This window comes from Gossypium raimondii, chromosome 5 (genome assembly GCF_025698545.1).
Source record: "Gossypium raimondii isolate GPD5lz chromosome 5, ASM2569854v1, whole genome shotgun sequence".
Taxonomy (NCBI): domain Eukaryota; kingdom Viridiplantae; phylum Streptophyta; class Magnoliopsida; order Malvales; family Malvaceae; genus Gossypium; species Gossypium raimondii.
In genome coordinates this window covers 8,623,317-8,737,364 of record NC_068569.1, presented here as the reverse complement: position 1 = coordinate 8,737,364, position 114,048 = coordinate 8,623,317, and the positions used below count along the sequence as shown (strand labels likewise).

General features: G+C 33.1%; 13 protein-coding genes across 18 annotated transcripts; 5 read left to right on the top strand and 8 right to left on the bottom strand.

The window, feature by feature from the left end:
- Nucleotides 1-17,781: 17,781 nt before the first annotated feature.
- Nucleotides 17,782-18,528, bottom strand: LOC128041353 (secreted RxLR effector protein 161-like). The gene has a single exon (XM_052631616.1). The coding sequence runs from the start codon at nucleotides 18,526-18,528 to the stop codon at nucleotides 17,782-17,784; it is 747 nt and encodes a 248-aa protein (XP_052487576.1).
- An 8,529-nt stretch (nucleotides 18,529-27,057) lies between these two features.
- On the top strand, nucleotides 27,058-28,941 carry LOC105770756 (patatin-like protein 7). Its single transcript, XM_012592092.2, has 2 exons — nucleotides 27,058-28,114; nucleotides 28,225-28,941. Exons 1-2 carry the CDS (start codon nucleotides 27,197-27,199, stop codon nucleotides 28,597-28,599), a joined length of 1,293 nt encoding a protein of 430 aa, XP_012447546.1. The 5' UTR covers nucleotides 27,058-27,196; the 3' UTR covers nucleotides 28,600-28,941.
- A 1,118-nt stretch (nucleotides 28,942-30,059) lies between these two features.
- Nucleotides 30,060-38,888, bottom strand: LOC105766779 (uncharacterized). Its single transcript, XM_012586352.2, has 13 exons — nucleotides 38,595-38,888; nucleotides 37,229-37,844; nucleotides 36,570-36,754; nucleotides 36,094-36,174; nucleotides 35,982-36,023; nucleotides 35,846-35,890; nucleotides 34,358-34,444; nucleotides 32,752-32,878; nucleotides 32,521-32,601; nucleotides 31,027-31,152; nucleotides 30,886-30,950; nucleotides 30,503-30,608; nucleotides 30,060-30,365 (listed from the first exon to the last, which is right to left on the bottom strand). Exons 1-13 carry the CDS (start codon nucleotides 38,619-38,621, stop codon nucleotides 30,256-30,258), a joined length of 1,698 nt encoding a protein of 565 aa, XP_012441806.1. The 5' UTR covers nucleotides 38,622-38,888; the 3' UTR covers nucleotides 30,060-30,255.
- Nucleotides 38,889-40,205: 1,317 nt separating this feature from the next.
- LOC105768196 (uncharacterized) lies at nucleotides 40,206-48,150 on the top strand. Its single transcript, XM_052631175.1, has 9 exons — nucleotides 40,206-40,296; nucleotides 40,457-40,545; nucleotides 40,653-40,767; nucleotides 41,035-42,956; nucleotides 43,693-45,221; nucleotides 45,357-45,481; nucleotides 45,593-46,413; nucleotides 46,705-46,817; nucleotides 47,677-48,150. Exons 2-9 carry the CDS (start codon nucleotides 40,459-40,461, stop codon nucleotides 47,975-47,977), a joined length of 5,013 nt encoding a protein of 1,670 aa, XP_052487135.1. The 5' UTR covers nucleotides 40,206-40,296; nucleotides 40,457-40,458; the 3' UTR covers nucleotides 47,978-48,150.
- A 743-nt stretch (nucleotides 48,151-48,893) lies between these two features.
- LOC105768197 (probable pre-mRNA-splicing factor ATP-dependent RNA helicase DEAH5) lies at nucleotides 48,894-53,547 on the top strand. The gene is made up of 2 exons (XM_012587978.2): nucleotides 48,894-52,389; nucleotides 52,997-53,547. Exons 1-2 carry the CDS (start codon nucleotides 49,214-49,216, stop codon nucleotides 53,388-53,390), a joined length of 3,570 nt encoding a protein of 1,189 aa, XP_012443432.1. The 5' UTR covers nucleotides 48,894-49,213; the 3' UTR covers nucleotides 53,391-53,547.
- Nucleotides 53,548-53,781: 234 nt separating this feature from the next.
- On the bottom strand, nucleotides 53,782-55,332 carry LOC105766778 (berberine bridge enzyme-like 4; the record flags this gene model as incomplete). The annotated part of the gene is given in 6 exon segments (XM_012586351.2): nucleotides 53,782-54,013; nucleotides 54,015-54,203; nucleotides 54,205-54,463; nucleotides 54,466-54,713; nucleotides 54,715-55,043; nucleotides 55,045-55,332. Coding segments are annotated over 6 exon segments (1,545 nt in total), but the record flags the coding sequence as incomplete, so codon positions are not given.
- Nucleotides 55,333-57,649: 2,317 nt separating this feature from the next.
- On the bottom strand, nucleotides 57,650-59,403 carry LOC105766011 (berberine bridge enzyme-like 17). The gene has a single exon (XM_012585309.2). The coding sequence runs from the start codon at nucleotides 59,307-59,309 to the stop codon at nucleotides 57,717-57,719; it is 1,593 nt and encodes a 530-aa protein (XP_012440763.1). The 5' UTR covers nucleotides 59,310-59,403; the 3' UTR covers nucleotides 57,650-57,716.
- Nucleotides 59,404-61,157: 1,754 nt separating this feature from the next.
- LOC105768799 (twinkle homolog protein, chloroplastic/mitochondrial) lies at nucleotides 61,158-86,540 on the bottom strand. 3 transcript variants are annotated; one of them, XM_012588976.2, is made up of 21 exons: nucleotides 73,475-73,869; nucleotides 73,142-73,275; nucleotides 72,039-72,094; nucleotides 71,891-71,948; nucleotides 71,691-71,801; nucleotides 70,625-70,708; nucleotides 68,636-68,716; nucleotides 68,364-68,429; nucleotides 68,165-68,281; nucleotides 66,188-66,235; nucleotides 66,020-66,105; nucleotides 65,808-65,868; nucleotides 64,750-64,932; nucleotides 64,473-64,604; nucleotides 64,264-64,325; nucleotides 63,395-63,478; nucleotides 63,006-63,137; nucleotides 62,538-62,634; nucleotides 62,335-62,469; nucleotides 62,197-62,264; nucleotides 61,158-61,645 (listed from the first exon to the last, which is right to left on the bottom strand). In XM_012588976.2, the coding sequence occupies exons 1-21, from the start codon at nucleotides 73,746-73,748 to the stop codon at nucleotides 61,600-61,602; spliced, it is 2,115 nt and encodes a 704-aa protein (XP_012444430.1). In that variant the 5' UTR covers nucleotides 73,749-73,869; the 3' UTR covers nucleotides 61,158-61,599. The 3 variants fall into 3 exon arrangements, with proteins under 3 accessions (XP_012444430.1, XP_012444434.1, XP_052487706.1); XM_012588980.2 differs by lacking the exons at nucleotides 73,142-73,275; nucleotides 73,475-73,869 and adding an exon at nucleotides 86,480-86,540; XM_052631746.1 differs by lacking the exons at nucleotides 71,691-71,801; nucleotides 71,891-71,948; nucleotides 72,039-72,094.
- On the bottom strand, nucleotides 77,984-87,192 carry LOC105768800 (primase homolog protein). Of its 2 annotated transcripts, XM_052631747.1 has the most exons (14): nucleotides 86,812-87,192; nucleotides 86,480-86,601; nucleotides 85,368-85,423; nucleotides 85,220-85,269; nucleotides 85,020-85,129; nucleotides 83,914-83,997; nucleotides 83,755-83,817; nucleotides 81,922-82,002; nucleotides 81,650-81,715; nucleotides 81,451-81,567; nucleotides 79,465-79,512; nucleotides 79,297-79,382; nucleotides 79,084-79,144; nucleotides 77,984-78,362 (listed from the first exon to the last, which is right to left on the bottom strand). In XM_052631747.1, the coding sequence occupies exons 1-14, from the start codon at nucleotides 87,083-87,085 to the stop codon at nucleotides 78,180-78,182; spliced, it is 1,401 nt and encodes a 466-aa protein (XP_052487707.1). In that variant the 5' UTR covers nucleotides 87,086-87,192; the 3' UTR covers nucleotides 77,984-78,179. The 2 variants fall into 2 exon arrangements, with proteins under 2 accessions (XP_052487707.1, XP_052487708.1); XM_052631748.1 differs by lacking the exon at nucleotides 83,755-83,817.
- Nucleotides 87,193-90,474: 3,282 nt separating this feature from the next.
- Nucleotides 90,475-91,198, bottom strand: LOC105769692 (non-specific lipid-transfer protein C, cotyledon-specific isoform). Its single transcript, XM_012590488.2, has 2 exons — nucleotides 90,798-91,198; nucleotides 90,475-90,689 (listed from the first exon to the last, which is right to left on the bottom strand). The coding sequence occupies exons 1-2, from the start codon at nucleotides 91,136-91,138 to the stop codon at nucleotides 90,680-90,682; spliced, it is 351 nt and encodes a 116-aa protein (XP_012445942.1). The 5' UTR covers nucleotides 91,139-91,198; the 3' UTR covers nucleotides 90,475-90,679.
- Nucleotides 91,199-92,351: 1,153 nt separating this feature from the next.
- On the top strand, nucleotides 92,352-92,684 carry LOC105769694 (non-specific lipid-transfer protein C, cotyledon-specific isoform). The gene has a single exon (XM_012590489.2). It carries the CDS (start codon nucleotides 92,352-92,354, stop codon nucleotides 92,682-92,684), a length of 333 nt encoding a protein of 110 aa, XP_012445943.2.
- A 9,303-nt stretch (nucleotides 92,685-101,987) lies between these two features.
- Nucleotides 101,988-105,751, top strand: LOC105769690 (probable WRKY transcription factor 14). 3 transcript variants are annotated; one of them, XR_008196152.1, is made up of 4 exons: nucleotides 101,988-102,908; nucleotides 103,623-103,763; nucleotides 104,303-104,981; nucleotides 105,068-105,751. XR_008196152.1 is itself a non-coding variant. In XM_012590485.2 (3 exons), exons 1-3 carry the CDS (start codon nucleotides 102,268-102,270, stop codon nucleotides 104,904-104,906), a joined length of 1,386 nt encoding a protein of 461 aa, XP_012445939.1. In that variant the 5' UTR covers nucleotides 101,988-102,267; the 3' UTR covers nucleotides 104,907-105,751. The 3 variants fall into 3 exon arrangements, 2 of the variants coding, with proteins under 2 accessions (XP_012445939.1, XP_012445940.1); XM_012590485.2 differs by having other exon boundaries at nucleotides 104,303-105,751; XM_012590486.2 differs by having other exon boundaries at nucleotides 101,990-102,902; nucleotides 104,303-105,751.
- Nucleotides 105,752-111,105: 5,354 nt separating this feature from the next.
- LOC105769691 (protein LIGHT-DEPENDENT SHORT HYPOCOTYLS 4) lies at nucleotides 111,106-112,226 on the bottom strand. Its single transcript, XM_012590487.2, has one exon. It carries the CDS (start codon nucleotides 111,883-111,885, stop codon nucleotides 111,349-111,351), a length of 537 nt encoding a protein of 178 aa, XP_012445941.1. The 5' UTR covers nucleotides 111,886-112,226; the 3' UTR covers nucleotides 111,106-111,348.
- Nucleotides 112,227-114,048: the final 1,822 nt, after the last annotated feature.

Sequence of the window (114,048 nt, the reverse complement as noted above, 5' to 3'; positions counted from 1 at the left end):
TTTATTGCATTGGAACTAACCAATTTTGAAATATAAAATAACCATGCTAAAACAAATCTATCTCCATGGTTATAAACTCCTTGATTATCCTATTTAATGTAAATACCAAATTTAAAATTTGTATAAAACACTTTTAATAAAAACAAAATAAATGAAGATTTAGTGTATTGATAAATGGGACGAGTTAGTACTTGAGAGGAAAAATAATATATTAATTATGATAATACTATTAATTTTAAGATTTAGGTTTCGCAATAAAAAGGGAATACGGGTTTTAAAGTTTAATGAATGAGTTCTCGTATCAATATCTTCTTAATGTCGATTTAACTAAACTTGTTAAAAAAACAGTTTTATGACAAATGGATAATTTAAAACATATTTCTAAGTTATCTTACATTTTGTCAATCAAACAATATAAATTTATATTTTAACTAAATGAACCAAATATAATAATCTAATATGATCAATAATATGTTAAACAATATTACCTTTTGATAATCCTATTATCAAAGTAATCTCACGTTTTTTGAACCAAATGTGTCCTTAATAATACTCAATAACATAAAACCGATGATTAAAAATATATGCGATTGCCATTGATCATTGAGTTGGCAAGGTTGATGTCCTAGGACCTTATACCTAAATTCGAGTTACACCATGAGCAAATTCTATGCGTTGGTTATTTCCTATGTTATTATGGGTTTAAGGGATATCATTTGTGGACCTCATCCAATTTTCTTCTAGTCTAGGTTAGATTATATTTTGATTTTCAGTCCACTATGATTTATATTAAGTTTATTCTATTTTTAATTGATTGGACATGTAATATTTCTGATTTGTATTGTATTTATAATTGTAAACTCCTTCAAATAGATACGAGTAATTTAAAATATGACTTGTATATATACAATTTGATGAATTGATATCAATAAACTCATTATATTAAACTATTCTAACAAGAGTCTTTGCGAATGGAATTGAAAAGTAAAATAAATAGATTTTAAAAAACTAAAAAGCTTCTTTAATTTCTTTCAATTTTGGTATTGAGTGGAATATTAGTCTTCTAAAAGAGTGGAATAAATTAGTCTATATGGAATTCAAAAATAATAACTACATCAATATTTTTCATCAATTTATCTTGTGTGGTAAAGAAAAAAAAACAAAAGATAAATATATTATTAATAATGAATTTACGTGTTGAATTCCTACTGATTCATGTAATTTAAAATTTAATCTCTACTTTACACTTAAGAAAAAAAAACCAACAACTATAAATTCAAAGTCTGATCCTTCTTCTTCCCTTCATTCTTTGCTTTCCAACTATAGTTCAACTGTTCAAGCGAGAGATTCATGGTGGATTTTTTGGTAAAGTAACACAAGTTCATTTTATTACCGGATGTTGGAACTATAAGATATACTGCAAGATAAATCTACTAGCTCTTATTGGAAAAAATAAATAATGAAATATAAAATCAGAAATTACTACGCCGTGATAAATTTATTGTTTTAGAGATGAATTTGTCCTGATCGGTATAACCGTGCAGTGGACGTCATCCCCCAAGGTTAACATAGTCTTTCAATATTCATACACTCAACTATGAAAAATGAAACTCGATTGGTGTTACTCTTCTCGGGAAATCACAGTATGAACAAACTCCAGAAAAGTTTGAAGGAATCATAGTCGGTCCCGCTTAAAACTCAAACTTCTAGACATAATTTTTTCTAAAGTGATTAGGGAACAAAAAAGACTAAATTTATAAAGAAATCGTGTACAAGAAATAGAGGAGAGGAATGCTTTTCAGAGAAGATTGTGTTTCTATTCAATGTGAAAAATAGGGAGATCAATCTTTTATTTATACTAATAAGAGAAAGACAAAACGATAAAAAGATATGGACAATTTTATAAAAGAACTCGTAACAATATCTCCACTACATACTCAACAGTGCCACTAAATCCTCAACAATTAAACATATATTATTTTCCTTACGTTACCAACATCAACAATATCAAAACGAGAAAAAAATGTAACAATTTAATCATTTCAATGCGAAAGAAAGAAAAAAACCCATTTTAGGCTAATACTATCAAAAGCTCAATGAAGAAGCAAGGGATATCAAGGTCAAACGAATCGTGTTGGTGAGAAAGAAAAACCCGTTCAATTCATAACTCATTTTAATCTATCTATTGCTTATTCCATTTGTATTTGTGACACAAATGCAATTTCTTATTGGTAATGGTGAGATAAAAATGAAATATTAATTTCAGTCAAAAAGTATAACAGAATTCTTGAATTAGAGTTAACTGTATTTTACCTCATTGACTTACAAAATAGGTAAATTAGTTTTTATATATTAAGTCAATGAGTGAATTGGTCATTTTGTTAAAATTTTTATCTATTTTTAACAAAATGATCAATTTACTCTTTAATCTAATGTAAAAAAGTTAAATTGCTTAAATTTTAGTAGAAAGAATGAAATGAAATTTAATTCATAATGTAGAAACATCTATAACACTTTTACCCATTAATTTCAACTTCTTAAATATTGTCTAATTTTATCAAAAGCACACACCCATTTGCTTAAAATATCAAAATTTCAATCCGATATCTTTGCTACAATATTTTTGATTGATGAGTACCACAAATATGGCTTAATGGAATAAGCTCACAGATGAACTTGGGGATTCTGGTTTCTCCATTTTGAGGTACAAAGAAAAAGAAAGGAAATTATTTTTAGATTAATTATAGAAACTTTCTAAACTTTAGTCAAAAGTAAAAAGAATAGCATGTGTCATTTCAACATTTCGTTAGTGAATTAATGAAAATTTTAATGACAATAATTAATTTAAATAATTATCTTAAATAAAATAACTGAATTAAAAAAGAAATAAAATGATTGAAATAGGATAAACTCTATTTTAAAGTCACGTTGAGTGTTAATTTATTTAAAAAACATATATTGATATTCATATATTATATAATTAAATACAAATAAATGAATGGGCGCGGGCAAACGTTGTTTTTTCCATTATCATCCGATGGAGAAGAGGATATAACCATGCGCAAGGATTAGTATAAAATGGAATCACATTGTGAATGAATTTACATAAACGTCACCCAGAGACTAGGATGTCGTAGGGCGACTACCAGCTTTCTTCCAAAGTTTCAATGAGGTGGAGTCAGGTAATTGAATGCTCAGCAGTCCAAGGTTGTTGTTGACTAGCAAGTAGAATTATGCAAGGTTGTGGTTAAATCGATTTTATAATTGGATGGACTGGTTTAAACGATTTGTAATAAATATTTAATTATTTAAATATTTCAATATTTATAATAAATATATATTTTTTAAATCTCATAATTTTATATAATAAAAAATTATTCATTAACATGAGTTTAAATTTTTACACGTATGATGCGGTTGTTGAAAATATCAAAAATATATTATCCCTAATAAATTATGAAAAAGAATAGTAAAAGGGAATTGTATGGTCGAATCCTCAGAGACTGGATTTGTACAATATCTTGTTCCGTAAAATCTCGGCAGAATCTTGTCCAAAAAAACCTTCGTTACTGAAAAAATAAAAAAATAACAGAATTAAAGGTTTCGATCTGGAAACAAAAAAATAAAATAAAAATAGAATTAAAAATATTGAATCGAAAATTCAATAAATTAAAAATAGAGTTGAGAGAAAGAAAATTCTTATGGGAGATTCCAGCCTCCAATTGTCTCATTCCGCATTGAGTTCAATCCTCGGCTTTTAGATGATCCTTCCCAAACTGAATAAGCCAGTTATAGTGGAAGAGGACGCCTACGACCACCAGCTCCAAGAATTTAGACTTACGATTTAGTGGAACCTGACTCTAGCCAACAATCGTTTCTGTGGGATCGTCTTATGCTAGATCAACGCTTCTCAATGGCGAATCCCACGCCATTTTGTCTCTTGGGCTCGCCAACCTCTGACGCAGTAAGCTAACGAACCGACTGTGCAACATTTTCAAAATATACAAATCAATCGCCTTTGCATACGTTGAAAAGCTTACTTCTTAAGGGACATGGACGGAAGCATCAGCCCCGTAGTGCGGAAAAACGATGAATACTCGTTGAGAAAGCTAAGTACGGATTCTAAGCCTCATGAACCCTTTTGGGAATTTTCAACAACCTTTGGCTAGATGGGTTTAGTGGCTCATGATTGTGGTAGAAAATAAAATAAATAAAATAAAAATGGAGATTCTATTGAAAGGAAACCTAAGAAGAACAAAAGCCTAAACTTTTGGGAAGAGATTGTTTACAGAAAAAAGATAAATAAAATTCCTAAAAGATAAATACATTTAATTGAAGATAAATAAAATAAAATCCTAAAAATAATCCTTAATAATTATCTCAATATTAATTATCCTAATATAATTAAAATAGAGTTTAATAGAATAAAATCTCTTTTTTTTGCATTTCAACCCTTGTGTCCTCCATGCTTGCACTTTTGGCACCAACTTTTTCTTGTGTCGCACATAGCCCATTTTATCTCTAAATTCACGCTTTTGGCCCTTAATTTTACTTTTGCCTCAAATTTAGTCCCTATGAGATAAAAAATCATAAATAGCTCAAATTAGCAGGATCATACTCATAATTTTATCTAATACAAAATCATTTATTAACATAAGTTTAAATTTTTACACGTAGATGATATTGTATTTTCAAATTTTTGAACTAAAATAGTTAAAACTTCTATTGTATCATTTGTTTTTAATATTAGAAAAACTTTCTCCTCTAACCATGATTTTTCCCCAAAAGGGTTTTCACATAAAATCTATGTATTTTATTTTTCTTTCTTATTGTTTTATGATCATTCTATATTGCCATTATCATTGAGTTGACATCAACTTGCAAAACACCTACTAATAAATATATAATATAATCACATTAGTAGAATGCAAATGAGTTTCTAATTCGAGTTTGATTTATATTTGAAGTACGTTATCAATAAATTAAATGATAACATATCATTAAAAAATTTAAAATTAAATACACTTAATTTTAATCTAATGATGTGTCATTATCTGATTAAGTGATGATACTTTGAATTATATACAGTTCTACTTCTATTTGGCTTGGACACGTGGCACCGTGAGAGGTTACTTGAGAAGAACTTACAGATGAAGTTCTACTTCATATTGTCCGCCTAGTCACTAGAGGACCAACCATTCAACTATATCACATTTTATCAGGCTATTCGCTTTTAGCTGGAACACTTTTATTTCCAAGTGGGATCACTAATGAACCACTAAAGCGTAACAATCTCGTACTACCTTAGTAAAGAGAATGTCTAAATAATATCACGCTTGACGACAACCCATGCATAATGTTTTGAAATTGTCAATGATACGGCATTATAGAGCATGAGATCTTTTCCCTATAGATACCCAAATGAACGATAAAGAATGGATATTTTATCCCACATCAGCAACTACATTATTTGTTTTTACAATTTCCTCTATTTCAGTCTCTTACATTTTTAACTATTGTTATAAATATTAAGTCAATTGTAATATTAGTTTGTTAGTTTTGCATAGTTAGTTAGTTGTCAAGAAACAATTATGAGTTACAAGTATTAAATACGTCAATGTACATCTCGCTTATTCAATGAAGCAATAAGTCTTTTCTACTAAGTAAGTTCTAAAACTTCAACATCATATCAAGAGCAAAGGATTTTCTGGTGTAATTTTTTTTCTTTTTCTGATTTTCTCTCTTATTGGTTCATAGCTACTGATCCTATGCCTGGGGATGATACACATCGCCACTTTTCTAATTATAGGGCAGCAGTTCCATCACTAGGTTCTGGCAGCACTGTGTTGCACATTATTCACTCTTTCTCCAAGCATGACACTGTCAAACTAACTGAGAGCAATTTTTTCCTCTAGAAGCATTAACTTTTGCTCATTCTTGAAGGTTACGATCTTGAAGGTTTTGTACAATGTATATTTAGGTTCTCTTTCCTCTTATTGCTGAATTCGATGGTCAATTAGTAGATAACTCAGTGTTTCTTGCTCATAAGAAGCAAGACAAATTTCTAGCTTATTGGCTCATGTCCACAGTTTCAGATGAGGTTCTGGTTCATCTTACTTCAGCCAAAACTAGTTTTGATATTTGGTCGACTATTGAAAAACGTTTTGGAGTAAAGTCTAGTATCAAGATTTCAAGAATGCGACATGATTTGTATTCTCTCAAGAAAGTAAATCTCACAGTTAAAGAGTATTTGTCAAAAGTAAAATGATTGAGTGACAGTCTCCTTGCTGCTAGGAGTATAGTTACTAAGCAATAGCAAGTCAACATTATATTGGCTGGACTCTCGCTAGAGTTTGAGTCTATTCGTGTGATTGCTTCAGCCACTCCTATGTCTCTCAATTTATTGACTGAAATGCTTATTGACTGTGAGGCTCGACAGCTAGATCTGTTGCCTGAGGTCCCTATGCAAGCTAATGTGACTTCCTACTCCAAGAATCCTCATCTCTCGAAACACACTGATGATTCTAATAGTTATTCTCAAGGTTTCAGATAGGGTCACAGAGGGCATGGTCGAGGCTGGTTTTGTGGTAGAAATCAGGGCAATGGTAGGGGGTGATCATGTTCCAGACCACAGTGTCAACTGTGTAGACATGTACTTTAATCTTGTTATCATTGATTTTATGAAAAATTTTATGGTGTAGATGCTAATGACTCGAAGGCTGTCAACTATCATCATTATGAACAAAATTCATCGTCTCACTGTTGCAACTCACATTCACAACCCCCTACTTCCTCTGTTTCATAAGCTTCTCGATCTCCTTCTTCAGGTTCCTCAGTTCAGAGTTGGTATATTGACTCTAGAGCCACGAATCATATCACTCTTGACATGACCAATCTCTCAACTCTCTCTCCTTACACATGTACGAATCGAGTATATATGGAAAATTGTAAGTATGTTTCTATAGCTCATATAGGCTCATCGTCTATGATGTCTGGATCAAGGCTACTCTGCTTAAAAATGTTCTTCATGCGCCTACTATTTGCAAGAACTTACTGTTGTTGGTCAATTTGCCAGGAACAATTCAGTTTATTTCGAGTTTCACCACTATATGTGTTTTGTGAAGGATATTCAGATAGGGACGGTTCTTTTGGTGGGCCAAATGCATAAAGGCCTCTACCGATTTGATGTGTCTAAAGCTGGTTCTTCCAAGCCCACTGCTGTGCCAAGAATCAACTCTGTGTTTGTGTGCAATGCTCAGCTTTCTTCAGCACCCCTGCTATGGTATCACAGGCTAGGTCATCTGTGCATCAACACTTTTGCACGAGTCTTGCGAAATTGTATTATTTCCTTCAAGCATAGTTGTCTGCTAAGTGTCTGTTCTGCTTGTTAATTAGGTAAATCTCATAAACTTCCATTTAGTGCTTCAAAAATAGTGTATTCTTTACCATTTGAGCTTATTGTATCTGACGTTTGGGAACCAGCTCATGTTAAATCAAATGGATTTTCTTACTGTGTGTCATTTGTAGATATGCACAGCAGGTATATGTGGTTGTACTTTCTCAAGGCTAAATCTGAAGTGTTGACTTACTTTCTTCATTTTCAACAAATAGTTCGAGTGTAATTTAGATTCTCTATAAAAATGCTTCAGACCGACTGGGGGTGAATATCGTTCACTGTCCACTGAGTTGTTCAAACTTGGCATTCAGCATAGGCTTACATGTCCTCATACCTCGGAACAAAACGGTGTGGCTAAAAGGAGACATCGAGAGGTCGTTGACATGGGGTTAACCCTCCTAGCTCAAGCGTCTCTACCTCTAGAATTCTGGTCTGCTGTATTATCTCATGTTGTCCATGTAATCAACAGGCTACCTACATATATTCTTCAATGCGTCAGTCCCTATGAGGTACTGTATAAAGTCAAGCCTAACTACTCTCATTTGCGTGTTTTGGTTGCGCATGCTTTCCTTACTTGCGACCATATAATCAATACAAGCTTCATTTTAAGTCTGAGCGTTGTACTTTTCTTGGTTTTGAGCCGAATCATAAAGGCTATAAATGTCTCGATGACAATGGTCGTGTTTTTGTGTCTTGACATGTTGTCTTTGATGAGACTCAGTTCCCATTTCAGCAACACTGTCATTCCAAAGCTCTAGTTGACTTCGGGCAGTAAGCTTATCAGCAGTCTCACATTCCACTAGTTGCAGCCCCAGTTTTGTTAAACTTTTCTTTGACTACCCCTGACAGCTTATCTTCTATGACTGTCCCTAGATCGGGTCACTCTACCAGAAATTCTCTTTTTGGTCATTCGACTTCCTCACCTCAATCGTTTGGTTCCTCTAATGGACAGTGTGTGTATTTTTTCTCTCGTTCAGTCTGATGCTCATGTGAACACTCATCCTATGCAGACCATATCTAAATGTGGCATCTATAAGCCTAAATTATACTATTCTGTCGTGACTGAGAAAGAATTAGTTTCCATACAAGAAGCATTTCAGAGTCCTTAATGGACAGTTGCTGCACAAACTGAATACCAGGCTTTGCTTTCGAATCACACTTGGGACCTTATGTTGTTACCTGCAGACAGGAGGGCCGTAGGGTGTAAATGGATATTCAAGATCAAAATGAATGCTGATGGCTCGGTAGCACGATACAAAGGCTGATTAGTGGTGAAGGGTTATATTCAAGAAGTTGGCATCGATTTTCATGAGACCTTTAGCCTTGTGGTGAAGCCTACGACAATTAGGGTGGTCTTGGCAATAGCAGTGTCCTTGGAGTGGTCTCTCAGGCAGGTAGACGTCAATAACGTGTTATTAAATGGTGATTTAAGTGAGGAAATATACATGGTACAACCACCAGGTTTTGAACAACAATGGGTCAATGGCCAGCAGCTGATATGCAGGTTGATGAAAGCCTTGTATAGTCTAAAACAAGCCTCTCGAACTAGGTTCCACAAATTAAGGAAGTTTCTTCTCGCTAATTAGTTTGAAATTTCGTAGGCGGACAATTCTCTTTCTATCCACAAGTCTGGGAATCGTTTGTTGTACGTCCTAGTTTATGTAGATAACATCATAGTCACTGGTTCTGATTCGAGTGCTATAAACCAGTTTGTTAATGACCTTAATTATCATTTTCTCTAAAGGATTTGGGGAAGTTAAACTATTTTCTAGGCATTGAAGTTAACTACACCTTAAATGAACTTTTTCTCAATCAAAAGAAATATATACTGGATTTACTTAAGAAAGCTTCTATGGAAAAGTTGAGTTGTTCTCCCACACCAATGGTGTCTACCTGTCGCTTTTCAGCTCATGAAGGGAGTTCGGTTGAAAATGAGAGTTTTTTTAGGAATATAGTGGGTGCTCTCCAGTATGTAGTAATCACCAAACCAGATATTGCGTTCGCAGTTAACAAAGTCTGTCAGTTCATGCACAGAGTTTTAGATACGCACTTTAAAGCTGTTAAGAGAATTTTGCGATATCTGTAAGGCACATTAGATCATGGCCTTCATTTTTGTCGAGCATCTAATTTTGTGCTTGAAGGTTACTCAGATTCCAGCTGGGGATCTGACGTTGATGACCGAAGGTCCATGTCGGGCTATTGTATTTTTCTTGGAGGAAATCCAGTCTCCTAGAGCTCTCGGAAGTAGCGAGTTGTATCCCGTTCTACAGCAAAAGCTGAATATAGAAGTCTGGCGAATGTTACTGCAGAGATAGTCTGGCTCTAGTCTTTATTAATTGAGTTACGTGTCCTGATTCAGAAAAAAAACCGTTGGTTTGGTGTGATAGCTCAGCTGCAGTTGCTGTGGCAGTAAATCTAGTCATGCATTCAAAGTTTAAGCTTGTGGAATTAGACATGTTCTTTGTAAGAAAGAAAGTAGCAGCAGGTGTACTTCAAGTTGGTTATGTGTCAAGTCTAGATCAATTTGTTGATGTGTTGACAAAACTGTTGTCTGCAATGCTGTTCAACATGTTTAAGAGGCAGCTAAGGGTTGCTCCATATGAAGGTTAAGTTCACGGAGAAGGAAAAGTTAGAAGAGCACGGGGAATGTTATGAGTATTAAGTCAGTTGTAATATTAGTTTGTTAGTTTTGCATAGTCGGTTAGTTGTTAAGAAACAGTTATGAGTTGCATGTATTAAATACATCAATGTACATCTCTTTTATTCAATGAAGTAAGAAGTCTTTTCTACTAAGTTAGTTCTAAAACTTTAACAACTCTACACTTGATGAACCAACAACCTTAACCTCCCCACTTTTTATTCCTTATTTCTTCCATTAATATCCACGTATACAATTAAATATATGGAATATTAATGATTTTAAGGAAGGAAAAAATGGGTTGGAATGTTGTCTCTTACGGAATTAAGGACAAAAGAGTTCAGAAAAGTAGCCAATAAATGAGAAAGACATTGTGATCGACAAAAGGAGTGGGCCAAAACTTTTATCATTTATGTGTCTTGTATGCTAAACTTTTTTTTTTTTGAAAGGTCCTTGTATGTTGAACTTCATCCAAGGAATATCAAACAATTGCATCTTAAGTGATACAAACCTTGCGTATGGAGTTAATTAATATATTCGAATAAATGAGGCAGATTTTTTTTTCTTTTTAAAGTTAATAAATCACGCACCGAGTTGTTCCAAGTTCCAACCATATATGGATGGGCTTTGAGATGGGTTGGGTCAGGTGGGTTTAAGTAAAATTCATCTCACCCTTTCTATATACTTATTCACATATCATTTTTAGTTATATAATTAATTATAGATTATATAGGATTTTATAGCATACATTTATTTTATTTTAAAAATTAGTATGGTATAAAACATCATGTAAAATTAGATAGTATAAAACATCATATATTTAGTTTGGTTTAAAATTTATTATTTAACAAATTACAATATATATAAATCAGCTAAATATTTGAAAAATAAATAAAATAAAATAATCCACAAAATTAAAATATTATATCTTTATAAATAAAATTTTTATTATTTTTAAAATGAAAAAGTTTCAATACTTTAGATAAAAGAAAATTATGAAAAGTACCAAAGAAGAATTGGGAGTTGCGAAAAGCTTAAGCCTTGTGATGAAGGTTTGGGCTTCGCACCATCAAAAGAAACATTATGGCCCATGAATCTAAACCTAAACTTCAACCTTATAAAAGACATAAATAGAAAAATATGGGTGTAAGAAAAAAAAATCAGAAACTCACTAGAAAGTATTTTTGAGAAAAAGAGATACATTCAAGGATTTTATATCTAATAGATAGTCTGTGAAGAAAAAATCTAATCAAAGAAATTTCATAAGCGGGTGTGGGATGTAGTCATTTACTTTTAGAGTATAATAAATCAAAATTTAATAATTAATAAAGACACTTAACATCATTTTAAAATTGTGAAGTTTTTTACTCCACAAATAAAATAATTATTTTTTAATACTCTGTATTTTTTATTAATAAAATTGCCATTAAAAAAAAAAGGTCACATTCACTTGTAAATATAAAGTTATTTATCAATTCAAAAATACTTATGTGATGATATTTTTGTTGGTGCAGACTGCAGACATATTACAAACAATCATGAAAAAGAAAGAGGTGAGATTCTAAGAGCTTTAAAATTTGACACAAAACTGTTTTGGGATTTGATGAAAGATGTATTGACCTCGTTAAGTGAGGAGGGGTTTGTGACAAGGAGATATTGTATCTTCATACATGTTCATCTTATGCCACAATGTGTTGTCCTTGAAGTATTTGGGAGTGGAAGAAGGAAAGAGGATTCACACTATTAAAATAATTAGGGAAACATTCCTACCTTTACATTTTCTTTCGGGATGACAATCAAGAGGAATGAGGGGTGGTGAAAGAAGTGGTGGACAAGAATTGCCTTCATGCAAGGCAACAATTAAATATGGGCAAAATCTAAATTTATGTTTAGTATCCAGTGATTATTATGGTTAAAACGTTTAAAAATAAAATTTAAGTTGTGACCTATTGACTGTATATTCACTTACCTTAAGAATAGTTTAGATGAATCATTATTGTATCAAAAAAAAATTTGAAATAAATTAAAGAAGTTTACAAATTTCATATGTTTTAAATTAGAGAATTATCTAGAATCGAACTGACAATACTTGTTAACCTAAAACACATTTTATAAGTCTATATTCTCTAAAATAGATTGCAAATTATGTAAATGGGAATCGAACCCTTTATCTATCGATGGGAGACTTAAATTAATCAAATTTAGTCTCTTTGACCTCCCAATTTATAAGATGCTTTGTCTTAAATTTTGGTCTAAAATTTGTGACAAGAAATGTGAGTAGGCTTTTTAGTGAGATCATTCTAAAAAGATTAGAAAGATTCAATTGGACACTCAAATTTTTTTTGTTTCAACGCTAAAGAAAAAAAGGGGCTTGAATATAAAGAAGGCTAGACATTTCAATTAGGTGTTACTAGCAAAGCAAGCATGATGCATTATTAAAAAGAAAAAATGGATCCTTGAACACACTTTGAAAAGAAGCATTGTTTCATGGATACGAAACCAAAGACAAATGATATTTTACTTTGGAACAATACCTTATACGTTCAATAAACATTTTAATTACCACTCTACCATCAATTGATATTAGTCACCTCATGTGTTAAAATATTCGACACTCTTGAACATTTATATTTCAAGTAGGATGGTTTTGAGTTAACATGGGCTTGAGAGTGACAAATTTAATTGAGCATGGATGTGGGGAACCAATTACACTACATTACTCACATTGTCTAGAGATGTTGCGAACAAGGGTGATAAAATGTGTGTAGATGGTGGTAAAGTTAACCTGATAGGAGTTATAAACAGACGAGATAACTCATACTAGCATAGAGTGCGAGCTTTAATAACATAGACAAAACAGTTACGGGAAAACCCCTCTTAAACCAAGAGGTTAGGAGTAGTTTTAAAGAGCAGGGAAACATTCTACAAAGAAAAAATTTATTTGGAGGAAAGAATACTTTAATAGGGTTAAAGCTGTACGTGCTGAGAAAACTTTTAATCAAAGTTGAAAAGATGAACAAAGTTATTGTGATCAGAGGGAGACAAGATGTAATTGAACAAAGAGACATTTCTCTTTATTTCAGTACCACTTGGCAGTTTAGGCCTTTAGTTTATGATATTTTTAAACTTGAAAATAGAATTGTCACCAGGATTCTGGCTAAAACCTACTGCTCAACTTTGAAACTACCACCTTCCTTTGGTATCAAAAAAAGCTTGTAGGTCAAAGCCCACCCTACGGCCCATTTGGCAACTGTGAATTAATCTCTTAATTACTCTCGTTATTATTTGATAAATTTCTCTAAATGGTTGGGTCTAGATATTGCCTTGGTAATATAAGTCGGATTTGATAACAAAATGTGACATGCATTTTAAGCCAATTGGATTGAGACGAACACAAAAATCTTAAATACTTTAACATAAAATTAGTTTAACCCTAAACTTTCAACAACTCTATTTATCACCTCAAATAATTCCTCTTGCCTCTTTCACTTTTCATGTTAGCATATGGCTCTTAACTCTTACTCCTTTAAATTTATCCAAAAAAAAAAGGAGCATATAACGCATATTAGGTCAATTACGTGATGTTAGTCGCACATATCTTTTCTCATTGCAATTGTTGCTTGTAGGCTTCTATGTAGCCTTCACCATTCACCATCATTTGTTTAGCTTTGCTAGTGATCGTTGCTTGCATGCATCGTTGAATTGAATGTTTCTTTCATAAATGAAACATCTTACTTTTCTCACTCATATATTTGGATTTGAAGTATTTCAATGGCTAGCTATCCCATTCTCTAAGACTAAGTATGCATCTAATTTATTTTCTATTAACATACCGTTAGTGTTAAGATCGTCCCGATTAAGCAACAAGTAACAAAAATAGCGGAATAAATTGAGAAATTGAACACACAAATTTAAAGTGGAAAAACTGCTCCAAAGAGGATAAAAAACCACGGGCAAATATAATTTTACTATAATGGCAAAAGAATGAAAAGTACAAAAGATGGAGATAAAAACTAAATCCCGAAAATCTGAAAACAAAGAACCCTTAAAACGTAAACACAAAATTCTCTAAATCTGTTACGAGTTCTAATATCTAATGGGTATATGTTTTTCTAAGGTTGTAAAAGAGCCTATTTATAGGCTAAATTCATATGTCAAATAATAAAAATAATCTAAACTAATCAGTGTTTGATTGAAACAAATAAAGAGTTTAACTAGAAGATTATTTTTAAATTTAACTGAAAATAGAAGTCATACTTAACAGATAGTATATCTGTTTTTACTCTTTGAAACTTAATTAATGTTAAATTTTCCCCAACTTGTATACAGTTTGGTCTGTCCTACAGTTACTATAGCTCTAATATAGTGATTATGTTTTTGTTCTCTATCATCTCTTTTTCCCATGAATATATTATATATGAAAATCCGAAAGGAGATATTTTGTAATATTATTAGTAAATTTATAAATTTGATTATTAAAATTTTATGTCAAAACTCAAATCAATCCAACCTATTGAATCATTTACTATATAAAATAATAATCATTTATAATTAAATTTAAACAATTTTGATTTATGTAGCTAAACATGTTCAATGTATCACAAGATTTAGAAAATAAAATTTGTAGCATAATGCATTCCATTTGGGGATTGATATTTTAGTTTGTGGCGGAGAAATAACTTTAATTAGTTTTATTTCCAGAATCAAATCTGTGCACTGATAAATACCTGTCGACCTTTAAATTAGATATGTAGTACACTACTTGTATTTTTATTTTGAATGAACTTTCAAAAAGTAAGTTTGTTTGATGTCTTGTCGTTTTATGTATCACTGATTAATTACCATTTGTCTTTTTCCATTATTTTAATTACTCTCTATTAAAAAATCCATATTCTCTTAAACATCAACCTTCATGCAATCAACTCTCACTTGTTAAGCCAAATCGTAACATATATATTAATTAATCAATTTAATTAAATAATATTAAAAAGTAAGACTTATCAACATGTATGTATACAGTGCTACTCACAATCTCTAAATTGGACAACTCATCTCATCTTATCCCAATCAAAGGAATAATATATATTAAAATTATTAATACAAATATTTAGGTGTTAAGATTACTGTCACTTTTATGTCCAAACTCCCATAAAAAATATTACTGTCACTTTAACAACTGACTAATAAATTAAGCAACATTTTATATATATTATTGTATTTAAAACAATAAACCCCATGTTTAGTACAATCACTAATATTATTTATTATTATTCAACAATAAATCGCCTAAATGACCATATACCTAAAGACATGAAATAAGAAAAAGCACCATCTTTTTCAGATGTATAAACATAATAAAAATACCAACGCTAATCAGTAGTGATGTTAGAATTGAATATAAATTAAATAATCATAAAATCGTGGAAAATTGGACTTTAGAATAAAAAATTAACGATTGAATTAATTTATAAATTATTTAATTATAATTATATTTGTTATTAGAATAAAAAAATGTTTTTAGAATTTGATGGATTCAAAATGATTAAGATGCAATATAATTAACAGATATGACAATAACAATGATTTATTATTATTTTGTTAAACTAAATGTTTGTGTTATGTGTTGAGAAAATGGAAATGTGGTCCGATCCCGACAACGGTTGGTGGGCAACAAATAACTCTGTATTGTATTCTTTCTTTCTATCTCACTCACCAACCGCCTCGTTTGGCGGTGTCCCCACTCGCCCCTACACAAATATCCCCCTCTTGATTCCCCCCTACTTTTCCTTCAATTACGCCTCCAACTTTCATTTAATCATCATATCTCCCTTCTATTCTTTAAAATGTTCGTAATATAACCCTCGAACTTTTAATTCATGTCCAATAAATCCTTTCATCAACTTAACCAATAACATTGATTTTCAGTTGCCAGCTTAAATTTGAGACCTCTAATACGAGCAAATTAAACTGATAAATATGAGTTCAATTTGTTTAATATTAATAATAATAATAACCAAGTTGGAATTTTGATAAGGATTATCTTTATTGTTCTTTTATCCATGTAAATCATTTAAAGAGAATAGAAATGGGATAATAGAAGGAAGAATGTGGATAATGGTTGAAATTCTCCTTCAGAGTAAAGATAAGGGATGAAGAAAAAAAAATTGCAACCGAGTTTTTGCATATAGAAAATGTGACTGTTTGTTTGTTTTGTTGTTGGGAGAGGGAGAGATGCATGAAGCTAAGCGTCGGTGGATCTGCAAAGAAACAGCCAAGAAAGTGTGTTATAAAGTTTAGATCGCCGAGTTTGAGCTTGAGTTTTTTTGGTGGGAAGTGCGTGTGAAAATAATATAATAATATAATAACAGCAAGAAATGCTGTGAGGTAAGGGGAAGAGTAGGACCACTGTCCCTTTTCCCTTTTTATTTATTTATTATGCACAAGCACTAACCATTCATTTATTACAATTTATAATATATAAATTCATTTATTTTTGCATTGCTTCGACTCAAGTCAAACCCCTCCAAGAGTCTAATCATTACTTATTAATATGTTATTTTGATATTTAAACACAATAAATATGTGACCAATATGCACGTCTTTTTAATATAATCAAAAGTTTATCCAAATTTCTTCAATCACCTTAATTTTCTTTTTAAGTTAAGGAATTTAACAGTTTTATTTTTAGAAATAATTTGATGTGTCGTTGATACATACATTTTATGTAACATGACACATCATCAATAAATTTAAAAATATATGAAAGACGAATAAATAAATATTAGGTTTAATTATTTATTAAAAAAGACTTGAAAACTTTTTTTTTTTGGTTATTGCATGTAATATGATAACTGTTATCTATCCATTCCATAAAATATATTTGTAAATGGAATTTAAAACTTATAATTATGATCAGGTTAACATTGCATTCAAGTGGTATTCCAAGATCATAGTAGGTTGTAATTAATCTCATGCGATTACTTACTTGTATGGTAAACACTTTAACTTATAATTACTTGCACTAAGAACTAATAGGAGAATACTTTTTAAAAGAAATTTCATTACATGCATCAGTATACATCACTTAACTTCAAAGGAAGGATGTTTAATGGGATAAAATGATTTATCTAGACATCAAGATTTGGAAAGAGTTCAATTTTTAAATTTTTGTTCAATATAACTAATATGATGATTGTATTGTTAAAGGGTTTAACGGAGCAAAATTGAATAATAAAATTTTAGGGATCAATATGTAATTTCACCATTATACTTATCAATAATTTTATAAATTTTAAAATGGGGACAAATTTTTTATATTGGGGGTTAAGGCCCTCCCTGCCTACTTACTTAAATATATTAAAATTAATAAATTATTTTACAATTAATTTAAAATTTGGACGGAACTAAACCAACTCGAAATAGAAAAATGTTTACTGATCAAAGTATGGGCAGGCTGATTGGTTGGAACAAATATATGTAGAATTAATAGCTGACAAACGACAAAAAGAAAGAACATATAACTCACGGGAAGAATAAGACTGCAAAGGGATAATGATATTATTCAATGAAATGAGTGCATATTTATAGGCTTAGCAAAGACCTATTTATAGGCAAAAAAGATCCACTAAAAATTTGGTAACAACCAAACAACTAAGTAACCAAAAATAGCTAACAAATAAACAAAGAAAATATGGAGATAAACTTGGTCAACAAATGACCACGTGTTGGTGTTCTGGTGTTGATATCTTTAATACTCCCCCTCAACATCAGCTTCTTCTTTGTTTGCCTCGCCCAGCTGATGATAGAAGCTTTCGAACTTGTTGCCACTCAAGCCTTTTGTAAACAAATCTGCAGCTTTATTTTTCGTTCTAACATGCTTCAACTCAATCTCCTCTTGCAAGACTTTCTCTCGGATAAAGTGGTAATGCACCTCTACATGCTTAGTTCTTGCATAAAAAATTAGATTCTCTACCAAACGTATTGCTGACAAATTATCGCAATACAGAGGAATCGGATAACTTATTGGTTGATGCAAGTCCTCTATTAGTTGCATAAGCCAACTGCTCTCTTGAGCTGCCATCGCTGCTGCTTGGTACTCCGCTTCGGTGGTTGAAAAAGACACTGTTGGTTGTATTTTACTACACCAAGAAATTACTCCCGACCCAAGCATAAAAACATACCCGGTAGTTGAGCGTCGAGTATCATGGTCACCTGCATAGTCAGCATCACAATAGCCAACTAGTTTACAACCTCCACCTCTTTTGTGCATAATACCATAGCCTGCCGTATTCTTCACATATCTCAGAATTCGACGAACTACTTCCAAATGAGGCTTCTTTGGATGTTGCATGTACCGACTCATCACACCAACTGCAAAAGAAATATTTGGTCTTGTTAAAGTTAAGTAGATAATACTTCTTACCAACTGCCGGTACATTGTAGCATCTTCTAAATCTTTCCCTTCATGAGCACATATTTTGGCGTTTGGCTTCATTGACGTTGAGATTGGCTTACACTGAAGCATTCCAAACTTATTCAGCAAATATTTGGAATACTTTTGCTGATGAAGAAATATTCATTTTTGAGAATAATCGACCTCTATACCAAGAAAATGCTTGAGCTGTCCAAGTTCTTTCATCTAAAAGCGAATTGACAAGTTCTCATTGGTTCGAAAAATTTCTTCACAATCTACTGTGGTGATTAAATCATCCACATATACTAGCACAATAGCTAGTTTCTCTCATTTAGCTTTGACGAACAGGCTAGCATCCGCACCTGTCACCAAATAACCACTATGAGTAAGAAATTCAGCAATCTTACCATACCAAGCCCTTGGTGCTTGTTTTAGTCCATAAAGCGCCTTCCGTAGCTTACACACACACTCAGGATGATCTTGATTCTGAAAGCCCATCGGCTGGTCCATGTAGACCTCTCGATCCAGCTCCCAATGCAAAAATACATTCTTCACGTCCATTTGCCACAAATTCTAATTTTTGAAAGCTGCAAGTGCTAATAGGACTTGTACAGTTGTAAACTTTGCAATTGGACTAAACGTTTCATCATAGTCTAGTTCATATTATTAAGAGAACCCTCGAGCTACCAGGCGAGCCTTGTGTCTCTCTATTGATCCATCTGTGCGGCATTTTATCTTGTATACCCATTTGTAAGAAATAGGCTTAACATCTTTTGGCTTTGGCACGAGCTCCCAAGTCTGATTTCTGTCTAGTGCGGCAATTTCTTCTTCCATAGCTTTAATCTATCCTGGATTCTGGAACGCTTCCTCGAATGTCTCCGGCTCTTTTGCATCTGCTTCTTCCACTATGACAGCATTGGCATATTTTGGATTTGACTTTCTGATTCTTGTTGACCTTCTTAGTGAAGTTTGTGTTTCCATTGCATTAGGCTCATCTTGTTTGCTAGGTTGTTGATACACACTAGTTTGCCAAGGACTTTGAGCTACACCTTATTCGACATTGCCTTCGTCATCTACATCTTTAGCTTTATCTAAACCTAATTGGATTTAAGAAGATTGCACCACGTATTTAAAACCATCTGAGTCTGGTAATACTTCATTGTCTGAGGACCACCATGAAGAAGTTTCATTAAACACCACATTCCGGGAAGTGTAGCACTTTCTAGTAGTCGGGTTACAACATCTCCACCCTTTTCTTTGATTGTCATATCCTACAAAAATACATCTAACAACCTTATTGTCTATTTTGCTACGTAAATGATCAGGCACAAATACATAGCAAACATATCCGAAAACTCTAAAATAACTAACTGAAGGTTTTATGTTGCATAATTTTTCAAAAGGTGAAATAAAACATAACCTTTGTTGAGGAAGCCTATTGATTACAAATGCAGCCGTCCTCATTGCTTCTGCCCAAAAATGTCCTGGTACACTATGAAGGTTTCACGTTGCATAATTTTTGTCTATTTTGCTACGTAAATAATCAGGTACAAATACATAGCAAACATATCCGAAAACTCTGAAATAACTAATTGAAGGTTTCATGTTGCAAAATTTTTCAAAAGGTGAAATAAAACATAACCTTTGTTGAGAAAGCCTATTGATTACAAATGCAGCCGTCCTCATTGCTTCTGCCCAAAAACGTCCTGGTACATTCTTCGCGTGAACATGCTTGGACAAATTTTTACCAGATGCCTATTCTTCCTTTCTACTACGCCATTTTGTTGTGGAGTGCTAGCACATGTGAATTGATGGTGTGTTTGGCATTCTTGAAGGAAATCACAAAACTCGTCTGAGGTATACTCTCCTCCATTGTCACTACGTAGACAACGAATTCTTTTGCCAACTTCCGCTTTTGATACTTCTTTGAACTTTGAAAGAGTTTCAGATTTCTCCTTCATGAGGTAAATCAACACATACCTTGAGAAATCGTCAATGAAAGTCACCATGTATTTTATCCTACCAATAGAAGCTTGTTTAACTGGTCAAAACACATCAGAGTGGACCAACTCTGATAGTTTATTCACTTTAAATTTGGACTCTTCGTACGGTAACTGGTGTGCTTTTCCATACTGACAACATGTACACACCGTGTCTTTTCTCACTTCAAGTTGTGGAAGTCCCTTCAACATTGACCTCTTCATCATCACATCTAATTTGGAATAGCTAACATGACCTAGCTGCATGTGCCACACGTCTGCCTTTTTATTCCTTCTTGTCTTGTCTACGTATGCGGTTTCTACAGACATTACATAGACTGATTCCAACCTCTGTCCCTTCATCACCGGTTCTTCTATAACCTCCAGGTTTCGATTCACCTTCACATCCTGTGGACCAAATAGAACAAAATGGCCAGAAGATGTTTAACTGTGCCACCGAAAGAAGATTTTTCTTCAAACCTAGGACATGGTAGATATTTTAGAGTGGCACCTCAGTATCTCTATGTTGAGGAAAGACTACCGTATTACCGACGTGAGCTATCGATAACTTTGAGTTGTTCGCTGCTACAACCACCCAGCTTCCCTTATACTCTGACAGGTTCTGCAGCTTCTCTTTATCACCCGTCATATGATTTGAGCATCTCGAGTCGACGATCCAATCTTTCTTGTAATCAATATTTTTAGATGTTGTTGCTATAAATAGTGCCTCAGCATCCCATTCATCTTCGCTTTTGGAAGCAGTTACATTACTCTCTACAGATTTTTTCTTCGACCAACAAGCTTTCGCCATGTAACCCTTCTTCCCGCAATTATAGCAGTTCCCGTCAAACTTTTTACCGTTGTCTTGATTTTTCGAAGCTCCCCCTCTACGAATACTCTCTTCGCCTTGATGACTTCCTGCCTTGTCATTATTCTTTTTGGATCTACTGGTGGTATGTTGCTTGGAATTCTACCTGCCTCTATTGGCATAGAGTGCCTCTTCTTCCTTCTTTAACGAGAATCTTCCCATTTGCTTAGCTAATGCTTCTTGACCAGCTCGCAAATTTTTGAATTCTCCAAGCGACGGCTGAATTCACCATCATTGTATGGCAGCAACGAAACTCTTGAATTCTGGCTTCAAACCATGAATGATGATTCGTTTCATCTTAGTATCACCAATAGGAGCTTCCAAATCCAACTCAAAAATCTCTTGGCATAGCGTCTTTACTTTATGAAAATACTGTGAGACCGTCATGTCGCGTTTGACACCGACAGCAACTCACGTTCTAAGAGTTGGAGCTTCGTATCATTCTTCTTTGAGAATAGTTTGGCAAACGTATCCCAAGTTTCCTTCGGAGTTTTGGCATCATGTATATGCTCTAGCACATCTTCTTCGACTGTGGTCTTCAAGGCGAGCATCGCTTTACACGCTTTGATACTCCACTTCTGTAAGACACCATTCGTGTCTTCTGCTTCTGGCGACATAACCTCATTTCCATTTACTAATTCCCGCAAGTCTTGACCTTGCAAGTACGACATCATGTATGTAGACCAAGAATTGTAGTTTTGATTGTTGAGTTTCTTGATTCCACCAACCACTTGAAAATCGCCCATCCTGACAGCGCCCAGGAGAACCTAGCTCGGATACCAGATTGTAGATCTAATAGCTGACAAATGACGAAAAGAAAGAACATATAACTCACAGGAAGAGTAAGACTGCAAAGGAATGATGATATTATTCATTGAAATGACTGTATAATTATAGGCTTAGCAAAGACCTATTTATAGGGAAAACATATCCACTAAAAATTTAGTAACAACCAAACAACTAAGTAACCAAAAATAGCTAATAAATAAACAAAGAAAATATAGAGATAAACTTGATCAACAAATGACCACGTGTTGGTGTTGATATCTTTAATAATATACTTATGAAATTCAACTATGTGATCATTCTTAGGATTGACTATATGGGAAAATAAGGTAGCTTCATGCATATGCGAGATTGGCAACTGACAAACTCTAACGGTGTAAGGTAACGGGGAAAAGAATAAACTCCAATTCTGATATCTCGTACTTAATCCAAAATTTATTTATTTTAATCATTAAAAGTTCTGTTAACTTTCACATTCGGTGTAACATAATCTTAATTCTATTATAGGCACATGTTACGAGCAACTATTTCAAAATAGACTCGATTCATATCTATTAAAAGAATGAATGTTCAAATATAGAAGCTTAAAAGTTATAATAATTATATTATTATATATATCATAAAATTTATTATCGATATGTAAAGCTACAACACTTCATCAAATATGAAAATGTACAAAATTTATATATATTTTTAATTATAAGATATGGTGTAGTGATTACTTACTTCGTCTTTAAGCATACATTTAAGTATTTAATATTTATTCATAAAATAAAACACTCTTTCACATACATTCAAAAAGAGTGAATTAATTTTGACAAAAATAATATACATATTTTCAAAATATCTCATTACTAGTGTTAATTGGTTAAAATAAGAGGAGTAAAATAGAAAAGAAGAAAAGATTTGCAGTGGCAGGTGGTAAGATATGATGATGAATGTGGACACTAAAAATCTGACGGAAAAGACTAATGTGTCGAGTTGAAACTTCCAGGAGGGAGTCAAAACTACGGGCATAGAAATAGATAGAATGGATGAAAAAGTAGACATATATCCCTAGTCCTACGCTGTCGTACGGACCCATTGACTCATAAAATCCACAATATTTATTCATGAGTAGCATTACTAATATCTTTACAAGTCAAAAACCAAAATTATTAAGGATAAAAAAGAGGATAGAGAGTATAAATATATATTATTGATGGCAGTAGTCAGTAATAAAACTGTCGGTACAACAAACCAGACATGCATTCATCAAATAATTCTTATGTTGGGTCCACCATAAAATAGAGAGCGAGAGCAGTAGCACATGATCTTCCATGGGCCTACTGGGATTTTTTCTCTCACCACCACCACGGCCTTTACTTTGTAGGGTAGCATCCATTAAATAGCACGGCTATGTCTACGACTTGACACAATTTTAATGGTTAAAACGAAAGAAATATGAAGGAGATGCTACTGCTTGATTCATTAGATATTTGAAATGCTTGTGTACGGACTACGAGTGTGTGGAGTTTTATGTATAGAAATTTGTGACACCCTCTCTCCTCCTTCTCCAATTTGTACATAAATTATAGATTTCCTATCAAAGAAACATACATATATCGTTGGACTATAATTTGGTTCAATATTTGTTAATGTTTTGGTAATTATTACAGTTCATATCCCGCAAATAGTTTCATTTGATGTATGATAGTACCGTACAATTAACATTATCTATAACAATATAATTATCCATTATAACAACATTTCATTATAATAGTTAAGTATTTATATTTTACTTACAATAATATATTTAGTTATGAAGACGTTATTTATTAAACTAGTTCTCTATATCAATATATTGTCTAAATTTTTAAGTAAAATTATAACTATTTCATATAAGAAAGCCTATTAATTATCATTTATTAAATGAAAATGATCTTAATTAAAATATTTTTCAATAAAATGATTATATTTCACTTCAAGAAAGCTATTATTTATATTTAATTAAATGAAAATGATGAGTGGAATTAAAATATTAATTCGATAAACTATTAAGTTCCCGATTAAATATTCTACTATAAATTTGGAACATAATAAACTTATAAATTAATTATTAGAATTTAGTAACTCGTGGTAAATTAATTTATTTATTTTGATGACTATCGGTTAATTGGACTTATTAGATTTAAGTTGCATATTATACCTCTTTTAATTTTGTTGATTTGATTCCCACTTTCTTTCTTTTTGAAAGTAATTCCCTTTTTATGAAAATTTTCGATGTAAATTTATGATGAGCTTACAATGATTATCTCTTTATAACAATATGTTATAAGTGTATAGCATACACTTTTCTATAGCAGACAAAATCTGGACAAACAATTGGGGCTATTATAGAAAGAGTTTATTGTATATATATTGTATTTTTAAAGGGAGATATTGAATTCAAACATTAAAGAAGGCATTATTGGGAGGCGTAATTTTAAATTCATGAACCTTCAAATGAAAATAGATGTCACATTGATATATATTATATAAATTAATTAAAGATTGGATTAAGCTGAATTCTAATGACGTGATCAGGGACGAGTTTGGGAACTAACTAGTTGGTTTCTCTAAACATGTCTGAATTAGTTCAGTGTTAGAGGCGAAATTATGGAGCATTTTTCATGGCCTCTCTATTGCTTGGGAGGAGGGCTTCAAGAAGATAGTGGAGGAATGTGATAATTCCCAGGCTGTTCAACTGTTGAATGATGGCTAGTTTGCTTCAAATAATCTGGCCTTAGTTAGTCATATAAAAGATCTGTGAGGTCACGACTGGGATGTTCGAATAACACATATCAGGCAGAGTGCGAAGTAGGTGGCAAGCTACTTGGCAAAATAAGGGTTCACCATAGGGTTCAAATTGCAATTGCAGGTCCTTATAATTCATAATTATTTGTCTATGTTGCTTCTTAAATAAATAATAATTTTTGGTACATTTTATATTGTTTATAATATTTTTTATACAACATTAAGGGCAGAAGATGAGAGTAATACAATCTAAACTTGTACCAAATGGGTATTAGGAAGGAGTTTAATCACTATTTCATCCAAATAAAAAACAATTTATAATAAATTTTCTAACTTATCAAATGAATATAAATAAAAATCATATTTATCAACAACTAGTGTTGTTGGGAGGATCAACCACAAACTTTAAGCATAAATTATAAACGAACATAAAAAATTAAAAAACACTATTTTTGGGGAGGAAAATGGAGAGTACATAAAGGAACGTTTTTAATTTAAAATACGGAATTTTCTTTTTGCCTGCAATTTAAAAAATAAATGAGGGAAGGAGAAGAAAAGAAAGTAGAAGGAAAAAGAAAAGAAAAAAGAAAAAGGAAGAAAATAAAAGGAGAATTTAAAATTTCAAACTTAAGGAAGGCCAAGACCAGAGAGAAGAAAAAGTAAAAATAAAAATGAATGCGGCGATCACTTTATTTTTATTAGCTTGACCAGGTACAGTCCAAATGCAAAAGCATAAAATTTAAATTAAAGAAAAACAAAGGACATAATATTTTAGTACTAAAAGGACAATGCGGGTAATTTATATAGATAGTCATTCAACTATTGAAATTTTTTATTTTAGGTATTTAAAATAAAAATACTCACGTTACATAATTTGACAAATTTAGTTATTTCCGTTAAAATCACAAAAACATGACAATTAAAAAATCAGTACAATAATAAATTTAGTCTTCAACTTTTATATATTATATCTATTTAGTCATAATTTTAAAAATTAATCCTTAAAATTTATAAATATTCTCAATTTGATCCTAATTCTAAAAATTTAAAGAAATATATAAAATATATAAATATTTTCAAAAATATAATAATAAAATTAAAATTTACATTAATATTAAATAAATATAATTATATTTAACAGTCCAAATATAATCACATCCTAATATCTTTCACGCTCATTTGGCAAAGTAAATACTTTGGTACACAATAAAACTGAATAGTTTTTTTCGTGAGAGTTATATTAAACCTCGAGTTGAGCATAATGGACATACTGTAATGAACCCCAATTGCAAAGCCGTGTAGTTAGCCTGGTTTTAAGAGCTCCAGAACTGACGGGTGAGGCAAAGCTACAAAATGATAAATGGTATAAAGTGGTCCGGGAATTACAAGAAAAAATAGAGGAAAATAACATTCTTTGAAGCTACATTTAGTTAGAGCCTTAGAGGTAAGCTGAAGAGATCATATGTATTTAGTTACAACTGCTGCTGCAAATTAAGGATTAGCAGCAGAGAGAGAGAGACGGGGGTGGGGGGACGAGGAGAGGGAGAGAGACAGGGTAGGGGATTTTATTTTATTTAAGATTAATATGATTATATTTATTTAATATTAATATAAAATTTAAATTTCTTATTATATTTTTTTGAAAATATTTATGTATTTTTATATATTTATTTGAATTTTTTAGAAATATGATCAAATTAAGAACATTTGTAAATTCGAGGTTGATTTTTAAAATTATGACTAAATCGATATAATATGTAAAAGTCGAAAGCTAAATTTATTATTATACCACTTTTTAACTTTTACGTCAGCTTGTGATTTTAACTGAAATAACCAATATGACCAAACTAGTAACATGAATACTTAAATGAAAAATTTTAATAATGGAGTGGTTATTTTGTAGAATTTATCCTAAATAAAATACTATTCTAATTTAAATTCTAACTGCATAGCGAGTTTACAAACAAAAACTCGCCGATTAATCTTCAGTGTAAAGAATGTTCCTGGACCCTTCCTCTCTCTCTCTCTCTCTCAATTTCCTTTATAATAAAATATAATAAAAATAAACGCACGAATTCCTCAACAGTCGACAATTTTACTCTTTTTTGTTTTTTTCCTTTTAATTTTATCTATTATTCAGTCGTCTTCCAATTCCATCACCGTGTAGATAGTATATATATATATGTAAGGTCTCCAAAGTCCAATCAACTTGTCTACTTCTTTCAATTCCAATTCCAATTCCAATTCCAATTCCCATTCTCTCCCATCTTGAGTCCAAACAAATTAAAAGTAAAACACCTCTACCTTTCTTTCATTCTCATATCTTTAATTGTTTGACCAGATGGCTCTTCTAATTAACGAAGTCGACTCCCTTACTAACCAGATCTTCTCCATCCTTGAAAACAAATTTCTTTTCGGTGCTCACGAGAATAATGCTGCTGCAAAAACCCGTGAAGAAGATCACTTGAAATCTGGAAATCAGCTTTCCGGGAAAGTAAGAATCCTATCCATTGACAGTGGGAGCTTTTCCGATGGTATATTGGCCGCCCAGTCCCTCCTTACCCTCCAGACTTTTCTCCGTCAAAAGTCGGGGAATCCCAATGTCGTCATTGCCCAGTATTTCGACGTTGTTGCAGGCTCTGGTGCTGGTGCGATTCTCGCCGCATTGTTGTTTACTCGCGCTGAAAACGGCGCTCCCATTTTTACTGCCGACCAAGCTCTTCAGTTCCTTCTGAAAAACCGTCGGAAACTCTTTCCCTCCTCGCCTCAGGGAATATTCCGTCGACTTTTCCGTCCATCGAAGGTGAAGAAACTGTTGAGCAAAACTTTCGGGGAGCTGACTTTGAAAGATACCTTGAAGCCGATTTTGATACCCTGCTACGATCTCTGTTCCAACGCGCCATTCTTGTTTTCCCGCGCTGATGCATTGGAAATGGACGGTTATGATTTCAAGATGAAAGACGTGTGCTACGCAACGTCGGCTGATCCGACGGTTGTGGGAGCAGTGCGAATGAAGTCAGTGGATGAGAGGACGAAGATCCTGGCGGTAGAAGGTGGGGTGGCCATGAACAATCCAGCTGCGGCGGCGATAACACACGTGCTGAATAATAAGCAGGAGTTCCCGTTTTGTAATGGGGTGGAGGATCTTTTGGTCCTGTCTTTGGGGAATGGAGAGTCCGGTTTCGGTTCCGGCGACCCTACTCTGACTCCCCCCCCGACAAGGTTTCTTAGAATCGCCGGCGAGGGAGCTTCCGATATGGTAAGTACAAAAATGAATCTTAATTCATATATGAAAAATGAAACATATTATTAATCAAAGCTAGCTAAAATGTACGTCCCATGGCTGAAATTAACGAACCATATGTACAGGTTGATCAAGCAGTATCAATGGCATTCGGAGGAACTGGAAATGGAAGCAAGTACGTGAGAATTCAGGGGACCCCTAACGTTAAGCCAAATAGTGAAAGCGATGCAGTGATGAGCGTTACAAAGGAGATGCTGGGTCAAAGAAACGTGGAGTCGCATCTTTTCAAAGGGAAAAAGAGGAGTGAGGTGACGAATTTGGAGAAACTGGAGATGATGGGAGGTGAGTTAATCAAAGAGCAAGAAAGGAGGAAAACCGGCATCCTCCCCACGGTGGTGTTGAAGCAGAAGCAGTCAGCGGCAACGCCCAGAACCTCATCGGCCTCCGCCACCACAATTTCTTCAACTCCGTCTTCATGGTCGTTAGACCATCAAAATTAATTCACTTTCACATCCCAATTTTTACAACGCCATTATTAATTCGTTTCAGGCTAATGCTGCCGCTCGGGATATAATTAATTAATACTAGTAATATAATATTAAGCGGTGTCCGAGCCGAGCTGAGCTGTAAAGTGTAAACTGTACTTAACTATTTCTATTGTTTTGTTCTTATATGGGGGTGGGGGTGGTTGAGAGTTGAGACAATAGAGAAGCCTGAAGAGGCTTCTGTTCTATTATTATTATTATTGTATAGTCAGACATAATATATATGTTTTAGTTCATTGGTGATGGAATGGACTACATTTATTTTTCACTCTATGATATGGATGGCACGTTCAGATATCTCATTTTACATTATAGATATACAATATGCTTGATTTAATTGTAGGGTTCTACATATTATAATTGGGGACGACCATAATTTGCACTTAGAATCATAGATAGCTCATGTACCTGGACCACCTACATTGATACTGGGACATTGTTTTTATTTTTAAATTTCACTATTAATTAATTTAGATAATAATACAATTTGCTTCCTAAACAGGTTTCAAATATGTGTAGTAAAGCCTCAAATTTCAAAATCTTTTTCCATTAACTAAATTCAGTGCTGAAAGTCAACAAGGTAAAGATAAGCGGTAATTTCAAATCTTATCTTATTTATTTATTTTTAATTTTGTAAACTTAGGTGGTGTGGTTGTTAGAAGACTTAAATAGTGTTACATGTTGGTTATTTTATAAAAACAATAAAATAATATGAAGTAAAGATTAATTAAGAGAATAAGTTGAAATTTATAGTGAATATGGGTGTCATCTCACCGTTAGGCGGCATCACTTACACTTTGTCACAAATTATATCTAATAATGTCATGAGAAAAAATAACAATTTTTTAAGTGGTATCGCTTGACATATTAACAACACTTTATATAAAATTTTCAAAAATACCAGTTTTTTCTACTAAATACACTAAAAGATAGGATATGAGATAACAAAATATTTTTTTTGATGTTGCTCGACACATTGGCGACACCTGTGTTAAAATTTTTTTTAAATAAGTTGACAGAAAGAAAAAAAAAGCTGAAAAGGGAGGAAAAAAAAGCTAAACGAAAAGAGGTTGGGTGGATGCCACGGGATTTGGAACAGTAACATTGATTAGAATGTTTGAGCTTAGGGTCGATTTTATATCCACCTTGATTGAGAGGTGATGTCCGGAGACTCACGTTTTATTTGCTATGTAGGGAGCACAACATCACCTTAGAAGATGCTGCATTGCAACTCAAGCTCCCAGTTGATGTTGCTGCAATTACGAATTCAAGTAGAATGATCAAACTTGCGTCACTTTGCTACCAATTACTTAGACGGCTGTTGGGTGATGGCAGTGTTAAGCTTCCAGTTTGAAATATTCTTGATTAAAATAAAATTTCGAAACTTTATTGAGTAATGCCTTTTGAGTGGGAGAAAATGTGCACTGTTTAAATATATATTGAAACATATATATTTGAACATAGAATTACATATGAAACCAAAATCCAAATCTAAATGTAGGCGTGCACTCTTGAACATGATTATGATTATGTTTGCAGCTATCATACATCAAAATCTTCATTTACTTTCATGTTGATGATGTTGTTTAGGCACATAAATGATGATAATTACTAAGGTCGGTGTTGGTTGAAGGGGCCGCCAAACTGTTCCAAAAGCCGCTCGATTGTCTTTCTTGATGTAACCTTATCAATCTCGAACGCCTTCATCTCCTCCCCTATCCCTAAAATAAAGGAGAAACAAATCAAACTCGTTCAGTTGGTGCATGCAATTATACATAAGAAGAGACATATATCCAATATTTCAAAACATCTGCAAATTTTGTCTATTCATCAACAGATGGGTTGAGATAAAGCAGACCTGGTTGATGAACAGCTTTGAAAGGCAGTTGAGAAGCATTGGAATTGAAGAAGAAGAGTAGATTCTTCATCACCTCCACAGATTCAGTTGAGACTAGGATCTCTCTCTACATAACATTCATACATTCACAAGAAAGCAATACTGCTGTTACTTTTCTCTGTATGCAAACTTGACTAATTGTGTACCCTGTAATCTGAAACGAACAGAATCCCCAACTACCAGGATGTCTCTATCAAGTGCATGATCAACACTAAATTTATTAAAACTCCTCCAACAATTAACCGTAGGTTAAACTTTTCCAATTTCAAATCGTATAATGACAGCCAGTCTACACTCTAGAATAAAAAAAAGAATAAATAAACGGATTTTCCGAGAATCCAGACCTTGAAATTCTTCTGTTGATCATAATATCCTGAAACAATCATGAGCAGACGAAGTTTCTCCGTTTCTGATATTCAGGGCAAAAAGTCAGGGATAGGAAAAGAGACTCTCAAGTGATTTAATTCATATTTTTAATAACTCACGAAGAAAATGTTTTATTTCCCTAGTAGAGGCCTCGCCATGTGAAAGAAGCTGCTCCACTGGAATGCCAATAGAACTCATACCAACATGTGCAACCGTTAACCTTGAACAAGAGTTGTCTGCCTTGCCTGGTTTAATAATCCAAGTTAACGGAATGCAACTGAATGGCAATTACACAAACAAAAGTCTAAAAAACCCAAAACCCTACACATAAAACCTACAAACCATAGACCCTAAAAACACAAACAATAAACCCTAAAAACAATAAAACCTAACCATAAACCCTACACATTAAAAACCCTAAAATATAACCCATAAATCCTAAACCCTAAACCCTAAAATATAAACCCTAAAAAGACTAAAACCCTAAAAACTAAAAACCACAAATCATAAACCCTAAAACAAGAAGCAATAAAACCTTAAAACCCTAAAATATAAAATATAGCATATAAACCCTAAACCCTAAACATAAACTGTAAAAACTAAAAACCATTAACCATAAATGCTAAAAACACAAAAACATAAACCCTAGAACCTAAAATATAAATACTAAACCCTAAAACATAAACAATAAAAATAAAATCCTAAAACCACAAACCCTAAACATAAAAACATAAAACATTAAAACCTAACAACACAAGCAATAAACCCTAAAACTATAAAACTATAAAACCTAAACCCTAAACCTTAAAACCTAACAACACAAACAATGAACCCTAAAAACACTAAAACTATAAATCCTAAAACCATGAATCCTAAAACCATGAATCCTAAAACATAAACAATAAAACCTAAAATATAAACCCTAAAACCTAAAATATAAACACTAAAAATAAAATCATAAAACCACAAACCCTAAACCCTAAGTAATAAAACTCTAACCCCTAAACCCTAAACATAAAAACATAAACCCTAAGCAATAAAACCATAAACCATAAATCATAAAACTCTAAACCCTAAAAACCATGAACATTAAACCCTAAAAATACTAAACCCTAAACATAAACCAAAAACCCTCAACATAAAACCCTAAAATGAAAAAAAAACATAAACCCTAAACCCTAAAAACATAAAACCAAAAACTCTAAAACCATAAACCCTAAAAAACCTAAAACTTAAACCCTAAAAATAAACCCATAAACCATAAACCATAAACCCTAAACATAAAATCATAAACCCTAAACCCTGAACATAAAATCATAAACCCTAAACATAAACCCTAAAACTAAAGACCATAAACCCTAAAAACACAAAACCCTAAACCTTAAAAACACTAAAATCATCCCCTAAAACCCTAAACCTCTAAACTTTAAAACTCTATAGCCATAAACCATAAACCCCTAAATCCTAAAAACCTAATCCATACAACCCAAAATCATAAACCATAAGATTTCCTCACTATGTAATGTTAACACTTGAAAGTAATGTTGAATACCAGCTACTATCATTCAGTTAATGGAAATTCAATCAAATATAGTCAAAGTGCAAGTACAAACCTACTCTTGTCCACTTCTTGAAATCTTTTCCCAAAATATCAGCTACTCTCAGCTCAGACACATCATATAGTTTATATCGCACTGCAAATCATGAGTTTTAGATCCAAACATTAGCCTAAGTAAAGAACACGTGAATATGGAGTGAGATTGGATTATTTCCATTTTCTTGTCTGGGGGGAGAGAGAGAGTGAAGAGAGAATAAAGGGAGGAATTAGGCCAAAAAGAGCTTACATATCTGGTACAGGCCATTGCATCCAAAACGACCAGCTCCATTGAGCAACAACGTAGCCATGTATTTATCCTTGGTCGTAGAATCAGGACTTGACAGATTTCCAGTGTCTAACAGAATACCAGCTAACTGCACATAAGTAAAATTTCAGCTTGTCTCATTTGGTTGACTTTGATCACAATTTCATTTACAGCTCCTAATATTATTTTACTGAATCACCCAGACACCAAATTCAGGAAATCAGTTGGGTTCTATCAATTTTGCTACTGGCTTTTGGAAGCAAAAAGTAAAATCATGCTTCTACTTTGGACACAGAAGCAAACAACATTTTCAGAGTATCAAAAAGTAAAAATTCCATATTCATGGATAACACAGTTTTCCCCTCCCTCGGAAGGAATAACCATTCACTTGTTTGACAGCTAAGAGGAATAGCTTTCTTGAGAACTGCTTACATTTGTTGATAAGCAGTAGTCAATCCCGGAAAAGGGTAAGTGTTAGGCTTGATGCCATATCTACTTTTAGGGTTATTCAGCATAATATTACTTTGACTAGCTGTTCTCTCTTTCCTTAGTAGAAACTAGGAATAAGAGCAACAAACCTAACAGAATCAGACTTGCTTGGGCCAAACCCTTCTGCCTTTAAGGTCATATTTCCTCCCAGACACAGGCCTTAGAGCCAACTTTATCACAGTTCAGCATACCCCAGATCTAAATATCGTTGAGAGAGCTTGCTGATGTAAAAACTCAACTATACTAGCCTTAGTCAACAAGGTCGGATCATGAGTGAAATGGTTTTGCTTTTCTTAGTTGCATTTATTTTTTGGCAACTTTTGCGGAAGAAGAAAAAACAACAACAAAGTAGCATAAGAAATATTGAACAGGCGCCTTAATTTATCCAATAACATCTATGCTAGATCATTTCGTATACGAGTATCATCAGCAATCAAACCACCACTCCAAAAATTTTGGAATAAAATCATATCCCTATAATATTAACACAGATACTATTCTTCACTGTTATAACCATCACACCGCAGGAGCACACTGTTATAACCATCACACCGCAGGAGCACAATTATAAAGTAAGCACTTCGCCTCCAGCATTGCAATGCAATTATTGTGAATACAAACATTGCAAAGATTGTATTGTCGATCATTTTTCTTTAAGTTCTTATACAAGAGTTTCAACTTAATGTGATTTTCTTATACTGTCAAGCAGACCTAAGCTGTTCTAGCGATCAAATAATTTAATTCCGTTTCAGCTCAAAATGTTAGAATTCATTGAAAAAATTCAGTTCCAGAAATTTAGCTCTTAATTTTTGACTTACTATTTTGACCTTCAAGTTTTGGTTTTATCAAAAAGTAACTCCGAAATTAAATACTTACTGCTAAATATGATAACCACAAAGAACAGGCAACCTTTGATTCAATTGCTTGCAAAGTGCAAGTGAATGCTTTAATTGTTATGAGCTAGTTGCTTCCATAAGTATCGCTCTTGATTAATTTGAAAAATAAATAGGAAAATATTAGTTAATGCTAGAATATATAAAATCATAAAGATAGAAAGGAAGCAAACAGTTGAATATTCAAAAGAAACTGCAATTAGTACCAAAAGTCGGCTGAATCCTTGTCCTGCCAAAATCTGAGGCGACGTCATTGCAAAGTTTTCAGCAATAAGTGTACAAGATGAGCACTCCTGCATACATGAATGCTGTTAAACAAGACCCCCCAGACTATTTTATAACAGAGTAGATTTAAAAGCATATATCAAAAGGAGAGGGGGGGGGGGGGGAGCTTCACAAGAAACACACATGACAAATAACAAAAGCCAACTTATTTTTGTTGAGTGTAAATGTTCTTAGCTGCTGTTGCTAACCATTTCTGTAACTGCAACAATATGCATGTCATCGTTTGTTTTTGCTTTAAAAGGAAAAATAGCACTGAAAACAAGCCATGCTACTGTTTCGAAAATGAAATTCCCACTCTTAAACAAATTGAAAAAAAAAGAACGATTAAGTATGAACAGTGTTGTTCATGTCATTACTTTTCTTGTATAAAAATAAACTCTAAAGTAAAATAAAATATACAATCTTTTGCTTTTAACTTTATATAGAAAACAGTAAATAGAAAAAGCATCAACCAGAAGGAGCCTAACTTCGCTACTTTAAAAATTATGACACACTTTCATAACAATTTTGTTCTTTACCAACGATAAACAAAGCAAAAAGGAATAGTAAAATTTGAGCTTAGAAAACTGGTAACGCTATTAAAGATCCCTTCTTTGTCTTCATTCATGCCTAATACATTTTTAGTGTGATACTATGTCTGATGATGCATATTGAATAATGAAGATTGAAAATGGAAGGCGCACTTGATAATCATTTGGATGACAATATTTTAACCGGACTATAAACTGCACTAGTTATCGACAAAATACTTTATGAAGAGAGTTAACCAAGCAAATTACTGGAAATTTCTGTGAACTGATTGGATAAAAGAGCTCCAATTGCACTGGAATAGCATTCAAGTGTAGGAGAATCCATCCTAGAATTACTTTCCAGATAGAAAGGAAACAGATCCTTCTATCTCTTTAAACAGAACCCACTCAATTGAGTAACACTATGAACACCAGGTGCAGGTTTCATGAATATTGATAACATGATGAAACATAAAAAAAAAACAAGATCATGACAAATAACAAGGTAATATTAACAATATATTGAATGGGATATACTTGCAAAAGATAGCTTTATGCTTTAACATTGGCTTTAAGGCCTCTTGTGAATCAAATATGTTTGAATACATGCTATCTCAGTAAGACAAAAGTAACTATACTAGATATTCAATAACTTGAACATAACTAGGTATGCTAAACACATCAGCTTGCTAGTAATTCTCCTTATTGGGAGCCACATCCCAGAAACATAAGTTATTCCAAGAAGTTAGTTACGTTTAGGGAAAACCACATCATCAAAATATAATGATATCGGCATAACAAATCAAGAAAAAGCAAGACGATTAAATAATTAATATGACAATAAGAATGGATAATAGTTAAATAATATAGAATAACACAACTTAAGCTCTCATGTCAGACCTGTCCCACGGTGACTTTCTCAACCCAAGGGTATGCAACTTCGCCCTGTAGATAAAGGTGAATATCTGTTATTAATATTTTCAGATTCAAATAAAAAAGAAGGCATGAAATTAGCCATATTCAGTTGTATATATACCTCTTTGCCGTTAAAGATTTCAATGACTGATTCTTTTAGTGCCTGTACATAGGAAGCTATATAAATCATTTCTGATGGTCAAAAGGTACAGTCAGTTCTTGTAGAATATTACCTCTTGTTTACTCGGAAGCTTGGAACCATTTAATAGAACTAACTTAAGACTCCCGAACAAGTCATAATATGATAGATCAATCTGCCCATCATTCAACATCAAGAACAAATGGTCAATTAAAGTTGGGAATTAAACTTAAATCATATTTTGAAATTTATGAAACAAGGTATCTGTGAAATGATCTCCAGATAAAAGAATAGCACCATATACTCAAATATCTGAACCTAAGCATTTAATAGCTGTTAGCACTTGAGAAATATATACTCCCTTTTGGGCCACTTATAGGAGTTACATAAACAAAATGTTAGTTATGAATATTTTATCCAACTGAGCAGGTCAGTTGTTAAGAATTGAAAAAGTTTAATAAGGTCTTCTGAAAGCCATAAAATTGAATGCATAGAAAAGTGGCTCTTAAGAGATTCAAAGCAGGCAGAACAATGTTAATATAGGTATTACATCAGTTGAGCTGAACATACCTCATCAATAAAGATTAAGGATGACTGATCAATTTGACAAGAATCCAGCAACCATTTTAATTCAGCATGTGAGTTCAGCTCTGTCCTCTTTATGTTGATGACAGGAACAGTAAAGAACTGATCATTTTCAAGTGTTTCATTCAAGTAGAAGGCATACATGATTGCTGAAGCAACAGAGCCAACATCTGAAAATTGAAAATTCTGATATCAGAATAGAAAATTCATGGCAAGAAACGGAAGAATAAAATTGTGGCAGAGCATTCTTTTTCTTCATCCCAAAGATTTTGAATTTCTCAATACTGAAAACACAAAACCTCCTCACCAGTTTTCCAAATTTTTTGTTGCAAAATAAATAAAATTAATTCATTAATTGAAGAAACTTGAGACTTAAAAGTACAGGTAAAGAATGGAAACAACTTCAATGCACTCGCAAGAACAAAGATGCAAAAGCATGTTCGAGGACTAAGCTTAAGTTACATCTCATGCACATAAGGATTAGGTGTATGCTTCTCACAAATCAAACAAGAAATAAAGTTGCTTCATCTAGTTCTTGGTTAGAAGCAAATGAAGTGGAAAGAGTTATAGGCATAGCAAAAACAAAAGATAAGACTTCAGGACTTCTTTAATTATTATGGTAAGAGAAGACAACATATAATTACCAGGGACGTCTTGCCCAATAACAGCATGAAGGAACCTTCCTGGAACACCAGCATCAACCTCTTCCCTTCTCGATTTGAGAAAAAAGTTAAGTCTGTTAATGCTTTCACAGGATTCTACAATTTCCATTCGTGGTGAATATCCATTATAAAATGAAGCTGCAGACTGAGGAAGTGGAATTTTTGGCAAGCTGGTTCTTTTTTTCATAACCTTATATGATTTTTCAGTTCCCAACAGAGAAGATACATAATGATCAAGTGAGTCTTTCATTGAATCACTTGGATTATCCAAATGAAAGTTTGACTCTGACTGAATGTCTGATAGGACAGATGCAGGTGGCCTCACAGCATTTGACCAACTATCATTTGATGCTCGGATAAATGGTTGAAGAATAGCATCTGAGATTGAATCACCAAAAGCTGGTTCCATAGGCTTTTCAGATATATCCAAATCAAGGTTTTTGCGCCCTGAGTCACCAATATCTGATCTAGACCTGGAAACCTTCTGGAGATCATAAATGTCTCCAAAGTCAGAGTTAGAAGATTCTTCTGTTAAAGAACCATCTTTTACTAATAGACCATCAAAGTAAGGATTCTCTCGGGTACGAATATATGGTCCCTGTCATATAAGAACAAAAGAAAAAGGATTTGAAACATTGAGGAAATCTAACAGCAAAAAGAGGGAAAAAACACGGTTATGATAATTGAATATTTAAGGTCATAACCATTGAAGCCATGAGACTAGTGACATGAAAGCTAAAAACTAGTCTATGCTCTTACTCCGATATAATTTACATTAAATGTACAGTTTTAATGTGTTACTAGAGATTGTAAGCAAATATGAGAATCAATAGCAGCTTCTAGCTAAGGGCTATATCAGTATCTAAAAATAAATTGGAAAGTTTTGTGCAACATAATCACCTCACTGACTAACCATTTCCAAGTAGAAGAGAAGGAAGAAGTAGTAACTACTCAAGATTGTATAAAAAGCAAAAGACTATTTACACTTATCCTCGTTATTGGAGTTACATTTTTACAGGTAAATGCTCTATACACCAATGCCACAGCTAATAGTAATTTTACTAATTTGCGTGTGAAGGAAATTTTGAAAAAGGACTGTATAAAAGGTGAATGTAACGAAAAAGGTGGATAATCCTCTGTATGTCTTGACTGATTCACTCAAATTCAAAATCTATGGTTTAGCTTTTGTTCAACACAACATAGAGTGTTGTAACAGAAGCAAGAATATATACAGAAAAAAAAAACATAGTGTGTTTTATAAACTACCGTTGTTTATACTGTTGGTATTGAGATCATTGCTAACAAAAGTAAAAGAAAAAGGAAATGGGCAGAGGGAAAGTAGACAAACCTGAGAAAGTGGTTGGGAGGAGGTCATGGTGGAGAAGAAGAAGGGGCGTGGAAAAGTGAAAGGAGTGATGGGTTATGAGCAACGAGTGAAAGGGCGGCAGATTCGAGGAGACAAAGAGAGGAGGAGAAGACGACATTTTGAGATTCATTGTGGACTCCGCCATGCCGATTAAGACCAACACAAGCTCAAACCTTGTCTAAAAACCATCGATGGCGGTTCCTATTCACTCCTCTGCACTGCACGCGCCAAACAATTCAAAATCAGCGCTTCTACGTTTGGTTGTTTGCCGTTACGCTTCACCTGGGAGGGAAGGGAAGAGAAGGGCTGGGTTGGTCAGCTTCCGTTTAAATCCAATTCAAATTTGGGCCTTTTACCTTTTCTTAATCCAACCCAATTTAGATATGGGCTTTTCAATTTTTTCAAAATCCAATAACAAACAATGGTGCTTTTAATTTGACAGCATAACAATATATTTAGTAGTCAGTTTATATTATTTGTTAATTTAACTTTTATTTTTAAAATTAAATTTAACTGGCTCTCAACTTTTAAAAGAGTTAAATTTAACTATTAACTTTTCAAAAGTGTCAATTTTATTATTTTTCAACAGAAATATTGACAAATTTTCAATTTTTAAACGTGTACTTCATCCTACTTTTAATATATATTTAAAATATTTTAATAATTTTAAAATTATTTGTTGACGTGACATAAAAGATAAACAACGTCATATCAACATAAAGTACACGTGAACCGTCACTTAAGTGGCCACACTAAATCGTTAAAAATTAATGTTTTAATCAACATTTTCATTAAAAAATTATTTGATTGTTTTAAAATATTAATAACTAAATTTAACTCGAAAATAAAATAAAAATAATAAAATATATAAACATTGAAGGATAAATTTATTATAGCTAATTTAATTGATGTGATATTTTAATAAGCTTTTGTGTTGGTAAAAGTTGAGATTTTGAGAAGTATTGTTTTATAGACTGTTTTGATAAGTCTTGGTTAGATAATTGAATAATTTTTATATTATTTTACATAATATTTCCTAAAACAACAGAAAAGTAAAAATCACATAATATATTTTAAAAACAAAACAATCATAAAATAATATATATTTAAAAATCATAAAAGTTCAAAGTAAAATTTTAAAATTTTGAAAATGAAAATCACTTTTCAATTTTTCTAATAGTTTAAAATTATATTTTTATTAAAAAAGTTTATTTTATGATTTTTTGAAAGTTTCAATATTTTTTGAAAAAAATATTTTTAAAATATTTTACATTTTCATATTTTAGATATTTCTCTTTTCACGCAGTTAAAATAGGTGACATGGGATTTTGAATAAAAAATAATAATGACACATATTAGTATTTCATTGGGATTTTATAATTTTATCTCTTATTTTCTCGACAATTTCCATGTGTAAGTCTACTCACGCATCTATATCAGCCATCTCACCGGCATATTCCACCAATGTTAGTAAATTGGAGTAATTCGAAAAGTAGTGGGATTAGTTTGTATAGGGACTAAATTCACATAAAACGAATACTACAGGGATTATTATCAGAATTTAACAAAAAATTTAAATAATTACCAAAACCATTCAGAGTCGGTTCGACCCATGCGCGTATCCTCTTTGGTCGGGTCATTAAACTCTTTATTCTCGCCGGTGCAAGGAAATCTCGGATCAAAGGTTTAGGGTTTTTCTTTCGTTTCCTTACTATTGTTTTTTTTTTTTTGCGGCAGTTGATTTGAACATGTAAGGCGCCATCCCTGAGTATTAAATTTAACAAAAGTTTTTTTTTTTTTGTTGTTGATGATTTCCTAATCTCGAATCCTGGAAGCTTTTGCAGTAATGGCGGTGGACGTTCCTAACACGCCTGAGACGAGTATTACGGGCGCGCCAGGGGAGGACGTCCAAGTCTCTCCTTGCTGTCAAGTGGTAAGTTACGCTTTCATTTTAGAGAAGCACGTTTTACAGTATTTATTTCCATAATTCTTCTTTCCTTTTTCTCGGTTTTCTTTTTCCTTATTTATTTTCTTTTCTAGTGGAAAAATAAATATTTGAAGGTAGAAAAGGGGCGAATGTGTCTTAAGCAAGCAGTGCGCCTACTCGAAAAAGAATGTGATAATATTCAAGCCCAGAATTTGAAACTCAAGAAAGGTAAGTATAATGCCACTCTATGTAATGTAACATCCCTTGTTTCATTTTTTGTGTTTGTTTAGGGTTGGATTTTATATTTAATGCTTAATTATAGTAGAAGTTTGAGGATTTAGCTGAAACATATGTCGGTTTTGGAATTAAACAATTGCCTGCAGTAAAAGGGTGTGCTTCATATAGGAAAGGATTAGAGATTCAATTTCAATTGTCCTTCAATTTTTGTTCTCCTAATTGGTTTGTTCCCCTAATTGGTAACTTTGCCCTTTGTAGCATATGAAGATGAGCAGGCACGAGCTGAGGTGGAGAAAGAGGGCAAAAAAACGGAACTGGCTTTAAGAGGCTCATTAGAGAATGAGTTATCTGCTCTGAAGTCTGAGATATCCAACTTACAGCAAAAAGGTGATTCAGATGTTGAGCATAAATTTGAAGAAATAAAGCTTCTTGAAGCTAGTCTTTCGGACAGGGAGAAAGAAATAAGCTGGCTCAAGGAGCTTGTTGAGAAAGAGAAGAAGAGGGCAGATCTGGAAAAGAAGAAAGCTGCTGAAGCTGAAAAACATGCAGACATTGTGAAGAGTAAGGCTGGTGAAGAACGAAGGCTTGCTGATATGGAACGAAAGAAGGCTGAGGATTATAGAACACAATTGGAGGCATTAAGAGAAGAAGTTAGAGAAGCAAAGTCCAAATTGGTTTTTGAGAAGTCAAAGTTTGATGAAGCAACTAAGCAGCTACAGGAAGAAACAAGGAAGGTGGTTGAAGAAAGAAAAGGTGCTGATTCGGAGATGGCTAAAGCAAAGGAGCAGAGGAAGTTTGTCGAAAAATCTAAGAAAGCTGTTGAAGATAGAAAATGTGCTGATCTGGAGATGGCTAAAGCACAGGAGGAGAGGAAGGTTGCAGAAGAGATGAAGAAGAAGGCTGTTGAAGAAAGAAAATGTGCTGATTTGGAGATTGCTAAAGCACAGGAGCAAAGGAAGACTGCAGAAGAATTGAAGAAGAAGGCTGTTGAAGAAAGAAAATGTGCTGATTTGGAGATTGCTAAAGCACAGGAGAAGAGGAAGACTGCAGAAGAATTGAAGAAGAAGGCTGTTGAAGAAAGAAAATGTGCTGATTTGGAGATTGCTAAAGCACAGGAGAAGAGGAAGACTGCAGAAGAATTGAAGAAGAAGGTTGTTGAAGAAAGAAAACATGCTGCTTTGGAGATGGCTAAAGCACAGGAGCAGAGGAAGATTGCAGAAGAGTCGAAGAAGAAGGTTGTTGAAGAAAGAAAACATGTGGCTTTGGAGATGGCTAAAGCACAGGAGCAGAAGAAGATTGCAGAAGAGATTAAGAAGAAGGCAGTTGAAGAAAGAAAACATGCTGATTTACAGATGGCTGAAGCGGAGGCGCAAAGGAAGATTGCAGAAGAAACCAAGAAGAAGGCTGTTGAAGCAAGAAAATGTGCCGATTTTGAGATCGCTAAAGCGGAAGCAACTAAGAAGAAAGCTGTAGAAGAAAAGTTGCTTGCTGACAATATGACCAAACAGCTGGAAGAGGCTAGAAGAAGGAATGAAGACCTAGCGAAGAAGTTACGTGGCTCAAGAGATTTGGGGAAGGATCCTTTTGACCAAGCAGATAGAAATATTGGTGCTGCAGCTGCAAAAATACAGAAGACTGCGGAAATGGGGGTGTTGAATGTAGAAGACGATAAGTATAGGGCAGTTTTTGAATCTTTGCAATTTGAGAAGGCTGAGAAAGAGAAGGCTATTAGTGAGAAAAAGCCAGCAGATTCAAAGATGAGGAAAGCACAAAATAAAAGAAAGCTTGTAGAAGTGAACACTAAGAAGGCTAAGGAAGGAAAACATTGTGGCGATCATATGTTGAAGCAGTTAGAAGATGTTAGGCTTAAGATTAATGAACTGCAGAAGCAAATGCATGAACTCTCATCTGCTAGAAATATGGTTGACAAGTTGGTTGCTTCTTCTGCCAAATGTATTAGTGCTGAAGTAGAAGTAAAGCTTTTGAAAAAACAACTGAAATTTCAAAAGAAAAGAGTAAAGCATGCAATAGATGTGGCTAGGTTGGAAAAAGGCCATAGCAATCTCTTGCAGCAAGAACTAGGTTGCATGAAGCTTGAGTTAATTCAATTTTTGAACCGCTTGGATGCGCTAGATAAATGTTTCTCAACCCCTTCTGAAGGTATAGATGAGATGGGAAAGGTTAGTTTCTCATTCATATGCATATATCTGTCTTCTTTTTCTGTTGCAGTTTCTATATTTTCTTGCCTTGAAATGTCATTGTTTTCCTGATTGATTATCATAGTGATGTAATTCGCTTTTGAAAAGTAGCATACAGGTTTTGGCGTTTGATACTATACTTTGCTACTGGTTGATTTTTCTCAGACAGAAGGTTACCTGATGGCTCTTTAGTGTTATTGAACTGGTGGGTAGAGAACAAGTTCGCTTTCAGTGCTACTTTAATTTCTGGGCTGTTTGAATGCATTTGCACACCAGATTTGTGATTCTCTGTAACTCCCATAAGTGCTTGGTAATCTAATTTCCCCAGTCTGGGATAAACTGAAGAGAAGGCAAAATAGAACATTCTCAAAGGAAGGGTGGGAAAGAGAGCAGAAGAAGTAATGGGGAGAGAGAGAGAGAAGAGGGGCTTTTGTGGGAGGGAACAGAGAAAGAGCTTTAGTCCTTCTAAGTGTTCCTTGTATATTTTATCTCACTTGGTCACTTATATTTTATGAATCTAAATTCTACCTTTTAATACTTACCTACAAAGAACAAAATTTTCTCTTGGCTTTAGTTACGTTTTTTTTAGGGTTTCAGTCTGCAATGCATAAGGTTGTTCACTTAACATGTACAACTTTTGGTCTTCTTTTATTTGTTATTATTTCTGACAGAGATTCTGATCATGTTTGTACGTGGGATTGTTTGATATGCTTTGCAGGGTGGAGATTTTGGCAGTATGCAACGGTCAAAGTTGAAAAAGACTTTATGCAGCCTAAACTTACGTCAAAAATGTCTTCAAACTGAACACCAACTGCTGAAGTCTAGGTGCATGGATACACCTCCATTCAATCCTCTTCTGGAAACAGTTCAACATGATACACATTTGCATCATATGCAAGGAGGGGACGGTACTGAAACCTTAACAGGTATTACTTCTAAATTGGAGTCTCTGCTTGGAGGCTCTAATCGAAAAATGTTACAGAGTTCTGCAATAAGTTCCAGTACAGCATCTTTTTCTGATAGACAGTTGGTGGGCTCACAGGAAAGGGGTGCTTTTTCTGTTACCACATCAGCAAAACTGAGTGAAGAAAACTTAAATTTACAACCAACTATTTCAAGTATGTCTGGAGGAGTTGCAAAAACTAGGGGCAATGAAAATCTTGCTGTGGTTGATGAAAATAATATGAGAAGTTCTCTTCCTGTTGGTCTTCTTGGAGGAGTTCATCACGGTATTAAAAAAAGGAAAATGATACTTGATGCTGTTGAATCTATTGATCAATTTTGCTGTGAGAGTAAGCAGTTGCATCTACAGCTTGAGGAGAAGCTATCTGTTTTGCATCGTATGGTAGGACAAATGGACAAACCCAGAGAGGATGCAAAACATGTTAGACCTGACCTGCAAGATATTGCTTATCCTGTGCATGATAGGTTTCATAAGAAGAGAAAAACATATCATGAAGAGACAGTAGCTATGGAGCAATCTTGTGATGGTCTGCAGATGAAGCACATACAAAGTTGCCCTGAACAATTGTTCAACCCTGACGTAATTGACCCCAAAATTATGGTTGGTTTTGAGGAGGTAATGAACAAAAACTATATGAAATTGCTGGATTTGGACAATGCTGCTGAGGAGGAATATTATAGGATTGCAGTAGAAATGCCCATATCACCTACACTTCCTGAGATAGAATTTCCTGGCATTGAAACATTTGAGGCAAACCAGTTTAGACGTTTACAGGATGAGGTTTGTGAAAGATTCTCTCATGAAAATGAAAATTTTGCATCTTCTGACAGTGGTGGTGTTAAGAATGCCGAGAATGTTTCCAACAATTTGCAGTGTAATAGGGTGGGCACTTCACCTAAATTATTACATCATGAGAACGAGTGTTCTTATTGTTCTTTTGACATTCCAAGGAGTAATGAGAATGGTTTATGCAGTACAATGCCAGCTGAAAGAGCCTTTTTAAGCCACTCCCGAAACTCTGGAGTAGTAGTGGAGATGTCAGTTATTCCTAGTTCAAGTGATAGACTGGCAGGCATTCCATTTGAAAGTGAAACTAGATCAACAATTGAAAGTATCCCGAAATATTGTATTGTGTTCTCTAACATCAAGGATGATAGCAGTGTATCTAGGATTGTTTGTGCAACTAAAACTTGTATGGCTCATTGCTCTTTACCTGCTCAGACAGAGTTTGTTGTGCATAGAATTTTACAAGCTCTTAAACAGGAAGAACAGCTTTCATCCAAGTGAGTGTGTTAGTGTTATCAAGATATGCCAAATTGTCTGATTTGAGGACTGTCCATGAGTACTTTATTTCTCTTGTCATTTTATTCAGTCATGCTGAGAATTTCTTTCTAGAATTTAATGGTTTCTTATTTCAGGGAGAAGGCGTGTACATTTTTCTCACTGGTACTTCTCAACTTCTGTAAAGCTACTTCGGGGAAGTGCTCTCTTATTAGGGATTTCATTCCCTGCTTAAATCTGTTTGCCAAACATATAATTGAAGGTACCTCCAAAACTTTTATTCTAGGTTATCACTGGATTTGTTGTATCTGTACTAGCTCTTATAATTTTTCATTTCCATTTTCGCTTTATTTAACTGCTGTTTTTGGTGCAGTGGTATCTGATGCTGAGCCTAGAAGTGTATTGTCTGAATTATGTTTGGGAGATCTGCTTAGTGTAATTGAGGGTTTTCTTATAGAGGGGAGAGTTATTTCATGTACTAATCTGTCTTCTGAGACTTCTGTTGAATATGAGTCGGGAATACATGTTACCGTTGATGGTTTGGATGTAATATTTTCATATGAAGCTGCTTCAGCTGACCTGTTGGTGGGAGGTAGCATTATATTGGGTTCAATATGTACAGCTGCTGGCTCTGTTAGCTTTTTGTGTGAGGCTGTGTACAACATTTTCCGGATGCATAGGTATGATACCTCGGTGGTTCTGATTATTCTTCATGTCTTTGCTTATGTGGGTGGCGATAAACTTTTCACATTAAGAAACTACAGTTTGACAATGACTGTATTAAAATCTGTAGTCATGTTCCTTGAAAGGGAACGTGCATCAGTAGCTACGTCAACTCTTCCGTTGGTGGATGATGTTCAACCTCAGTTCCCTGCATGTGTTGGCTGCCCATTTTCTAAGGATGCCCTTTCTGTAGATACTGTTGTTTCATTACTCTTTGCAAAGCTTCAAAATTTTGCCCGGTCAGGCTTTTTGTGTCAAGATCTAACATCCAATTCATCAAATTCAAGTTCCAGATCCACTGAGGATGAAGCTGAACAGAATTTGACCTGTGTCCTTGATATTAATTGTGAGGTTCCCTGTTGTTTAAACATGTACAGTTCAACATGTAAAAACTCAGGATCAGTTGGCACTGGGACTTTGTGTGACATCAGTGATGTCTTATCGTTAATGGAGCTGCTTGCATGCAATATGGTATGTATTTCATATGTTTTTAGCAAGTGATACTCTTTTAGCTGCTTTTGATGCAACTGGTATTTTTTTTACCTTTTGCTTTGGAAAGACAAGGACTGCAAAAGTAGTGTTTGGCTATTACTTTCCAATGGCTGAAGCAAAACTTTTAGAGCTTTCAGCCTTTAATTCTTTGATAAATAAAAGCCTGAAGAGACGTCTAATATTTGGTTTTGGGTTATGCTTTATAATAGTGAAATTTCATTATCTTTTGTACTAAGTTACCTACTTCTCTTTTTGTTATCTTGAAAACAGAGCTGGGACTGGACATGCAGGAAAATCATTTCTCAGCTGTGGAGCATGTTGGAGTCATCTTTCATTGGGAACCTTAGTGTTGCTATTGTTATTCTTCTCGGTCAACTTGGGAGGTATGCTTGCGTTTAATTTTTCCTTTTCTCATATATCTTAAAACTTTTCCTTTCTTTGGTTTATAGTCATTATTATTTCTGCCTTGAGGAAACTTTAGTGTTCTAACTTTGGGCAGGAGCACCATTTATCCTATAATGATGTTGGTAGGAACCCAATGCAGAAAAAACAAATTACTTGGATTTAGCTTTTAGCTAGATAGAATTAGACTTTAGAAGTTGAGAGAAAAACGGTTGCAGATGAAGACCAACTGACATGGGAGAGTGCTTGAAACTTGAGCTAAAAGAAAAGACTTTCGTTTACTGCAATTAATTATAGAACCCGGATTAATTCAATGATAACTTTGATTTAATTTGGAATCTACATTCATCGGCATCAAAGCTGGATATAGCAGATTTAAGAAAGGGTTGAGTCTATTGCTAAATACTGGTGAAAACTTATTATGAGATGACTTAAAATTTAATCAAACTGGAAAATGCATTAATCAGAGAACAACCTGACTGAACTGGAACTTGATATTGGAAGTACTAAGTTCGTCTGCATTCTGAATCTGATGGTAGAAGCTTTTTCTAGTGATTTTAAGTTACTGCAGTTGTTTAAACTTCATAGATCATCTTGGAGATACGGGCTTCAAATCCTGGGACATGTGGGGTGGGCTTAATGGGATGGGAGACAGTGCTACCTCCCGTTGTAAAGCTTAAAAATCTCTTGTAAGAAAAAAGGCAAGAATATGTTAATATGGGGAGAAAATCTCTTGTTGTACCCAGGCTGATAACTTGATGTGCCATGATATCTCATTAAGCTGTAGATGCTGTGTAAAACTGAGGAAGTTCATCCCATCAATGATGTCTGTTTTTTCAGGCTTGGAGTTGATGCTGTTGGATATGAAGATAAAGAGGTTGAAAACTTGAGAGCCAAGTTATCTGCTTTCTTGTGGCAGGAGACTACTATTAGAGCAGGTCTTCCCATCCAGCTTGCATCCGTTTCTGCTTTGCTTGGACTTGTATCCCTTGATTTTAAGAAAGCTAGTCTGGAGAATGGTAATCTTCCAGGCATGTCAGGTCAATGTGTGCCTGCAGATCTTTTAAGAAACTGGTTTCTTCAGTTGACTGAAGAGCAGCGATCAATGTCAATTAGGCTTTTTTTCCAGGCTGTTGACTGAGATAGTTGTGGTTGCAGGGGAAAGTTTCAAATTAGGATACATGTAAGAAATTTTGGTAACACTATAGTATTTGAGAAATCAAAGTAGTTGTGGGACTTTGCTGCGCAAGTGCATCCTACAGATATGATTTTGATATGGTTGAAATAAAATATGGGAATTGGGGGTTTGTGGAACTTGACTCTGGGTTTTGCTGCTAAATTTTTATTTTTTGTCAATTCACCTAAAAATAAATGAAAAAATAGTCAAATTAATATTTGTTGATATGGTATACATGTGAATTATTTGACATGAATATTTTAATGATTTTTAATAGTGTTTAATTTTTTAAAATTTATAATATTTTGAATTTTTAAATTTTTAAGAATTAGTTAAATGTTGATATGTCAGTTAAATTTTCCATTTATTTTGAAGGTTTAAAAGAAGAAAATAAATAAATACTGAGTAGAAACGTTATCCATATATGTTGGGTTTGATATCGACAATTTAAAATTATATATACTTATCTTAATTTCATTAAATTAAAAATATGAATAAAATTTCTAACTAATTTTTCCTAGAGTTACATATGTTTATTTTTATATATGAATGATTTAAGTTGTTCCTTTTTAGAACTTATGTTCTTTGAAGTATATTATATTAATCTTACATAATTTTGTTTAAAATGTTAAACATTAACAATTTATATATTTTAGTATTTACATTAATTTTTATATGATATAAAGTAAATAATATGTTATAATTAAGGCTTAATTTTGAAAGTAAAACTCGATCATTATTGTAACCGTAGTGTATATCATGAGCATGTTTAACATATACAATTACAAATAACACTAAATAAAAATATGAAAAATAAAATAAATTCAGAAAAGAAAACGTTTAAATTAAAATACACGTTCAAAATGTAAGAATCGAAATAGTTCTTTCGTAGAAAGATTTGTAAGTCCATATTATTTCCTTATTTGTCTTTCTTCGACGCATTTCCCTCTGGAGCGACGCTCCCTCCTCCTGCATCTAACACGAGCCTATTTTCACTTCGGCCACCGCTTGTTCCACGAAGTGAATCCCAGCCACCGCCTTTAAATACTCCTGCCGCCGTCAAGCACCCTAGTATAACTCCAATTCATTCGGTAAATCCTCCCTCCAAAACCCCTAAAAACCCCTCTCTGCCCCTTTTTATATATCTTGCCCATCCTAATCCTTTAGAAACCGCTGTTATTTGTCTCTCTCCGAACACCAATGACTTCATCTCCTGCCCAAGACGATGCGCTGAAGAAACTTGAATACCTCTCCCTCGTCTCCAAGGTCAGCTCCGAACTCGAGAGCCATGTAGGGTTTTCCGACAAGGTTTTGGCCGAATTCATCACCGACATGGGCCGCCACTCCGAGACCGTTGACGAATTCGATGTCAAGCTGAAAGAAAACGGGGCCGAGTTACCTGATTACTTCGTCCGTACACTTCTTACTATCATCCACGCTATTCTGCCTCCAAAACCCAAGGCTGAGAAGGAATCCAAGAAGGCAATCGCCGGTGACGGTAAGAAATCTAAATTTAAAGCTTTAGCGATTGCAGATGATAAAGATAGAGCAAAAGAACTTGAGAAGGAAATTGAAATGGAGACACGAGACCTAAAAAAAGTAGAGGGTAGGGATAGGGACAGAGGCAGAGACAGATATAGGAGGGATAGCGATAGGGTCAGAGATATAGATAGAGATAAAGATAGGAGTAGGCATAGAGATAGATATACGGAGGATGCTGATGATGATAGGATGGATTATGGCAGTCGGGGAAGAAATAGGGATCGAACCCGACATAATAGAGATGGTGATGAGGATAATAGGGATTATAGGAATAGGGGCAGGATCAGGGACCGGGATAATGTGGAAGGTGATGAAGGTGGGGATAAGAGGAGTAATGGAAGGTACAAGGATAATGAGCCTGAGTTGTATAAGGTATACCAGGGGAGAGTTTCGAGAGTGATGGATTCAGGTTGTTTTGTGCAGTTGAATGATTTAAGGGGAAAGGAGGGTTTGGTTCATGTTTCCCAGATGGCTAGTAGGAGGATTGCCAATGCAAAAGATGTTGTGAAACGGGATCAGGACGTTTATGTGAAGGTAATTTCAGTTTCAGGTCAGAAGTTGAGTTTGTCTATGAGGGATGTTGATCAGAATACTGGTAAGGACTTGCTTCCGTTGAAGAAAACTTCGGATGATTATTCTCTTAGGATTAATCCTTCAGGGGGGAAAGAGGGGCCCGTGATGAGAACTGGCCTTTCAGGGATTAGGATTGTTGAGGATGAGGATACTGCCCCTTCACGTAGGCCATTGAAGAGAATGAGTTCGCCAGAGAGGTGGGAAGCCAAACAATTGATTGCTTCTGGTGTTCTGAGACTAGATGAGTATCCCATGTATGATGAAGACGGAGATGGAATGCTTTATGAAGAGGAAGGTGCTGAGGAAGAACTTGAGATTGAAATGAATGAGGATGAACCTGCCTTTTTGCAAGGGCAGACTAGGTACTCTGTGGATCTCTCACCAGTAAAAATATTTAAGAATCCAGAAGGGTCCTTGAGTCGCGCTGCTGCTCTCCAGTCTGCACTTATTAAGGAACGGAGAGAAGTTCGGGAGCAGCAGCAGAGGACAATGCTTGATTCAATTCCCAAGGATCTTAATCGTCCTTGGGAAGACCCAATGCCAGAGACAGGTGAGAGGCATCTTGCGCAGGAGCTTAGAGGTGTTGGATTGTCAGCATATGATATGCCTGAATGGAAGAAGGATGCTTATGGTAAAGCTTTGACTTTTGGGCAGAGGTCTAAACTTTCCATCCAAGAGCAGAGGCAGAGCTTGCCCATTTATAAACTGAAAAAAGAGCTTGTTCAGGCTGTGCATGATAATCAGGTACTCGTGGTCATTGGTGAGACTGGTTCGGGTAAGACTACCCAGGTAACCCAGTATCTTGCTGAGGCTGGGTACACAACAAAGGGTAAGATTGGATGCACTCAACCTCGAAGGGTGGCTGCAATGTCTGTCGCGAAGAGGGTAGCTGAGGAATTTGGTTGTCGGCTAGGGGAGGAAGTTGGCTATGCTATTCGTTTTGAAGATTGCACTGGACCGGATACTGTCATAAAATACATGACTGATGGTATGCTTCTTAGGGAGATTTTGATTGACGAGGATCTCTCTCAGTACTCTGTCATTATGCTTGATGAAGCTCATGAGCGAACGATTCACACTGATGTCCTTTTTGGATTACTGAAGCAACTTCTGAGACGGAGAGCCGATCTTCGTCTGATTGTTACGTCTGCTACACTGGATGCAGAGAAGTTTTCGGGGTATTTCTTTGACTGCAGTATTTTCAGCATTCCTGGTAGAACATTTCCTGTAGAGATACTCTATACAAAACAGCCTGAAAGCGACTACCTAGATGCCGCTCTTATAACAGTCCTACAGATACACTTGACTGAACCTGAAGGTGACATTCTTCTCTTCTTGACTGGTCAGGAGGAAATTGATTTTGCATGCCAGTCTCTTTATGAGAGGATGAAAGGTCTAGGTAAAAATGTTCCTGAATTGATTATTTTACCGGTTTATAGTGCCCTTCCTAGTGAGATGCAGTCTAGGATTTTTGATCCTGCCCCTCCTGGGAAAAGGAAGGTGGTAGTGGCAACCAATATTGCTGAGGCTTCTTTAACTATAGATGGAATATTCTATGTGGTTGATCCTGGTTTTGCAAAACAAAATGTCTACAATCCGAAGCAAGGGCTTGATTCCCTGGTCATAACACCAATTTCACAAGCATCGGCCAAACAACGTGCTGGGCGTGCTGGGCGTACTGGACCTGGAAAATGCTACCGCTTGTATACTGAGAGTGCATATCGAAATGAGATGTCCCCTACATCGATTCCAGAGATCCAAAGGATTAACCTTGGCATGACAACACTAACAATGAAAGCAATGGGCATAAATGATCTCCTTTCTTTTGATTTTATGGATCCACCTGCACCACAAGCTCTCCTTTCTGCCATGGAGCAATTATACAGTCTAGGAGCTCTAGATGAGGAGGGACTTTTGACTAAATTGGGTAGAAAAATGGCAGAATTTCCTCTTGATCCACCACTATCGAAGATGTTACTGGCTAGTGTGGACCTCGGGTGTAGTGATGAGATATTGACAATTATTGCAATGATCCAAACTGGTAACATCTTCTACAGGCCAAGGGAAAAGCAAGCTCAAGCTGATCAGAAGAGGGCCAAGTTTTTCCAGCCTGAGGGAGACCATTTGACTCTACTTGCTGTGTATGAGGCTTGGAAAGCTAAGAACTTTTCTGGGCCTTGGTGTTTTGAAAATTTTGTTCAGTCTCGATCTTTACGGAGGGCACAGGATGTTAGAAAACAGCTTCTAAGCATCATGGATAAGTAAGTTCTAGCTTTTAGTTTTATACTAATCTTTTGCAAATTTTATCTGATCTTTCGTATTTTTCATGTCTGAGCTTTTATGGTTTTAAGATTTTAATTGTGTCCTACACTGTTAATTTTAGTATGTATTTGAGCTTACGCTTTATGGTTATCTCTAGTAGAATATATCCTCACTAATTTTTTATATGATTATTACAACGGTGATGAGCACTAGCTCGGGTGCTTTACAAGTTGATAAATACTGAATGTTGGTTGAACTTAATCAGCTAGCAAATTTCTCAACAACCTGCTTTTCTAGTTTCTTACTTTTTGGCGCTGTAGTAAGGATTGTCAATGGGTCTTTAGGAGAATGCAAAGCTAATTGTGAATGTCTCTGTTCTTTGTATATGCCTTTTATTTCTTTTGCATCATTCTGGTAGTCTTTTTAGTAGTAAGGTTCACATGTTCTACATTTAGCATCAACCAGCCAGTCTTTCTCTCTCTCTCAGTTCATTAGTTTTAAACCTGTTGTGTTCACTACTAGTACGAGGCTTAATACCCCTCCTAACATGCTAAAAGTTTATACTTGGTCTTTTAGGTTCTGACCCGAAAGTGGATGCTTTTTCAGGTACAAACTGGACGTAGTGAGTGCAGGAAAGAACTTTATGAAGATCAGGAAAGCTATCACAGCAGGGTTCTTCTTCCATGCTGCAAGGAAGGACCCACAGGAAGGATATAGAACAGTGGTGGAGAACCAGCCTGTTTATATTCACCCAAGTAGTGCCCTTTTCCAGAGACAGCCGGACTGGGTGATCTACCATGAACTGGTAATGACTACAAAGGAGTACATGCGAGAGGTGACAGTGATAGATCCCAAATGGCTGGTTGAACTTGCGCCTAGATTCTTCAAACAGGCAGATCCCAGCAAGATGAGCAAGCGCAAGCGTCAAGAACGTATTGAGCCTCTTTATGATAGATATCATGAACCTAATTCTTGGCGTCTCAGTAAACGACGAGCCTGATCTGCTTCACTTTTCTACTTCCTCTGTAATTTTTTTCTTCGTATAAGATAAATTTTGTTGATTTATGCAATCTTTTGATTCTATTTTCTTACTTTCACTTAAAGTTGTACACTGACTAGTTTTTTATAAGGTTATAACACTGACCGATTTTAGATGAGCTCAAAGGCTAGGAACCTTGATGTTTGAAGTGAAAAGAAAGCGAGCAGCTTGATTTGAATTGAAATTTTTGATAAAAACGTCTGTTCATGACAAGTTTCTACATGGTTAATAACAACATTGACTGTCTTTCATTTCTTTAAAAGAATTATAATAATTTTTTAGTACTTCAGTTCCACTTCCATATATAAATTTATGGAAGCCATTTTAGTTTTCACTTCCATTTTCCTCTAGTTTACTGGTCTCTCAATACTAACCGATGTATCAGCATACATATCATAATAAGAAATGGGTTATATATTTTTGCATAACCTTTACTTGTCAACCGGTCCCCATCAACTATTTTATCATATTCTCCATGGCGTTTCTTATCCGTAGCAGAAAGATCATGAAGCAATACCGGAATACTCTGTTCATGTTTGAAGAAGTCACGAGGATCAACCATGGTTTTGACTTGCACTAGCCTCGTAATTTTTCCTCCCATAAACCAAACCCTTTGCTACAAAGTCTGTCTGTACTATACTTGGATTGCTACCAATGTCAAGATCCCTGTAGTTGACATATGCTTCCCTTGAAGACTTTGACACAAATGGTGTCATTCTTTTGTAAAAATTTCTCATCAAATGCTGGGTTCCATCATCATACCATATCTTAAAAATGTGGGAAGGGAGTTTCAGATTCCCAAATCCCATCCAGCTTTCCTCCATAAGGATTCCACAACATAAAAATCCTCTCTGATTCAACCATCATCTTCCATATGGATTCTAAGCCCTCTCTAGTAATGGGTTGTTTCACGTAATCAGATTCGCATTTGGAAAACGTTTACCCATTCTGTGGCCTGCGTAGCAAAACCTCTATGGAAGTTCCTCTAGGAAAGCCTGGATAGAAGACGGTGGATTCCATCCAACTCATCCTCTGCAATCTTTGGGCTGCAACCCCAATCTGGGGAAGTTGTCGCTCGCTATTTCAGTAAGTCTGCTTGTTGGTTCCACTAAGAAGCCTAAAAATGAAACTCGAATTGTCTTTTCCACTCCCTCATGACTTCCATTAACAACTTGTATCATCACCCTTATGAATAGATCTTCGCGCAACTTCTGGGCAACTTGTTGCCATTGATAAACAGTATCTGTTGAGGCCCGGTTTAAGGTTCTTGGTACATTGAAGACCCAGTTTGATCTTCCATGAAAGGATTACTCCAAAACTACCTCCACCTCCACCTCTAATGTCCCAAAACAAATCCTCCCCCATGGATTCTCTGTTCAGGATTGTACCATTCACGTCAACCAATCGCGCATCGAATATGTTATCCACAGCGAGACCGTATTTTCTCATCAAGTTCCCGTACCCACCTCCAGAAAAGTGTTCCCCAACTCCAAGAGTCGGATAGGCCCCGGCCGGAAAGCCATAGGAAACGGTTTTCTAGGCGATCCTATAGTAAAGTTCGCCAATGGTTGCTCCAGCTTCAACCCATGCAGTCTTGTTGGAAACATCAAACATCTATAGTAACTGAACGGAGATTGAACATGTCAAGCACAACGAAAGGGATCTCAGAAACGTAAGAGAGGCCCTCATAATCATGGCCACCGCTTCCGATTCTAATCTGCAGGCCCTGGCTTTTGGCACAAATAACAGTGGCTTGGACGTGCGATTCCTGCATGGTAGTTACAATAGCTAGAGGCTTTGGTGTTGAAAACCTAAGGTTTTTAGCATATGCTTGCAGAATAGTTGGAAATGATGCATTTGAGGGCTTATAAATGGCACCCCAAACTGGGTTTGAAGGCTGTGTTGAATTGAGTCACAAGAAACTAAAACTAAAACAAATGAAATACGCGAGCAATATTGTTAAGCGTTAGAAATGATAAAGTTATGTTCATAGTATACTATACTTGATATTTTTCTTCCACTGCCTCGTATAAACCTTAACACGATTTGGGCTATGATAACAAAAGCTCACCACTTATTTCCGGTTCTATTAATATTGGCTGTTTTAATTTCATTAGGTTTACAAGTCATAAATAATTAAATTGCAGTGAAAATGATCTAAATTGAGTTCGATATAGGCATGGTTGTACATTAAAGTATGTATCCTTAGATACATGCATTATGCCTATGTGTTTTTCCATAATACATTTTCAATTATACATTAGGTATACATTACCAAAAATAAAAAATTATGTTATGTATACATTATGTCACAAGGTGCTTATTAATGTCGTTTAGAGAGGCAAAAACGCTTCAATTGGTGGAGTGTTAGTATAAGACGTGAGAATAATTATAGAACTTACCTAAGAGCGGGAGAACTTGTACAATCAACTTGAGGCTTATAACACACTTATATTTGCAACCATATATATATATATATGACTCAATAGATAGCTTGCCATTCTAGTTGGCTAGGCACTTATTTACCCAAAGCGTACAAAAATTATTATACAATGTTTTTGTTAGTAACGTAGGATTATTAACATTGTTAACCACATGGATATTTTAATTTATTTTATTAAAATAAAAAATTAAAATATTCTCAAATATTTTATAATTTTTAATTGAATTAATATTCAATTAATTCATAACACCGATTTAATCAAGAATTTAAATAATAGTATAAATAAACTAAACTGATATGTCCATTTGCGAAAATGTATATATATATACTTTGTATACATGTACATTTATCATTGAAATATTTAATTGCTGTGCACGGATTTTAAAATGGCAAAAAAAACTTAAATTGTTATTAAAATAATTATATAACAAAGATTTATTTTTAACTTTTAAATCACAGATAGAATATATAAAATCAAAGTAAAAAGAATGTAAACTTTATATTCATATAAATTTCATAACGAGATATTTAAAAGGATCTGTTATTTTATCAAAAATTAGAAATAAAAATATTAGCATTTAAAAATTAAATCAAGAAAATAATTAAATGTAAATTAGATAAAGCAAAACTAAATACACATTGACAAATATATATTACTTAAGATATTTAAAATTGCATGCAATTTTTAAATTATATTTTTATTATTCAATTTTATTTCATTAATTGAGTCTTTTATCTACTACAATGAATAGTAAGTTGTATATATTTATTTATTAATTTAAAATAATTTTTAAGATTTGTAATGCTTAACAAATATAATGATTCATATATATATATATATATATATATATGAAAGCTTGATTTTAGTTTTATTTATGAAATTATAATTATTGTAAAAATCATATATGTTATTTTTATATACAATATTAATTTAACAAAACAAATACTTAAGTACGTATTTTTCTTTCTTATAGATTAATACTAATATATACCAAATATGTATTTATTCATGTTAAAAATTATCGTTATTATATAAATCTATACCTATTGTAAATTTTAAATAATTTAATTAATCAATATAGAAAAAGTAAAAGAATATACATATCATATATATTTTTTGATTTCTTAAAGTATCTACGGGAGCGAACCCAATAAGTAATCCTCCACATTCTGTAAGTTCATTAAGGGGTAGATGCTTAAGGCATACTTTGTCATTTTTAAAAATAATATTACCATATTTTACTCTTGATTAATTATATTCATCTGAAACCATTTAAACTAACCTAAAAAATCTACAAACTAAAACTTTTTTAAGTTTTTTAAAAAATAAAAAAGTTTATTTACATTGTTAATATATATTATTAGAGATAAATTCAATTAAATTTATTCAGACAATATTCTTTTTAAAAATTTAAATTCACTGTTAATAATTAAAATTTAATAAGGATGAATATCGTAAATTTGATTTCAAAAATAATTGAAAGAGGGATTAAATTATGAACATGGGCCAACTTCCTTTAGTTTAATGCCAAATATAAAAAATTGCTGAAGGAACTAATATGTGTATATTGAGAAAGAAATCTGGCATATTTTTTACTGTACCAAGCATTTTTTAACTCTTATTTTCTTTTCATTTTTCCACTACGCATATATCGTTATTTGAGGTTGAAAGCTGTATTTATACGTATGATCCGGAAAGACAAGATGAAATTCAATTTAGGAGGACTGATATAGCAATGAATTCACAAGCGAAGTGACGTACCATATAATCCGGGTGTTTTTTTTTTTTTTTTTTTAACTTGCAAATATAAGAAAAAAGCAGCTACATTATCACTTTGACTTAATTAAAAAGACGGAAATGGCGGAATACTTTGTTCATTTTTGAAGAAATTATGAGGGTCTATCTTGGCCTTAACCTCTGCCAATCTCTGGAAATTCCCCTTGAAATACTTAGCCCCATATACTTTTGCAGCCTCAAAATCTGTATTATTGCTGCCTATATCAAGGTCCCTGTAATTGAGGAATACCTCCCTTGGTTTAGTCGATACGTATGGAGCCATCTCAGCGTACAATTTTCTCATTAACTCCACGTATTTTTTGGTGGCTTCACTGCTCCCTTCCGACCAGTGCGCAGTGTACTGAACTAAATAAAGGGTTCCAGCTCTATGTGCGAATGCTGTTTCGGATTCTGAAATCTCAGCCATTCGCCCACCGTAAGGGCTCATTTGCATCCACATGTTCCCTATCTCCATCATCACCTTCCACAGGGTTTCCAAACCTGCCTTGGGCATCACGTTTTTCAGGTAATCAGATTTGGTTTTGAAGAACACTTTGTTTGGCACTCTGTTCAGTAAAACGTCGGTGGATGTTCCATTAGGGAAACCGGCCCAGTAAAGGGTGGATTCGATCCAACTCATTTCTGTACAGTCTTTTCTTTGTAAACCCAATTCGGGGAAGCTCGCATTCACCAATGGAAGAAGCCTGTTAGTTCGTCCGAGATAATGGCCAATGAAGGAAACTCGAACAGTGCTGTTGCCATTGCCAGTTCCAGCAACGGTTACTGGCATGATTCGAATAAAAATATCTTTATCGAGTTTATGGGAAACTTGAAGCCATTTATGAACAAGAACGGTTGCACCTTGCTCTAAAGTCTTTGCCACCTGGAAAACAGTAACTTTAGGAGGGACCCGAACCAGCTTGATCTTCCATGAGAGAATGATTCCGAAGCTAGTTCCACCGCCGCCTCTGATGGCCCAAAACACATCCTCTCCCATGGACTTTCTATTAAGGATTCTCCCCTTAGCATTGATCAATTGAGCGTCCACGACGTTATCTATTGAAAGGCCGAACTTTCTTAGCATGTTACCGTAGCCACCACCAGTGAAATGGCCACCAATTCCTAGAGTAGTGCATACACCAGCAGGGAAAGCATGGACCTTGCTTTTCTCTGCAATTCGATAGTAGAGTTCACCGGTAGTCGCCCCTGCCTGAACCCATGCAGTCTCGGTTTTCATATCGATCTTTATAGACCGAAGATTAGAAAGATCAATAATGACAAATGGGACGGAGGAGCTGAAAGAGAGACCTTCGTAATCATGTCCGCCGCTTCGGATTCTCACTTGCAAACCCGATTCCTTGGCACAAATAACAGCAGCTTGAACATGAGATTCATGCAGAGCAGCAACGATGGCCATGGGTTTGTGAGTAGCATTGGCCTGCGTTAGAACTCTAAGATTGTAAGTATGGAGCTCGTAAACAGATTGAAAGGAAGGATGGGTGGGAGTGTATATGGCTTTAGCGATTGGCTTAGAAGGGTTGCGATAGTGCTTGGGAAGGCATTGGAGAAAATTATCAACAACTGAATTAGGGTAAGATTTAGATGTTACCAATGAAATCGAAAACAAAATGATAGAAACAAGGATGGGTAAACCTCTCATTTTTTTTTTTTTGCTGCAAAATCAACTTTGATTCAGCTGACTCGATTCTGCACTGTCCTTCCTATATGTGCTGTATTTATAGAAAATTAATACATTGCCGTGGATTTATTATTAAATTTGTTCGCATTATTTTTTGCCACAAAATTTGTTCTAAATTTACTATATAATTAATACATTAATTCAGGGTCAGACTTTTCTTTTTTATATAGATTATTAGTAGTACGGTATTTTATATTTTTAAAACATTTTATTATGTTTGTTTAGAAATAGAATCCTAAACCCCATATTAACCTCTACAAATCAATGCAAATATTTTTTATAATAATTATCTAATGTTCTGAATTAGGTACAAAATGAATCATCAACCACATTACCATTACTAATGACATGAGGGGAAATAAGAAGATAAACACGTAGCATATTTTCAATGGTTGAACCAAAAATTATAATGGAAGAATTAGGGATGAAAATGGAATGAGGCGGGGTGAATAATGCAAAATCCACTACCGCTCTACTTCAATTTAATTTTTTCTCATTCTTTTTAAAATCAAGTAAATATTAAAACATGATTCTTCAAATAAAATATTTAATCATAAAACATATGATTTTTTCTATATTACATATTTACCCTTTTAATAGTTTATATATACAAGGATAAAACCATAATTTTATATAATGGAGTGAGTCAAGGCAAGGCATGCAATTATCAAAGCCGCTTCATATCTATTATCCAAAAGAAAAAAATCCACCCTATCCCATATCCACTTTTCAAACAAAAACTTCTACTCCGAAATGAATCGGTTTGAAATCTATGAGACAGTTAGGATTTTATCATCCCTAGAAAAAACAGTGTAGGTGTGAAGATGAAATAAAAAATAGGAAAATGAAATTGTAAGTTTTAATAAGGTACTAATTCTTTGAAGTTTATGATGCCCGAAACTCTTCTATTTTCCATTTAGTCTATTATACGTTGAAATTGCAACGTTACCCACAGTGAAATAAATGGAGTTTTCTAACTTGAAAATAAAGTTAAAAATTTGATGCATATCCTTATATTATATAAATAAAATAGGATAATAATAATAATAACATTTTTTTTATCAAATGATGAGTGCTAGATAATAATTTTAACCAATAAATCTCGACAATAAAAATATAATTAGTCAACAGGTATTATTAAATTCGGCTTCAATCCAGTTTACCCGGCAGCAGGACATTTTTTGTCCTTAAAAAAATTAAACCTGAGAAATTAATTTGTTGAAATTTTGAGTGCTCTAAAGCTGATAGTAGTAGGACAACAAACAAAAAAAAAATGTTTCTTGGATTAAGGAAATGTTGATGGTGGTAAGCAAATGGTCATTATAGAAAGTAAATAAAGCACCATTTCCTTATTCTATATAATTATTTTGATTTTCTTTAAATATTTCTGGATTATATTTATGGTACAAATTTATTGTGTTCATTCTCAGCAGTATAAAAGAATTCCATAAATAAACAGAATTATTCAATCGAAATGCTGAGATTTTCCATTTATTGGACCAAAGAATGCCTATTACATCAGCATACTGAATTAGTGATGTCAGTGTCATAAAACTGAAATCAGATCTGTATTTTAAGACCATCAAGTTTTGATTTATTGACATTTTTTTTTCTCAAATAATAGCCGTCATAGTTGTCCAACACTTCCACCAAACAAAAGAAATAGACATTTGGAAATTTTTGTAAGCAAATATATAACATGAATAAACATAAATCATTTTCATTTCTGATGTAAAACTATTTACGATTTGCATGTAAACTGCAAAAGAAGCCTTTTAAAGCTGAAGCAACATACACATTGATAAACAATTTCATAGTACCAAGTCCTAGATTGATCATATTTAAAGTCTCAGCATTGAAATTTTTCATAACTTCATCACATCATCTCATGCTTGACATGAATGATCTCTGCCAATTACAAGGGAGCATTCAAAAATAGTAGTAAAAGAAACAAGGACTGCCAAACAATTACTGTTGCAATGATATGAGCAAGAGAAATTCCTGAATTCTATTGATAAAGAAAATCAACGTACACCCCAGTAATATCAGTTAGAACCGACTCAACAACTCTTCCCGTCTGCTTACCGCTGCCTCCTGCCCACCATTGCAACATATTCTCAAGCCTTTCAGCTCCTTGGTGGCAACATTTTAGTTGTACACGTTTCACCAGGAAAGAAGACTTCAGATGCATAATCCATAGTCGTACTATACAAAATTCTTAAGCCCACAATTGAACAATCACCATGGCCTATCACTTCTTTTGTGATTCATCAATGTCCTTATATACACCCGTCACCCTGCCAAAGTTAATTTAAAGAAGGCCACTTTGAATAAATAATTACATAAAAAAAAAACAAAGAGATCCACAAGAATTCAAGCAGGCTAGTTTCTTTTCCTATAACAAGGCCAATTTAATGTTATCTTCAGCAATCAGGGAACAGGTACGTTTGATAAACAATGTTTTTGAGCCTGAAACAAAAAACACCTATCTACTGGAATTTAGACAGGGATGGAAGAAGTACATATATGATGATTCGGTGATGTAGTAAGAGAGGTCGAAGGTCTCACTCTTATTTTCATGATGCCATATCACTAAAAGTTTCTCAAATTAACAAATACATCAGAGATACATGCTTCATATCAACCTCGAATATGCTAGTGGTAGAGCATCACTTCCAAAAGGTTTAAGTTGTTAAGTACTGGAAATTCATTGGTCCAACAATGATCTGAATGCTCAATTAGCCCTTTTGTGTTTCTAATCAAGTTTGGTTTGTTTATCACAAACATAAAAGCCTTACCAAAGACGGAAAAACGAAATGGAGTATGAATATGGTGTCATGTCATGTACCTATCATAAGACAAGAACGCATCGCCTATATTTCCTACAACCTTATTTCGAACTTTCCGCACACAAACCTGCAAAAGCATATTTCAGTAACAGAAAGTACAAGATTTCTTATAAAGACAATCTTGTGACAATACTCACTTGTACTAGATCAACAGGCCCAGCCTCAGGATCCCGATTTCGATGAATAACAATTCCATTGTCACATTTGTTTATGAAGTGTGCACTTCCACTTATGTCATAGAGATTAGGAGGAGCCCCAATCCAGTGGTGCAACTGATAGACGAACACTAAATTAATACACAGAGATATCGATCAATAAAAGATAACTCAGGGGGGCCAACCTGTCTTGGATGTGCAACAAACCAGACATGACAAGAATGATGCTGAGCAAATCGCTTGATCTTCGTAAGCATCTGGCTTACATACTCCGTTTCAGTCCTGTTATGGAGAAATGATTAAATGGGATATTTAGACAGCCAGCAAATGAGCACTCAGAAAGGGAAAAAGTAAAGACGGTTTGAAAAATTATGAAGCTTTGTTAGTCTGCTTATGAATCCCACTAGGATAGAACCACAACACTTTGTGAGCAATTCTATAAAAGTATATGATTTTAAGCAAAAAAAAAAACACCAACATACTCAAAGCTCCAAATTTTGAGGAGGGGAAAGATGTCCCTGAACTAATCAACTGTCAAGATGGTTTAGCCATTGGCATATAAAGAAAACATATAAACAATATACATGTAATCATGGAAAATTCAAAGCACATCATCAAACTATAAGGCAAAACATGGTGTAGAAAGTACTCACTGACTAACTGGGCGCTGATGATCTAGTTCATTGTAAGGATCAATTACAAGACCCTGAACACCATGCCTTAGAACCGCTGCCCTTGCAAGTTCAAGAACCCACTGTATACTTGGAAGAGAATCATTCTCGCACCTATTCCAGAACCAATGAGATAAATCTAGAAAGCAGTATTAAGAGAGCAATCACAACCATCAGAGCATACAAGGCCTCATTTTTAAAGCCTCCAAACCTTACTGAACTGTAAATTCAGTACCTCCCCCCAAAAAGAACACACAAAAAATTAAAGATAATTTTACTAGAAATAAAGAAAGCGAAAAACTAAGTCTCAATCATTTGTCAAAATTTTACTAAGAGAACAACAACCGCATAATTTAAAGTGTTCAACTTACCTTATGAGTTGAAATGTGTCATTCAGCCATTTCTTCCCTTTCTCTAGTTCCTCTACACTCATTCTTTCCACATTGCTTCCATAGCTATTGTCAGCAAAAGTAGCAAATGAACCAATTGGTGATTATAATATTGAAACAAGGTACCTCAAAGAAACCACGGTTGCAAGCATATAAAAACCGGTTTCATTTCCAGGTATTCAATAATTTTCCAAATCATCTCTTGGAATCAAATTAAAGAAAATTTATAATATTTGGGGTGGATTTTGATTATTAAATTATTGAGATTTCTGAATATCTCAATTGTGGGTTACTTGTCCTACATGATTTATATTTGGTGTTTCATGTTTTATACAAGATTTTGGGTTTAGTTATAAATGCCTATGTTATTATAGTTTGAGCAGGCTTGATTTTAGGAATTATTCAGTTACCTGACTTTTCAAATAATTGAGATTTGAATGACTGGATTTTAGAGAATTTTAATTGAGAATTTACATTATTTCTTGAGGGAGTTGTTCTTACGATGCTTATTCTACATCATAACTTTGGGTAAATCTAATTAGGCAATCATCATTCTTATCTAAAATATGCAGCTTTAAAATACTCAAAAACCAGGATATCTTACAGTCGCTCACATCAGACCAAAAACATGAGTTATGTGATTAGTTCAGATCTATTCAATATTTTTCTTACATATCCTGTAGATAGCCAATTTTAAGGGCGAAGTGAAGTAAAATTATTAAGCATCCCCATACAACCTAAAAGCTCTTACAAATTAAGTTTGCAAATAATTTCAGGTATAAAGAAAAAAATTTACTAGATCTAACAATGATACACAATTAATAATAGAAACTCGAACCAACTAAACTTACCCTACACCAAAGAACGGTTTCTTTATGGATTTCTCTAAAAGTTTCCTTGCATGATCCCGAACCTTGATCGACAAAAAATGGGGAAATGTAAAGGTTAACACAAGTCAAAAGGGTGTGTAATTCCTTTACAACAGTTGCACTTATATGTTGGAAAATCAAGAACAGTGAAACTGAAACTGCAGATGTATACAAGAAATTTGACGACCGACCTTGTTCTCCATGGAACAAAGAGCAAATTTCCAACCAACACCTTCATTAAGATTACATAAGAGAGCATCAATCCATTCACTCTTCCCAGAGTTGGGAACACCAGTTACTATTGTCAGCTCTCCTGGCACAACCTGATAGAGGTGAGGAAGAAGAAAGATCTTGAGAAGGATAATATATCATCTGTACCACTAGTCAATAGGCAATATAGAAGGACAAACAGACAAAGAACACATTAAGCTAAAATATAAAGGTGGAGAAAAAACAGATCAAGCGTACATTATATAGGTTGTCCAGCGCCCTCCAACCAGTTGAGACACCAAATTCATATCCAAGAGTTCGATGATAATATTGGTCAATTTCATCAAAGAAACTACTAAAGTTGAATAACCCACTTATGGGATATAACTCGGCATTATCAATTATGTCCTTAAGAACGCTGGGTCCCAAATACATAAGAACCTGTAATCACAATTAAGAGCCTGTCAGTGAGAACATCTGATTTTGGAATAAAATTTTACCTGCAACTTGGTAGCCTCAATGGTGCTTCGGAGGCATGTCAGCACTCAAAGGTTGCTTCAAATGTTCAAAACTCAATTTGGAAGTCATAGGAAGTTTTGGGTACCTGACTAAAGCTTTTAGGTCTCAGATTAAGTGTATTTGAGTTAAAATTTTAGGTTGTTATTTTATTCTTCTGGTTCTTAGTTTTAAGTGTCAAGAGTGTATTTCTAATATTCCGGTTAGCAGGAAATTTCAGAATTTGCATCTAGAAAGTTTGGTTTTGATAGTTACGTTTGCTAGTTTTCTACTCAAGTCCAAGTATTTATCAAAATCCTAATCAGAATAGGAGTCTAACTGTTTAAGATTAAGAGTGAGTTTGGATAGGCGATGCGTTTACCTGCGGTTAGTGTAAAAACAGCAATGGCGATTAGATTATATACTGTAGCGATACTGTAGCGTGAGACAAAAAGTAAACTAAACGCACTGCACCGCACCCAATCGCCCATCCAAACTCACCCTAAGACTGCTAGAACTATATATTAAAGTCAATGTGCTGTTGCTATTGAGATGTAGTTCAATACAAGAAAATTCCCAGCATTGTTGCTTTTGATTGTATGATCCAATCAACCCTAGATGTGAACTCTAAGAATCGTTGCCCTTGTTAAGGAAGCATAACTTTTTGTACCACATCCTCAACTTTTAATATCAACTAATGTTCAGTTTACTAGAAATGACGAGTAATCTTCAAATCATTCTGACTGAAATTAAATTAAAGATAAAAAAACTTTTATTTTAAAATTAGTCTACAACTAGGTATAAAGATAAATGTGTATCACCTCATTTGCATCCTTAAAATGACCCACGTCATTTTTCTTCGGCCATTTAACTCTCCAGCATCTGTCACCCAAAGAAGGCAAACATTTATGCTGAAATGCAGTTAAAGCATAGTTTTTTTCTTTTAAATAAGCACAGATAACAACAATAATAAAGGAACAGAAAAAAAGATAAGTTTTGAATATATTCAGCACCACAACAAAATCATTTAAACCTCTCTCTTCCAAGGCGACGTGCAAGCTCTTCAGCTAGGGCCTGACCAGGTAGATCTCCATCAGTGGCAAGTATAATGCGAGCTGCCTACAATATATGCATATCAAAACCTAGAGTCATGTTCATGAAGACATTACAAGGAACACCCAAAAAATAAACCCCAGCAAACCTTTTTAAAGTACTCTTTGCAGTTCCACAGGTATTGATACTTTGTGTCCTAGATTTCAAAACACATGAATGAAACATTAGAATGACGTTTATACTTGCATATCGAAGAAAATAATAATGTTATACTATATCGTCCAAAATGGCAAAAATTTTCTCATGCCATTCGTTTTGACTTAAATGAACCTTCATTTAGGACAGAGGGAAAGTGATGGAAGAAAAACCAAGGCCAGATCATGCATCATTATCGACATTGTTATTGCAAATTTACAAAATATTGTAAACAAAAGAAATTTTATTCAAACAGTAATTTTCTAAATTAAGAACAGCGCATTCTAGTTTGCTGTGCCACTTCACACTACTAACCATCTCCTATTTTCTTTAGTGATCCTCAACAAAAGTAGGAGAAACAGAACCGTATGTCATAAATACTTTCATCATCATAAAGCCAAATATATTACATGTTTGACGAAGTTTAAAGAAAGCAACGTTCTAATGCAGGTGCAAAAGAGGAACCATGTAGAGACCGGACTAGTACAGCATTAATAATACAATTCAGCTGGTAGAATGCTGTTCAATCCCAAAACTTTATAAACATTAAATTGCCTTCACAAACAGCACCTACTTATGAATTTATCTCCAAATAGCTTACAATTGCTAACCAATTAGGCTTTATTTAGTAGGGAGAACAAAAATTGTTTTTAGTCTGATGGTTGATATTCATAACAACATTTGCTATTTTGTAACTCTATTTTTGTAGTAGACTTTTATCCTCGATTTTTTCCATCCTTTCTACCAAACAGAGTGTCAATGTTGTAAAGGCAGCTGGCAGTATCTAGTGAATGTAATACAAAGCCCAGAAGAGCAGGTTTTATCACCCAACTGTGAGCTAGAACTCATGCATAGATCCAAGGGTTCAGACACGATTTTCAGTATTTGAGCATGGTTAAGTCTATCTTAGGTTTATACTTATATAAGTTGTTATCTAGCTGGTAATTTCTTGTTAATACGAGTTAACCATATTTTTTCAATTCTCATGTTGGTCTAACATGATTATCCTATAGATGAACAAGGGGTGGGTACATAAACAGAGCTCAGTATTGAACAATTTTATAATTTGATAATGAGTGAGAAAAATGAGAAGATACATGTTCTGGATACAGGATCTAACTATTGTTTGTTTGTGTGTTTGTCTAGGATTAAATTTTTACTCTTTCTCAAAACCCAACTTTTAACCTCCAAAGCATTCTGCTGGACCTAGACACATGCATCATTAATTGCTTTGCTGTTGAAGAATACACAAGCAGCTATCAATTGAATTTCCAAGTAAAGGAATTTCTCAACTCTCGAGGCAGGAAGTTGTTGGTTTAACTAACCACGTTATTAGAGGCCAGACTGACTAAGTAAATAATATAGCCAAAAAAACTAAGCAAATACAGTTGCAACAATAATAATGGACTGCTAGCTCCATAAACTACACTATCCATAAACAAAACATAACAAGCAACCCATAAAACTTACTTTATCACAGACAAGCAATCCATAAAACGTATTCCATCACATACTATTAGCTTAAGAGATGTAAGCAGAACATAACAAGCAACCCATAAAACTTATTTTATCACAGACAAGCATTCCATAAAACATATTTCATCACATACTATTTAGCTTAAGAGATGTAAGCAGGCAATCCACCAAGTAAAATATGCACATTTACTCTCATGTGCCAAAATGTAAATGATTCTTATTAATACCTAACTGACTATGCCACTCCATATCTCAAATTGGAAAATTGCTTATATGGTATGCATGCATGAGGAGAGATAGAGACAAAAGGATCTTCATTGGAGAGGATTCTCCCTATATCATAGTTGAAACATTAATGTTGAAAATCTACTTAGTATATGATGGCTGACCACAAATTTGTAATACTGCTATTCAGAGAAGCTAAATAATATAGAGTATTAAATTCAAATGAAACCTGCTCTTCAGCTGGAACCTCCTTTTCAGAAACTGATGGTGGTGCACCATCAGGGACACTGACACAATTACGGAAGCCAGCTTCCTCCATTGCAAGCTTGTCCATTTCACCTTCAACCTATGATAACAAGCTGAAATAATAAGCATCAACTAAACATAGAACTGGAATAAATCTTCTGCAGAGAATTACGAAGAATTACAATGATGATATCGCTTGCATCTGCTATGTCATCCAGCCCATAAAGTATCTTTTCAGTATCCTTTTCCTGTAATTGATGAAGAGTAAAATAAGATTTTAATCAAAGATTATTTTTAAAATAAAGATCTAAAAAATGTGCCCTACAGACTACATGAAAGCTCCAAGAGTAAAGCATACGATGTTCAATACAAATGTCTATGGGATAATGAATTCAAATTCCAAGTGAACATACTATATTAACAATATAAACAGGGGAAAACATTTCACAAGAACCTGCCAAAACCGCTTAGCTATATCCCGATACTTGCAATTTACAAGTTCTCCTTTACGCCAATAAGTGAATGCAATAGCAATCTGTCAACAAATTTTAAGAGTAATTAGCTAAAAAAAATATAGCAATTGTTTTGCATTGATTACATTAAGAAACAAAAATTGAAACATTAACCTTGAAATCTTAAAACATTACCCTTGAAATCTTCAAACCTTAACCTTATTAATATGAAAAAACAGTTATTTAAAATAAAATAAATACACCCTCCCAACTAACAAGGTAAGGTAGACCAGCCAACATACCAAAGGCTTCAGTAGCTGCCACAGAAGGAGATTTGCTTTATAATGTCACTATTAAAAATTTAGATTTCACTTTGTAATTCCAATTATTTCCATATAGAGAGAAAGAATCATAATTTCCGCAAATCATGAACCAAGGAATGAAGTTTTCTTGTATATAGATTATGCTAGGAGCTTCTAGGAGTTAGGTTTTTACGAGTCCGAGTTGGTTATTTTCTTATGTACTAGTTAGTCTCCAAAAAAACAATAGTTTTGAGATGTATAAGAATGAATCTAGCAATTGTTATAAATAACCGTGTTCTCTTAATAATATCAAGCTCTGGTTTAATAAAGTATTAAATTATTTGGTTAACTAAAATGATGGTCAGCAGCATTCTCTACTACTCCCTCAGTTTGGCAGCATTATTCACAAGTAGCAGTTCGTAGCACTTGAAACTCTTCTTCGAGACTAGTTTGTCCCTTCTCTGCAATCTAAATCATATTTCTTTTTATAATTTCACCATAATGGTTACCCAATAATCCCATATTCACATATGAATACACACCAGTCAAACCCATCTAGTCAGAAACAAACCCATGATCTTCCTGTTGCCACCAGAGTTTCCAGCAACTTTGTGTCTTCAAATCCAAAAATTTTTCTGTTGAACCTCAATCAAATCAAATCTAATTCAACCATTATGGCATTATCCCTAAATAAACCCCAATAATGCCCAATTTCTACTTGTAACTGACCATAAAATCTAAGTAGTTTAACGTTTCCCCAAATCCCTCCTGCATCAGTTGGAATCATATCTTCTCACCGCTCTTTATAACAACGAACATTCATCAATATCTAAATGTTAATAAAAAACATGGGGCCTATTCTCGAGATCTTGAAGCAGGAAGGATGCCAAAAGGCTATAAGAAGAAGAAACCTAACCACTAGTACTCTTTTTAACGGTCAAATACGGCTATTAGACCCTGTACTTTGCGTAAGTTGTAGATTTAGTACCTATACTTTAATTTGGTCATTTTCAGTCCCTGTACTTTTAGAACTTGAAAATTTTAGTCGTAACCAAATGATAGCTATTAAATTCATTAAGCTAAGTTCTATTATTTTTAAATTTTGATGTGTCAAACATATTATCACATGTGTAATGCTATATTTTTTTTTGTTATTTTCAAATATTACTCACAAAAAATCAGTTAATAGATTTAACGACTATCATTTGTATTAAGAGTGAAATTTTGAAATTCAAAAAATATAGCCACTAAGAATGACCCAATTGGTGAACATGGACTAAATCTAAAAGTTCACGCATAATACGGGACTAATGACATAATTTAACCAAACAGATTTAATTGCTACCATTGGGGTAGGACTAAAATTTCAAAATTCGAGAAGTACAGGGACTAAAATTGATTAAATTAAAGGACATGTATTAAATACACAACTTACACAAAGTACAAGGTCTGATAGCAAAATTTGACCCATTTTAAACCAATCAATGTGTTCAAATCGTACTTTTTTTTTAGAAGTAAACCTGATATTACCAAAGAAGGTTGGACTTTGGGACAATCATAGGGTATGCAACAAAAGTACTTCCTGCGCAGAATCTATCTCAAAAGCACACTGAAAGCTACAAGTTAAGACTTACTCCATGCAGTCAGCACCATAAGCTTATACTTACAAGAAAAAAGATTGATAATTACCTCATCACCACTCCTTTTTTGCATTATAGCATTTCTCTTTAGTGTTTTTGAAGATATCATTCGCTCTGCGAAATAAGCAGTGAGCTGAAACAAGAGCAAAATATATATATATTAACTAAGGTTCATGCATTGTACCAATTAATTGTAAATGGATAACCCAGTCAAAGAATCACAATTCGCTAAATTGGAACTTAAACCAGAAGAAAGAATGCTGACAAGTAAACCAAGAAGTTTATCTTACATCAACATTTTCGGTTTCATTTATGAATTTAAATAATGTTGAGAAATATTCAGCTTTTCAGATAATTGATGGATAGAATGAAGATTCAGATGCCTAGCACGCTACCTTCCAACAGAGTGACGGCTTGACAAAAACAAACACAGAACTAGTAGGCATATTTGCACAAATTTATGTTTAACCAGTACTGTAAAATATCACACTTGTCAAGTGAACGATGACAGGGCAAAAGCAATGTTTCCTATTTCTTCCTCAAATTCTGTTTGAGATTATATAGGGTAGAGGGTTTATGGCTTAGGTGCATCATATCAACTCTTCTCTTCATCTTCCCAACCACAGTTTTTAGAAACAAAAAAAAAAAAGACAATAGCAGGAGTTGTTGATACACAGGTTTAACAGGTCTTTTACCAGCTTAATCATAACAGAAATATTGTCTTTAGATTGAGAACTGCAATTCACATGTGCAGTAAACATGTGACGTGGGGTTCATACTGTAAGCAAAGTAGTTTAAAGTAAAATTTGTAGTAATTTGTTTCTTCATGAAAAGCTCAAAAGGCATTTAAGAAAAACAAAATGAAAAATAAACTAGTTATTTTAGGTACATCTAACTATTGGAAATTTTGTATTGATAAAGGAATTGTAAGAATAAACTCAACAGCACCAAAAAAAAAAAAAAATCTATTACTCTGCACTAGGAATAAACAGGCTTAAATGCTGAAAGGAAATCCTACAAGCCTAACTGCATGTAAGATGGAGCAAACACGTTACTGACATCTAAATCAATATAACCTCAGTGAACAAAATATAGAAAAGGGAGAAATTAGCAACCTGATTACATAGTGGTTCTAATTCCAAACTCTCCACTGTGATTTGCCTTTTGACCTTAACTTTGTTAACTAAACCGAGATTTTCAATTGATGGCTTGCCATCTGCAGCGGCCTAAAACCAAAGGGCAATAAGAGAGACACTTATATTTCATATAGACACATAAAAACTGCTAAATCAATCTGAAAGTAGAAACAAATTACTTTTGTGTAGCCTTTCCACCCACATTTCGCTCGAAAACACAGCCATGAAGCTGAATACCTATAAATTAGATATATCAACACTATGGTTTGGTGACCCTCTAGAATTAAAAAGAAATAGTTCAAAGAGAAAGATTAATATGTAGCATACCCATCTAGGCTGATGAAAAGAGATAAGCTAAGTTCCCCTGATTCACCACCCTTGCACTATCATACAAGAATATCAACTTAGAGAAAGAGAACAAAAAAACAACACCTGAAACAAACTTAGCCATCTGAATGATTTTCATGCAGGAGCATATTTTGATTAGGCAAATTACTAAGTTGGAAAAGGCTGTAGGCTGTAAATTTTCTTGGAGAGACAGGATATAAAAAGTGGCATATCTCTTAATTACTTCTATTTTCTTCAGCCAGCATTAATAATATTGTTTCTAACATTAGTTGATCACCTTGTTTCAGTATATATATCATGGGTACATTGTCTATTTCTGATTTTTTTCTTTTTATTTTTCTTTTTCTTCTTTTATTATCACAGAATCTTTTTCTTTCCGTTTAAAAGGTTTATCCTTTTTAACTTGTAGCAAAGATTTTTCTATTGTAAAAGATGTTTAAAAGACCATCTACCATAATAATAAATACCAAAAAGCTTTGAAGTTATTTTATCTTCTAGTTTATCAGGGAACTCATTTATGTTCACAATAATATATTCCAGTAGGAAATTCCTTGAGCTGACTAATTCCATGTGTAACAAACCGGTCGGCAATTTGTTTTAGATGCTTTGTTTTCTTCCAGAATTTTCAGAAAGACTAATATATCATCTATTTAAATAAAAAGTTTCTTTAACTTTTCAAAAGAAAGAATCCATCCATCTATGAATATTCAAGGAGCATTACATGTCGAAAGGCATAACTGCCCATTACTTCTGTTGCTGAAGTGCACTAATGTCTGTCAATAGTTTTGACTCTTCAATTAGCTCTATTTACCAAAAACTTTTATTTACATTCAAATTTACCATAATATGTGCATGTTTTGCTTGGTTTCTAAGCACGTCTTTTCTAAAAACAATCAAATATCCATCAAAGGCAAGATTTTGATTAAGGCATTTATAGTCTGGTATCTCTGACCTATCATCTGGATTACAACTACCAAGAAGTGGCACTGTGTAATAGCAAACTAGCTCAATTAGATTGGCAAAACTTAATCAAACTAATGTGGAAATGCAGCAAAGCTGACAATATTGTTAAAAGAAAATACCGAGGGACACATTAAGCGGTTTTCACGCCCAGCAACACTCTTAGTAATATCGATGCCAAGCTGCTTTAGTTTATGATTCAAAATCTGCAAGCTACGCGTATCCGAGGGCTGGTCTTCCAAGTCTTGAGAATAAGCTTAGAGATAAACAAAAAGGAATTCTGGTAAGCCTTCCAATAAGTACAATTGAATGCACCTATATAAGTGTCAGCACGCATAAACACATAAATACATCTTCTCTTATTTGGCTTTTTCAAGAAAAAAAATAGAAAAAGAACTGAATAAACAACGAAGCAACAACCTTTTTTCCCTGTATTTACAGAAAATAAAAAATACCTGGAGAGGGAGAAGAATCACTGGGAGAAGGAAGAGAATAAAACCCATTAGTCCTGAGCCAGAAAGAATGGTTGTTGGGGATGGGTTTGGAAGAAAGAGAGGGAAGGAGGCGTTTAGAGGGGGTGGAGAAGTGTTTAGGAGAAAGGGTTTGAGGCAGCAGAGGGGAAGGGAGGAAGTGTTTGGAGGTCATGAAAATGGTAGTATTGGAGGCAAAGGAAGAGAGATTGCGAATGAGGAGATGGAAGCGTTGATTGTGGGAAGGAAGACGCAGCATCACTCCGTGTTTGTGATATATTTTCTATATGTTTACACAAACATTCGCATGCTTGCTTGGCTGCCTGCCTGTTTTTCCCTCTTCCAGTAAGTGTTTAGGGGTTCTTGTTCTTTTTTTTAGGACTAGGAGCATTCTTTTATCTGTTACAATTATTTGATTATCTGTACCCCAAAAACAATTTCTTCAGTCCCTCTCATTTCCAAATTTGAACAAATTAATCCCGCTCTCCAAATATTAGAATAATTTAGTCTTCTCATTTTCAAAACTAAGCAATAAAAGACATTAAATAAGACGTTTTCCATCTAAAAATCCTCATTTGTGGCAAAAAAAAAAACCTTATTTCCAACTGTCAAATTTCTATTCCTTCATGTAATTTAATTTTAAAATATCATTTCAACAAAATAGAAAAACGCAAATTACATTCTTACCCCGCTAACTTATTTACCCACCACCCATTGCCCTTTAATCAAACCTCAACAAAAGACTAAAGGTGAGTTCGGATGGGCGGTGTATTTACTTATGTTAGTGGAAAAACAGCGGTGGCGGTGAGATTAGATACTGTAGCGATACTGTAGCGTGAGACAAAAAGTAAGCATAACAATATTAAACCCAAAACTACTAAAATTCATTAAACTACTAAAATTTTTGAAAATTTTATTAGAACCCCAAAACTTAATCCCAGTATCCCTAGTGACAAATATTCTTATGTTCAAGGATCACATAACAATATGTAAAACTAAACATTTAGTTAGACAGGTTTACAAATGAAATTTTCCTACCATTTCAACTACCTACAAAATATTGCGCTAATGTTTTTTGTTTTTTGTATCCTCAGTCAGTATGAATGTCATACAGTTAGCTGGAATAGAATAAGCTATTAATTAGATGGCGGAATAAATTAGAGAAATAATAGAATTATGTAATTTGATTCATTGAATAGCTATTCGGTAGAAATAGAATAAAGGAGTAAAATAAACTAATAATATTATTGTATTATTTGATAGGATAGAATAATAATAAAGAATAGATAAGTAATAGATCACAAATGATAATTTTACCCTTAGAAATAACAAATATTTTATATATTATTAATACATTGTAAAAATATTTATATTATATTTTGCATTAAATTAAATAATTACTAAAATAAAATATAATTAACAATATAATTTATATATTATTAATTATTTATTTTCAATATTAATTATATAAATATTTTGATAAAAATTATATAAAAGCATATCATTTATCTTCGTGTTAATATACAATATTAATCTGAATTGAACATATATAAGGTAATAATTATTAGATGTTATCTTGTATCTATTTTGTTTAATTTTTAATTCATTTTGAACTATTGTTTCCTCTCATTATTATAATTTTCAGATTCTGACAACAAACTCTATTGCCGTTGTTGTTCTTGGTGATGACTTATCCTGAATTATATGGGTGCTCATCAAAACCAAAATCATCATTTAATTCTTTTTTTTCCATCTTAATTTTCTTAATATTCATAAGTGAGGATCCACAAATATATATATATATAGTGACTTCTACCATTGTTTTAATTGGATTTTTTTCTCTTATCTATTTTTCTCCCCAAACTATTTTATCTCTCTTTTAACGACTCATTTTCTCCATTTAATCCTTTCCATGATTCAAATCCAATTACAATAGTTAACCATCAGTGACACTTATCCATCATTTCAATTGCGACAAATGCCTCATATTAAAGCTATTTTCTCATTTTCTTGTGTTCCTCTTATTTTTAAGTTATCTATTAAAAATGAGTAAGAAAACTCCTCTCTAAATTCATTTTACATATCTACGGTTGGAAATGGATTTTTATTTTATTTTGAAAATTGATGGAGAGGAGAAAAGAATGATGTGTTAAATTAAAAATAAAAATAAGAGGCAACAGAATTCGATTCTAGTTTTATTTTCAAATTCAAAAAATTGATGCAAGGAAGGAAGAAGAAAATGATGAGTAAAATTAACAAGATATAGGGTGAAATTGTGTAAATCAAAATGTTGGTATTACTTCCATTGATGAATAAACTGTTCTTAGTACATTCCATTGAATGATGATTTGGTAAATTTGAAAATAGGAAAGAAATAGGATTTTGTTGAATAATTCATTGGCTGAATCAAATTCAAGTTTCATTGTTGATCCAAGAATAAGGGGAAATGGCTATTCTAATGAAACAGTGTGTAAGTGTCCACCATGTTTAGAGTAAGATTTTAAATTGAAATTATATGTTAAAATAAGTTTTCATTTTTATTTTTTTGTTGCCACGTAAAATTGTTATCGTGTTTCTTATAGTTATAACTTGCTCACCCTAAAAAATGGCACTGATTATATTGTTCTATTTTTTATTTGGGAGGTGTTAATTTACTCAATTTCAATTTGAGAGGTTGGATAAATTTTTTGCCTTGTCTATTTGACAATACTAATATTGAAAATTATTTATTGTAACTTTGATTGAGATATCAACAATTTTGGGTGTTATTGAAAATATAGCGAATTAGTCAATTCAATTAATTTATTAGATCAATTTGTTTTCCTTAAAAATTTTAGATCAAATTATTTTATTTAATTAAAATAAGTAAATTTATAAAGTTTAAAATGATAAAAAGTAGTCACTTTCCTAGAAATTTAATTGGTGGGAGAATGATTCCCGCAACAAGTATGCTAAAATATATTTTCTTAAGAATGAAACATTCCTTTAGGAGTTACTTTCTCTCGGCTATGGGAATGTGTTGAGGGGAGGTCGAACTCTCTCTTGGGAAACGTTTTTGAACTATCGTCCGCTTGGGAGCCAACAAACCACTCAAGAAAAAAATTTGTCTATGTGTTGGGGTTTTGTCCACAACCTCCGTAGAGAGTCATGAACGGTTAGGCCAAGTGATACCACAATTACAAAGTAAAGGCTATATATGCCTTGGTTGGTGATTTGAATTCTATCACAAAATTAATTGAATGATGTACAAGTATATGCAATCGTCATTAGTGAGTAACGAGTACAGTCTCCATAGACATTGTCTATGAAAGAAAAAAAATTAAATTATTAAATAACAAGTTGGGGATGGAAATAAATAAAATGAATTTAGTAAATAATTTACCTAATTTAAAACCCTAAATGCACAATGAGAAATGAAATACAAATCAACAAAGCACAAGATTAAATTAATATTACATGAATGAGCAAGATTAATTACTTTCCTTAATTTAAAAATATTAAAACCATTGTTAGTAATGTTACGTCAATCCATTGACAAATTGATTATTTATTAACCCAGAATCAAAAGTGATAAAATCAAAATTTTCAACATTCTCTTTAGCATATTTATATGATCAAGTTGTAACAATATTGTTAAATGCCATTACTAATTTAATTTCTGAGAAATCAAACATTCACTATTTAAATATTGTGTCCCTAATTATATTAAATAATTAGCTCAAATGTTTTTCGCACTGAGCATGGTTTTATTTGAATTGGTAAACAAAGCAATGCCCAGAACAACATTAACAAAATATAAACAAAATAAATCAAGAAATTACAATTAACTTAACTTCGACAAAATTAAGCCATAAACATTGAATTGAAAGCAAAAGAATAAATTGCAGTACTTCAACAAAAGTAAAAGAGTAGAAGAAACAAATTAGAAGCCGATATTGTTGACTTCTTTGACTAGTGTTGCTCCTCCTTTGCTCCGTTGCAAAAAATTTCTCTCAATGCGGATTCTGACAACTCTCAAAACCTTACTGCTTTGCTTCTCTAAAACTTATGTTTCTTCTCTCAGGTGTAGTGCTCAAGAAGTGGGAAGAAAATCCAGATATGGGATGAATGAGGGATGGATGCCCTATTTATAGTGGAGTAGCCCCAACATCCCATGCTAAAAATAACATGGGAATCCCTTGAAAATCTCACTTGTGTGGCCGACCCTTGAGTAGTGGAAGAAGAGTGGATGAATTTGTTTTTTTTGGAGGAGGAAGATGCCGTCCCCCTCCACTGGTAGTTGTCGTGACTGAAGAAAGGGTCTTGTGAACTATTTTACCTTTGGATCGACGGCTTGGGCCACCTTGTGGATGGTTTGAGCCTCCATCTCCTTAGTAGGCTGTCCAAGGTGTTATTTTCCTTTAGAGTTGAGCCCAAATGGATTCCAAAGCCCAATAAATATTTTTGGGGCTTCCAGAGATAACATATCAACCCAGCACTTGACTTCCTGCTGTCTTTTCGCAATGAGTCCATTTAAAATAACACATTTTCATAATATTAAATTTATATTACAGATAAAAACTACCAAAACGTGCCATCAACAACCCAGAATTTACGTAGTTTACATGGTAAAAAGTGCTAGAAATAACTCCATATTTTAGAGTTATAAAATAAGTGCACACATTTTCCATAGTTGTTATTGTACACGATACTAACGCTTCTCTCCCGAGCTCTGGTAGGTCGTATCTCCACCAAATTCATACACAACATTTTGATGATAATATTGGTCAATTTCATCAAAGAAACTACTAAAGTTGAATAACCCACGAATGGGATATAATTCGGCATTATCAATTATGTCCTTAAGAACGCTGGGTCCCAAATACATAAGAACCTGTAATCACAATTAAGAGCCTGTCAGTGAGAACATCTGATTTTGGAATAAAATTTTATCTGCAACTTGGTAGCCTCAAAGGTGCTTCGAAGGCATGTCAGCACTCAAAGGTTGCTTCAAATGTTCAAAACTCAATTTTGAAGTCATAAGAAGTTTTGGGTACCTGACTAAAGCTTTTGGGTCTCATATTAAGTGCATTTGAGTTAAAATTTTACGTTGTTATTTTATTCTTCTGGTTCTTAGTTTTAAGTGTCAAGAGTGTATTTCTAATATTCTGGTTAGCAGGAAATTTCAGAATTTGCATCTAGAAAGTTTGGTTTTGATAGTTATGTTTGCTAGTTTTCTACTCAAGTCCAAGCATTTATCAAAATCCTAATCAGAATAGGAGTCTAACTGTTTAAGATTAAGACTGCTAGAAGTATATACTCAAGTCAATGTGCTGTTGCTATTGAGATGTAGTTCAGTACAAGAAAATTCCCAGCATTGTTGCTTTTGATTATATGATCCAATCAACCCTAGATGTGAACTCTAAGAATCGTTGCCCTTGTTAAGGAAGCATAACTTTTTGTACCACATCCTCAACTTTTATTATCAACTAATGTTCAGTTTACTAGAAATGACAAGTAATCTTCAAATCATTCTGACTGACATTAAATTAAAGATAAAAAACTTTTATTTTAAAATTAGTCAACAACTAGGTATAAAGATAAATGTGTATCACCTCATTTGCATCCTTAAAATGACCCACGTCATTTTTCTTCGGCCATTTAACTCTCCAGCATCTGTCACCCACAGAAGGCAAATATTTATGCTGAAATGCAGTTAAAGCATAGTTTTTTTTCTTTTAAATAAGCACAGATAACAACAATAATAAAGGAACAGAAAAAAAGATAAGTTTTCAATATATTCAGCACTACAACAAAATCATTTAAACCTTTCTCTTCCAAGGCGACGTGCAAGCTCTTCAGCTAGGGCTTGACCAGGTAGATCTCCATCAGTGGCAAGTATAATGCGAGATGCCTACAATATATGCATATCAAAACCTAGAGCCATGTTCATGAAGACATTACAAGGAAGCCCCAAAAAATAAACCCCAGCAAACCTTTTTAAAGTACTCTTTGCAGTTCCACAGGTATTGATACTTTGTGTCCTAGATTTCAAAACACATGAATGAAACTTTAGAATGACGTTTATACTTGCATATCGATGAAAATAATAATGTTATACTATATCGTCCAAAATGGAAACAATTTTCTCATTCCATTCGTTTTGACTTAAATGAACCTTAATTTAGGACAGAGGGAAAGTGATGGAAGAAAAACCAAGGCCAGATCATGCATCATTATCGACATTGTTATTGCAAATTTACAAAATATTGTGAACAAAAGAAATTTTATTCAAACAGTAATTTTCTAAATTCAGAACAGTGCATTCTATTTTGCTGTGCCACTTCACACTCACTAACCATCTCCTATTTTCTTTAGTGATCCTCAACAAAAGTAGGAGAAACAGAACCGTATGTCATAAATACTTTCATCATCATACAGCCATATATTACATGTTTGACGAAGTTTAAAGAAAGCAAGGTTCTAATACAGGTACAAAAGAGGAACCATGTAGAGACCGGACTAGTACAGCATTAAAAATACACTTCAGCTGGTAGAATGCTGTTCAATCCCAAAACTTTATAAACATTAAATTGCCTTCACAAACAGCACCTACTTATGAATTTAACTCCAAATAGCTTACAATTGCTAACCAATAAGACTTTATTTAGTAGGGAGAACAAAAATTGTTTTTAGTCTGATGGTTGATATTCATAACAACATTTGCTATTTTGTAACTCTATTTTTGTAGTAGACTTTTTTCCTCGATTATTTCCATCCTTTCTACCAAACAGAGTGTCAATGTTGTAAAGGCAGCTGGCAGTATCTAGTGAATGTAATACAAAGCCCAGAAGAGCAGGTTTTATCACCCAACTGTGAGCTAGAACTCATGCATAGATCCAAGGGTTCAGACACGATTTTCAGTATTTGAGCATGGTTAAGTCTATCTTAGGTTTGTACCTATATAAGTTGTTATCTGGCTGGTAATTTCTTGTTAATATGAGTTAACCATATTTTTTCAATTCTCATTTTGGTCAAACATGGTTATCCTATAGATGAAACAGGGGTGGGTACATAAACAGAGCCCAGTTGCTTGCCAGGATTGAACAATTTTATAATTTGATAATGAGTGAGAAAAATGAGGAGATACATGTTCTGAATACAGGATCTAACTATTGTTTTGTTTGCGTGTTTGTCTAGGATTAAATTTTTACTCTTTCTCAAAACCCCTAACTTTTAACCTCCAAAGCATTCTGCTGGACCTAGACACATGCATCATTAATTGCTTTGCTGTTGAAGAATACACAAGCAGCTATCAATTGAATTTCCAAGTAAAGGAATTTCTCAACTCTCGAGGCAGGAAGTTGTTGGTTTAACTAACCACATTATTAGAGGCCAGACTGACTAAGTAAATAATATACAAAAAACTAAGCAAATACAGTTGCAACAATAATAATGGACTGCTAGCTCCATAAACTACACTATCCATAAACAAAACATAACAAGCAACCCATAAAACTTACTTTATCACAGACAAGCAATCGATAAAACGTATTCCATCACATACTATTAGCTTAAGAGATGTAAGCAGAACATAACAAGCAACCCATAAAACTTATTTTATCACAGACAAGCAATCCATAAAACGTATTTCATCACATACTATTTAGCTTAAGAGATGTAAGCAGGCAATCCACCAAGTAAAATATGCACATTTACTCTCATGTGCCAAAATGTAAATGATTCTTATTAATATCTAACTGACTATGCCACTCCATATCTCAAATTGGAAAATTGCTTATATGGTATGCATGCATGAGGAGAGATAGAGACAAAAGGATCTTCATTGGAGAGGATTCTCCCTATATCATAGTTGAAACATTAATGTTGAAAATCTACTTAGTATATGATGGCTGACCACAAATTTGTAATACTGCTATTCAGAGAAGCTAATAATATGGAGTATTAAATTCAAATGAAACCTGCTCTTCAGCTGGAACCTCCTTTTTAGAAACTGATGGTGGTGCACCAGCAGGGACACTGACACAATTACGGAAGCCAGCTTCCTCCATTGCAAGCTTGTCCATTTCACCTTCAACCTATGATAACAAGCTGAAATAATATGCATCAACTAAACATAGAACAGGAATAAATCTTCTGCAGAGAGTTACGAAGAATTACAATGATGATATCACTTGCATCTGCTATATCATCCAGCCCATAAAGTATCTTTTCAGTATTCTTTTCCTGTAATTGATGAAGAGTAAAATAAGATTTTAATCAAAGATTATTTTTAACATAAAGATCTAAAAAATGTGCCCTCCAAACTACATGAAAGCTCCAAGAGTAAAGCATACGATGTTCAATATAAATGTCTATGGGATAATGAATTCAAATTCCAAGTGAACATACTATATTAACAATATAAACAGGGGAAAACATTTCACAAGAACCTGCCAAAACCGCTTAGCTAGATCCCGATACTTGCAATTTACAAGTTCTCCTTTACGCCAATAAGTGAATGCAATAGCAATCTGTCAACAAATTTTAAGAGTAATTAGCTAAAAAAAATAAAGCAATTGTTTTGCATTGATTACATTAAGAAACAAAATTTGAAACATTAACCTTGAAATCTTAAAACATTAACCTTGAAATCTTAAAACCTTAACCTTATTAATATGAAAAAACAGTTGTTTATAATAAAATAAATACACCCTCCCAACTAACAAGGTAAGGTAGACCAGCCAACATGCCAAAGGCTTCAGTGGCTGCCACAGAAGGAGATTTGCTTTATAATGTCACTATTAAAAATTTAGATTTCACTTTGTAATTCCAATTATTTCCATATAGAGAGGAAGAACCATAATTTCCGCAAATCATGAACCATGGAATGAAGTTTTCTTGTATTTAGATTATGCTAGGAGCTTCTAGGAGTTAGGTTTTTAGGAGTCCAAGTTGGTTATTTTCTTATGTACTAGTTATTCTCCAAAAAAACAATAGTTTTGAGATGTATAAGAATGAATCTAGCAATTGTTATAAATATCTGTGTTCTCTTAAAAATATCAAGCTTTGGTTTAATAAAGTATTAAATTATTTGGTTTACTAAAATGGATGGTCTGCAGCATTGTCTACTACTCCCTCAGTTTGGCAGCATTATTCGCAAGTAGCAGTTCCTAGCACCTGAAACTCTTCTTCGAGACTAGTTTTTCCCTTCTCTGCAATCTAAATCATATTTATTTTTATAATTTCACCATAATGGTTACCCAATAATCCCATATTCACATATGAATACACACCAGTCAAACCCATCTAGTTAGAAACTAACCCATGATCTTCCTGTTGCCACCAGAGTTACCAGCAACTTTGTGTCTTCAAATGCAAAAAATTTTCTGTTAATCCTCAATCAAATCAAATCTAATTCAACCATTATGGCATTATCCCTAAATAAACCCTAATAATGCCCAATTTCTACTCATAACTGACCCTAAAATCTAAGTAGTTTAACGTTTCCCCAAATCCCTCCTGCATCAGTTGGAATCATATCTTCTCACCGCTCTTTATAACAACGAACATTCATCAATATCTTAATGTTAATAAAAAACATGGGGCCGATTCTCAAGATCTTGAAGCAAGAAGGATGCCAAAAGGCTATAAGAAGAAGAAACCTAATCACTAGTACTCTTTTTAATGGTCAAATACGGCTATTAGACCCTGTACTTTGAGTAAGTTGTAGATTTAGTACCTATACTTTAATTTGGTCATTTTCAGTCCCTGTAGTTTTAGAACTTGAAAATTTTAGTTGTAACCAAATGATAGCTATTAAATTCATTAAGCTAAGTTCTATTATTTTAAAATTTTGATGTGTCAAACATATTATCACATGTGTAATGCCATATTTTTCTTTTTGTTATTTTCATATATTACTCACAAAAAATCATTTAATAGATTTAACGACTATCATTTGTATTAAGAGTGAAACTTTGAAATTAAAAAAAAAATAGCCACTAAGAATGACCCAATTGGTGAACATGGACTAAATCTAAAAGTTCACGCATAATACGGGACTAATGACATAATTTAACCAAACAGACTTAATTGTTACCATTGGGTTAGGACTAAAATTTCAAAACTCGAGAAGTACAGGGTCTAAAATTGATTAAATTAAAGGACAGGTACTAAATACACAACTTACACAAAGTACAAGGTCTGATAGCAAAATTTGACCCGTTTTAAACCAATCAATGTGTTCAAATTGTACTTTGTTTTAGAAGTAAACCTGAAATTACCGAAGAAGGGTGGACTTTGGGACAACCATAGGGTATGCAACAAAAGTACTTCCTGCGCAGAATCTATCTCAAAAGCACACTGAAAGCTACAAGTTAAGACTTACTCCGTGTAGTCAGCACCCTAAGCTTATACTTACAAGAAAAAAGATTGATAATTACCTTATTACCACTCCTTTTTTGCATTATAGCATTTCTCTTTAGTGTTTCTGAAGATATCATTCGCTCTGCGAAATAAGCAGTGAGCTGAAACAAGAGCAAAAATTATATATATTAACTAAGGTTCATGCATTGCAGCAATTAATTGTACATGGATAACCCAGTCAAAGAATCACAATTCGCTAAATTGGAACTTAAACCAGAAGAAAGAATGCTGACAAGTAAACCAAGAAGTTTATCTTACAATGCAACTGAACATTAGCATTTTGAATTCAAGCAACACATCAACATTTTCTGTTTCATTTATCAATTTAAATAATGTTGAGAAACATTTAGCTTTTCTGATAATTGATGGATAGAATGAAGATTCAGATGCCTAGCACGCTACCTTCCAATAGAGTGACGGCTTGACAGAAACAAACACAGAACTAGTAGGCATATTTGCACAAATTTATGTTTAAGCAGTACTGTAAAATATCACACTTGTCAAGTGAACGATGACAGGGCAAAAGCAATGTTTCCTATTTCTTTTTCAAATTCTGTTTGAGATTATATAGGGCAGAGGGTTTATGGCTTAGGTGCATCATATCAACTCTTCTCTTCATCTTCCCAACCACAGTTTTTCAAAAAAAAAAAAAAAAAAGACAATAGCAGGAGTTGTTGATACACAGGTTTAACAGGCCTTTTAGCAGCTTAATCATAACAGAAATATTGTCTTTAGATTGAGAACTGCAATTCACATGTGCAGTAAACATATGACATGGGGTTCATACTGTAAGCAAAGTAGTTTGAAGTAAAATTTGTAGTAATTTGTTTCTTCATGAAAAGCTCAAAAGGCATTTAAGAAAAACAAAATGAAAAATAAACTAGTTATTTTAGGTACATCTAACTATTGGAAATTTTGTATTGATAAAGGAATTGTAAGAATAAACTCAACAGCACCAAAAAAAAAAAAAAATCTATTACTCTGCACTAGGAATAAACAAGCTTAAATGCTGAATGGAAAAGCTACAAGCCTAACTGCATGTAAGATGGAGCAAAGACGTTACTGACATCTAAATCAATATAACCTCAGTGAACAAACTATAGAAAAGGGAGAAATTAGCAACCTGATTACATAGTGGTTCTAATTGCAAACTCTCCACTGTGATTTGCCTTTTGAACTTAACTTTGTTAACTCGACCGAGATTTTCAATTGATGGCTTGCCATCTGCAGCGGCTTAAAACCAAAGGGCAATAAGAGAGACACTTATATTTCATATAGACACATAAAAACTGCTAAATCAATCTGAGAGTAGAAACAAATTACTTTTTTGTAGCCTTTCCACCCACATTTCGCTCGAAAACACAGCCATGAAGCTGAATACCTATAAATTAGATATATCAACACTATGGTTTGGTGACCCTCTAGAATTAAAAAGAAATAGTTCAAAGAGAAAGATTAAGATGTAGCATACCCATGTAGGTTGATGAAAAGAGATAAGCTAAGTTCCCCTGATTTACCACCATTGCACTATCATACAAGAATATCAACTTAGAGAAAGAGAACAAAAAACAATACCTGAAACAAACTTAGCCATCTGAATGATTTTCATGCAGGAGCATATTTTGATTAGGCAAATTACTAAGTTGGAATAGGCTGTAGGATGTAAATTTTGTTGGAGAGACAGGATATAAAAAGTGACATATCTCTTAATTACTTCTACTTTCTTCAGCCAGCATTTATAATATTGTTTCTAACATTAGTTGATCACCTTGTTTCAGTTTATATATCATGGGTACATTGTCTATTTCTGATTTTTTTTCTTGTTTTTTATTCGTTTTCTTTTTCTTCTTTTATTATCACAGATTCTTTTTCTTTCCGTTTAAAAGGTTTATCCTTTTAACTTGTAGCAAAGATTTTCTTTTGTAAAAAGATGTTTAAAAGACCATCTACCATAATAATAAATACCAAAAAGCTTTGAAGTTATTTTATCTTCTAGTTTATCAGGGAACTCATTTATGTTCACAATAATATATTCCTGTAGGAAATTCCTTGAGCTGACTAATTCCATGTGTAACAAACCAGTCGGCAATTTGTTTTAAATGCTTTGTTTTCTTCCAGCATTTTCAGAAAGACTAATATATCATGTACTTAAATAAAATAAAAAATCTTTAACTTTTCAAAAGAAAGAATCCATCCATCTATGAATATTCAAGGAGCACTACATGTCGAAAGGCATAACTGCCCATTACTTCTGTTGCTGAAGTGCACTAATGTCTGTCAATAGTTTTGACTCTTCAATTAGCTCTATTTACCAAAAACTTTTATTTACATTCAAATTTACCATAATATGTGCATGTTTTGCTTGGTTTCTAAGCACATCTTTTCTAAAAACAATCAAATATCCATCAAAGGCAAGATTTTGATTAAGCCAATTATAGTCTGGTATCTCTGACATATCATCTGGATTACAACTACCAAGAAGTGGGACTGTGTAATAGCAAACTAGCTCAATTAGATTGGCAAAACTTAATCAAACTAATGTGGAAATGCAGCAAAGCTGACAATATTGTTAAAAGAAAATACCGAGGGACACATTAAGCGGTTTTCACGCCCAGCAACACACTCAGTAATATCGATGCCAAGCTGCTTTAGTTTATGATTCAAAATCTGCAAGCTACGCGTATCCGAGGGCTGGTCTTCCACGTCTTGAGAATAAGTTTAGAGATAAACAAAAGGAATTCTGGTAAGCCTTCCAATAAGTACAATTGAATGCACCTATATAAGTGTCAGCACGCATAGACACATAAATACATCTTCTGTTATTTGGCTTTTTCAAGAAAAAAAAAGAAAAATAACTGAATAAACAACCAAGCAACAGCCTTTTTTTCCCTGTATTTACAGAAAATAAAAAGTACCTGGAGAGGGAGAAGAAACACTGGGAGAAGGAAGAGAATAAAACCCATTAGTCCTGAGCGAGAGAGAATGGTTTTTGGGGATGGGTTTGGAAGGAAAAGAGGGAAGGAGGCGTTTCGAGGGGGTGGAGAAGTGTTTAGGAGAAAGGGTTTGAGGCGGCAGAGGGGAAGGGAGGAAGTGTTTGGAGGTCATGAAAATGGTAGTTTTAGAGGCAAAGGAGGAGAGATTGCGAAGGAGGAGATGGAAGCGTTGATTGTGGAAAGGAAGACGCAGCATCACTCAGTATGTGTGATATATTTTCTATATGTTTACACAAACATTCGTATGCTTGCTTGGCTGCCTGCCTGTTTTTCCCTCTTCCAGTAAGTGTTTAGGGGTTCTTGTTCTTTTTTTAGGACTAGGAGCATTCTTTTATCGGTTACTATTACTCGTACGGATAATATTTGATTATCTGTGCCCCAAAAACAACTCCTTCAGTCCCTCTCATTTCCAAATTTGAACAAATTAATCCCTCTCTCCAAATATTAGAATAATTTAATCTTCTCATTTTCAAAACTAAGCAATAAAAGACATTAAATAAGACGTTTTCCATCTAAAATCCTCATTTGTGGCAAAAGAAAAAAAACCTTATTTCCAACTGTCAAATTTCTATTCCTTCATGTAATTTAATTTCAAAATATTATTTCAACAAAATAGAAAAACACAAATTACATTCTTACCCCGCTAACTTATTTACCCACCACCCATTGCCCTTTAATCAACCTCAACAAAAGACTAAATAACTAAACAATATTGAAAAGAAAAGAAAATACCAACTCTAAAAAATAAAAATAAATATTAATTAAATCCTATTAAATTTTTAAAAATTTTCATTATAATTTTTAATTTATTTTAAAAATTTTAATTAAGTTACTTTAAAATATTTAAAATTCTCATTAATCTTAAAAATAAAATTTTAATTAGACCCCATTTAAAAAATTCATTAAACTACTAAAATTTTTAAAATTATATTAGAACCCCAAAACTTAATCTCAGTATTCCCAGTGACAAATATTCTTATGTTCAAGGATCACATAATAATATGTAAAACTAAACCTTTAGTTAGACAGGTTTACAAATGAAATTTTCCTACCATTTCAACTACCTGCAAAATACTGTGCTAACGTTTTTTGTTTTTTTAATCCTCAGTCAGTATGAATGTCATGCAGTTGGCTGGAATAGAATAAGCTATTAATTAGATGGCTGGAATAACTTAGAGAATAATAGAATTATGTAATTTGATTCGTTGAATAGCTATTCGATAGAAATAGAATAAAGGAGTAAAATAAACTAATACTATTATTATAGTATTTGATAGGATAGAATAATAATAAAGAATAGATAAGTAATAGATCACAAATGATAATTTTATCTTTAGAAATAAAAAGATTTTATATATTATTAATACATTGTAAAAATATTTATATTATATTATATTTTGCATTAAATTAAATCATTACTAAAATAAAATATAATTAACAGAATAATTTATATATTATTATTTATTTATTTTCAATATTAATTATATAAATATTTTGATAAAATTATATAAAAGCATATTATTTATCTTTGTGTTAATATACAATATTAATACCTATTGAACATTATATAAGATAATAATTATTAAATGTTATATTGTATCTATTTTGTTTTTTTTAATTCATTTTGAACTCTTGTTTCCTCTCAGTATTGTAATTTTCAGATTCTGACAACAAACTCTATTGCCTCCGTTGTTGTTCTTGGTGATGACTTATCCTGAATTATGTGAGTGCTCATCAAAACCAAAATCATCATTTAATTCTTTTTTTTCCCATCTTAATTTTTCTTAAAATTCATAAGTGAGGATCCACAAATATATATATATATATATATATATATATATATATATATATATATATTGGCTTCTACCATTGTTTTAATTGCATTTTTTTCCTCTTATCTATTTTTCTCCCCAAACTATTTTATCTCTCTTTTAACGACTCATTTTCTCCATTTAATCCTTTCCATGATTCAAATCCAATTACAATAACTAGTCATCAATGACACCATCATCCATCATTTCAATTGCGACAAATGCTTCATATTAAAACTATTTTCTCATTTTCTTGTGGTCCCCTTATTTTTAAGTTATCTGTTAAAAAATGAGTACGAAAACTCCCTCTCTAGATTCATTTTACATATCTATTGTTGGAAATGGTTTTTTTTTTTTTGAAAATTGATGGAAAGGAGAAAAGAATGATGTGTTAAATTAAAGATAAAAAGAAGAGGCAACATAATTCGATTCTAGTTTTATTTTTCAAATTCAAAAAATTGATGCAAGGAAGGAAGAAGAAAATGATGAGTAAAATTAACAAGATATAGGGTGAAATTGTGTAAAGCAAAATGTTGCTATTACTTCCATTGATGAATAAACTGTTCTTAGTACATTCCATTGAATGATGATTTGGTAAATTTGAAAAATAGGAAAGAAATAGGATTTTGTTGAATAATTCATTGCTGAATCAAATTCAAGCTTCATTGTTGATCCAAGAATAAGGGAAAATGGCTATTCTAATGAAACAGTGTGTAAGGGTCCACCATGTTTAGAGTAAGATTTTAAATTGAAATTATATGGAGAAATATGAAGGGACCTGTTAAAATAAGTTTTGATTTTATTTTATTTTATTTTGCCACGTAAAATTGTTATCATGTTACTTATAGTTATTACCCTAAAAATTAGCACTGATTATATTGCTTTATTTTTTATTTGAGAGGTGTCAATTTACTTAATTTCAAAATTGAGAGAGATTGGATAGATTTTTTGCCTTGCATATTTGACAATACTAATATTGGAAATTATTTATTGTAAACAAAATAATTTGTAGAATTTGAACTTATCAAATCCTTATTTTTGGGAATTCACCCTGCTCCCATTTATGTGTGTGCTTGGTAGATCATTTAATGAAACAACAACACTTTTTATATGTAAAACATGTTATTTTGTTAATGTTTGTGGATAATTTTTACTAAATTAGTTAAAAATGAAGGGTACAACTAGTATAAAATTGACATTACGAGTAGGATGTAAAATAATTTCAAAACAAATAGAGATGTAGCAAAGAGGTAAACATAGGCATTTGTCACAAGTCATGCATATAAGCTGGTGAGCAATGTGTAAATAATAGCTCAAGGAGGTCAATTAATTAAAATTGGCTCACTTAATCAATTAAGATTAATTCAATTAGTGAAACATAACGAAAAATCCATCTAATTGAAACATGATGACTCAACGAAGCACTCTAATATTAAGACAAAATATGAAAATGCATGTCTGCCTGCTATAAAAATCAACGGAGAATTTTATGAATTTAATTTTGTATTTAAACTTTTTTTTTTTGGGTGCATTTATGCATTTACTTTGTTTCGTATGATGATCAAATACAACCAATAGAAATTGGTTATGTATAATGCATTAAAATATACATGCTTTATAATGTATTTAGATTTTAGTTTTAATTAGTAACCAAATTGAGCAGATTCTGACATAAATATTGTTGTAAGTTATGAACAGTTGCGGGGATATTAAATTAATTTCTCTTTGCTACTAATTAGCGAAGTTGGTAGGGCGAAAAAGCACGAACACTTGATTAGAACAACTCAACGCAATTCCATTAATTGATTAAACTACTTGTGAATACATGAATCCAACATTATCGATATTTGGTTAAGCCAAAGCTCCGGTCTACAAAAGGACCAACACTCTTAACCAGTTTTATTTCAGGCAACACTAAACTCTATATCTACCTACTGGGCATCTTCAACGATCATTGCATGTTCCATCTCCACCGTAATTTAGTGGATCCTGCATACATATTCAATAAAAATAGTGAAATTTTGAGTAACAATATTAAGTCTTACATGCTATGCGATATATGATTATTGAGAAACGTATATATATGGAAACACTCACGTCTCGCAATTGGTGTTGACGGAGACAGGGAAGTCAACTTTGATGTTGCAGGCTTGAGGGATCATGGACAAGAACCTATCCTGAATTCCAAGAGACTTAGCGCCGACCTTCAAGCATCGGCAAATGGCCTTTTTATCGTCCACGGACTTGACGGTCTGAGCAAGCTGCCGAAGTCCATTGCAGCATGCATCAGAGGGTTTGGCAGCCATGCCTGTCGCAAATCCCAGGCATGCAGCTGCATTGGCATCCACGGTGGTACATGGAACAGCTGCCTCACCATTGTTGGCAAGGAAGAAGAGGAATGAGAGAAGAAAAAGCATGGAAAAGAATAGGGACTTCATTGTAGCTGGTGGGTGAAACTCTGAGGAAGGTATAGGTTGATGAAATTGGAATGGTGATGATGGATTTAAATAGGGAATCAAGAGCATTCATAATCAAAGCAGGGGGAAGAGATAAGCTATATATGGCAATGCCATTATAGAGCTTCGGGGTCCGGGAGGTTTGTGTTTCCCGATGTGATTGATCCATCAGATTAATTTCTTTGAAACAGTCTTCCGTTGATGCAATGCAATGCATTTACTTTCACAAATAAATGAATATATATACCAACACAATGCCTCAATATATCATCCTAATGGCGTACATATATAACGGAGTATACTTTGAATTTTATAATTGATTTGTGTAATGAGTCTGTCGATTTCTAAATGCAGCTTCATCATCATACAGTAGAAGGAAACAAAGCAGCGTATAGGGTTCAGGTGTTGGGTTGATATGTTGTTGTCCAATTTTCTTATCTTCATTTGTTCTGTAATGATGTTTGATTAATGAATAAAACATAGTTTTATCGGTCAATATTTATCTAATTACTACTTTGAGAATTGTTAGGTTTCGCATTTAATGTATTATTTTTATTCAACTTTAAAATATAAGGTAGTTTTTTAATAGTATTATATATATATATATATATAATATTACCCTGTGCCTTTTTAAGTTTACTACTAAACTTCAGGAGCCCATTTAAACGAAGCAACCCAATACTCTAAAGAATGAAAGCCAACGACAGAAGTGTCATGCCTTTGATTTCTGTTTTTTCTTATCATCAAATAGTATAATGTCTAATGTTATTGGTACATATATAGGTTCCAAAGGGTTCCTGTGCTGTGCCCATTACCATTAAATTACACACACACAAGAAAAAGAGAAATCAGATACTTCATCAAGACTTGACTTGCATCAAAAATATTAATTAATTAATTAGTTAATGGTTAAATAAGTAACCAGCTACAAAACAATTTTTCATAAATTCAGTTAAGACAATATATATCAGATGTTGTTGGAAAAACAAAAACAAAAACAAAAAAACCTCCCGTTGGCCGTTCCCCAATGCATGAAAATGAGGTAGCTATTCCCTGTTTCCCATTTAAATGCCATGATCACCCCGAGGCCCAAGCCAATTCCATCGTTCTAGGCCAGCTATTTAGGTGCTTTTGAGTTGCATCAGCTGAGTTCAACATCAGACAACCCGGTAACAATGAAGTCCCTATTGTTTGAATGTTTTCCATGCTTTTTCTTCTCTCCTTCCTCTTCTTCCTTGCCAACAGTGGTGAGGCAGCTGTTCCATATACCACCGTGGATGCCAACGCAGCTGCATGCCTGGGATTTGCGACAGACATGGCTGCCAAGCCCTCTTCTGCATGCTGCGATGGGCTTCAGCAGCTTGCTCAGACCGTCAAATCCGTGGAGGATAAAAAGGCCATTTGCCGATGCTTGAAGGTCGGCGCTAAGTCACTTGGAATCCAAGACAGGTTCTTGTCCAGGATTCCTCGAGCCTGGAACATCAAAGTTGGCTTCCCTGTCTCCGTCAACACCAATTGCGAGACGTGAGTGTTTCCATACATGGGTAATTTTGATATGAACATATAATCTGAATCATTGTATACAGCAGAAACCTAACATCAAAATGACTTAATATTAACCGTCTTTTACATTCTTATATATTTTGATTATTGACCATATACGCAGGATTCACTAAATTACGACCTAGTGAAGGCAATGCTCCTTCACACAGCAGTAGTCCAAATAAAACAGTTTAAAATGTTATTATTGGTCTTTTATGGACCTACACTTTGATCTTACGCTGCAGTCACAAATAATTTTTAGTGGAATCATATCGGCTCACTTCTTGCATGTTTTGCAATCTTGATTCTTTGCACTTTGCAAAAACACTCATTGGTTATTTTTATTATTTTCTGTTTAGCCGAGTCATAAATTTTAGTAAGAGAGAATTCTCAAGTTGCACGGGAAACAGAGGAGCACAGAGATGATAATTCATCCAAAACGATGCACGTTCAACTCAACCATAAACGACAAGCCTAATAGTAAGCAAGTAATAAAAATGAAAAAGGAATAATATAATATTTAACCTTTACCGACTTACCTCTTTGAAAAAGTACCCTAACGATACAAGGTCCATATCTGAAAACCATGTATGAACACCACATTAAAACTGGATATTATTCATTACCCCTACCATTATTATGATAGAGGTTAATAAAACAACGCATCAAGGAAAATTGAAAAAAGGAATGGAAGCACAATGGGAAAGCATCTGATTATACATACATGCATGCATGCATATATACATATTGCTGATAGAGCTGGGAAAAGCTGAAACATATTAATGCCGGCGATCAATTTCAACTTTTAGTACAAAAAAGAAATTATTAAAACAAATCCAACCATTTTGTAACAAAGGGAAAGGAAGGGAACCATTGGTCGTTTTTGGATCATTCTTCTCGATTGATTTGTATAAAGGAAAAATTGGGCATGCAACATTTTTTTTATCTTTACTAAAATCCAACCTTTTTTGTTTACTTTTAAATTAAAGGTTACAAGAGAAAGAATAATGTATGAAGATTCATGTAGACAAACAAGGGCTCACAAAAATTCAAAGGTCAATTGTTGGAGTAAGTTTAGCCCCACCTTCCCTTTTTCAAGCACAGTTTGAAAGTGTTAGGCTTGAGCGCGGTCAAAATTTTTTTTTTCTTTTTTATAGTATAAAATGCTTTGTTTATTATTTGATTCTTCAACTACACCTATTTTCTCATTTGAGTACTTAAATTATTTTTTATCATATTTTAGTACTTGAACTTTTTTTTCTTTATCCATTTTAGTACTTAAAAGCTAATAATGTTAAAAAAGTTGGCCAATGAGAATGTGCGACATCATTGTTGATATGACATATTCTGTGATAACGTGATGGGTTGATTGAGCTTTAAGGTACCAAAATGGATAATGAAACAATTTAAGTTAGAAAATAAGTATATATAATTTAGAGGTCAAATATATAAAGGCAATATAAAATTAAATAATACATTATACTCAATATTTATTGATAAATATTATGTAAAAACATTAATTTTAAAAATCTAACGAAACTAATGAATCGTTTAGTCCATTTGATTTTGTATGATATTTAGCTTCTTTTTTTTTTTTTTTAAACTTCAATGATATATGTATAAAATTGGATTGAATTTTTAAAATAATAAAGAGAATTAAACCTATTATGACCCTCCCTAGGTGAGACACCACCAAAGTGAGGTCGCCAAGTAGGCGTGTCTATTAGCATTTGGAAACTATTACCAAATAGTGGGACTGCCGTGCTAGCTATATCCAAATATTACGAGTAGCGTTCCTTTGGCCCAGCATCTATAATTTTGTTTGTCTCCACTTTCCTATTTACCATTCACTTTTTCACTATAAATAACACCAAAATTATGTTAAAACTATTTGTTGTTTTAAAACTCTAATGCTATCCATTTACGTGTATTATATATTTAAAGGTAGGATTCAAAATCAAATCTTAAAAATAAAAGAGAAATAATTATTAATTTCAAAAATATTAAATTTTATAAATCATAAAATAAACACAGAAAATATCTTGATTCCCATAAAAGACACTATTTTTAACATATTAGTACATAACTTGGTGCTAATACATCAAATTAACCAAATGTGTATTTGGACATGACTTGTATTAGTACACACATGAGGCTTTACTGATCTTATTTACGTACGTATGGTAAAATGTTTTGAAAGCAGGAATAATAGATCAAAGTCAGCTAAAATGAATACTCTCCTCCAAATTAAAATTTAAAAGAAAAAAAGGAGAGGACAAATTCCATTTTTAATGAGATTATATAAACTTTGTTGAAAAAGAAAAGTAGAATGATCTCATAAAAGATGAGATATGAATGGGTGATGGGTCGATTTTATTTATTTATTTCAACTTGGAAAGCACTTAAAGGGTGTAATGCACACAAAATAATATTATTATTTTCAATTACTTCTTGTCATTGGAAGCAAAGTCATTTATGTCACATGGGAAATGACGCACATTCCAAGAGCTTGATTATCCATAACATTAATTTAATCCCAAAACAAGATATTAAAAAAAAAAAAGTAGAGAGATTTTGCAGTTCCAATACGCTTTTAACTTTATGTCTATCCATCCATCTCATGTTAAGCAAGTCGTACTCATTAACTCGTCAATCTCTTAAGTGATGAGAAATCTACCTTTCAGGATTTTCTTTCTTCTTTCATATATTTATTTTATTTCTAAGTTTAGCTTCGTCAGAGGAAAGCTCTCACTCATTTTTTTCATTCAAAATTTAAAATAAATATATTATATAAAAATTATTTTATTCGCTACAACAATAAACGAGGATGTTATATTGCCTTGGCAATAACATCATTTCTTTCTTAAAGTACAAAAATACACTCATAATAATTTTATTATTTTATAAAATGATTTTCAATAATTGTTTAATTAAATTAGACTCCAATTGATAGGGTAATAAACTCAATCAACTCCCTCAATATAGTATACATTGTCACAAGGGAAACAAGGTGCTTGCTCAGGAGTTAAATGAGAAGAAATTGCTCTTTTATCTAGTTTTAGATTTTTCATTTTAATCTCTCAAAATAATAATTCAATTTATGTTTTTTTCACCCTTCAATTAAATAAAAAACATATTTGGACTTCGCACAAAAATAATAATATATTTTGCAAACTTTTAACACTATCTTCTTAATCTTAAATTTAAAAATGTTACTTGGTATAACTGGGTAGCAGTCTAGCAGAGTTAAGTTGCATAGGGTAAGTGAGAGGGTAGTGAAAAGAAGATGGTAGGCGTGCAGTGTGGTTGGCGGAGAGAAACAGGAACCCCAGCCATGGCGAGTGGAGTAGCCTTCCAAAATTCCGGTAATGTGTGGTAAAGTCAGTGGAAAGGCATGTCAATGCCCATTAATATATAGCTTTTGATGATGATGTTAACTTTGACTGCTCTCCTTCACTACCATTCTCAAACAGTGGATCCACCCTAAATAACCCCTTCCTTAAATCTAAAGTTTCCTTCAGACTCAATCATAGTTACCTGCCATTCCATTGACCAAAAAGAAAATACTTGCCATTCTGTGGGAGGCCAATTTCTTTAACCTCAAAGAAGTAGAAAATCTAATTGATATTAACTTATTATTTCATTTAGGTTTAAAGAAATTGAGATTAAAATTATAAAAATATCATATTATAAAGAAATGTAAGATATTTAATGAATAGATGCTATTGAGATTGAAATAAAATTAAAAAAGAAAAAACATTTTATTTAATATGGAAGAAAAATAAAATATAAAGATAGGTAGTAAATACTAAATAGTTGTAGATAGCTGTGATGTGATGGATGCAAGCGGTGAGAAGGGCGGTAGGCGATGACGTCAAGCGGTGCAAGAGGGTTAGGCAAGTGTCTCGCCTGCACCTAACTTCTCTGGTTCAACATTTTTTTAATGCGTCAGCGTCCAACAAGGGTTTCCCCCCAAATTAATTAATAACTATTGTTTTATATCTTAATTAAATTTAAAAAAAAAAACGAGTGCTTAAATTATGGGGTAGCTCTTCACATGGAAAGACAAAAGAACTGCATTGTAATGGTCAGAGAATCCCAGTTTAATTTGTTCTCTTATTGGGGGGTTGTCATGCAGGAACGTGGGGCAACTGTTGTCTGAATTCCATTTTTCAATAATACAACTAACTAAACTATATAACATATTGCTAGGGTTTCTTACTGCCAAGAATATCTTACTCATGTAATATGTGTAATAAAATAATAATAACAGCTAGCTTCTCCGGGAAACTGACAAAGACATTAAAACTTTGGTATAAGATTACCATTTGAGAATGTTGAAATACACCAGCGCGGTTCAATTGGAGAATGGTTTCGAGTCTCGAGCCGTTCTATATCATACTAGTCAAACGCTCATCAACAGTGAATAAGGCTGTTTGCTACTGCTTTTGCGCCTCAATCTATTTATCAATTTCTAACAATATTCAAATTTAAAAGTTTGGATTTATTTTTAACTCAATTTATTAAAATCTCTCTCTCTTTTCTAGTAATTTATACCTCATGTATTATTATATCAATTTACTTAAATATTTAATCTATCATTATTTTAAATTATTAAAATATCATTTATATTAGTTTTTTAGTTTCTAAATGTTCACTAGCAATTATGATAAAAATGCTAAATACCTAAGAATACAAATTACCACATACTTTTTTAAATCAAACAATCTAAAAACTTTTAATGATAATAGAATACTAAACTAGCTCTAAAAGGCGTCGAGCTATACCAATTTTAAGGCGCAATTCAAAGATAAAGTCCATACTTGTTGTATATTTATATATATATTAGAAAATTCGTCTAAAAATAATATACAATAAAAAATGTGTATTTATAACAGTACACACAATGTGTTGAAATAAAATTTGCAATATATACCGGTCAAAATTTTGTGTGTTAGTATTGAAATGTAAAAGATTTAAAAATAAAACATTGATTGTAATGGTAAAATTAAGGTTTTATGCATATTGGTAGGGTGAATACAAATCGAACAATTTATCATTTTTATTGGTTTTATTCAAAATATAAGACTTTGTTTGGTTTCTGCAAATATATTTTTTAATTTTTCAAGGAATTAAGTTATGGGTTTATATAGGTTTCAACTTATTCTGATTCATATAAAGTTAAAACCATTTGCTTTTATCGTTTTTACTTTTATAAAACATTTTGTGAAAACAATTTTATTATTTTATGTTTTCCACATATTTTTACAACCAAGCATGTTTTCTTCAATATTTTCATTTCTTAAGAAAATGAAGTCAATATATGTTTCTTGAAACCAAGCGGAGTATAATTTGTTTCAAATATTTAAAAACAATTTAATATTTTTCTATCGGAATTTATATTCATTTAATTTGTGAAATTTAAATAATAATATAAATACATTGAATAATGTGTAGTAAGAGCAAATGATTCTTACGATCAATTAAATTCTATTTCAATAAAACAATTATAAGATGTTGAGGGAAGCAGAATTTCAAGCAAATGCGAAGACAGTGTCTGAGGTTGCTAGGATTCAATTCTTATGGTTTATATTAAAAGAACTCGATTTAACTTGAAAAGAAATTTTCAATTTATAAAATGAAATAAGAATCCATGTTTGTATCGTTAACATGGAATTAAGAGAAAGCAGAAGCAGAAGAGGACAAATGGTTCACATTGGGATTAGAGTTGTAGGAAAAGCCAAAAATTTGAGTAAAGACGCTAGATTCTGAAAATGTCTCATCAAACTTAAGGGGTCGGTGCTCTATCATTCATTCCTTCCATTACAATATCAAAAATCACACAGAAATTAAAGATAAAAACACACACAAATTCTTAAAGACATCAAATGTCTAATCAAACATGATTGAGTCTAATACTTCATAATTGAGCACCATTTGGTGTCCAACCCCCAACCTATTGGATAATAATTGGATAAAAACTTTAATTAGAAAAGAAAAAAACAACAACACGCTAATACCTAAATTATTACGGCAAGTTAGATTTAATCTTTGTCCTTTATCATCCCGGCTTAAGGCTCATTATATTATTATTAGGTTTGAGTCCATTGGTACTGGTATGTTTTGTTTTCTATTAGACTTACGGAGTAGATGAAATAATTTTACAGGATAAATATAAATTATTAAAAGTTGATATGAAAATTGAAAGTTGAAAATTTATAATGTCTTGAATTTAAATATTATAATATGTGATATTTATAAAAAAAAAACAAAATGGTTTTATAATAATATAAAGACATCGCTTGTTACCTTAAAAAATCTTCCTATAGATCTTAATACATGATTATGCAAAACCTGTTTCTATTCCTCAAAACAATGAGGTGAAAGCTTCTAGAACTTAGAAACAAATGAAGGAGCATTTATATTTGTGTTGAGTTAATTTGGTTTTACATGTTTCTATATGATTTATTTAAGTTAATTGTTGCATGTCATGTTTTATTCTTTAAAGAATAAAATTTGAATAAATTAAAAATATTTAATTATAATTTTAAGCAAAAATATTTAACACAAAAAATCTATTCGTGATAGATATTATAAAATTATCGATTAATTTAAAACTTTACATGCAAAATGAAATAGATTATTGAGTTAAATCCAAACAATAATTTATTGTAATTTTAAAATATAAAATTAATTAAGTTTACATCAATATAATTTCGAGTGTATATAATAATAACAATAATAATAATAATAATAATAATAATAATAATAGGGCTCCTTATTTTTGTACACCGTGGAAAGTGGGTGCAATAATAGGATGGTGGAAACCAAGTGGGAAATAAGCTCATTACAACCACAACATAAGATGGGCGATGCTAAATTTTCAAAGTCAACCCCATCTGACTTTGAATCAAATTTCGATTCTTTGCAACCTTATGTCAAAATGTTGTTATTTGTCATTTACAAGTTGTATCATATTTATTAATCATATCATGTTTGAATTGTATTATGAGGTGGTTTTAACTATTTTTTCAAAACACTCTATTTATACCATACATTTATATTAATCTAAATTTTCAAATGTACGTCGATTAACTCAATTGATATGTGTATTATTATCAATATAGGAGGACGTGAGTTCGAGTGCGCAAAAGCTCATTATCCTCTTATTTATGACTTGGGGAGGAGCTATAGATAATTTTAGACATTATGTCAAAAAGAGTACATTTAATCAGAACCCATATTGAAATTATTTTAAAAAAAGTTCAAATGTAAATCAAATACTTTAAACACTAAACCCGTTAGTTACTTATATTTATTTATGATAGTTCTAATTAAGTAATATTTACTTATATTTAAATAAATTTATTAGTATTTATTTATAAGTTTTTCACAATTTGTTAGTTTTATTTAATGATAATGTGTTATGTTATTATTCATCAAGGTGCATCAAATGTTATTCTTTTTTCATTGACTAATTTTCTTTCACAATAAAAAACTTTGCAATGAAATAAATAAACTATATTGCTAATCACCCAACTATTAATAAGATTTTTTCTCATCTTACTATTCAAAATTTTCTTTTTGGTCTCCCATTATTCAACGACTAACAAAAATTTGACGTGGCATCTTTTAAATTTGCATAATAATAAATTTAACCCTCAGTAATTACACATTATGTCAATTTAGTTTTAATTTTAAATTTAGCTTTCAACGTTTACATATTATATTCATTTATCCATTTTTTACACAAAAATAACAATGTGTAAATTCAAATAAAACAAATATATATATTTTAAAATTTATATTTATTATGAAACTAAATAATCTCCAGCTATATTGCTTTCTTCTACTTCAAATGATTGATAACTTAATATCACTCAATGACAATTAATTCATTTTTTGTTAGATTGAGCTGATTGCCATTGATGAAGTAAAGGCTAATTTTTTTTTTTTTGAAGCTATTAGACTTAAAATTGAGTTGAATTAACAGGGTATGTTTTTCATTTTTGGAAATTGAATAGGGTATTTTTCAAAATGTGGGTTGTTTAGCTTATTGCTATTGTTGTTCTTCATTTTGTCATGGAGTCAAACGTAGGGATGAAGTGATATCATTCTAATCGCTCCTATTTATCAACGAAATGCATTGTTTGGTATCGACTAGACGACCAATAATTGAGTTTATTTGCAACTTTGTTTGAACTCTTGTCTCCCCAAGTTGTTTATCTTAATCGTTTATTCATTAGACTCAACCAAGCCTATAACGTTTTCGGCTCCAGATGTTGATGATTTCAAAGGAGGATTCAATTTTCCTTTAAATAGTGAGCGAATCGAATGAGCAATGAGGTTGTCTATGTTTGCTGAAGAGGGTAAGCAACAGTGATAACAACAACAAGAGCAACTCCCCTAAATTGACATCGAACAATTCAAGCATTGATCTTGTGAAATCGGTCAAGGGTTAGCCAAGGTAGACCTAGTAATCTAAGTTGTTAGTTTCCGATCCTACAAAGTGAATGAGAGCATTAAGAGAAAAAAAGAGAAAATGAAAAGCTTCTGATCTTGAGCTTACGGGTGGTTCCAGTTTTGGCAGATCTTTTTATCAAATTTGGAACATAAATTAATTTTTTAAACTTTTTAGCTGAATAATTATACAACGTAAAAATGTTAGTGGTTAAATTTATTATTATATTAATTTTCTATTAATCATCTAACTATTCTTTTAAAACAAATATTATATCATTTTGTATTTAATTGGTAAAAGGTGTAGAGTAGGACATTATTGGATGCTGGTTGAAAAGTGAAGAATCACTATGAGAGGTTGTGATCAAAGTATGAAACTAAACGCACTGCCCTGTCCCTTCACCAAACCAATCGCTATCCCCAAACGCTTCTCCCCCAAATATATATTCCTTACCACAGTTTTATTTAGCTGAATTCCGATGAGTAGTAATTTCAAGTACAAAGTTCATTTACTTTTTTGATCTTAAGTTAAATGTAAAATAGCTTATATACGTATATAAAGAATGAAGTGAAGGTGAATGTAAAAGGGGCATGGCCTTGGTCTCATAAATGGATAAAATGTATTTTTAACTGAAGTTGTGAGCCTTAATAAAAATGCTTCACTTGTTGGCCTCAGTGAAGTTGCATAAATATTACCCATTTGGCATTAACTAACGTAAGATTGTTAATTACTATACCACTTATGGTTTTGTAGTTTAAAAAATCCTCTTTATTTATTTCTATTGTTATTGTTATCTAGTTGCATATAAAAAAGAGCAGTTTTTTATGAAAAGTCAGCGACTCCTTCTCTCTCTTGAAAAGAAAAAGAAAAGAAAAACCAGTCTTAAATTGCTTTTGACGAGAAGAAAGAAGACATCGATCGATCAGTTTTGTTCTAAAACCTTGAAGAAAAACGCTTGGTTTCTTTCATATTCCCTTTCAAAATCAAAACATTTGCATGTCTTTGACGTCTGGAATCAGTTTGGTGCAAATTAAAGCTGAGAGAGGAGCCGAGATTGAATATAGATGTAGTAGATTTGTATGACAGAATCAGCTCTTCGTTTTCTTACATGTTTGTTTCTTTACACATGGATAACTACCAAGGTGAAGGTGATTTAAACGACATAGTTCGGGCAAGTGGCGGTGGTCCGTTGAGCTGTGCCACTGGTCACGGTTCTAACACTGTTCCTGCTTCAAGCTGGCAGCAATTCCCCTCCGATCCATTGAATTTCCCTTCTTCAGCCATGGAAGATCACGGTTTAAACGCTTTTGGTGACCCTTTCTCCGCCATGAGAGATCCACTTCTTCACGAGCTTGACGTAGCAGCTGGTTGTTCAGCTTACTTTAGCAGCCCTAATTCAACTGATCATATCATCAATACTACCAGCTCCGCCACCGTTGAAGCTGATACTTGCAACTTTTCCGGTTCGAGTACAATGGTTGGGCAAGGTAAGCTGTTTGAAGAAGACATGCCAAGTCCTTGCAACATATTTTCTCGGATTCAGATCTCGGCAAGCTCGAGTAAGCTACCTGTGTCGCCCTGTGATTCGCCGATGATGGCTGCTTGCGTTTCCCCGAGAGGAATTAAGGCGCCTGCTGTGCTTCCGAGCGACATGATTAATGCTAACACCTCAAAAAGTTGCTTGATTGATAGCACAGGCCCATTGCAGATCTCATCTCCGCGGAATCTGGGCATCAAGAGAAGGTTAGGGTAATAATATTTAATTCTCTAACCTCGTCTTCGTTATTCAACTGAACCCCCCCCCCCTTCAACTAGTACTATAGTTTTTTATTGCTCTTCTTTTTGTCTCATTAATTGATAGTCATGATGCATGAACTAATAGCATTTAGGAAACTAATTAATGAAAACTTTTGTATTAACTTTGGGTTTTTTCATTTCTTTTCATAAAATTATAAGGTAAGAAATTAGGGTTTATTGGTACTAATTAAATCAAATTATAACATTACATATGTCTGAATCTCATATGTTGGAGAAAGGAAGAGGTGGTGGTGTATGATTTGCAGGCATCTGAAGTTTACATAAATGCTAAAACGTTAAAATCCTGACAGCCTTTTAATCAAACCTGAAAAAGGTATGTCGATGACTTAATTGGGAAACTAACCTAGCTTTCATGTAGTTACATGAAGTACTTACTTTTCTTCCTTAACCCACCTGCAGTAATACGGATGATATTCATTGCTACAATCACTTTCACCTTCTTTAGGGAAAATTATGACCAAAAATGTAAATCTGATCATATGTCACCACAAAAAAAAAAAAAAGTATATGAAGAGCTAAAGTAATAAGCATATACTCTTTCTCTCCCAAGAGATAATTATTAGCCATAGATATGAATGCTATTTCTTTCAAATAATGGTATATCTTTTCTTACACTGATGTAAACTGTTATATGTATATATATAGAAAGAGCCAGGTTAAGAAGGTGGTTTGTATTCCAGCACCGGCAGCTGCAAACAGCAGGTCTAGTGGAGAAGTAGTTCCTTCGGATCTGTGGGCATGGAGAAAGTACGGACAGAAACCAATCAAAGGTTCCCCTTATCCAAGGTACATACATACATACATACATACATATAGATAGATAGATATATACACTATAATATAATATTTTACTGGAGAAATATTACATTATTGGGTAGTTAGTTATGTTAAGTTCTGATTCGCAAGATGAGCCAAAAGCTACTAATAAGTTTGAGAAACTAAAGCTGCAGTTGCAGTAGCTATTCTGCATCTGTCTTCTGAGCTGACAAGCTGCAGAAATCATGTTTCTTCGGTTTCTTAATAGAAACCGATTCACTATATGATACAGCCAAGCAAGCAAAAATTGCACATTTCATCATCATACGTACATGCTCGTCCCTATTTCGCCAATGCTTTTGCTAATATATGCAAAACATAAATAACCGATGTTTTCATCTTTGTTACCTAGTGCTACATTTGTGGTTCTACTCCTGTTTTTGTGTTCATAAGTTAAAGATGTTGTAAATCAGATTAATATGCAAGCCATCGGCTTTGACTGATATATAATAGTGTTATAATGTGGGTGAATTAATTGCAATAAATAATCCTTGTAAACTGCATTCTAGGGGCTACTACAGGTGCAGCAGTTCCAAAGGCTGCTCTGCAAGGAAGCAAGTGGAGCGAAGCCGTACTGATCCTAATATGCTTGTAATCACCTATACATCCGAGCACAACCATCCATGGCCGACCCAAAGAAACGCTCTTGCGGGATCAACAAGGTCTCAACCATCCAAAAACAATAATAATAATGCTGCTGCTTCCAAGATTACCTCACCACGTTCCCAGACCCAAAACGCAGTAACCCCAAAGGAAGAAGACCTTAAAGAGAGCAGCAATGATGCTTTATCTCCCACCGTTGCAGCTGTTAACTCAACCGCAAGCGCATCAGCTAAAGAAGAGAGTGAAGATATGGAGAAGCAGCTGGAAATAGACGATGCTGAATTTGGTGAAGGAATCCCCGAAACCTACAGACCTGCATTAATGGCTGGAGACTCGCAGCAACCCGAAGATTTCTTTGCTGAATTGGATGAGATAGAGACAGACCCTCTGAATCTATTGTTCCCACAAGGATTCGGTGGTGGTGATCAAGATGAGCAGAAAGAAAAGAAAATAATGGATCCTTTTGGTCTGTTTGATTGGCCACCAGGGAACAACGATGCTTCTTTCTGAAAGACGCCAAAAAAGGGTTTATAGCAAGACCTTGTTTTAGAAGCAACAAATCTCCACACTAAACAATAATTCAAGGTCCTCCTATAAACCTTGTTAGTGGAATATTATTATAACTTAAAAAATTTCTTTGGGGGAGTTATAATGTTATTGTTATTTACCAGAATAGTACGGAGATTAGGGGGGGAAAACGACGGAGGCGCTGGGATTGGGAGTGGAGTCCCACATTCCTTTTGGATGGGACAGAAAGCTGAGGAACAGAAGGTTTGAATAGTGGTAACAAGTACGTGCCCATCAGACATGACTGGAAAACTCAGGGGCAGGCAGCAGTTTGATTTAGGATGGGACTTGCCCTTTCTTCTTTTTTCTTTTTCTTTTTCTTTTTTTGAGTGGAAATTAATTACTATTCTTCTTATGAGAAAAAAAAAAAAACACCCCATGATTAAAATGCTTTGATGGTGAGGAAATAAGTGGTAAAAAAATCATTTGAAAAGCTTGACTTTTCTTGTCAAATCTTGTTGTCTAGGGATATGTGCAATGGTGAGAGAGAAGTATATTTTTTTTTTCTTTTAAACAAGCTTCGGCCTTGGCCTTGGGTTCCTCAGCTTTCTGTTTCTTTTATTATATATCCATCCAACCACCTAACTGTGTAATTCCATTTATTTAGTATTAGTATTTGGAGCTTGGCATGGGAGAGAAATTCAGAAATTTGCCACTTTTTTTTCTTTTTGTATTTTTGGGTACACTATTTTTCTTATAATTCATATTATCATATTCTGTTCAATGCATTGTAAGGACAGTTTTCAAAACCATCTACATTAATAGTAGCAGTATTTTTAATTTTAAAAGATTCTCTGTTAGTAATCCAATCATGTGATGTGCATTTAATGATATATGTAGGCATGAGAATAACAAGTGTTTGTAGGTAAGAGTCAAAGACTTTGTGTTCTAATCTACGGCACCTAATTAATTTCCTATGTAATTAATGTATCCATTTCTTTTAAACATTTAATAATTATTATTTTTTAGGGCTTATATATATATTTAATAATATAGGTTAGAAACCCAGCTGCATAGGTGATTTTCGATTCAAATCCACCTTCAATTAATATTTTATTTACTTTTATCATTTTCTAGGATCTACCTTTAAACCCATCAACTTTGTTAAAATTCCAAAATGAAATTACTTATCTGAGTAGGCTAATTTAAATTTTATAATAATAAAAAACTGAGTAAGAATTTGACTTCTTCATCTCTACTTATAAATTTTAATATATTATATTTATATTATTAAGTATTTTATAAATTCTTATAAATACAAATATATCTATATTGCATATTTATTATTATTTTAATATTTTATTTTATAATTATCTATTAAGCTGTGAAATTTAAGTAACCTTAATTTGAAACTTTAATATTAATCTAGATAATAATTATTAATTTCGTTTAAGTTAAATTTTGCTAATTGTAAAATTTTATATCACAAACATGGTGTCACATGTGCAATACCATGTTAGATTGCTATTTTCACACATTTTTCTTACTGGATTTAACAGTTGAAGTTTGAATTAGGATTAAAATGATGAAATTGAAGAACATGAATTAATCCACAACCTATACATGATACAATATTAATAGTAAAATTGGACCTACATGCTGAAATTGAGGGGTGCAATCAAGGAAAATTGTATTTCATTTCATTCATAAATGATAAACTTATAAATTAATACGTGGTAAAATTGCAATGTAATTTAAAAATGAAAATATCTTTCTATTCTTTTTAAAATGACGAAATAAAAATTAATATATAATAAAATTATATTTTGACATCTCAAAATTTTATAATTTAATTACGACTACTTAAAAAATTTAAATTTGTTTAATAAATTTAACTATCATCGTTTGGCCGACATTTCAAAATCTAAAAAAGCATAAAACTAAAATTAACCAAATATATTACATGGATTAAAATTGCAACTTATGCATTTCACATGGAGTAATAATATAATTTGATATAAAATAAAGTAAAGAATATGTTGTCGACTTTACAGTTAATAAACTGTGGGGTTTAATGTTTGTATTTAAAAGTTAGAAAATTAATTTAAAAACTCAAATTCACACTATTTTTTATGGTTTTTTTTTTCAAATTTAGCTCTCAATTTTTAAAATGACTTGAATTTAACCATCAACCTTCCAAAAGAGTTAAATTGCTATTTTTCATGAAAAATTTGACTAAAATGTTAAATTTTTAAACATGACAATCCTCGTGACAATCCATATTATTTTATTGAATATTTTTATCATTATTACATTATTGATGATGTGGCATACAAGACAAATAGTATCATGCCAACATGATGCACATGTGGACTGCCATGCAGGTGTCACATCTAAAAAAATTAATGTTTTAATTAGCATTTCCTTTAACAAAGTGATTTGACTATTTTAAATTAAACTTAAAAAATAAGAGCTAAATTGACAAAAAGATATAATTAAATTTATTATTATGCATTTTTGGGGTTAAAATTTCCTATCAAGTATGGTTATTGAGTTCATAATGTATTGCTGCTGAAGTTAGTACGATTAAATGAGTAAATTTTTACTAAAGAATATTGATAGTTTCAACAATTTAACTAAAAATAATTTTTAAATGTAGTCACTAAATTGAAATTTTGATGCAAGTATCTAGACGTAAATTATAAGTTGATGGAAAAAGAATGGTTTGATCAAAGATTTGATTATCACACTAGTTGAATTCTCGTCATATATTCACCATTTTGCACCTCTAAGTTATGCTTCTTACAGCTTACAGCCCTACCCTAATTTCAATCAGAAAAGCATTTGGTTCACCAATGGAATACAATCCCATCAGTTAAGCAGCCGAAGAAACAAAGCTTTGAGAGTGAAATTAGTCAGTAATGGTTAGGCAAAATTTGATTTGCTTTCACTCACCTTCTCCAGGTGGGTGATAGGCCTGATTTGGGCTACCAGAACCTGCCATGATCTACATCTGGCCTCCACCCATCATTAATGGCGATTGGGCCCTTTTGTAGTTCCAATAGCCTGCGAGGACTAGAAGTGCATCAACCATCTACCATTCTTCAACCAAATCTTCCCCACTTAACTTATTTCAGTTAATTAACTCTGTGATGGGAGTTGAATAATTTACAATATGGTAATGCAGAACTTTTTTTCCCTTACTCTCATACTAAATACATACTTATGAAAATGTAATTTAAAAAATAAAATGAATCATACGCTTTTGCCTAGAGTACGCCACCAACCATAGCTAAAATTTGTCCCTTTTTAATACATTTATCCTGCTAAACTCGGCCAGTTTAATGTATACAAGTATTTTTGTTAAAATGGTGATACATAACTAATGGAATGCCTAGAGTATCTCTATTACCCGATCAAATAATATTGTCAATATAGGTAGAAATGATCTGTCTTTCGTGAACTCCTGAATCTAGAGCCACTTAGCATTTTAACCCAGTTTCAACAATGCACTTCTCGAAACGAGAAAGCGGAACTACTTGGTGTTGCATATTATAACTCATTAAAGCATGATTCGTGTCATTATGCTCGATAAAATGGACGGTTTTTGTTTTTCTTATATAGGTGGATAATGCGCTTAGCGCACTCGAACTCACGTCTTCCTGCACCGACAATAATATCGATACAACTGAATTAAGATCCAATCGACATCGATATAAAACTTTTAACCGTTAATATAATAATATAAACATAAAGTTTATATTGTAAAAGAGATACACAAAGGGTTAAATTAAAATATTTGAGAAATGAACGAGTGAATGGAACTATAAAGATACATCACTAATAATAGTGAGTGAGTCATAGTTGTGGAAACAAAATCAAAGCAGGATATTACCTAAATTCCTAATCCAAATGGTTGCCACTACCACCATCACCATCACTATCACCTTTAACTAAAATCTACAAAAAAAGAAAAAGAAAATTGGAAATGTCATTTGTCAAATTGAAGTCTATCTGTCTCCTCCTTCCAACCATACTACACTTCTGTGGCTGACATCACTTGGAATTATATCTCATATATGAATGCGATGCAACCAATTTATAATATATAACATAATCTTAATACACTAAATTATTTGTTTACTAAGATTTGCTAGAATATAAAATATTTTATTCACAATTATTACCCCAAAAGTTATACGAATTCAACTCCATAATTGAAACATAAACCAAGTATATCTGATTTGATAATAAAAGAATATATATTTTAGTACTCATTATTGAGATGAAAAAATGAATTAGCATCTTATTCCTAATAAGACTTAGACTATGTGCCATGCAAATAGATTCATGAAAATTATTATACATTCATGTATTGGCATCTTTCTTTAAAGTTGTAGGTAATATACGTTCATAATTTTAGCAACTATCCATTTGATTTAACAATATACTCATATAATATACACTGAATGAGTTCTATCTCGATTGGTATCGGTATTATTATTTATGCAAGAGAATGTAAGTTCGAGTACCCTGAAATGCATTTATCCTCCTATTAAAGGGTTGGGGAGGAATTATGAGTAATTCTAGACAATTTGTATAAAAAAACTATAATATATTCTAATTTTGATTTATTGTATTTTGGTATACCTAGATAACCTTCATCTTTAAAGCAGGACATAGAAGCTCTTAATTTGATTAATTGGCATTTTTATGATATAAATTTTAAATTAACAAATTACATGGAAACTAGTTGCTATTTTAGACAAAGATATAAGTAAAAAAAAGGTTTTATTTTATTTTATTTTATTTTACCACAAATTATTAATTGTAAAAGATTAAATATTAATAAATAACTATACAAGTGTGCCTTATTAAAACTAATTTAATCTAATAAAATTTAAAACAAATAAATCGAAATTGTTAAAATCTTATATATTCCTGTTAATTTTAAATATTATAATCGTGCTTAAGATGTTATATATAATTTTTAACACTGTAGTCTATTCATATTTCTTTTATTTCATTTTTATTAAGTGATTTCAATAATAATCTGTTGGAACTATCGTGTTCCCCAACAATAGTAAATTTGAAAATGATATTTTGATTAGAACTATTTTCCATGAGCACAAATGAAGAGCAACTTCTGCCATAATATATGGAGAAAATAAAAGGCTGATAAAGTTATAAGATAGGGTAAACACATTACTAATTAAATTAAGGGTAAATTTTTATTTTGGTCACTTAATTATAAAAATTACAATTTAGCTACTAAACTATTCAAAAGTTTTTATTTAAGTAACCAAACTGTTAAAATCGTTGCTATGTCTTTCTCTGTTCACATTATTTGCACAAATTGAAAGTTATTTTTTTCCTTCTCTTCTACAATTTTTTTTTCATGAAACAACTTTGGATGTCATGAATTTGCCAACCAAAATTCAATTAGCTTTTTTCTTCGATCTTCGACACTGGCTGTCAGATAAACTTATAGATCTAAGGCATGTCCTACTCGTCAAGGGGTATTGGTCCACCGCATTGATCATTGAATTATTGCTTGGAGTTCATTGGCGAAACTTTTTAAGAAGAAGAAAAAACTTAACAACCTAGTGACCTAAATGAAAACTTTCAAATAATTCAGTGATCAAATTGAAGATTTTTTTAATTAAATGACTAAAATTAAAATTTACCTATAATTTAGTGGCTAAACATTAAATTTTGGTGTAGAACATTTTTTTTCTAGTACGTTGGTAAAATAATGAGATCTAATAAGGAGCAAAAGGATTGTATGAAAGTATGAATAATAAATCATATTTGTCTGTATGATTTTAACATTTTTGGTTAGATTTAAATTTTTCAAGAGAAAAATCTAAAAGTTAAAGAGAAAAAAATTGATTTGTCATTATTTTATTAAAAGAGATAAAGATAACGTGAAATCACAGCTTCATATACAATCACTTCCCCTAGTGAGGATACATGTTGATAATAATTTTCTTTACAACCCATAGATGTGTGGTAAATTTAAGAAAACAAAAGGTATTGTCTACCAACTAATTTTGGTAAATATTTAAATTCAAAGATATTAATTGTTTTTTGGTACAAAACTTTTGAGCAATAGCTAATTACGTGTGAGGATTTTCCCTCACCACATGTTGTGGTCCAACCCTTTTATCATAAATCATAATAACTTTAAGATGAAATAAGATTTCAAGAAAGTAAATAGAACAGCCTTCAAATTTTCTTCCAGTACTCTGATCCGTTAAGACAGACACAAGATGTAAATTAAATGTACATTACTCCAATGCCAGTGGCAGTGATCAACAACATAAATCTAGTTCATCACAGACAATGCATACAGGGATTCCCCAGCAGGACCACCCAACTTGTTTCCTACAACAACGTCCAATCCAAATGCTTTCATCATTATCGTCATTTATCATCTTATTCTTCAAAAGGTATAAGCAACTCCTCTAGCCTTGGCTTGAGCATCCCTGAGGTCCGTTAGGTACAGCCTCACAACACGAGCACTGAAAGGGTTGGTCTCTGGTTGGCCTCCGTTCTCCTCAAAAGCTACACGGAGGCGCCCTACCACACCATCCAAGCTGCTCCATGCTTGGTCGAGAGGGCAAGAGCATGAGCATGGCGACGGTGGGTCAGGAGGGTTGCCCCAAAAAGGACAGTTCCGTGTGTGGAGTTTAGTATTCCCGAACTGATAGTCCAAGAATTCAAGCACATGCACTCCGGTGCAGCGGGAGAGACCCAAGTGGGGGCGATGCTTCTTCAGGTACTCTACAAACGCCTTCCAGTCACGTCGCTTCTGAGATTCGTAGCGGCTCAAAGCTGGGAGCGCTGCACGTTGTGCCGGTGGTTGAAAAAAGGGTATCCAGCCATGGTTCGGCGCCTGGTTACTTGGATGATGAGAAGAAGAAGTGGTGTTAGATGAGACGCTTGCGGCGGCGGCGGCGGCGGCAACAGCTGCTGACATATTGATTAAATTGGGATTAGCTAGGGTTGTGAAGATACAGAAACAGTAGTCGGATTAAGGGTGATGGTTTCTTTACGTTTTTCTTGTTTTTCTGCATATAATTATAATTATGATGTTCACAAAAACAAGGCGTTTGGAATGTTGGAATGTTTATGGAGATATATAGAGACAGACACAGAGTGAGAGACGGGAGCGAATTTGTTAATAATTGGAGGAGTGTCGGAGCATCGATTTTATTGCTATTTAAAGAGAATATAAAACAAAACCATTGCTGATCCTCCAATAATCACTCGACACGTGTTTATAATAGGTTTTATATTAGGAGCTGAGCTGAGTCTGATTAATATTTTAATTACTTCAAACTGGGAAAGAAATGAAGCGAAAGCGAAGACGCCAAGCTAAGACGTGGCAACTGGCTAAGTACCGCGTAAATACGTTATTGCTGTCTGTAAGTTACTTAGGATCCACGGAAATTTATATTTTGACTTTTTCACTACTTTTTCATATATATGAAATGAATTATGATATTTGCGTTCAAATTTTATAGAAAATTTAAAATGGTTATGAAAAGTTCTAGAAGAAAAAAACCAAGAAATGGCATTATATTGAAATTTTAGAACACAATTTATATGATAAGTAAAATACAACACAAAATATATAAAATATGTATATGCCAGTAAAAATCACATATTTAAAAAATATATAATAAATAATAAAATGTATAGTTTAAAATTAATTAATAAAAACATATTATATTAAAATTTAAAAAATAAATTTAAAGAAGTTAATTTTATTAAATTAAAAATATTAAATATAATTACGAATATATCTAAGTTGATCCCAAAAAAACGAAAGAAAGAAAGTTAAGGGTGGTGAGTAATGATTAATGAATGAAGGAAAAAGCATGATTAGGGTAAAGGTAGGGAGGGATTAGGTGGTGGTGATAAGTGGAGGGCCCTATCAAAAGAAAAAGAGGTGAGGGCAGGCCAGGTCTTGTGTGGTCAGATCTGCTCTGTACACCCTTCCAAAACGTCTTCTCAATCTCAATCGATATTAAATTAAATGACCATTATTTTATCAAATCTAATAATTGAAGCTATATTTGTAAGGTTAATATATTGGGGTATGAGTTGACTAATATCCTACATCAATTTCCTAATTTTAGTTTGGAGAGATCAACAGTGTCAAAATTCCCCCATGTAAACTTCAATAAAACCTAAGCTTTTGATTGCTCCCTTGCTTTCTGATTTCTTCGATTTGTCCATGATTTTTTATTTATCTCTTTTTTTCCTTTTCTGGTATGGGATATGTTGTGGATGGTAGGGGTCATGGTTTGCTTTGCTGTGGGGAGTGGTGAGATGTTGAAGGGGTTAGTGATGAAGGTGTGGTCTCGACTGGTTGGAATGTTTACATTAAGGCGGTTTGGGTATTACTTTAGGGCAATTTACCATTAAAAGCTTATTTTTTTTAAATTTATCGAAATGAGTACGGTATTTTATTATTTATCGGAATGGACTCTTTTTCTCTAAAGCGCGTCCACGTCAGCACGAAGTCAAGGGACGTGTCAACAAATCGTGTACACGTCAGCGCGCTTTGCTGACGTGGCAACAAATAGCGTCCACATAAGCGCGATCTGTGTCCATGTCAACAAAGCGCTCTGACGTGGACGCGATTTGATGCCACGTAGAGCGCATCTGGGGGCGCGATTTCCCTGCGCGTGAACAGTGCAACGGTCATTTTTTTACCGTTGCCCCCCAACAGTCAAAAAAATCTATAAATACCCCCACCCTTTATTTTTTTTCACAAACTAATCATCTCTCAATTATTTTCTCAATTTCCTCTCAATTTGCTCTCGAATTCTTTCCAAATTTCTCTCAAATCCATATTTAATCTCAATTTGCTCTTAAATTTCTCTTAAATCCCTATTTTTAAATCGTAAAAATTTGTACGGTTTCAGTAATGGCCAGAGAATTGACTCGTCTTGATAAGCGCGTCCACATGGGCATGATTTCACAAATTCTTCTGATAAAGCATCCTGCTTGAAGCATTTTTATACTATTTGCTCAGAAACTTCAACTCGAAATTATTTTTTCCAGGACCTACTGTAGCAAAAGCGTGTCCACGAGGGCACGATTTCACAAATTCTTCTCATAAAGCATCCTG

Bases quoted from the DNA above. Each gene is read 5' to 3' on its own strand.
- LOC128041353 (XM_052631616.1), bottom strand. From the start codon at position 18,528: ATGAAGCCAAACGCCAAAATATGTGCTCATGAAGGGAAAGATTTAGAA.
- LOC105770756 (XM_012592092.2), top strand. From the start codon at position 27,197: ATGGCTCTTCTAATTAACGAAGTCGACTCCCTTACTAACCAGATCTTC. The intron at 28,115-28,224 runs GTAAGTACAAAA...CCATATGTACAG, and splicing joins GCGAGGGAGCTTCCGATATG to GTTGATCAAGCAGTATCAAT.
- LOC105766779 (XM_012586352.2), bottom strand. From the start codon at position 38,621: ATGACCTCCTCCCAACCACTTTCTCAG. The intron at 36,024-36,093 runs GTAATATTCTAC...TCCTATGTACAG, and splicing joins AGCTTCCGAGTAAACAAGAG to GCACTAAAAGAATCAGTCAT. The intron at 35,891-35,981 runs GTATATATACAA...CTTTATCTACAG, and splicing joins AAATCTTTAACGGCAAAGAG to GGCGAAGTTGCATACCCTTG.
- LOC105768196 (XM_052631175.1), top strand. From the start codon at position 40,459: ATGGCGGTGGACGTTCCTAACACGCCTGAGACGAGTATTACGGGCGCG. The intron at 40,768-41,034 runs GTAAGTATAATG...TGCCCTTTGTAG, and splicing joins GAATTTGAAACTCAAGAAAG to CATATGAAGATGAGCAGGCA. The intron at 46,414-46,704 runs GTATGTATTTCA...TCTTGAAAACAG, and splicing joins AGCTGCTTGCATGCAATATG to AGCTGGGACTGGACATGCAG.
- LOC105768197 (XM_012587978.2), top strand. From the start codon at position 49,214: ATGACTTCATCTCCTGCCCAAGACGATGCGCTGAAGAAACTTGAATAC. The intron at 52,390-52,996 runs GTAAGTTCTAGC...ATGCTTTTTCAG, and splicing joins CTTCTAAGCATCATGGATAA to GTACAAACTGGACGTAGTGA.
- LOC105766011 (XM_012585309.2), bottom strand. From the start codon at position 59,309: ATGAGAGGTTTACCCATCCTTGTTTCTATCATTTTGTTTTCGATTTCA.
- LOC105768799 (XM_012588976.2), bottom strand. From the start codon at position 73,748: ATGCTGCGTCTTCCTTCCCACAATCAACGCTTCCATCTCCTCATTCGC. The intron at 73,276-73,474 runs GTATTTTTTATT...TTTATCTCTAAG, and splicing joins TGATTCTTCTCCCTCTCCAG to CTTATTCTCAAGACTTGGAA. The intron at 68,282-68,363 runs GTAATTCTTCGT...TTGTTATCATAG, and splicing joins ATGCAAGCGATATCATCATT to GTTGAAGGTGAAATGGACAA.
- LOC105768800 (XM_052631747.1), bottom strand. From the start codon at position 87,085: ATGCTGCGTCTTCCTTTCCACAATCAACGCTTCCATCTCCTCCTTCGC. The intron at 86,602-86,811 runs GTACTTTTTATT...CTTATTCTCAAG, and splicing joins TGTTTCTTCTCCCTCTCCAG to ACGTGGAAGACCAGCCCTCG. The intron at 82,003-83,754 runs GTAATTTCAGGT...ATTTGTTGACAG, and splicing joins CCAAAGTCCACCCTTCTTCG to ATTGCTATTGCATTCACTTA.
- LOC105769692 (XM_012590488.2), bottom strand. From the start codon at position 91,138: ATGAAGTCCCTATTCTTTTCCATGCTTTTTCTTCTCTCATTCCTCTTC.
- LOC105769694 (XM_012590489.2), top strand. From the start codon at position 92,352: ATGTTTTCCATGCTTTTTCTTCTCTCCTTCCTCTTCTTCCTTGCCAAC.
- LOC105769690 (XM_012590485.2), top strand. From the start codon at position 102,268: ATGTTTGTTTCTTTACACATGGATAACTACCAAGGTGAAGGTGATTTA. The intron at 102,909-103,622 runs GTAATAATATTT...GTATATATATAG, and splicing joins GGCATCAAGAGAAGGTTAGG to AAAGAGCCAGGTTAAGAAGG. The intron at 103,764-104,302 runs GTACATACATAC...ACTGCATTCTAG, and splicing joins AAAGGTTCCCCTTATCCAAG to GGGCTACTACAGGTGCAGCA.
- LOC105769691 (XM_012590487.2), bottom strand. From the start codon at position 111,885: ATGTCAGCAGCTGTTGCCGCCGCCGCCGCCGCCGCAAGCGTCTCATCT.